At 30.4% G+C, this 111,140-nt stretch overlaps 8 protein-coding genes and 2 pseudogenes across 23 annotated transcripts in view; 7 read left to right on the top strand and 3 right to left on the bottom strand.

Annotated features, from left to right (window-relative positions):
• Nucleotides 1-6,340, top strand: part of LOC149891137 (uncharacterized) — an 18,966-nt gene extending 12,626 nt beyond the window's left edge. For 5 of the 7 annotated variants that reach the window (XM_090081551.1, XM_090081550.1, XM_090081555.1 and 2 more), the window contains 8 exons: nt 1-217; nt 1,193-1,507; nt 1,866-1,996; nt 2,078-2,288; nt 3,009-3,188; nt 4,986-5,054; nt 5,433-5,588; nt 6,069-6,340. The exon at nt 1-217 is cut by the window's left edge and continues 58 nt beyond it. In XM_090081551.1, the coding sequence (XP_089937677.1) occupies nt 1-217; nt 1,193-1,507; nt 1,866-1,996; nt 2,078-2,288; nt 3,009-3,188; nt 4,986-5,054; nt 5,433-5,588; nt 6,069-6,215 (1,426 nt within the window). In that variant the 3' untranslated portion in view covers nt 6,216-6,340. Of the gene's footprint in view, nt 218-1,192; nt 1,508-1,865; nt 1,997-2,077; nt 2,289-3,008; nt 3,189-4,985; nt 5,282-5,432; nt 5,589-6,068 lie in introns of those variants that run through there. The other 2 variants (XR_016450647.1, XR_016450648.1) reach the window with 2 other exon arrangements.
• Nucleotides 6,341-21,593: 15,253 nt separating this feature from the next.
• Nucleotides 21,594-22,822, top strand: LOC149891136 (uncharacterized; annotated as a pseudogene).
• A 1,752-nt stretch (nt 22,823-24,574) lies between these two features.
• On the bottom strand, nt 24,575-25,547 carry LOC149891135 (uncharacterized; annotated as a pseudogene).
• Nucleotides 25,548-33,388: 7,841 nt separating this feature from the next.
• LOC145202183 (uncharacterized) lies at nt 33,389-49,768 on the top strand. 4 transcript variants are annotated; one of them, XM_090081557.1, is made up of 22 exons: nt 33,389-33,483; nt 33,661-34,018; nt 34,264-34,481; nt 34,572-34,737; nt 35,108-35,949; nt 36,076-36,232; nt 36,644-36,995; nt 37,168-37,351; nt 37,545-37,649; nt 38,265-38,353; nt 39,573-39,719; nt 39,827-39,938; nt 40,130-40,266; nt 40,515-40,630; nt 41,479-41,753; nt 44,751-45,065; nt 45,424-45,554; nt 45,636-45,846; nt 46,457-46,636; nt 48,369-48,437; nt 48,823-48,978; nt 49,455-49,768. In XM_090081557.1, exons 3-22 carry the CDS (start codon nt 34,278-34,280, stop codon nt 49,599-49,601), a joined length of 4,095 nt encoding a protein of 1,364 aa, XP_089937683.1. In that variant the 5' UTR covers nt 33,389-33,483; nt 33,661-34,018; nt 34,264-34,277; the 3' UTR covers nt 49,602-49,768. The 4 variants fall into 4 exon arrangements, 3 of the variants coding, with proteins under 3 accessions (XP_089937683.1, XP_089937682.1, XP_089937684.1); XM_090081556.1 differs by lacking the exon at nt 33,389-33,483 and having other exon boundaries at nt 33,683-34,018; nt 34,211-34,481; XR_016450649.1 differs by lacking the exons at nt 33,389-33,483; nt 49,455-49,768 and having other exon boundaries at nt 33,683-34,018; nt 34,211-34,481; nt 48,369-48,664; nt 48,823-48,871.
• Nucleotides 49,769-50,249: 481 nt separating this feature from the next.
• Nucleotides 50,250-63,097, top strand: LOC145202471 (lysophosphatidic acid phosphatase type 6-like). 6 transcript variants are annotated; one of them, XM_090081545.1, is made up of 10 exons: nt 50,250-51,075; nt 51,822-52,028; nt 52,324-52,455; nt 52,624-52,706; nt 52,810-53,027; nt 54,403-54,503; nt 54,630-54,701; nt 54,826-54,955; nt 55,843-55,931; nt 62,601-63,097. In XM_090081545.1, exons 3-10 carry the CDS (start codon nt 52,445-52,447, stop codon nt 62,668-62,670), a joined length of 774 nt encoding a protein of 257 aa, XP_089937671.1. In that variant the 5' UTR covers nt 50,250-51,075; nt 51,822-52,028; nt 52,324-52,444; the 3' UTR covers nt 62,671-63,097. The 6 variants fall into 6 exon arrangements, with proteins under 6 accessions (XP_089937671.1, XP_089937672.1, XP_089937668.1 ...); XM_090081546.1 differs by lacking the exon at nt 62,601-63,097 and adding an exon at nt 56,531-57,181; XM_090081542.1 differs by having other exon boundaries at nt 50,841-51,075; nt 52,324-52,451.
• A 117-nt stretch (nt 63,098-63,214) lies between these two features.
• On the top strand, nt 63,215-78,092 carry LOC145198847 (brefeldin A-inhibited guanine nucleotide-exchange protein 3-like). The gene is made up of 24 exons (XM_080074176.2): nt 63,215-64,282; nt 64,374-64,422; nt 64,652-64,733; nt 64,974-65,108; nt 65,358-65,426; nt 68,642-68,752; nt 68,893-68,920; nt 69,000-69,090; nt 69,230-69,340; nt 69,432-69,708; nt 69,926-70,032; nt 70,113-70,447; nt 70,588-70,713; nt 70,833-71,836; nt 71,959-72,313; nt 72,398-72,541; nt 72,818-73,022; nt 73,163-73,676; nt 73,782-73,961; nt 74,050-74,962; nt 75,058-75,166; nt 75,264-75,495; nt 75,586-75,716; nt 76,588-78,092. The coding sequence occupies exons 1-24, from the start codon at nt 64,165-64,167 to the stop codon at nt 77,642-77,644; spliced, it is 6,483 nt and encodes a 2,160-aa protein (XP_079930302.2). The 5' UTR covers nt 63,215-64,164; the 3' UTR covers nt 77,645-78,092.
• Nucleotides 78,093-78,146: 54 nt separating this feature from the next.
• On the bottom strand, nt 78,147-81,543 carry LOC149891134 (uncharacterized). 2 transcript variants are annotated; one of them, XR_016450412.1, is made up of 3 exons: nt 79,915-81,543; nt 79,440-79,719; nt 78,147-78,643 (listed from the first exon to the last, which is right to left on the bottom strand). XR_016450412.1 is itself a non-coding variant. In XM_090080814.1 (2 exons), the coding sequence occupies exons 1-2, from the start codon at nt 80,033-80,035 to the stop codon at nt 79,505-79,507; spliced, it is 336 nt and encodes a 111-aa protein (XP_089936940.1). In that variant the 5' UTR covers nt 80,036-81,058; the 3' UTR covers nt 78,147-79,504. The 2 variants fall into 2 exon arrangements, 1 of the variants encoding a protein (XP_089936940.1); XM_090080814.1 differs by having other exon boundaries at nt 78,147-79,719; nt 79,915-81,058.
• Nucleotides 81,544-82,495: 952 nt separating this feature from the next.
• LOC149891133 (uncharacterized) lies at nt 82,496-83,244 on the bottom strand. Its single transcript, XM_090082465.1, has 3 exons — nt 83,019-83,244; nt 82,824-82,922; nt 82,496-82,722 (listed from the first exon to the last, which is right to left on the bottom strand). Exons 1-3 carry the CDS (start codon nt 83,074-83,076, stop codon nt 82,595-82,597), a joined length of 285 nt encoding a protein of 94 aa, XP_089938591.1. The 5' UTR covers nt 83,077-83,244; the 3' UTR covers nt 82,496-82,594.
• Nucleotides 83,245-88,672: 5,428 nt separating this feature from the next.
• On the top strand, nt 88,673-91,297 carry LOC145202435 (uncharacterized). The gene has a single exon (XM_080075382.2). It carries the CDS (start codon nt 88,714-88,716, stop codon nt 91,207-91,209), a length of 2,496 nt encoding a protein of 831 aa, XP_079931508.2. The 5' UTR covers nt 88,673-88,713; the 3' UTR covers nt 91,210-91,297.
• A 17,364-nt stretch (nt 91,298-108,661) lies between these two features.
• LOC145202608 (short coiled-coil protein B-like) overlaps nt 108,662-111,140 on the top strand; it is a 2,563-nt gene continuing 84 nt past the window's right edge. Inside the window, exons 1-2 of the mRNA XM_090082759.1 lie at nt 108,662-108,731; nt 110,735-111,140. The exon at nt 110,735-111,140 is cut by the window's right edge and continues 84 nt beyond it. Coding sequence (XP_089938885.1) covers nt 108,705-108,731; nt 110,735-111,073 — 366 coding nt within the window. The 5' untranslated portion in view covers nt 108,662-108,704 and the 3' untranslated portion in view covers nt 111,074-111,140. The remainder of the gene's footprint in view (nt 108,732-110,734) is intronic.

The following is a 111,140-nucleotide window of genomic DNA, read 5'->3' as shown; positions in this document are numbered from 1 at the left end:
CCCACAATTTAAACTTACTTGCACATATGAGTTTCTTGAAGATGCTTTTACACCATGGGGCCCAAATGGTATAGAGTTCTTTGAACATCATAGTAAAGCTCTTAATGTATCTTCATTTAAATCATCATTTGCAACACGATGGGCTCAGAGAATGAAATTGCCTGGCTATTGCCTGAAAAATATGGAAACTAAGCAAAATCACCCATTAAAGTTTATGGTATGTTATTTTTGTTTCAAGATTATTACATGTATTAATTATATGAATTATGCTTTTACTGATTAACTGTTTAAAAAGCAAAATCTTTTGTTAAAGTAATGCAAGTTCCAATCTGATCAGTTTTTATAAAAATGGAGTCTAAACCAATTGCAATTAATATCCAAATGGTGAAATTTTCACTCAATAAATTCAAGTTGAAACCAATTGCAATTAATATCCAAATGGGTAAGTTTTCACTCAATAAATTCAAGTTGAGTCTATACCAATTGCAATAACTTTTTGCAAAATAATTTCTAATTGATATAAATTAATGCAAGTTCTGTTTTGTTTTTTAACTCTTTCAATCTTTTTCCAAATAATAAATGCAAATTTGGTTTACACTAGTTGCAATTATTTTATGCATTATATTTAGTTGCAAATTACAACATGCAAATTGGACCGGTTGCAATTATTTTCTGCATGATAAATGAAAATTAGTTGTTAAATTCTAATTCTGTTTAAGCAAGTGAAATCTAAAACTACAAATTTAGCCACATTCGTTATCGAATTTGAGAGTCAATTTGTAGAACGTTTTCTAAAAGAAAGAAATTTCAGACAGTTTTTCTTCACAATAACAAACCGTGCTTAATCTATCAAAAATTTTGTTAATAATAACTTGATTGCTATCATTTTTAACATAAATCCAAGTTAAGATTGAGTTGTTAAGGGTATAATGACTGTTGTAGATGTTTGTTTAGTACTTTATAATTGTTGTTGTTGCTATCGCTGCATTAGTTTTTACTATTTTTATAAGCACTTTAGTGATACTTCTACTTTCAATCATTTTCAAAATTTTGTAATTTTATCAAATATGGATTTTCTTCAGTAGAATTTTGTGAAAATCCCAACGTGGATTTATTATTAGCACATATTAGCAAAATTTAAAGCTTAAATTTAAATAGTTTATGACTAATAATTTTCAGAAAAACTTTTTAGGTTCAAAATGAACGCACAAGACTTTTGTGTCATCCATTGGTCACCTATTTGTTAAGGAGAAAGTGGAATTCTTCTGGAAGATATGTTTATTACTCCAGATTGTTTTTATATATTATCTTCCTCATGTTTGTAACAGGTTATGCTTTATCTTTAAATGCAAATTTAAATGTTGTATGCTGTTCAAATTGTTCTACAGACACTACTAGTAATTTTACTAAACCAACTCCTGCAATTACGAGCACATCTTCAAACTTCTTTATTCAACCTGGTAGATACTTCATTGTGGTATTAAGTGCCATAAGTTTAACAATAGAGGTATTTTTTTGTATGTATAGCAAAGTCTTAGCAACAAATTTGTTTGTAGAAATCTATCTTCTGTTAATTCAAATAATATTGCTTTGTATTTTTTAAATATGCAATCATCTGTTTGTTAAAAGTATCAAGTAATTTCTTATTTAAAACAATAAAATGCCAAAATCATAAAAATTACCTAAATCAAGCTTTTATTTCAACCATTAAAATGTTAAAATCAGGAGTCTTAAAATTTTTAACAAGCTAGATAAAATTGAACAGTATTTCTAAATCCATATTCTGCATACTGTCTGCAATTAAGGGTGAGTTTTTTTACAACTACTTTTTATGTGTTGCTTCTGAAGTGAGATTTTTTTTTTAGATGATGAAGTTGCTATCTGAAGCGCATCATTATCTGCATATTCATAGACTAATGGAGTTAGTAGTGTATATCTTTGCACTTTATTTTGCTTTGGAATCGTTCAGGTGGACAAGAAATGAATACAGCTCAAGGTACCTTTTGCAATTTAAGTTGATGTTTTAAGTTATGATAAGTAAAATGACCTGATGTTAAGAAAAGCTTTTCTATGGTAGATGCTCAGAGTGGTATCGTGGGTTTGGAGCTGCTACAGTGACATTATCTTGGTTAGTTTTAGTATTGTTCATGAGGAAGTTCCCAAAACTTGGCATTTATGTGGTTATGTTTACTCACATTCTGAAAACGTTTGCAAAGTTTTCGATTGTTTTTATCTTATTTATTATTGCTTTTGGACTTGGTTTTCATTTGGCTTTAGATGAGGAATCGGTAAGTTTGAAAAAAAAAAAAAAAAAAAGGAATAAAAGTTTATTTAAATTTTAGCAGGTTTTGAACATGAGATTAGTAAACACAAAGATGATCTGGATAAGTTCTCAGATTTCTAGTTATAAACTCATTAATATTTTTATTTAGTGCTTTAAAGTTTAAAGTATTAAAGGACCTTTTTTTGGGGGAGATAAAAATAATAAGAATATCTAAATAAGAATATCTAGAATAAGAAAATCTAAAAAAAAAAAAAAAATTCAAAAATTGGCTGTGAATTTAAGTTATAAGTACTAGAGATTTTGAACTGATAAATCTCAAATACTTTTAAAAATATTCATAGTGTAAAGTAAACCTTTTTAGAGACTTTCCAACAGATGAAGGTATAAATACTAAGAATGTTTTATTTTTAACATAAAAAAAAGCATATGTAAATAAAAAAACTTTATAAAGAATTGTACATGGGATGAAATCAATATTTTGTAGTCAAATGCAAGATTAAAATATTTCTTAAACAATACAAGTAGAGTTTACCATTTTTAAACTCAAGATGCTGTCTTGCTTATATTGATAGATTTATGAATTATTTAATATAGTAAATTTTTTATTTTATTGAAATACATTTTTTTAAAAGTTTGATTTTTTGAATTCTTTTTTCTGAAAGAATGTGCATTAATAAAAAGATGCTCCATACTGTAATGTTAATGTGCACTCTATACCTCATAGAGCGATACAATTGCATTCATCACTCCTGCTCGCTCCATACTTAAAACAACTTTAGGAATGTTAGGAGAGTTTGAGTATGACACAGTGTTCAATAGTGCAAAGAATGAACAAATATCAGTGGGATGGGCAGTTTATGTTACATACTTGATTACTAACTGCATCATTCTGATGAATTTATTGGTATGTTTTTAATTTTGCTCATAGTTTACAGCAAGTTTATATTGTATATTATTAGCTTATGTTGCTACTATTGCTAAGTTTAAAAACCTAAAAAATCCATTATTAAGAGTATCATGAAGGCTGTTATTAAGACTGTTAGTAAAACTTTTTTAAACTAAGAGATTACAAAACATTTAACTGCTATGAAAAAGTATTTTAATTTTTTAGTCCGAATAGTAAAAAGATTTTATAAGAAAGACAGGTCAAAATTCTGTTACTTATAAAAAGAAAACTTAAAATGCAAACTTAATAGTTTGAATAGTAGTGAATTACAAATAAAAAAAAAGAAGTTATTTATTTATATATCTTGACTTGATATTTTGCTGCAATGACTATTATAATTGAGTTCATTTATGAAACCAATTGTAAAAAAGTATAACTTTTTTACTTTTGAATCCATATTTTATACTTTGAATTAAGTTTAAGATGAATGTTTTATTTTTTTTTTTATTGAGCTTTAAATCAAGGTATGTGATTTATTTCATACATAAATTAAATCTTATTTTTTTCATATAAAAAATCTATATAATGTTAATTAAATTTTACATTTATATATAAAAAATACAAATTGCATACATAAAAAAAACTTTGAAGCACTCTGCCTAAATTTCTTAATTAAAAACTTCTTTCAAAGATTTTCTATTTTCAAAAGGCAGGATACCTTTAGATTTTTCAAAAAGACTTAAAATGGTCTGTAGCATTTAGCTTTAGCTGCATATATATCATTCAATTTGGTTTTGATAAATAACTACCAGGTCATGATGTCTGAATCCTAACCACTTTTGTTCTTTAGTGTTTCAAACTAAGAGAGTTCCTCTTTATTCAAAAGATATAGTATAGCTTTTACTTACTTCTTTGATATGGTAGTTGGTTTTTTCTAACCTTGAGATTGAATGTTATTATCATATGATCAGCCAATCTGACAGTCCATTGAAGCTAAAATTGAAGCATTTTGCATGACAATTTCTCAATATCTTAATTAAACTTAATTAAATCATCATTGTGCACCACTTAGCAATAATATAATTAATACCAATATTCGAAATAGGAGTTGTCAGCAGGATGTAATATATAAAATCTTTTTTTTTTAAGGATGTAATGCATCTTTTCGACAAGTTTATTATCTTATTCATGTTTTTTAAGTTTGTTATGTTGATATAAAATTTTTTTGTTGAAAAGTATTTTTTAAGTATTTTTTATTTTAAGCCTTCTTAATAAAGAAAAGCCTTACTTAAAAAAAGAGAGCAGTATTTTTTTTCAATGTTACTGGGTGAAAAAAAATGCAAAAATTAAATTAGTTATGTAAAAGATAACAAAATAAAAATTAACTGAACAACTTACAAATAAATTTTACTGTTTGTGATTGTTCTTTAGGTTTAAAATATTTAGGTGTTTTACTCAGCAGAATAAAGATTTGTTATTTATAGCATTCTGGAAAATCAGTTTTTTAAATAACAAATAGTTATTTAAGCTCAGTTTAACACACTCATCTAGGTTCCTTTTGGTAAATAAATTTGATAACTAATAGCAAAATTAATAGCTGGTTAGAAGTATCCAGTAAGCAATTTGTGATTAATAAACAAATTTACCTAAGTGTAAAAAATTTTTTCCTAATGTTTTTTTTGAGTGTGATATCTATTGTTTAGATTTTTACTCTCACCAAAAGTGTAATACATTACAAATTAAGAATTATAGCTACTGTTTTATAATTATTGTAAATAAACTTTATTGTAATAACTCTAATGTGTTCATCTTTAGGTTGGTTTAGCAGTTGATGATATAAAAGGTGTTCAAAAACAAGCTGCACTACAGAGATTAGCAATGGTGGTATAGAGTTTGATTGGATTAAAAGCACTATACATAAGGCTACACCATAATATAACACATTGTTCAATTAAACAACAGTATTACATTGTCTTACTCAACTGCAACAAAAACTGCATTTAAACAGTTGTTTCACTGATTTGCTTCACTACAACCCAGTTGTTCTACTATGCTGCAATGTTGAACTACTATATTGAGCTGCAACTTTATATTGGGCTGGACAAAAATCAGTACTGTTCTACTGCATGAAATGACTCTACCTCTTACAAACAGCCTTTTTAGTACCCTACTAAACTGCTATACTGCTGTTCTATTATTCTACAAAAATCTTTAGTGCTTCAATTATACATGGAACTAAAATGAAAGTTATATTTTTTCTAGGTTGATCTAACATTAGATGTAGAGAAGGCTTTGCCTATTTCAATGCAAAGAGAGCTGGTGAAATTAGAAGAATCATTTTATCCTAATGCCAATAAAGCATGGAGTGTCTGGTCATGCTGGTCTTCAGAACCGCCAGGAACAAATACAAATGAGAAGGTTTTTAGCATTTAGCTATGTTTTAGTTTAAAAATGTATTAAGTTGATTTTAAGGATAATCCGTGGGGAATCATTAATTTTAGTCTGCTAAATTTGATTTCAACAGCTCAAGTTTACAGTTCCATTTTAAATTTTGATAGGAAAAAGTTGTTAACATGAAGATGTATCAGCAACATTTCATTTATCACTCTCTTATAAACAACAACCTCTGATGTTAACATAAAATTTTATGTTTTGAAGCAATAAAATTTAAACTAATTAGTAAAATATCCCAATTTATATTTACAAAAAACCACAATTTCTGTTTCATGAAAATTGCTTTTTTTAAAGCAGCCTTTTTAAGAACTTGAAAGTATTTTATGTGGTTTGAGTGTTAGCTTCAAACTGCACCATCACTGATTTTTATGTGTCAATGATTTTGATATATTTTAATACTCAATAGGTTTGTTTTTTGAAATTTTAAAATTTTTTTAATATCAGATTGACAAAAACTTGAAGAAAAAAGAACAAAATGAACTGAGAGAAACTGTTAATAATTTGCAGACCAGAATGAAAGCAATGGAAGCACAAAACAATCGAATGGAGGATATGTTAAATGGAATTGTAAAGCATCTAAATATCAGTTAACTTTTTTTATTTTACATTTTTTACATTTTTTTATATTGTTGAAAATGCAATTTAAAATTGCAAACTCATTAAAGGGAATAAATTTGTTGTTAATAATATGACGTGAATGATTTTAATATTGTTATTTGTATTATTATTTTATAGCTTTAGTTTTTAATCATTATTTTTATTTTACTAAAAAGTTTTAAGTTATTTTTTCAAGATTCTATGAAATTTTTTTGATTTTCAACACTTACTTGCTCAAGCTGCTTTAATTTGAATGTTGAAAATGTTTGAATCTGTTTTGTGTCATTTAAATCCGTATTTATTTAGATATTACAGAGGTTTATAAATTTATATATTATTTGTACATATTGTAAAGAATAGATTATGAATTTCCTTTTTTTTAATTAAAGTTGTAGTTTTAATATAAGTTTTTAAGAATCAAATTTACTTATAAAAAGTTGTCATTCTTTGTTTTGTGTTAACGTTTTTAAGTTCTTTTTCTTATCATGGGTTTGTTTTTCAAATAAGAATTTAACAAAAATGATTTTTTTTTTATTTAAAAAAAGTTTAATACCATTATGAATTGCATAAATCTGTGATTACTTCTCCATTTAACCCTGTAAATGTCTTTTCACATTAGTTGCAGCTTCTCCAAGTACAAGTAATTTTTTTTTTTTTTTTTTTTCTGAAAAATAAAGTTTGTTATTTTAGTGATGGGATTTTTTATAAGCAATATCCTGTTACCCTACTCTAGCAAACAATTAAATTTCGAAAATAGCTTTATTTTTGTATGTTTTTTACATGTGTAAGTGGTGTCTGTAAATGGAATTAGTTAGGTACTTGGTTGGTATTTCTAAAAAACCTTGATTCCATTTAAAGTTAACAGTTTTTTTCATTTTTTCAAGTAAACCATAAATTATTTATGATAGCAATTCATATAAAAAATCCTGTTAAACTTAAAAGAGACTGTCAGTTAAGTTAAACAGATATCTGGTAATTTTATTTATGCATAATGGTTAGAAAAAAAAGGTATGTAATCCTGTATGATGTGAGTGTGTGATGTATGAGTGTGAAAGTAAAACCTTTGACCTCTTTCTGATATTTTTATTTATTTTTAAAGACCTATTTATGATATTTTATATTAGTTAATCACTCTATTACTTTAGACAAAACTGCAGATTAAACCATAACTTTTAATAAAATACTTTGTAATAAAAATTTTTTAGTTTAAACTTTTTTAAAGAATGTTTTGTGATTTTTAGGTTTAAAAGTTTTACATTAAAAAATTATGACAGAATACATCCTAATGTATTCTGTCATAATTTTTAAATGAAAAACTTTTAATTCATAAAATCATTAACTAGTTTATAGGTAAAGACACCTTTTTGTAAATCCCAATTGAATTATTTTTAAGCAATATTGAAATTTATTGGTTGTTACCATTAATTTACAGGTAGTTTTCCAACATGGTGCTAAATTCTAACAAATGATTCAAAATATAATGATATACCAAATGCAGAACTTTATTAATGGGATAAATCTGAATTTATGGCAACATTGCCACATGTAGATAGAGTACAGAGTTCAGCGTCCAGATGGTAATGATGAGCCTTTATTTGCAATAGATGAATCCTATAAAAGAAAAGATCCTTTTAAAATGAATGGCTGAATTTTACTTCGAAAAAAACAACTATTTTTAACTTGTATGCTTCAGGCATATTTTATTACTAGCAACGATAGATGCAGATCTATGAATAAATTTAATATAGTTGTTTAAGTTTTTACAGTTGAGTGTATGCAATTGAAATTGAAAATGCAGTAGCTTATAAACCTCTTCATATATTCTTTTGTTTAGACTTTCTGGCTTGAGAAGTGGTGTTGGTGCACTTGTTGATTTATTAAGTTCAAGGATCTCAAATTCCCAAAATTGAGGGATTGTAAATATAATAACGGTTGTTATAAGAACTATAACAAGAATTTATCATTAGGAGTGTGCCCGAATTTTCTTAAAATATTGCGTTTGAAGTGTACACTGATGAGGTATTTGCATTTTTTAAGTTCAGTACTTTTTCAGTGTTTCAACAAGCTTTACATAGTTTGGGCTTTTTGATTCCTAAGGATGCCTTAAACCACTTCAAAAAAATTTTTCTATCTTGCTTTCTCTGTTACAGTGTTCCTGTTATCCCAAAAGCAAACCTAACATGGAAATATTCCCTTGGAGACCCACCATTTCATATCTGGCAAAATCACAACCATACACTTTACAATTAAAGACGTCTAGGAAAATTTTGACACTGTTTTACTTCTTAAGCTGCATCAATTGTCTATAAAGCAGGACCACTTGAATGCTTTTGGGACCTAGAAATGTCTAGAATATTCTAAATTTAGCAACTTAGCACTGAATCTGTCTGGAATTTAATGGAAATTTAGACTAGAATTAAAATATCCTTGACCAGGTCACAAAAGTTGCTTAAGGGGAATACTGATCATATTTTTTTTTTATTCTGGACAAAATTTTTTTTAAAAATGACACTTATCAATATAAAAAGAGAATTTGTTACATAGTTGGATATTGTTTAGCTTTTAGAAAAGTTTCTGATATTTTATATTAGTTAATCACTCTATTAGTTCAAACATTGTGAGGAATCAGGAATTTAATAGTTCTCTATTTCCCCACTTTCCTCATCCTAAAATATATTTCAGAAATGATGCAAGCATTTACATTTTATTGTATGAAATTGTTTGTAAATGCTTACTCATCATCTTTAGTTGTAAATTGTTTTAGTGTTTCACTAGACAGAAGAGATATTGTATTTGCCCCTTTTTCTCTCTGAAAAGGGGCAAATACAATATCTCTTCTGTCTAGTGAAACACTAAAACAATTTACAACTAAAAGAGGCAAATATAAATATCAATATCATCCAGATTTTTTTTATTTAAACAAATGCAACACAACGCTGTTTTTTAAGTCATAAAAACTTTATTAGTTAGAAAAACTACAAAAAAATCGTTTTTAAACTGTTTTGATTTTGATGTTCTATTTTCATTTTTTTAAATATTTACTCTCACATGTTTATCACAGGTTGGCGAGAAGTTCGTAAGGATGTTATACAACACGAAGGCTATGAATTTAAAGATTGATGGACACATTGAATATTATCCATTAAATAAGTAGCAAAGACCTCACGTGAGATTTGCTTTTGTAAAGTTTGTCGAAAGTTGTGCATGTCAAACAAAATAATAATCATGACCAAAAAAAGTAATTTAATCAAATTTGTAAGAACAATAAACTTAAAAAGAAACCTTTTAACACATTTGCTGAGTTTAACTTATTTTATGAATAAAATACAATGCGTGGGGGAGTGAGTGTGCTTCGTTTAATTCACTGATCTCTATAATAACTGGATAGCGCATCTCTAATATCAAAATTGACGCCAAAATCGCCATATTGGAAAGCCCCAGAACGCTGAAAACTGATGCTATGTATTTAAAGCGATTAGTCGAAAAACAGAACTTAAAGCTTACGGAATTTAAATTTTTGGGGCTTTCCAATATGGCGATTTTGGCGTCAAAAAATTAGAAGCTTTGCTCGGAGTTGCGCTATCCAGTTATTATAGAGATCAGTGGTTTAACTCAGAATGATTTTGATTCGAGTTTACCTTGAGAGGTAAAATTTACGTCAGACGATTTTTCTATGCTGTTCGTTTTAATAGCATAAATCACAACATAAATTACGATTTTAAAAAATACATCTTCACGACGAACAATGTAATTTACACTAGAACATAGCGTTGATTGCTCAATTTATTTGTATTGCAGTTATATGAAAATTATTCAAAAATTTTTATAAATGTCTAGGGTCGATAATTAGGCTATCAAGTAATTATTAGACTAGTTTGACAGTGAATTAAAATATGTTTTGTTTTAAAGAAACAAACAGTGTATTCTGTACGTCCCTCCAATAAGTGTACATAACGACAAGTTTGGTGTACCAGATATGGCTTTTTCCATTTATTATCTGGCCAAATGAATTAAATAAGCCACATCTGCTCCACCCACGGTCATTCAAACTTTAGCAAAAAGCGACAAGTTATTATACGCAAGCGCAGTAGTAGTTTTAAAAAAGTCAAATTTTAATAATGGCTACGGTCCGTAGCAACGAATTTTTTTATTTAGTTGACTGATTATTTATACATGTTTTCACATTAATCAACATTTTAGACTCTTTCTAAAACTGAAATCATAATAAGCATATCTCAGTTGCATAAGAAAATGAGTCAAATAAGATTAAGATTATATTAAAAAGTTTAAAGTTGCGCTTTTCTAAGTAAATTAACATTCTTGAATATGCTGATTTGTTTACACTCTTAAAAACACATAATCTAGTTTTCTGAGCGTAGAAATTTAATAATTTTTTCGTTTTAAGTTAGATAAATTGTGTCTAGATTTGAAACTGTGTTCATATCTGAGAATACTTTTTTTTACCATATAATATATTTGTGTTTATATATTTATATATATATATATATATATATATATATATATATATATATATATATATATATATATATATATATATATATATAAAGTTGAATAGTAATTGTTATTCAATAACATTAACAAAGGCAACCTTATTTTAAAATTTTATTTATAAATTTGAGGTCTAAATAAAAATAATAAGCAAATTTATTTGAGATTAATAATAAAAAATGTGTATGAGCTACACAAATCAAAGGTGGGCTTTAATTTGCCACATCCTACCATTATACAGATTCAAAAAAGCAGCTGGTAGAACTATCACTTGGCATTAACTTTGAGTATCTGAATGTAAAGTGAAAAATGTGTTATTCTCTATCAAAGTTAAAGACTTAATATTACAAAACTGTAGCCATTGATCATTATTCTTTTTTTCATAGCAAACTTTATTTATGAGGTTTGTTTTTAATACCTCTTAACTTAAGTTATTGATAGCTATATATATTTTGATATATATGGTTACAAATTTATTTAATTAAAATAATATTTGCTATAATTAGGCTGATGTGTCAGAAACAAAGGAAATATATTGTTACAGAATTAATCGTAAACATTTTGTTGTCAAAGTTTGAAAAATACCTCTGAGGTTCACCATTCTACCCTCTACACACACACACACACACACACACACACACACACACACACACACACACACACACACACACACACACACAGAGAGAGAGAGAGAGAGAGAGACAGAGACAGACAGAGAGTTTATTATTAGTATGTATATATATATAAACACAAATATATTATATGGTAGTAATATTAGACTAGTATTCCTACCATATAATATGTGTGGTTTTGTCATAGTGGAGCTAGTGCAAACATCTCAGTAGCTTCACTAAGACAAAACCACAATATGATAATAATACAATTATTATTACAGGGTTCATGGCAGTTTTGAAAATCCATTTTCCCCGAGTTTTCCCTGATAATTCCCTGATTTTCCTATATTTTTAAGTATTTTTTCCATGAGTTCGTGCGGTGAAAAGTATATATTTTTCCCTGTTTATGTTGAAGGATATATTACTTTTGCAATTGAATCCTTGTTCCCAAAATATATACTTACTATAGGAATTCATTTATCTAATATAGCTACTATTTATTATAAATGTTATAAAACCACTGTAGTGAGCAACTTTCAATATTAAAAAAGATTTAAAAACTGGATACTGTAAAGTTACTTTAATCTAAATATTAAAATAAAAAACATTCCTTGAGTTTTCCCTGATTTTTAAGATTTTCAAGAAAAATTCCCTGACTTTTCTAGGTATTCCCTGATTTTCTAAATTTTAAAAACTTTTCCCTGGTTTTCCAGGTTTTCCCTTAGTGCCATGAACCCTGTATTATTATTTTTTTTAATATAGCTCTACTTAATTATAAATTAAGAATTGAACATAGACTATATCATTGGGATACTGTGTATCTATCTGTCATAGATAGTAAAACTGTGTATCTATCTGTCATAGATAGTAAAATTTATAAGTAAGAAGAACTATATACTTTAACAAAAAAAAAAAAAAGTATTCTCAGATATGAACACAGTTTCAAATCTAGACACAATTTATCTAACTTAAAACGAAAAAATTATTAAATTTCTACGCTCAGAAAATTAGATTATGTGTTTTTAAGAGTGTAAACAAATCAGGGTGCTACTCCACTTTCTCCCCCCCCCCCCCCTAATTTTATGATTGATTCTGATAGAGAATTTTATGCTGATTAAGAATCGTATAAAAACATGGGTCTCAAAATCAACGGAAAGTGCTCTAATCTGAAGTTGAAAGTACAAAAATATACCACAAATCGCTAATATTCGCCATCTTGAATTCACTAACTTTACGGTTGATATTGTTTTTAACCGCAAAACATTGCCAGCCTGGTTTTTACTATAAGGAATTGTTTCTGGTTTAATATAGATAGCGATTCCACGGCGCAACGAAAAACATTTGACGTTTGACAAAACACACGAAATTTTCATGAACTTTACTCTCTTATATCTTTTTGTATGCTTAAGCATACACCTTGAGGTTTTTTGAATCAATTAGTGTTACTCAACCTCTTTCCAGCCAAATATAGAAAGTACTATGGATTATATGGCTTCATTTAAATTTTATCCATATCTTAAGACCACTTTTAAGAAAAAAGGTTGAAGCGGGAACGTTTTTTTAAAACGAAGCTTTTGGAGGTTAGGATTCCTTAGTACCAAAACACATCCAATTTTTATAAAACTTTCCGTATATATTAAAAAAGGGATGAGGAATCTAATGGAATGTGGACACTTTTTAAATTTTTTACATAAATTTTTAGTTCTTAGCGTTTCAAAACTTCAAGGTTAATTTTATAAAAAAAAAATTTTTTTTAAAAGTGTCCAGGTGGAAATTGCAAGTTTAGTCTTTCCTCTTTTTATAACAAGTATTTATTTATGTTTTCTTGAAGAATAGATTCTAAAGATTTGTATATAGAAATTATGTATATATATATATATATATATATATATATATATTATTTATTTGTATAAAATGAATAAAAACACCTTTTTATGGAACTCTGAGTTTCATGCCTTACGGCAATCATCAGCCATAGTGTATATCGTTATTTAAAAACCGTTTAAAAATTACAAATTAAAATCACGGTAGAACGAGTTCTGACGTTACTAAACCGAAACAAAACAAAAAGACGTCAAAGGTTTTAGTCCCTGGTGTCGAATAAGGATAGCAAAAATTTCTTTGCATGCCGGCACTTTGATATTATTTCATATCTTTTGTTAAGTAAGTTTTCTCCTTTGTATGATAATATATGAAATTTTTCGCGGAGACAAAGGTTACAAACTTTTGCTGCTTGATTGTAGGGTTTGCATTGTGCTACAATCTTCCATGTAATCACCGGTTTCAGATTTTTAGATTTTAGCATCCATATTTCTTTGGAAAGCTCGGTGTCATTTTTATATTTTAGTGCGTTGAAAGATTTAAGATGGTTGGCATATCTAAGTTTAAATGTAGTTTCACTTATACCGAAATAAACTTTGTCTTTGAATTGAGGATCTCCAGAACTTACAGTGGCTTGGTATACGACATTGCTAGAAAGGCATTGGTTGTTTAACGGACAATTTTTTTTGTCTATGCAGTTGCATTCTTTTGTTGTTTTATATTTATCGCTTTGAAGAATTTTGTTATTATGTGCATTTATTAAAGAATTGATATTGGGCATGCAACTATAACTAACTTTGATATAGTTTCGATTAAAAATTTTATGAAGCCTGTGTCCTATTGGAAAGTGTTTGTCAATTAAAGCTAAGAAGCGCTTTCCAATATTAGTTTCAACATTTTTGCTATACGGGGGGTTATACCATATAATTTTACGTTTGCGATGTTTACTTTGATGCTTGTCTATTTGTGGTTGGTAGGTGAGTTTTGAATTGTATCCTGATTTCCGTAAAGCCTCTTCATAAGGAAGAATAGAGTTATTGAACACAGTTTCATTTATTGCCATAGTTGATAATCTTGACTCAATAGTGCGAGGGATTTCTTTTATTATATTAGGTGGATGGTTTGAATCAGAATGAACATACGAAAGTTGGTTATTAGGTTTACAATATGGTTGATAAGAACTGTCGATCAGGTTCAATGTTACATCCAGATAATTGACAATTTTAATATTAGATTGAATGGAGATATTTAGGTTGTTATCTTTAAAAATATGCGTAAAATGCTTTTTAATTTTCTCCATTTGTTGGCCGCTTTTGTTTTCAAAAATAGCGAGTCCGTCATCACGATACAAGCCAAAATTATTTTTATCGTAATGTTGAGAAAGCTGAAACAATATAAAGATACCAACTAGTTCGCAAACTTCAGCTCCATCAAATGCACCCATTGTGACATCAAATAATCCGCCTCTTTTCTTTATCCAAGCTTCATCGTTTTTAAAAATTAAAGATTTTCTTGCATGATATATTAATTTTTTATCGTCATCATTTATAACAACATGTTGTTCGGCGAAAGTGATTGCGTTGGTAAGAGTGGTTTCACTAATAGATGGGTAAAAATCATTTATATCAAAAATTAGAAATTTGCAAAGGGGTTTATTTTTGATGTTTTTAAACCAATCTATAACAAATTGGGTGCTTTGCCATTGATTCAACTGTAGTTTGCTTTTTAATTCGTGGATAATTTTTGATAAAATGACTTTGCTAATTCTTCCTACCTCGTTTTTCGATGGATTTAAAAGGCGAACTGAAGGGTTGTTAATAAAGTTATCTTTATGGTCTTTTAAAGTGAAAAAACAACCGGACGATCCGTTTATCTCAATATTATTATACACTTCATGGTGGATTAAAAGGTTTTTTCCATCCTTATTTATTTGATCTTTTAATTCTGGCGACGATTTTTTGTAGGTAGAAGTAACTGCATTTGTTAGCAGTTTGTTGTATTCATCTTTAGATAACTTATACAAATTAGATGTTTTATCTGCCTTTATTAATGTTTTATGCGATGTACGTATGGATTTTAAGTCTTTTTGCATATTATTCTGAAACTTGCAGTTTACTTTGCAAAATTTTATAGATTTAATTAGGTTTATAAGGTCTTTTTCAAAAGAACGCATTTTTTCAAAAGAACGCATAGTTACGTCAGAACTCGTTCTACCGTGATTTTAATTTGTAATTTTTAAACGGTTTTTAAATAACGATATACACTATGGCTGATGATTGCCGTAAGGCATGAAACTCAGAGTTCCATAAAAAGGTGTTTTTATTCATTTTATACAAATAAATAAATATTGCTCTATTATTCAATAGTATCGAGCACTCTCAAACGCACAAGAGTATTTGTATTGTTATACTATAACAATACATTATATACTTTGTATATATATATATATATATATATATATATATATATATATATATATATATATATATATATATTCCTTCGCATATTTTATGACAATTTTGATTTTGATTTTCGCGACGTAAGAATCATTTTGTTCTATCTCCAAGCTTTAACGTTGGGAGAAAGTATTAAGTACGAAGTAATAAAAGAAAGTCAATAGTTTTAAAGAATTATTTTTTTAATTAAAAAATTTTTAGCTTGTTTTAAAGTTAATTGTAGAATATAATCAATGAAAGAATTTTTCAAGAATCCAGTTAAAGCAAATTGACGCGATAAGAGTAAATGCCATTGAATTCCATTACCTGCTCGTAGAAAAAAAAATGCGGTCAATACACCTGATTATGAACTTAACGCACCGGTTCTTTGTTCTATTATTCGAAATCTTTAATATAAAAAATAAAAACCAGGCTGTTGATACTTTGAAAGGATAACTTTTAAACAAAAAAAAAATCACTTTTCAAGATGGCGAATATTAGCGATTTGTGGTATATTTTTGTACTTTCAACTTCAGATTAGAGCACTTTCCGTTGATTTTGAGACCCATGTTTTTATACGATTCTTAATCAGCATAAAATTCTCTATCAGAATCAATCATAAAATTAGGGGGGGGGGGGGAGAAAGTGGAGTAGCGCCCAAATCAGCATATTCAAGAATGTTAATTTACTTAGAAAAGCGCAACTTTAAACTTTTTAATAAAATCTTAATCTTATTTGACTCATTTTCTTCTGCATCTGAGATATGCTTATTATGATTTCAGTTTTAGAAAGAGTTTAAAATGTTGATTAATGTGAAAACATGTATAAATAATGAGTCAACTAAATAAAAGAATTCGTTGCTACGGACCGTAGCCATTATTAAAATTTGACTTTTTTAAAATTATTACTGCGCTTGCGTATAATAACTTGTCGCTTCTGAACGACCGTGCACCAATATTCTTAATGGCCTGTTGAGTTAGCAAAATATAAATTGATGTTTCTTATACCACATGGTAAATTTGATTGATATGACCCATAAATGGAAGTTAGTTAATGCAGTTTTTTTCTTGCATAGCTATAAATTTCTTTTATGGGTTATATCAATCAATGGCTATCCTTTATATAAAATAGGGAAATAATATTAAATGGATGATATCTTATTGTAAAGCAAAAAAAAACTAGGCAAAGAGCAAACTAAAAAGAGTATAATATTTCAAAACCAAAAAAAAAATGCTTCTCATAACACTTGCTGTGAGTGATATTCATTTTCATCATCTGAGATAAGAAAGTTGACAATAAAGAAAATCTTTTGACAAAATAATTATTTCTCCGGCGCTACTGCACTTTCGCACCCCCCTTTTTTTTATTGCAGATTATGATAGAAAATTTTATGCTGATTCAGAAAAATATAAAAACATGGACCTGAAAATCAACGGAAAGTGCTCTAATTCGAAGTTAAAGTTGTAAAAAATCCCACTAAAAACCCTTATATTCGCCATTTTGAGAATAATAAGTTAATGATCTTTTAGCTTATAGAAGCAATACATTAATAGCATGGTTTTTACGTTACAAAAGTCGTTAAAGTATGTTTTTCCGAAGTGTCTTGGTATGCGCTCTTACCTAGCCATAAGCTACTCAGAGCGCAATATTGTACACGCATGCGCAATTATTTTATTATAACTACGATTTATATTTCACAATAAAGCTGGTTGGGATAGGCGGTTAGGGTTAGGATTAGGGTTAGGGTTAGGGTTAGGGATAGGGATAGGGATAGGGATAGGGATAGGGATAGGGATAGGGATAGGGATAGGGATAGGGATAGGGATAGGGATAGGGATAGGGATAGGGATAGGGATAGGGATAGGGATAGGGATAGGGATAAGGACAGGGATAGGGATAGGGATAGGGATAGGGATAGGGATAGGGATAGGGATAGGGAGAGGGAGAGGGATAGGGATAGGGATAGGGATAGGGATAGGGATAGGGATAGGGATAGGGATAGGGATAGGGATAGGGATAGGGATAGGGATAGGGCAGTATAATAATAATTATTCATCAATTTGTCTACATTCTCACATTCTACGTTTAACCTATATTTGAAATCTTCCATTAATTTCATTTCGTTATAACACTTTCGTTAAAATACTTTAAAATAATAATGTTAAGGCTAATTGAAACCAGGTCTGCTTATTGCGCAATGTAACGGTAATTAATTTTCGTTAAAACTGAAAGCGTTTTAAAAAAGATTTTTAAAAAATGGCGAATATTAGGGATCTTTAGTGAGATTTTTTACAACTTTGACTTCGAATTAGAGCACTTTCCGTTGATTTTCAACTCTATGTTTTTATATTTTTCTGAATCAGCATGAAATTTTCTATCATAATCTGCAATAAAAAAAAGGGGGGGGGGGGTGCGAAAGTGCAGTAGCGTCTATTTCTCCTCCATTTAAAAATTCAACCATCCTCTCTAGATTTGCAATCTTTAAGTTATCTCATTAACTGCTTCTCATAACTTTTGAAGAAAATTTTTTATCTCTTATATCGATCGTTGTTGCGTGCGTTGAGCAATATACGCAAATTTCTAACCGCAACTCTTCGGAAGAATTCAACGACGAGGAACAAGGGCAAAAACTTGTCTTTAATATTATTGAAAACTTTGTAAATATAGAGAGTACTAGCGTTTTTGCTTCTTCTGTTGTAAAAGTAACAGACTATTAACTGTCCTAAAATTTACAAACAGTATGAATAGTTCTTGAGAAGATCCAATATCTATGAAAATAGTGAAGAGGCAGTTAATGGGAGCAGGGGTTGGTAGTGTTTTTACAAATAAATTTAGATGTTGCATATCAAATCTGGAGCACGCTTCGTTCAACGACTCTCCTAATAAACCAATGAAACTTATCTCGCTTTCACCTCAATTTGAAGAAATTTGTAATAACACAGATGGAAATACATCTATTAATTCGAACAGCTCATGTAAGAGCATGATCAATGGGTTCTTCACTTTTTAAGACGAAAAAATTAAATTTTTGTTTTTTAGTTACAAAGAACTTCACGAGCCTAAAAAAGTAGGTGGCACTCTGATAAATATTCTTTATGTTGCTTTATTAACTCATAATAGCAACTTTAAAATGTTTTACTTTAAAGATTTCAATATGGGTGACAGAAATAGAGCATTCAGTCAAAACATCATGATGCTGCTCAAACATTTTTGTCTTAAGCTGAACCCAAATGATGCGTGAGTGTTTAGGTCTTTTTTTTGTTTGCGTTTTTTTATGTGTTTTCACTAACTTTTTGTTCTCACTAACATTAATAAAGGTCTGGACACCAGTTTAACTTTTTTATTTGTGCTTTTGAGACACAATTAACATTATGATATTCATACAGATTTTCACACTTTCCACGTTTGTAGAACAGTTTTTTTAGCATTAAAACCCAGGCTCTTATATGCCATACTATATGCCAAATTAAATTTGTACTCAATAAACAACCAATTAAATGTACATTTTTAGCATCAACCCTAAGAAAAAAGATATGTAAAACAATTATGAAATAGTTATTTGGAAAGAAAAGAGCATTTGCAAACGTCGCATAAACGGTGCGAATGTTTCTACATACCTAAGAATATCTAAACTAATATATGACGCCATATAAAACTTACAACCACATGACACCAAGTGAAATTTCTCAAAAAATACACGAACGAGAGAAACTACTGTTAAAGAACAAGACATAAAATTGCACAAAGGCAATAAAAGTATTCAAAAAGTGTCTTTTTACTTTGCTCAACAATTAATTCAATCATCAAACGCTTTGATACAATTAGCTCAGTACATATCTAAGAAAGATCAGGCCGGCCATCAAGGGTCAATGACCGGTTAAGAAACGCCTCAGTTTGAGAATGAAATTTAAATCTGAGGATTTCTGCAACGAAAATTGCAGCAAATGTCAGAGAATATGTCGATATTCAATATATCCTTTGACATTCGCTGCAATTTTTGTTACAGAAATCCCCAGATTACTTCGAGATCTCAAATTAAGGCGTTTCTTAACCGGTAATTAACCCTTGATAGACGATACATTTAAACACTGCAGGCCGCTCTCAAGACTAATTTTTGAAAAAGTACAAAAGCGCGACAGAAGCACGACCTGAAATAAAAATGGTATTTATACAAAGTAGTAAGATACCAAAATGTTACTTTATTCTACAGCTAAAAAGCTGAAAAAAAAATTGGTTCTGGCAACGGTTGAGCGTTTTCTTGTTAAAGATTGGCGTGTAGATTGTGTTAACGAGGCTAACTAAAGTCTGCAAGTTTTTATTAATCTTTATTAAACGGTCTTATTTCAAAAACACAACCTTTTTACAAAAACTTTGCTATGTTTAAATTACTTTATAAATAAAATACAATGTGTGTGAGAGTGAGCTTCGGATAACTATAATTTTGATTCGAGTTTACCTTGAGAGGTTATTTTTTCGTCAGATGATTTTTATATGCGTTTTTTTTATTATTGCATAAGTTGCGACGTAAATTACGATTTTTAAAAATACGATTTTCATAAACAATGAACAATTCATTTTATACTATAACATAACGTCATTTACTCAATCTATTTGCATTGCAGTTATATAAATGTTATTCAAATTTTTTAGAAATCTCTTGGCTCTTTGATAATTAGGTTATTAAATAATTTTTAAATCAATTTGTCAGCGATTTAAAATATGCTTTTTTTAAAAGAAATAAACAGTGTATTCTGTACATCCCAATTAGACTACATTACGACTTGAAGATAAAAAATAATAATAAACGTTCTTCGCATTAAAACAAGGAGAACAAGTTTTGTGTACTGGATATGGCTTTTTCCATTAATGTTGTTGATGGTTTGTTGAGTTACCAAAATATAGATTGATGTTTCGTATACCAAGTGGTAAAATTGATTGATATTACCCATGGTAAGAATTAATGGCTTTGAAATTCTTTCCTTACAGAGCTGTAAGTTCTTTTTATGGATTATATCAATCAACGGCTATCCTCCATATGAAACAGGGAAAAAATATAAAATGGATGATGTCATCTTTTTGTAAAGCAAAATAAAGTAGATTAAGAGGAAGACTAAAAAGAGTGTAATATTTCAAAACAAAAAAAAAAAAAAGGCTTCTCATAATACATGCTGTAAGTGATGTTATCATCGCTTTCATCATCTGAGATAAGAAAATTGACTATAAAGAAAATCTTTTGACTAAATAATTATTTCTTCTACATTTAAAAGTTCAACCATCTTTTTTAGGTTTACAATCTTTAAGTTACCTTATTAAAGATTCATATCATCTGCTTCTCCCTAGTATATTGTATAAATACCTTAAAGTTTAATGCAAACATAAAGTTTACTAACTTGTACGTAAGTATACATTATAATGTATTCAGTGTTGAGTATTTTAAAAAGTATTTTAAATGAAAGTATTTAAAATACTATTTAAAATACTTTTGTATTATTTTTATTTTTATTTGAAATGGTTTTATTCATTAGTATTTTCAATTTTATTTCAAATACTTTTCAAGGCTATTTTTTATTTTGTTTAAAACACAAAATACAAAATACTTTTCCACCAACAGCAAATTAATTAAAACTTGGTTTCCAAAAGTTCTTTGGCTGGATTGAGCTGCCTTGGACCACCCTTGGTAATTGTAATTTGTTATTTAATTACTATATTAGAGGGAACCAATCTACCAAAAATTCAAAATGGACTGAAATTGTAGAAAACGACTGAAATTGTAGAAAATGAAAATGCTGAGAGTGAACAAGCCGTCCCTGCCATACTTTGATGGAAAATTTTTCAAAATTATATCTAAAAGTAAAACTACAGGGGGTGTTAAAATTATTGCACAGTGTATGTTATGTATTGGCAAAAAAACCAACAGTGGTTCACTGAAAGCAACTTCTAATTTTACTCAACATCTTCAGGTATGTATATAACTACAAAAACACTATATTATATTGCGCACTAAACAGTAAAAACGATAAACACATAAAGCAATGCTACAACATAACACAAATAAATGCAATAATCTCGGTTGATTGACTGTTGTTGTTGTTGTTGCAGAATGCTCATGGCAAAAAGCGAATCGAGGAATACAAGCAGCACAAGGTTTAAGTTGCAAAACAGCGTAAGCGCTCGGTAGCTGAGATGGAATCTGGAGTTGGAGGTGGACCTTCTGTCGAATCTGGTCCTGCTTCTAAGAAGTTGAAACAAATACATATTATGCCTCGAAATCAAACATCCATTTCACAGGATGAAGTTGACAAGCTTATTGCTGACTACGTTGTGAAGGAAATGCGCCCCTTGATCACAGTGGAAAAGCCGGCGTTTAAAAATTTGATCCACGGACTCAATCGCAATGTCAGTATACCTTGTCGCAAAACATTAGGCAAGCGATTAAACGCCCGTTTGCAAAAAATGCGTGATGATAAAAGAACAGTCTTCAGTAAAGTCCCATTTGTTTGTACAACAGCTGACATTTGGTCAGTGAACCAAAAGAGCTACTTAGGAATGACAGCTCACTATATTGATATTAGTACTGAATGCTCAGTATCACGCATATCTGTTGCTCTTTCCTGTCAATGTTTTTTTGGAAGTCATACTTACGACTCAGTGGCTGCAATGATCTCAAAAATTCATAATGATTATGGGTTACACGTGGAAAAAATTACAGCAACAGTAACAGATAATGCCTCTAACTTCAGCAAAGCCTTCCGAGAATATTTTGTAGATACTAGCAGTACTGCATCTGGTTCAGGGATCTCTGCAACTGCTGAAGAACAAATTCAGGAAACAGGAACTGGTGATGATGATGAAGCAGAAAATTCCGACAATGATGTTGAAAAAGCGGACATGACTGCAGTCCTAAATTTACCAGTTAGCGAAGACACGGATGATGATACTGAAGTTGTTCTGCCTCACCATGAAGCTTGCAATAGTCACTCTCTCAGCCTCACATCAACTACTGATGCAGATAAAGCATGTGATTCTGATGCTAATTTCAAACGTCTTTATCGAGCTGCATTGGCCAAGTGTACCAGCATTTGGAATTTGCTTCATAGAAGTTCCAAGGCATCGGATGCTGTGAAAAAAATTATCGCAAGGGCAATACTGATACCAGTCCCTACACGATGGAACTCCCGGCATGATGCATTGAAATGCATTCTCCAGTTGCAAGATAAGCTTGGAGAAATATGCAACGTTTTGAAGTTGCCAAAGTTCAAAAAGAAGGAGTTAGAATGTCTAGAAGAGTATGTAATGATAATGGCTCCTATTGCTGTTGCCATTGACAGGTTACAAAGTGACAATGTGTACTTTGGCGATGTATTTCCGACGCTGCACACTGTACAGCAGAAGTTGCAGGACCTGCAGCAGAAATCACTGAAGCATGCTAAGAAATTTGCAGAATCTATGCTTACAAGCTTGAAAACAAGACTTGAGGTTCATCTATCATTTTCTGAACATAATGCCAGCAGGATAGTTGCAGCAGTATCGCATCCCTACTTCAAAATGAGATGGGTTCCGGGTGATAAAAAAGATTTCTGTCGTGATCTCTTCGTTCGTGCAGCTAAGTCTCAGCAACAACAGTTGTTGGACAGAGCTAATACTATTTCTGACCCTGACCCACTTCCAGGTACTCAATCAGCTAGTGGCATTGGCATGAGTGATGATTTTTTCTCGTTTAGCGAAATTAACATTGCAGAACAAACAACAGTCAACAACGAATGTTTATCGTACTTAAGCGACTCTGGTACGGATTTTAAAATCTTGGCAAAATATGAAGTTAACACGTATTTGTGAGGTACAATAAAACACGTATTTGTGAGGTACAATACGACCTTACCTTCATCCGCACCTGTTGAGCGGTTATTTAGCACCGCTGGACAAATTCAGACGCCACGAAGGAACTGTCTTAGTGATGCAACACTCGAAAAACTGTCACTTTTAAAGGCCAATAAATATTGATTTAAAGGTTAAATTATGTCAATAAAGTTGTGATGTACGATTCGAGTCGCTACAATTCCAGTATTTTGTATTTTGTATTTAAAATAGTTTTATAATGTATTTTTATTTGAAATACTTTCCTTGTATTTTATTTTTATTTTCATTTCAAATACTTTTTAGGTAGACTATTTTATTTTTATTTCAAATACTTTTAAAAAGTATTTTGCCCAGCACTGAATGTATTGTATTAGAGTTTATTATACACATTCAGAATATATCAAAGTATATCTACTTAATATGAATCATGCATAATAAAAATAAAAAAATTCTAGGCATGATTACTTTCGTATTTAAAAATTTTATCGTTCGAACTATTTTGTAAAGGTGGATTTAACTAAGGGTCTGAGTATCGTTATTATTTTGAAACGATAACGATATGAAACGATAACGATATCAAACGATATGAGTTTGTCTATGAAACGATAATATCGGTTTAGTTATCGTTTGAAACGATAAATGAATGGAAAAGTATCGATTGAAACGATAATATCGGCTTTTTTTTATCGGTTTATCGGAATACATAAAAATAACGAGAATACCGATATTTATCGGTATAATAACGATATATATTTTTTTTTAATGCCAAGTTTTAGTTCAAATATATTATAAATCTTCAAGTCGAGTAAAAATGTAGTTTTGCTTATCTTTACCGGTTTTACAAGCTAATCCTTCCAAATTGTATATATTATCTAGATGTCTAACTTCACAAAAATTCTGTAAAGAAAAAGTGAAGCAATACTGTTCTCCAAATTGACCCCCAGGTTGAAGCTCTCCCCACTCCTGATTTTTTTACATTTAATCAATCATATGTATTAGTAAACACAATATATGTTGGTCAGAAAAATCTGAACTAAGTGCTAAATATGTATACTTCCAAAATTAAAGCGCATAATTTTTGACTTTTTTTCTTCCAAAGTTTTAATAAAGTCAGTCATTATGGTAATCAAAATAACCAATTTATATTAATTTATTTCATTTACAAAAAAAACCATAATATAAATACATTTGTATCACAAATGATATAAACGTTGATTTTTGTTTAAACTAAAATTTACTACCGCAGATTATAGCTTTTCTCCATAACTTTTGTGTTCTACGTTTCTTTCATAGTTCATCCAAGTTTTTTTAAATTTGTGGTGAACAGATTCACCACATTTTTCTGTTACCTAAGCTAATATTATTGTGTTATACAAAGGGGAGAATGTGACACACTAAAATATGTATTTTCCATGAAACTGTCAAGTCATAGCCAAATACATTTTTTGTGTATAGTTAAAGACTAGAAAATGAACTTTTGAAATCTTCAATTTAAACAGAAATATCTGTATCCATTTCCAAACCAAACACAGCTGTTTTCACTAATGAAAACTTACGCAAGCAATTCATTATTGGTAAAATATTGATTGCTGCAGTTAAGGTAACATCCCTCTCCAAAATATCTAACTGGGGCATAAATAAATAATCATTGTTTCCATCTAAACCTACACCATGATACCATCTCATTTGTATGTAATGTGTTTTCAACCAGCTTTGAAAAGCTGGCCAAACATATAAAAGCAAAGTACAGAGTTTATCCACAACTCCCATCATAAAGTGAAGCTCAGGTTGAGGAACAATTTGTTCAAGAAGAGTTTCTTGATCTTCTTTTAAGTAAATGAATTGAGGATTTATTACATTTTTGTATTCCTGCATTTTTAATCTTTTTTTTCCACCATATACATATTGATCATAACATAGTTCTATGGAGCCAACGTTCTTAGTTTCCCTGCTTCAAGGGAGCATTCTCCTTCACAATACAGACAGGCATATTTGCGAGTGTGACTAGAAAGTCCGAAAACACTGTTTGTACACTTTAGATCAAATGCCATACTGAAATTCACTTCTTCAAGTTGAAGTGGTGCCAATAATTTTTGAAAATGTTAACAATAACTTTTAAGAAGTTTTGAACTTTGATCTAAAGAAATTCAGAGTTTCCAGAAATTCAGTCATTTTAATGTTAATGCTCCATTCTGCAGCACTTGTTAGATTCCTGCGTAAAATAGAACATAATTTTTTTGGTTTTATTTTCAGAAAGTTTTAATACATTTGATAGTTCCATAATAGCATGGAATGAGATATGATTTTCTTTCTTTTTAACTTAATTTCATTCACTCCAACTATAACAGAGAGAAGATGTAGACAACTTGAACTTCTCTCCACTTAAAATTCTTTCACGTTCCATTTTATGCTTTAACAAACCAGATACTACTTGTAGTTTATCTCCAAGTGATTCACTAATATCTATGATATTGCTTACAGCTTTATTTTTGCAACAATCATGAGAAACTAAAACTAATAGTAAGAATTTTATAGCAATTTTTTAATAATAAGTAAAAACAATACAAAATCTATTGAATCAAACTGTAAAATAACATAAAGAGAAAAAATGTTTTAACGAAACTTATTTTAATCTTATTTCTAAATTATAAAACCATAAATATAAACAATCCATACTAAGATTTAAGTAGCTGAGTTCACAGATTTTTTCAGCCACATTTAAATTTTTTGACTGTAGCTAAACATTTGTCTGGATACATAGCAGTGAAGAGGTTTGCCTAATACTCCTATTATCTGAAATACATTATTTTCTATCAAATACATTATTCTACCTGAAGTATATTATGTAGTATCAATATGTATGTATGTGTGATACCTTAATATATATATATATATATATATATATATATATATATATATATATATATATATATATATATATATATATATATATATATATATATATATATATATATATATATATATATAAGTATCTTTGATATACTCTCTAACCAGCTGGAAAAATATGCAGCTTCACGTTTGTTCAGACAAAATAAGTTTCTTCTGCAGTGGGAACACACTAGTGAAGGACGAACTTCAAGATCAAAATCAAAATTTGGCCAAATATATTCTTGAATTTTCTCACATACTGAGGGTGATATGGGCGTTAGAGATTTTGATCTGATACCTTTATTTATCAGACAAACTGCACAAGTTGATAATTTAAAGTTTGCTGCCATGTTCGAAAATGATATTTTTTATCTGAAAAGCAGTTGTAAATGGGTTTCTTTTGATTACTTTAACGACTGACTTTATTAAAACTTTGGAAGAAAAAAAGTCAAAAGCTATACGTTTTAATTTTGGAAGTAAACATATTTAGCACTTAGTTCAGATTTTTCTGACCAACATATATTGTGTTTACTAATACATATAATTGATTAAATGTAAAAAAATTAGGAGTGGGGAGAGCTTCAACCTGGGGGCCAATTTGGAGAACAGTGTTGCTTAAACTTTTTCTTTACAGAACTTTTGTGAAGTTAGACATCTAGATAATATATACAATTTGGAAGGATTAACTTGTAAAACCGGTAAAGATAGGCAAAACAACATCTTTACTAGACTTGAAAATTTATAATATAATTGAACTAAAATTTGGCATTTAAAAAAAAAAAAAAAATTGGAATATTGTAAAAAATATCGTTATTATACTGATAAATATCGGTATTCTCGTTATTTTTATGTAATCCGATAAACCGATAAAAAAAAGCCGATATTATCGTTTCAACCGATACTTTTCCATTCATTTATCGTTTCAAACGATAAGTTATCGTTTCATAGACAAGTTCATATCGTTTGATATCGTTATCATTTCTTATCGTTATCGTTTCAAAATATCGGTTCATACCGATATACCGATAACGATACGCAGACCCTTAGATTTAACATTGGATGTAGAAAAAGCACTGCCCATCTCAATTCAAAAGCGACTTGTGAAAATGGAAGAATCAATTTACCCAAATGAACATAAATCATGGAGTTTTTCGTCTTTTTGGTCTTTTGAAACTCCGGCCACAAATATAAATAAAAAGGTGGGTATACAGTATAAATATTTTAAAGTTTAGTGCAAATATATTGTAAAACTTTTAAATATGTACATAAGTATACAGTATAATTTATTGTATAAGAATTTGATTTTGTTTTTTTTACATTCTTATGAACAAGTTATAATTTTAAGTAATGTGCTTATTTTGAATAATTTCTTTATTAAAAGAGTTTTCAGATTAAAAAAAAACTCTTTCAGTAATTTTTTTTTTCATTTCGATTATTGTTGACGAGTTATCCGCACTGTTTGATGTTTAGTAAAGTAGCGTAATAACGTATGAACTTTTTTTTTCTTTTTTTCTTCTTATTAATGGTTACCTGTATCATTAATCGATGAATTTTTACATAAAAACATTGAAAAAGAAAGTGACCATCTCTAAAACGTTTTTGAACTTTTTAGAGTTTTTTAGAACTTTTTGGATCTGTTTAAAAGTGTGTATAAAAAAAAGAATTCAGCTTCATGTTTGTTTTTATTCATTTATTTTTTTTTTCAGTCGCAATACATGTTGTATAAGATAAGTAATACCACAATAGAGTAGAAGAATACATAAATTTTAAAAGGTGATAAGAATTAAACTGTTGCTGCCGGAATTGCCAAAGTTCTTGATGAATACATTTACTAAATGTTGTAAAAATGATAATCGCTGATACAACCAACGTTAACACTGGGAAAAAGAATGTTGTCGAATTCAAAGAAGTTTTCTCAGAGAACGGTGTTACCAAACTACACTTTATCAGTTATCAGCATCACATTCTGGACAGGATTCTCTGTCCCGTGATGGACAAAGTTAAAGCTCAGTTTGTAAATAGAACGAAAGAAATCTTTAATAAATCAAGGTAAAGGTGAACCTCAAGAGCCATACTCTCTATCCTTGCATTCATTCATGCCTTCAGCAAAGGAAGATTTTTTGAGGAGGATGCGGACTTTAGAGAAGATTTGACTCGGAAGAACACTGATTCACTAATCCAATGTACTATTAGAATGACTTCAAGAATTTGTTAGAAATATTAGAGCCTTACAAAAAAGAATTGCAGTCAATTGAAAATCACTGGAGCTAGGATCCTTAACATACAAAGATATATTCAGTGCGCAGAGCACCCAATCAAAGCGGTACAGGAACTGTGTGCTCCCTGCAGAACCTAAGCCAAACTGCTACTTCAATTTCTTCTGAGTAATAATCAGTTTTATACAAGAATTAGAATATTGGAATATTTGTAAGTTCTTTTTTTGTTTGTATTATAATACATGAATATTATAAAACAAATATGCAGTTACATTAGCAAAAATCGATTTTTTAATTTCCTAAAATATATTCAAAAAAATTATTTTCTATGTTTTTAGACAATAGTTCATTGAATTAAGATACAGGAATACGAAGTTGTAAAAAAGTTATAACCCTATTATACAGTACAATATTCTCAAGGGGTGTCACTAAACTTAGGTTATTGTGGTGGAGGGGGAAGAGGCGGGAGTATATCCTAATTTAGTATCAAAAAATGTAAATATTGTATTCACTAAATAAATTAGAATATATAATATGCATAACATTTAGCAAATGTCGTTTATACGTTTAATTCAAGAACATGTAGTTTATATTAAAACATACATCGTTTTAAAAGATGTAGCACATACATTTTCGAGGCAAAATCTTACATTTCGTCGCCATAACGAAGATATAGATAAATAAATTTTTTTTTTTTTTTCCAAGTTATTTAAAAACATATTAAGGTGTGTTTATTGAATTAATGGCTTAAGAAAGACATTAGAAAATTGCTGACGAAGGGTCTAAATGATACTTCGTCAACAATGCTCTAATGATCGTTCATGATCTTTCAGTTATGGCAGATGGTACACCAAATCTTTTTATAAAAGAGTAAGTGTCTATATGAATGATGCATGTTGATGAAAAAGAATTACCAAGTGAATGCTATGCTACTGAATACAAATCACTTTTTCTTAAAGCGTATATTTAATGCTTCAGGAAAAACGTTCATTTAGCAAAACGCAAATGTTAAAGTTAATTGAATTTTTACGAATTTTTAGTTTTTGTGATAACTTTAACTAGATTTTATGGCTCTGTTTTCTTTATATCAAATATACATGTACCTACTTAAATTTCCATAGGAAATAATTAAACGAGTCTAAATATTTCATGCTTTAATATTAGCCTTTCTTCATTAATCACTGCGTCTTTGTATTTTAATTCATCCTAACTGCAGGAAGTATTTTATTTTAAAAGTAAAGCATTTTTGGTGTGAAACCTACTAATTAAGGAATCATATAGAGTTGTTTTTTATAAGTTGTGACTCAAATATTAGCTTTTTTCGTTTTTGTTTTTCGAATTAAAATTGCGATGAATACTAGTCCTTACTTTAAACACACTTATTTAAAGCAGTTCCATATTATTCAAAATTCTTGTTTGCAGCGCATGTATTCAGTTGGATAAGCTAAGAAAGTTCATCAGTAGTTGGAAGAGAAAACTCAAGTAAAAATAATATCGTTTTTTTATCAATCTATGTAACATATATTGATTTCAATTTTCCCATAAAGTACTGGACACCAATAAAGATAGTTTTAAATGCCATACTTACCGAACTAAGCATAGTATGTCACAAATAGAGCTTTGGATCTACCGGAAAATGATAAAGCAAAGAAATCTTCCAATTCGATTGGTTAGGAAGTTTTAGTTTAAAACTGGAATAAAAGAAACAGCTAGAAGAAAATTAAGTAAAAATGAATAAAAAACAGATGCGGATTGATAAAGAAAAGAAAAATAAATAATTAAGAAAATACTAAATTTGTCGGTTGTAGTAGTGACTCGAATGAATATCTTCATGCCACTGAACTGTGATGCAGTTTAACGAGTTCTGCATCTCAAAACTCTTCTAAAAGGGATCTTTATGATTGTAGATACTTTAATAAATACTATATGAAGAGTAAGAATGCAAAATAAAACATATAAACATATTTTAAAACAAATCTCTTGAAACTGCTTTGATGAGTGGTTTTTCTAATAGTATTCAGGATAAAATATTTTCTATAAAACTTACACAGTCAAGTATGAGACTCACTATCCCCAAGGACTGCTATGAGATTTAGGGGAATGAAATCCCAAGGGTAACATTATTTTCCGGTTATTTACATTGATTGAACTCTGGCTTCTCAAATATATGAAGTTTTAAACATAATATATTAATACTAGGCACCGGCGATTTTGTTCATAAAAATCTGTAAAAATTCAATCCGACTTATTTTGCGGATTATAACAGTCTGATCGATGTCTTAATACAAACTTCCCTGTCTTACACGACGTCTTTTTTATTTTATTTTAAAGTAAGAAATGCAAATAATCGAAACAAGCTGAGCAGTGTTCAGAAACAGCCTAAAGATTTCTATAGAACTAAAATTCGACAAATTTAAAAGAACTTTTTTACATAAAAATTATTTGTTAATCATCAACTGATTAGTTAATTGCACCTGCTTAAAAATTTTAATTCAACCATTAAAGAAAATGACGAAATTGCCTTAAAAGTGAAAGCTTTTATTTTATATTTAAAGTTTAATTTTTCTAGTTTTCATGTTTTAAAAACCTTGCAGTAAACTATTTGCGTCATCATCAGGATCATGAGTTTAACAAATTTTATTATCACTGCTTCACTTTCTTTTTTACTTTGTTGTTTTCAAGATATAATCTTTTTTCAATGATTTGATCTCAGTATTTTGGTTTTCAGCAGACGGCAAATGAATGTTTGTTCGCCGGTTCACACCAACACAGTTTCAAAAGAAAGCGAAGAATATTTGTTAGTCGTTTTTAAGATTTCGTTTTATCAATATCGCTTTTTTCCGTTAAATATAATATATTTACAATATCGTTTGTTACAGTATTATTTCTAGTATTAATTGAATTATTTGTATTACATAGAAATTTAAATCTATTGTGTTTTGGCGCCCCTAAGCGTTTGGCAAAAGCTACGCGATATTTACGGCTTTGTATACGTATTTATTTATTGTTGTGTATACATATCTACTTATGGCTATTTGCACCATTTTAAAGCATTACTTTTGAACGTCAGAAAAAAAAAAAAAATATGTATTTTTCTTTTTGTAATAAAGTAGTTGAAGAAATTTTAGCAAAGTATTTAAATAAATATACACGAAAATATTAGTGCTTGTACATGTGTAAATAAATACAGAGGCCCATTACGTTTAATCACAATATTTTATATCAGAAAGTACAATAGTAGTAAGAAATAATAACAGTTGTATAAAGGATATTATACTAAATAACGTTCGTAGCTTAACTATGACAGTTCTTTGTGAATTTGTGTTCTAATATTACATTAACCAATTAATTGTCAAGTATTTCGTAAAACAAAAATATGAGAACTTTTTGCAGATAATTGTAATTTTTAATACACTGATTTTTTATTCTATATTTTTACAAATGCTGGTTAATCTATTATAATGTTATGATATCATCATAATTATAATTATATTATAATAGTATTATTATCATATTATGATGAGATTAACATATAGTTTACTTGAAGGTTGAAATATTACAAACTTTCTTTTTTGAAAAGGTCCGAACCTGTCGTTAAGCAAAAGTAAAAATATATGAGAAGGGCATTTAAGGACTCCCATTGACGGCCATTAAAAATCTATTTCTCATTTTAATTATTGCCTATTGGTGCATTGAGAATTGGCAATAATTTCTGTAAAGAACAATATCTTAACTTATTGAAGAGCTCGATTTGAAGAACAGTTAATGAAGTTGATTAACATCGAAGATATTGAGAAATCTTACAACTCAAAAGTTTAAACATCTGATATTGATCTAAAAAGCAGATGTTATTACAAATATCGGTTATTTTTATCGATGGATTGGCTTTTTTGACGATTTATCACGATTAAAGAAAATTTATTTATAAAAAATTTGGTACAGTTTAAAAAAGAATGCTTGTTGAAACGCCCCATTTCACAAATATAAACTGCTTTATTTATAGTAAAATTGAAAAGTTTTACAAGATGTGAATTAATCAGCGATGAGCATAAATTATAAAGATATAGTCTGACTCTTGTATTATGCTGTATTTTTATTTAAGTAAGCAAGTACACAAAGATAGATAAAAACTCAGAAAGCATTTTATAAAACTACAGGGATGGCGCCACAAAATCATATTTGGTGGATAGAAAGGAGGGGAGGGTTTTAAATTACTACTTTTAATTTTGAACCTCAGGAATTTAAATTTTTTAGGATGATGAGCATTAAAAGCAAGTTTAACAAAATAAGAAAAAATAAATAAAAAAAAATAATAAGACGATGGAGAATAAAATGATGTTGAATAATCCAACACAATGTTTGAGAAAATTTTTGACTCATTTGGTATTATTCCAACATTGTAGCTGAATGATGCAAAATGCCAAAAAACGTGTTGAAGTTCACTTTCATGCAGAAAAAATACCCAACACCAACGTTTAACAAAACTTGAACATCTATCTGGCATGTTAGATCAAATATTCATTTCCTTAGTTAATAAGTGTGGACGGTATTTATTTTCAAAAGCTGTTTAAAAAAAATTTAATCCAATCATTTTTTTTCCCTATGCTTGTATAAAAAACTAAGAAAAAAACATGGGTTCGATCAACCCCCAAGCATCAGTTCTAAACAAAAAGAAAAACCGTTTAACAGGGGGTTTGAGTATGCCAAAATTTTCTTTACCACATTCTATGTTATTCATCTATTCACAATATAACATCTCATACAACCTACTATAAATTCGTTTACTACTCTATTATCTAGATTAACGTCATTCGTTATGAATGCGAAACAGAAAGTACGACAACTTGAAGAGAATTTATTTTCATTTTCATACTGTGTGGGAAGTACAATTGTATTAATATAAGCAGCATTTCTTTGTAAAGTAAGTACATTTTTTAGGAATTATTAGTTCATTGGACTAGGTGTAAAGGTCAGGAGCGGATAAGGTTTGCTTCAACACCTTTTTTAAAAAAAGTCTTAAATCATTTCCTTTTCGTTTAAATAATTTAGTTGAGTATTTAACTTTAAAATTTTTGTTTAATAATTTATTTTTATTTAGTTTAATTTGTTGTAAAAACTTTTTAAGCAAGAAAAAAAGTTGAACAATTAGTTTCCTTGGAGATAAATATTACAGATGCAGTTAAGATTTTCCATATAAAGACTCAGTGTATCTAAATATGGATAAAAGTAATAATTAAATGTGCGGACCTTGAGAAAAGAACTGCTTGTTTACTCCTGAAGTTAACGAAGCATATGAAGAATATTGAGAAGGTCATTTAATAAGGCGATTTTACTGAAAAAAACTAAGTATCTCAATCTACAAGAACATTTACTCACCTGGTATGCACCTAGGATTAAATGAAGAAACAAATTTGGATTAGGAAAAAAACATGGTCATTAACATAGAAATAAACAGGGTAATTGTTTTTTTTTTTTCTTTTTTTCTTCTGGTACTGTTAATACTTTTGGTGAAATTTGCGGCAAAAATCTCTAAGTAAAGAAGACTCAGATAGTTTAATTGTTTTTTAGTTGCTCAAAGAATATGTTTGCTAGACAAAAAACTAACATGTATGTGTAAAAAGATGACTTAATATGTCTTATTTCATTAGGAGCATTGTGGATTTTTAAAAGTAACTGACCATTCCTATTATTGTTACTTCAGTATTTGAAGTAGAAATGCACGAAGAAATCAATTTGATTAATATGAGATTGGATTCTTGTGTTAACTTATTTTCACATATGCTACCAAAACGATCTTCATCATTTGTGTCACAAGAAGAAATATTAAATCCAGGAATTCTTTTTCCTGCCAGTCGATCAAAGCAAAAAAGTAACCTGTCTAATCAATATGAGGAAATTTCACTATTAACATTTCATCAAGTATAATGTTTTTTTAAGCTTCTGAAATTTTCTCCTGTATGTAACTTGTTTTAAGATTTGACTTGTTACAAATTCTTTTTTTTTATTGAGGCTGCACGTGATGGTCAGATTAATATGGTAAAAGAGTATTTGAACTCTTATGGTAAAGATAGGAAAAAAATTAATATAAAGGATGCAGAACAAACATCAGCATTACATTATGCAGTTCGTTACGGTCATTTTCCTATTGTTAAGCTTCTTGTGGAAAGTGGTGCTAGTAAGAGTTTTTAAATTTAACGTAATTTTTACAATTGTTTGAAAATTTTATTTGTTTCAATACTCATACCCTTAATACTGGTTGAATAAATCTTTTTTGATCAGAAAGTTCTCTTTCAAATTACATTAGTATCTTAATAGCTCTCAAGAATTGTTAAAATATTATCCTTCAGAATTAAATGTTATTGTTTAGAATTTGAAACCACTTTTGATTTGATAATAGATAGCGTATCAATTTAATAATCAAAATTTAGCTAAGATGTTTTAGATTTTAAATCAGTTTTTCTTTTTGTAATGCTTTATTTTAATTGAATAAAGTAGCAGAAATAGATCTAGCTATTCATATTGCTTCCTTATTTTCTTACTTTTAGATATTAACATCAAAGGTGAGTATGGAGCAACCCCACTACATTATGCTTCTCGCTACATTGTTGAAAAAAAAAAATTTTCTCAAGTCAGTAATGAACAATTATCTCCTCTTTATCCTCAGAAGTGTTCAAAACCAATGCGCCAGTTTATGAACTTTGGCAAATCAGATAGCAAAAAATCTCTTACAAAAAGTATAAAGACTGTTTTTGAAACTGGGAAGAAAAAGAACCATAACAAAAAAACTACAATACATTGTTCCTTAGAGGGTATCAACAATATATTTGGTAAAAAGCCTCAGCTAAATGCTGTTAAAAAAGACACCAGTGTTATCTCAAATAGAACACTTTCTAATTTTGATTTGATTGGAAATTTAAACCCTGAAAATAGTTTTCACTATGGTTATGAGGATAATGAGATAGAAAGTGAAAGTAAAAGACCCGTTATCATTATTGGTAATCTTAGTAAAGAAGAGTTAGTTGAAATGAAAAGTGTAGATGCTTTGATTTTACCAGCCTTAAAAAATGTAAGTTCATCTGACACAATTGCAGAATCATCATCATTAAATGAAAAGGTTAATGAACTTGGGGAAAAGTCATTTGGCACTATTAATGAGTTTACTGATTTTTTAAAGGAAAAATTTTCAAAAAAAAAACCAGATGTATTTAGGAGAAAGCATCCATGCAACAGAATTGAGGAGGATTCCATATTGACATATCTTTTAGAGCAAAAAGCATGTGTTAATGCAAAAGACTTTTATGGCTCCACACCACTTCATTATGCTGCAATGAGAGGGAATATAATTGCTACTAAACGGTTGTTAATACAGCGAAATATTGAAATAGAGGTTTTTTTTGCTTTGTTTTTTGTTTTAAATAGATTATCTATTGTTTTTTAAAAAAGATTTTTTTAATCTGATTAGGAAATTTTTAATATCTTACTTGTATTTTGCTGAATATTTTACTTATAATAGGCAATTGACCATACAAAAATTACTCCACTCCATTGTGCTGCCAGTGCAGGATCTTTTGCTGTTTGTCGTTTACTACTGGAACATGGTGCAAATATTTTCTGTCAAGATGAAGAAGATATGACTCCTTTGCATTTTGCTGCTATGGAAGGTCACTTAGGTAAAAAATGTTCTAAAAAAAAGTTACGCTTATAAGTAATAATCATGAACTTAGCAAAGTATCAGTTTACCATGTATGGGTGATAATAATTGCAATCAATTCTCATAAAAATAATGAGGTTTTTGAAGCTTTTTTTTTTCTTAAATTAGTTGTAATTAGTGGAAAAAAAAACTTTTATAATCATACTTAATTTATAATCATAGTTGATTAAACCATTGTAATGTAAGTAAAAGTTTCCTTTTTAGTTGTTGTGTTCTTTGCGCTTTTTTTTCTTTCTGCCTTAAGAAAGATTTTGAGTAGCTTTAATGAAAGTTTGAAGAAAACAGTTTTTATTTATAAGAAAAAGAAAAAAACATAAATGTTTGGGCAATATTTCAATAAGTTATGATTTTCTTCTTATTATTTGTACAGATATTGTTATGTTATTGTTCGACTATGCAGAAAAACAAGGCGGCGTTAACATGTTAGCAAAATTGATTTTTTCTCATGATCGAGATGAGCAAACTGCGTTACATCTTGCTGTTGAAAGTAACCATATAAATATTGTTGAGTTCTGTATAAATAAAGGTGCTAATGTTAATCTTATGAAAGCAAATATGACTTCGCCACTTCACCTGGCCAGCACTTCTGGATTGATTGAAATTGCAAAACTTCTTGTGGAAAACGGTGCTGATATTGAGTCAAAGAATTCCCTTCAAGAAACACCGCTGCATCGAGCTGCTTTATTTAATCGTGCAGAGATTGTAGAGTATTTATTATCAAAGTGAGTTTTGACCTCAAGTCTGATGCTGATCCTCTGTTCTTTGAAGCAGTAGTAATGAACAGTTGTTATGAGCTGGATTTTTAGATATTTGATATTTAAGGCAACTGAAAAAGTTGTAAACTTTGTTGTATTTAGTATCAATCAAAGTTCTATGTGTTCATAATTCTTTTAGAGGAGCAAGTATAAACAGCAGAGATAAAGATAACGAAACACCTCTACTTATGGCTGTGCGCAAAAACAATTTGGAAACAGTGAAGTTGTTGCTGGATCATTCTGCTGATCTTACAGTAAAAGATGCAAATGATAAGACGTGTTTGTTTGTTGCTGCTGAAGAAAACTCTATTGAGGCTTTTGAGGTGGCATTTTGAAATTGGAATCATAGTTTTTTTTGTAACTTGTTTTTTAAACTGTTTTATTGCATTTGAAGTGACTAATGCAACTTTTTAAATTTGTGACACTGACTATTTTAAAGTTTTTGATTATTGAATCCTAGAGTGTATTTGTTTTAATGAATAGAGTTAAAGCTAATTGATGGAAATTCTCTTCTAGATTCTTTGTGAACATAACATAAAAGTACTGTTAGAAGAGTTTGACAAACATGAAATGACACCTCTTCATATTGCTGCAAAGGAGGGCCATGAGAACATTGTGCTGGTAGAGTTTCTATATAATAAGATGTAAAGAAATTGCAATAATCCTAGCTCATATTTACTTATCACAAATTCAAAAAGGGTTTCAAAAGGTTTAAGTTTCAACTATTAACAAAGATATGATTATTGATTTCTTTAAACTTACTCAAATGTATTTTTTTATTACACAAAAATCAAATCAGGTAGAACAAAGTGTTTGAGATTCTTATATACATATTGTTTCATTTTAAAATCATTTGTCAATACATATTTTTGTTTTAATTCATATATAGGTTTCATGCAAAGATTCAAGAAATCCAAGAAACCTTTTTTTTTTTTTACTTATTTGGGTTTCAAATTAAAATTTGAAAGATTTTTAATGTTTCAAAAAAACATCTCTTAGTTGATTTTTATTTTATTTTAAAAAACCATTTTACAAAAATAAATTAGTAATGTTAGTTACTAAATTGTATTTAAAATTTAGTTCTGATAATAAATTAATTTTTTTATGGACTCTGTAAATATGATAAAAAAGAGTTTTTTACTTTCCAGAAACTCATTTTCTTTTTACTGCAGTTTTGATAGTCTGTGGTGACATTTTTGTGTTAAATACTATAAAAATATGTCTTTGCTTTTGCAGACTCTTTTGAACTTGGGGGCTTGCATTGATGCAAAAAACGATGAAAATCTAACTCCTCTACATTTAGCATCAAAGTATGGCCATTTCAGGTTAGGTTATTAGAAGTACTTTATAGTTAAGTATAAATTTTTAACAATATTTTATTTTTTTTATGTATGTTATATCTAGTATATAAAGCCCAAAGATTTTATTTGTATATGTATACATATGGGTGTGTTCTTTATACAAATCCACAGTTTTGATCTGATCCTCACCAAATTTTTCCCCCAGATCTAATTTTTCCCAGGGATGGTTTTAGGCCAGGTTTGAACCACCCCGGAACCAAATTCCAGCCTCCTCCAACCACTCCTTGCCCCTGGTGAGGGAGTGATTATAGAGCTAATAATTTTAATAGTTTTTACTAGTGTAAACCAAAAAATTGTAAATATTATCTTAGTGGTTTTATAACAATTTTTGATGGATTTTTTTGGAAAAGTGTATGGTATAAATGAATGAAGATATTTGCAAAGACAGGTTTTTGTTTGGAGAGAAGTTTGTAATTTATTTAAAAAAATGACTAATAGATTTGATAGACAAATGGATTTCTGATTTTCTAAGGTTTTTTTTTTTTTTTATCTAATAGCTGGAAAACCCAGCACATTCCAACTAGTTTTTAACAAAACTAAGTGCTTTTATCTCAATATTTACTCATTTATTTTGATTATTGGAAAAAATTTAATCATTGGGAAAAATGTGGTGTGAATTTATTTTTCTAAACACTTCAATATAAATGTTAGTTGAAATGATTTAAGTTGGTTGTAACTGTTTTATTTCTCCATTAACTATTCTTAAAAACTTATTTTATCATGGCTTGTTAATTAGTAGTTATTTTGATTGAACATTTTTTAAGTCAATTTTTGAATTTTTTATGTCAATTCTGGAGTTTACTTTTATAAGCTTCTACTTTTGCTAAATGCACTTATTTTATTTGCTAAGTATTTGCCATAACTCAGCAGTATGGCTACTATTTTCCTAAAATTTATGTGTAGCCTTTTCTAGCAAACTTAGCCTCTTACAATTTTTGATAAAGGGTTTAGAAAATACTATTTTTTAATTCAACACGTAAAAACAGTGGTTTTTTTAATAATAAATGTCAATATGCAAAAAGATTTGCTAATTACTAAATCTTTTACAAAATGCCTTAAAGCCTTACACCAATATGTATGTTGTATGTCTATATAAAAAAAAAATAATCCGTTTTTTTTAAATCCATTGCCAAGACTTAATATTACATTGCTGTAGATTCTTTTTTTTGAATATTGTTTATAGGATTGTTGAAATATTTTTATCAAATGACTTAAGCATTGTGAATGATGTTGATGATGCCTCAAACACGCCTCTTCATCTTGCTGCAATGGAAGGACATGTTAAAATTGTTGAGATTCTTATTAAATCTGGTGCTGCTGTGGATGCTAGGTTTTTTTTGAATATTTATTAAGAACTCAAATTTGGTACTGTTTCTTTTTTGTTCTAACAAAGGTTGGTTGTTTTTATCTTAGTAATGTTATTATGTAATCTTTTAGAAATGCATTGCTATGGACACCATTGGATTGTGCTGCATTTCGCGGGTGGAAGCATTGTGCTGAGTTTCTTCTAGATGCTGATTCTCTTGTTAATCCAATGGATAAGTTTAAGGTAAACCTAGTTCTTATGTAACACAAGTTTAAATATTTTCTGATTGAGCATTTAAAAATCATGGGCACTATATATTTTAGATGATAGCAAAGCAGTTATATGTAGCCTGTTAAAATATGGTTTAGTTTGGATAAACCAGACTCTAATATTTTTTTGTAGTTTGTGTTAATTTTTTGTGTTTCTTTTTTCAGATAACTCCATTGCATTTAGCAAGCAAAGAAGGACATGTAGAAATGATAAAGTTGTTGTTATCTAGAAATGCTGATATTTCACGGAAAGATCACCTAGGAAGGAACTGCTTAGATTATGCAATTGATAATAATCAAAGGTTTGAACAAGCGAATTTTTTTTTAATGTTTTGTAAACTGAATTTCTATTAAAGTCAAGTTTTTATTACATGTTAAAGTTTGTAAAACTAAGTTTACAAAACTGAAAAAGTTCCTAAACATTAAAGTTGCAGTTTGTAATTGTTTCTTTACATGTTAAAAGCATCAGTTAAGCGGTAAATGGTTTATGATGTTCATTAAATGTATTTGATGGTTTAGCCTGTATCCTTGTTTTAAACTTTTTACACAGAGAGGCTGCAATTGTTATTGTCAATAGTGCCAATTGGAAAATTGTTATGCGTAACTCTACTTTTGAAGGAAACAAGCATACCACACCAATGAGAAAGTTGATAAAGAAACTTCCTGGTAAATCTTATTATGACCTACACTCAATACAATTTCTGGATAGCATACCAATTTAACTAAACATTGTTTAAATTTCACTTTTTGAAAATTAAATATTCTGTGCTTTTCTAATGTATTAGAAAAAAATGTCAGTTTTACATTGAAAAACTTGGCAGTGTAAAAAAATCTGCTCTTTTTATTTTGGTTTTGTGAAAACCTAAGATTTAAAAATTATATCAGTATGCTATAAAAACATCAAACAGTATCCTTTTCATTTTTGAAGCAATCTTTAAAATAATTCTCTAAATCAGTTGATCAGTCATCATTGGTGAATTCCAGTATGCAACAGTCATATCCATAGTTTGGGTAGTTACAAGTGAAACATTCAGTTTTTCATTTACATCTCAAAAACTAAATGTCGAAAAGCTTCATAATAATTTAAAAAAATAGAACTCTTCAATTGAAGTTAACACAAAAAAACATTCAATCAAACTTTTTTTTAAAAAAAAGCATGGTGCAAAAAAGTGTATTTTGTTGTTATGCCATTTCAAAAAAAAAAATTGCAGATATTGATTTTTAAAAAACGGTTGGTTAAGAAAATGTATATTGTTTTAATTACTTGTAAAGGTAGACTTTAAATTCACATTTTTGAGCCATGTTTTTTAACTAAGTTTTTATCATATGTTCTGTTTTGTATTCATATTTGTAATCAAAAAAAATATATATATATTGCTGACTAATTTGGTTGTTGAAGCTCCTGTTCTGGCATTAAACCTTTCCATATTAGGAGTGATTGACTGTTGACCAGTTGTTATATAAGTTTTTGGGTATTGTTTTAACTTTTTTCACAATGAAGTGATTGGTTTCAGATGTCGCTGAAATTGTGTTCAACCAATGTATAGTTAACAATGGTTTACCAAATGAACACCCACAATTTAAACTTACTTGCACATATGAGTTTCTTGAAGATGCTTTTACACCATGGGGCCCAAATGGTATAGAGTTCTTTGAACATCATAGTAAAGCTCTTATTGTACCTGCCATTAAATCATCATTTGCAACAGGATGGGTTCAGAGAATGAAATTGCCTGGCTATTGCCTGAAAAATATGGAAACTAAGCAAAATCACCCATTAAAGTTTATGGTATGGCATTATTTTTTGTTTCAAGATTGTTGCATGTGTTAATTATATGTATTATCATTTTACTAATTATCTGTTTAAAAAGCAAAATCCTTTGTTAAAATAATAGGAGTTCCTATCTAATCAGTTTTTATACGAATAGAGTCTAAATCAGACATGGGGATGTATTTGTATTTTAAAATATAAATACTATAAAATATGTATTTGTATTTTAAAGTACAAATAAAAAAGCAAAAGATTGTATTTTGTATAATAACTAATAACAAAAGAATGTATTTTGTATTTGTTTTTTAAACCCCTTTTTTTGCAAAGTATTTTACAATAAAAATACTTTGCAAAAAAAGTGTTTAAAAAACAAATTTCTTTTTTTAAAACACTTTTTTTGAGAAGTATTTGTACTTTGAACATTTAAAATGCAAATTGCATTTCTCCTTTCCGCTGAAAAAAGGTTTTTTTGGTGCTAATATGAACTGTTTGTGTCAAGAAATTTTTTTTTTTGTTTACTGATTTGGTATTTGCTAGTTCTTTGTAGTACTCTTGGCAGTTGGGCTATTCATTACACTGTAGCTCATAATGTTTAGCATGAACCATTTTCTATTGCAATATAAATACTAATAATTACCAAAACATTCTAGCTTAGCCTAAGACACAATACTTTTTGGTACTGTAAACTTGTTAATCTGTTTATACATATATTGTTTTTTTGTTGTTTTTTTTTTTTTTCGTGTCTGCTTTAAAAAAAAAGAAAAATTGAACAAAACATGGCAAAAATACCCATTTTGCCTGATGGAAGGCTGTTTGAAGTGATAAATGAAGACTTGGATGGCAAAGTAAAAGCAAGATGCACTCTCTGTCCTTGTGGAAACCTATGAGTTGCTCACAAAATGTGACTTCAAACTTTCTTTTACATTTAAAACAGAAGTATCAGCACTACAAGATTATCAAAATGATAAAAAATCAAAAATTGAAGAAGGCTGAAAGCAGCAAGTTGCTACTGAAATCACAAATGTTGTTGTAAAATGCAGTTTGCCAAAGCTTTGTGAACAAAATTTCATCCAGGTAATGTTATTCAATTTCACGCAAAACATTGGTCAGCAAAGTTGATTAACAGTTTGAAACAAAAATGATGATTATCAAGAACGACTTGAAGGTTGCTGGTTTTGTCTGCACAACAGCTGATATACATTTAAATTGGAAAAGAAGTTTTCTTGGCATGACAGCTCACCTCACTAATGAAAAGACTCTGAAAAAGAATTTCCATTCTTTTGATGCAATATCTGAGAAAAAACAAGGAATCCATGAAAGACTTGGACAAAGCCATTAAAAAATCACCAGAACTGTCACAGATAATGCAACCAACTTTGCAAAAGCCTTCTGAGAGTTTGGTATTAGCTGTGAGGATGAAAATGATGAAAAAGAAGAAGAAGAAGAAGAAGAAGATGATGATGACGACGACAACGACGACGACGACGACGACGACGACGACGACGATGATGATGATGATGATGATGATGATGATGATGATGATGAAGATGATGATTGCGTTGTCTTTGAAAAGATTCCAGATGATACCACATAAAACCAAATCTTACCACCTCAAGAACGATGCATTTCTCACACACTCAGCTTGATTGCAATAACAGACATCAAGAAAGCTGTATATTCAGTCACACCTAAAAAGATCATGTCTTCATCGTTTGCAAAAGTCAATTCAATATAGAAAACTTGTAACTACCCCAAGTCAGCTGAAATCATCCAGAACATATGCAACTAAAGTCTGGTCACCCTGGAATTCTGGAATTCCATGTATAACAGCCTGAATCATTTGCTTGAATTTGATCAGGACACACTGAAAGAGCTTTGTAGGAGACTGAATCTCCCAGAAATGACCAAGACTGAGATTGAATTTTTAAAGGAATACTGCTCCATTCTGGAACATATTGTAGTTACAATAGAAAATTTTCAAAGCAAACTGCTTCTATGGAATGGCCATCCTTGTACTGCAACAGAATGAAACTTTGCTTAAGTGCAGGCAAGAAAAAATTTTCAAGTACATTGATCCACTAGTCAAGAAGGCACTAGAAGGATTACAAAAGAGTTCATTTTGGAACAAGACGAATATTAGGTTAAAGATGCACTTCTTGCCACAGTCTCAATTCTAATGTTCAAGCTGAAGCCCATTTTCCAATACAAGCGTGAAATGTTGTAGCAAGCATTCTTACAAGCTACAAATGGCCTAAACAGCATCAATGATAAGAACACGGACAACATTGAAATCCTCCAAATGGATGACTTTTAAGAGTGGTCAGATGGAAATGAAGATCAAGATGAAAGACCAGTTTACTCATCAGAATTAAGCAATCAAACTTTAATTGAAGTATTGCAATTCTTGGAGGACCAGAGCACATAATTGGAGTCTCTTCAAAGGTACCCATATGTGAAAAGAGTTTTCGTCTAGTACAACACAACATTGATATCATCAGCTCCAGTGGAAAGACTCTTCTCATTTGGATCAATCATCCTGCAAGGCTGGCAAGGTCGTCTGACTAGCAAAAATTTTTAAGACTTTGCTGAAAGCCAATAGCACTTAATACTGTATAGGAGTAGTTCTCTTGTAGTACTGTACATATGGTATACTGAATTAATTTTTTTTTCACAGCTGGGTATGTACACTTATTGAAGAACATAAACCACTGTTTGAGAAAAATTTTGAAAAATTTATTTTGTGTATATTTTCTATTTTAAAATACTTTTTTGGCAAAGTATTTTGTATTGTATTTGAAATACTTTTCAAAAGTATTTTCCCCAAGTCTGGTCTAAACCATAGTGATAATTCTGCTTACAATCATTTTCTTAGTTTTGTCATTTATGAAAAATACATTTTCTTCCATAGATTTTTGTAAAAATGCCAATGTGTATTTATTATTGGCACATATTAGCAAAATTTAAAGCTTCAATTTAAATAGTTTGTGACTAATAATTTTCAGAAAAACTTTTTAGGTTCAAAATGAGCGCACAAGACTTTTGTGTCATCCATTGGTCACCTATTTGTTAAGAAGAAAGTGGAATTCTTCTGGAAGATATGTTTATTATTGCAGATTGTTGTTATATACCATCTTCCTTATGTTTGTAACAGGTTATGCTTTATCTTTAAATACAAATTTAAAGGTGGTATGCTGTTCAAATTGTTCTACAGACGCTACTAGTAATTTAACTAAAATAAATCCTCTAGTTACTAGCACATCTTCAAACTTCTTTATTCAACCTGGTAGATACTTCATTGTGGTATTAAGTGCCATAAGTTTAACAATAGAGGTATTTTTTTGTATGTATAGCAAAGTCTTAGCAACAAATTTGTTTGTAGAAATCTATCTTCTGTTAATTCAAATAATATTGCTTTGTATTTTTTAAATATGCAATCATCTGTTTGTTAAAAGTATCAAGTAATTTCTTATTTAAAACAATAAAATGCCAAAATCATAAAAATTACCTAAATCAAGCTTTTATTTCAACCATTAAAATGTTAAAATCAGGAGTCTTAAAATTTTTAACAAGCTAGATAAAATTGAACAGTATTTCTAAATCCATATTCTGCATACTGTCTGCAATTAAGGGTGAGTTTTTTTACAACTACTTTTTATGTGTTGCTTCTGAAGTGAGATTTTTTTTTTAGATGATGAAGTTGCTATCTGAAGCGCATCATTATCTGCATATTCATAGACTAATGGAGTTAGTAGTGTATATCTTTGCACTTTATTTTGCTTTGGAATCGTTCAGGTGGACAAGAAATGAATACAGCTCAAGGTACCTTTTGCAATTTAAGTTGATGTTTTAAGTTATGATAAGTAAAATGACCTGATGTTAAGAAAAGCTTTTCTATGGTAGATGCTCAGAGTGGTATCGTGGGTTTGGAGCTGCTACAGTGACATTATCTTGGTTAGTTTTAGTATTGTTCATGAGGAAGTTCCCAAAACTTGGCATTTATGTGGTTATGTTTACTCACATTCTGAAAACGTTTGCAAAGTTTTCGATTGTTTTTATCTTATTTATTATTGCTTTTGGACTTGGTTTTCATTTGGCTTTAGATGAGGAATCGGTAAGTTTGAAAAAAAAAAAAAAAAAAAGAATAAGTGTTTATTTAAATTTTAGCACATTCTGAACATGAGATTAGTTAATACAAAGATGATCTGGTTAAGCTCTTAGATTTCTAATCACAAAGTCATTAATATTTTTATTTAGTATTTTAAAGTTTAAAGTATTAAAGGACCTATTTTTGGGGGAGATAAAAATAAGAAAGTCTAAAAAAAAAAAAATTCAAAAATTGGTTGTGAATTTAAGTTATAAGTACTAGAGATTTTGAACTGATAAATCTCAAATGCTTTTAAATGATTCATTGGGTAAAACAGTACCTTTTTTGAGAATTTTGAGGAGATGAAGTTAAAAATTAAATTAAATTATGAATAAAAAAACTTTATAAAGAATTCTACATTGGGTTAAATAAATAATTTGTTGTCTAAGGCAATTCACTTAAAAAAATGAGATTGACATATATCATAAACAATACAAGTAGAGTTCACGATTTTTGGCTCAAGATGCTTATAATGATAGATTACATGAATTAATCAATATAGATAATTTTTTATTTGGTTAAGACATTTTTTTAAAAAAATTGATTTTTAAAATTCTTTGCACTCTATACCTCATAGAGCGATACAATTGCATTCATCACTCCTGCTCGCTCCATGCTTAAAACAACTTTAGGAATGTTAGGAGAGTTTGAGTATGACACAGTGTTCAATAGTGCAAAGAATGAACAAATATCAGTGGGATGGGCTGTTTATGTTGCATACCTGATTATTAACTGCATCATACTGATGAATTTATTGGTATGTTTTTAAGTTTTTTATAGTTTACAGCCAGTTTATATTGTAAGTTATTAGCTACTGTTGCAAATATTGCTAAGTTGAAAAAACTAAAAAACCCATTATTAAAACTATCATGAAGACTGTTATAAAGCTATTATTAAGACTATTTGTTAGACTATTATAGAGACCCTTTAAAACTAAAAAAACATTATAAAGACCATTAAGATTATTATTAAGATTATGATTACAAATATAGTTAAGAATATTACTAAGACTATTATAAAGACTATTATAAAGACCCTTTTAAACTAAAAAACTATAAAAACATTTCACTGTTATGTCCAAACAGTAAAAAGTTATTAGAAAGACAGGTTACACTAAAGTCTTGTTATTTACTAAAAAAAAATTCCAAAGGTAAACTCATTGAATTAGAACAGTAAGTGAACATCTTTTTTTAAATTTTTTAAAATTTGAATTCATTCTACGGAGAACTTCAGACAACAGTATTATAAAGTCTGTATTGGTTAACAATTTGGCGCCAAATTAAAAGCACTCAATGGTGTTTTTGTTAGAGCAACAGAATTTAAATGCAGAAAGTTTTAAGAACTGCTCCAAAACATTTCATGGATTAGTAATAGCTTATGTGAGATCGTTGGCAAACGAATTGAACATTATAATAATAAATAAAAATACCACAGACATCGCATCAGTGAACCCAAATTTAAATAAAAGATGTTCATTTATCTAGGCATATAAAATTTATATTATTATATTTATGACATTTTACTGCAATCGCTATTATCATTAAGTTCATATATGAAACTATATGTAAAAAAATCAAACTTTTTTACTTTTGAATCCATGTTTTATACTTTGAATTAAGTTTAAGATGTGAGTTCTAAATTTTTTTTTTTTATTGAGTTTTAAATCAAGGTATGTAATTTATTATATATATAAATTAAATCTTATTTTTACATATAAAAAATGTATATAGTATAATTTAAATTTTACATTTACATATAAAAATAAATATATTACATATACAAAATAAATTTTACATTTAAAAAAAAAAAAAAAAATTTGGAACTTACTGTTAAAAGCTTTACAATCAATAAATCTGGTTTTATCTAAATTATAAAGCTTCTTTTAAAACCTTTTTAGATTCAAAAGGTAGGATCTCTTATGAATGTCTAACAAATAGTCTCAATAATAGCTTTAGTAGCAGTCTTCATGATAGTTTTAATAAAGGGTTTTTTAGTTTTTTTTAACTTAGCAATAGTTGCAACAATAGCTAATAATGAGCCATGAATAAAAAGCCAGAAATTATTAAGTTTTTCAAAAGGACTTTAAACTTACCCATAGCTTTTAGCTCTAGCTGCATATATGATATATGTATGATTACATAAGTTATGATTATAATATGTATAATTGGATTTAGTTTTGATAAATAACTACCAGGTCATGGTGTCTGGAGTTCTTCTTTATTCAAAAGATAAAATGCAGCTTTTACTTATTTTCTTTGCTGTGCTAGTTGGTTTTTTCTAATGTTTAAGTGAATACTATTATCATGTAACCAGAAAGCCTGGCATTCCATCAAAGCTAAATCTGAATCATTTTTCATGACAATTTTTTAATCTTATATAAACTTTGTGGTAAATTCATAAAGTTCTCATTTTTTCTTCTTTTTAAAATTTTGTTTTGTAATTATTATAACTAGACTTTTTAGTAATAATTCTAATGTGTTCATCTTTAGGTTGGTTTAGCAGTTGATGATATAAAAGGTGTTCAAAAACAAGCTGCACTACAGAGATTAGCAATGGTGGTATAGAGTTTGATTGGATTAAAAGCACTATACATAAGACTACACCATAATATAACACATTGTTCAAATAAACAACAGTATTACATTGTCTTACTCAACTGCAACAAAAACTGCATTTAAACAGTTGTTTCACTGATTTGCTTCACTACAACCTAGTTGTTCTACTATGCTGCAATGTTGAACTACTATATTGAGCTGCAACTTTATACTTGGCTGGACAGAATTCAGTACTGTTCTACTGCATAAAATGACCTTTTACAGAAAACCTTTTCTGTACCCTACTAAAATGCTATACTATGATACACTGCTGTTCTATTACACTACAAAAATCTTTAATTGTTCTGTAAAAACACTTAAACTAAAATGAAAGTTATCTTCTTTCTAGGTTGATCTAACATTAGATGTAGAGAAGGCTTTGCCTATTTCAATGCAAAGAGAGCTGGTGAAGTTAGAAGAATCATTTTATCCTAATGCCAATAAAGCATGGAAAGTCTGGTCATGCTGGTCCTCAGAACCACCAGCTACAAATACAAATGAGAAGGTTTTTAGCATTTAGCTATGTTTTAATTTAAAAATGTATTAAGTTGATTTTAAGGATAATCCGTGGGGAATCATTAATTTCAGTCTGTTAAATTCAATTACAACAGCTCAAGTTTACAGTTCCATTTTAAATTTTGATAGGAGAAAATTGTTAATATGCAGATGCATCAGCAACATTTCATCAATAAATTCCTAATAAACATCAAACTCTAATAATGTTAAAATTAAATTTGAATCTGATTTATATTTACAAAAAATTGCAATTTCTGTTTGTTTTTTATGCTCAAAGTATTTTGTCTTCAATGATGTGTAAAAATTTTTTTCAAAGCAGCCTTTTTAAGAACTTGAAAGTATTTTATGTGGTATGAGTGTTAGCTTCAAACTGCACCATCACTGATTTTTATGTGTCAATGATTTTGATATATTTTAATACTCAATAGGTTTGTTTTTTGAAATTTTAAAATTTTTTAAAATTAGATTGACAATAACTTGATGAAAAAAGAGCATAATGAACTGAGAGAAACTGTTAATAATTTGCAGACCAGAATGAAAGCAATGGAAGCACAAAACAATCGAATGGAGGATATGTTAAATGGAATTGTTAAGCATCTAAATATCAGTTAACTTTTTTTTATTTTACATTTTTTACAGTTTTTTATATTGTTTAAAATGCAATTTAAAATTGCAAACTCATTAAAGGGAATAAATTTGTTATTAATAGTATGAAGTGAATGATTTTAATAGTGTTATTTGTATTATTATCTTATAGCTTTAGTTTTTCATTGTTACTTTTATTTTACTATAAGGTTTTAAGTTGTTTTCTTTTGGTTTTTATTGTTTTTATAGGAATAATAGAAGTTATTTTTTCAAGATTCTATAAAAATTTTTTGATTCTCTTCAGTTGAAGTTTGTATAACATAGGTACATACTTGAGTTTGTATAATATAGGTATTCATTCGATATATATTCAAACAATATACTCAAGCTCAAACTGCTTTTTTTTGAATGTTGAAAATGTTTGAAACTCTGCTTAACAATTACATCTATATTTATTTTATTTATTTTTAGTATAGCATTTTTATTTAAAGTAAAATTAGAATTATTAATTGCATTTCATATATTCCAATAAAAAGCTATTTAAGTATGTTTGTTTTTTTTTGTCATAATGTTAAATAAAAGAATTAAAATTTATTAATTTATTGTACAAAAAACAGAATGAAAGCAGGTGAAATGTAAAATTTTTTTTTAATAAAAAAAAAAAAAAAGCTAAATATTGTGAATTTTTTTTTTTTATATAATACAAAAAAGGTAATGAATTTAAAAGGAAAAAATCAGCAACACTTTAATTTTTACTTTTACTTTAGATAAGAAATCTTGCAGGTTTTTTAAAAATAGTTGTTTTAAATAGACTTTTTGGAACTTCATATCTTATTTTAACTTTCATAGCTTCATAACTCTTTTCGTATTTTATAGAAAATTACTTTAAATCATATTGAAGATATTTTCTTTACATGACTTAAAGTTTACAGAGCACCTGTAATTGTATGCTGATGCCATTATTTGTTTTTTATTTAAAATATTTATATGATAAAACCAGATTTATTGATTGTGAAGCTTTTAGATATTACAGCGATTTATAAACTTATATATTATTTGTACATATTGTATAGATTAGATTATGAATTTCCTTTTTTTTTAAATTAAAGTTGCAGTTTTTTTTTAAATTAAAGTTTTTGAGAATCAAATTTACTTACAAAGAAATTGTCATTCTTTGTTTTGCTTTGAATTTTTTAAGTTTAGAGGTTCTCTTTCTTACATAATCTGTTTTTCAAATAAGAATTGAATAAAAATGATTTTTTTTTTTATTAGTTAAAAAAAAGCTTAATACCATTATTAATTGTTTTTAATTAAAAACAAATTTAGAAATAAAACTTATCAAGCTGTTATTTGGTTATTATTTGCAGTTTTGGAAGATATTCTATGAAAGCTATTCCACATAACCTCATAAACATCTGTCCTTACTCTTATATCTGTGACTACGTCTCCGTTTAACCCTGTGAATACCATTTCGAATCAGATGCAACTTCTCCAAGTACAAGTAGGTTTTTTTTTTTGTTCTTAAAATAAAAGTTTGTTAAAAGTTATTTTAGCGATGGGATTATAGTAAGCAATGTCATGTTACTTAACTCTTACAAAAACAATTATGAAAACAGTTCCACTTTTTTGATATTTTTTGTATCTATAAAGGGTGTCTGTAAATTGAATTAATACTTTAAAGATATTACTAAAAAACCTTGATTCCATTTAAAGTTAAACATTTTTTTTCCATTTTTTCAAGTAAACCATAAATTATTTATGATAGCAGTTCATATAAAAAATCCTGTTAAACTTAAAAGAGACAGTTAAGTTGAGCAGTTATCTGGTATTTTATTTATGCATAATGGTAAGAAAAAAAAGGTTATCGGTGATTTCTGTATGATTTGAGTGTGTAATGATATATGAGTGTCAAAGTAAAAAAAAAATTTTTTAACAAAACTGCAGATTAAACCATAACTCTTGATAAAATATTTTTTAGTAAAAATTTTTAGTTTACTTAAATTTTTTCAAAGAATGTTTTGTAATTTTTTCAAAAAATATATATTTTTTCTTTTTCTTTTTCATATTCTTTTTACTAATAACTTTTTCTTCTTACTGTTTCATATTCTTCTGTTAAGATTACTAACTTTTAATGTAAAACTTTTAATTCAAATAATGATTAACTAGTTTACAGGCAAAGACAATTTTGCCAATTGAATTATTTTTAAGCAGTGCTGAAATTTATCAGTTACAACCATTTATTTACAGGTAGTTTTCCGTCATGGTGCTAGAACTCCAACAAATGAATCAAAATACAATGATATACCAAATGCAGAGCTTTATTTATGGGATAAGTCTGAACTTATGGCAACATTGCCGCATGTAGATATAGAATACAGAGTTCAGCTTCCAGATGGTAATAAAAGGCCTTCATCTGCAATAGATGATTTCTATAAAACAAAAGATCCTTTTAAGGTGAATGGTAAAGTTTGCTGTTGAAAAAGAGATATAAGTAGTTTAATTTTTAAATATATTTTTTAAAATTTTAAAAATAGCTTTAGCTAAATTTTAGTTCAAAAAGAAGCAACAAATATGCATTTGTGTTTTAATGTTTTGGTAATAAATATGCATTTGGATTATTTATTATAATAGAAGTGCTAAATTATTTGTTAAAATACTAAATTATTTTTCCTAAGTTTTAACTGCAGTTGTGTTACTTAGTTTTAAGACTTCATTTTCTCTTTATTTTATCTTCTTTCTTCCTTTTTAGGGTGGGTGCTTAGCAGGTCAGCTCACAATAATTGGGCAACAAGATGCATACATGCTAGGAAAGTGGCTAGGGAATGAATATATAGAGAAACATAAATTAATTAGTATGTACAACAGTAAAGATGTTTAGTAGGTATATTTTTTATTGAATTTAGTTTTATGAGATAAGATAATGCAAGAAATGAAAAATTTTTTCAATCAAATGCTTTGCTCCAGTATTTTTTAAAAGTTATTGTAGTTCAATTTCACGCAAATTACAAAACTAATAGTTAAAAAAAAGAAATTGATGCTATTTGTTTAGTGTTCGTAGTTCTAACATTGATCGCACAATATTATCAGCAAAGTGTGTCTTGGCTGGGATGTTTTCAAAAGATTGTTTTAAAGGTATTTACAAACTGCATGTAATTTTTTTGAAAACTTTAGTTATTTAAAAAAGTTTCTTCTGATTTGAAGCTCCAAGTTTCAAAAGAGCTTCTTATTTTTTTAGAGGTTCCTGTTATCATAACACATGAACTTAATGATGAAATTCTCTTTCCAAACTTCTATAATTGTGCTTATCTTAACAAGTGGTCTGCTCATGTTAAAGAGAATCTCTTTACAGTCCTTGGCCATGCAAAAGATTATGAACACATTAATAATGTTTTGGGTTGCTTGGATGCTGACATTAGTTTTATTGCTTTGAATGATTTTGTCACCTGTAGAAAGGTTTTTAGACTATTGCTAATATTTTACTTAGTTTTCCAAAACCACTTTTTTGAAGGTTAATGATCACTGTTTATTTGTATTTGTTTTTTAATTCTTTCAGGTTTGTTTCATTTTTACCCCTCAGTTGTAATAGAATAAAGAATAAAAAACCAAAAATATATATAAACTTGCTTGGTTGATCTTCTGAAGTTAATTTGCTTATCTAACAGTTAGTCTTCATTAAAAAAAATGAAGTTGAGTGGTGCTAAAGGTTTTGTTGTTCAAAATCAGTACAACTCTCCTGAATCATAAAGAAGTTTTGTTTATGATAAAAACTCTATAGTTGTTCTTAAACTACGTTCACTGAAGAACCTAAAACCATATCATATTAAATGAAATTTTTTTTCAGGGCTTAAAGAGATGCTAGTTTAAAAAGATTTTCTGAACTTTCAAAGCTTGTTGAGAGCATCAAAAAAAAAAAAAAAAAATTTAATAACATGCTTTATAGAAAAGTAGTTAGCTGTTTATGTTAATATTATGAAGTTTCTTGTTTGGATTTATTTAGAGTTATTTAGTTTTTCACGAAAATTCCATGAATGTATCAAATAAGAAATAAAGTTTGAAAAGAAATCTGTATTGAATTTTTTTAAATTTGAAAAGCTGATTACAAAGTATTCAAAAATATTTCCAAAAAGCTTTAAAATTATAGAGCAAAGTTAAGAGCATAAACATTTTGATGTCACATAAATGATATTTTGATGTCAAAACATAAATATTTCTAATCGTTGATTCATTTCTGCAACTACATCAGAATTCTATCAGTCACTTGTATTTATACTGAGGTAGAATTTACAATACTAATGAAATGGTTAGTGCACAATAACCTTTTCTTGATTGATTCCAAATAATGTTTTCAACTTTGTAAATTTATTTCTAAAAATATATCATTTCCAATTACATCACATCCCTGATAGGAGAAAGAAAAACATTTTTTGTAGGGTTTTAAAATTATATATATTTTTTTAAAATAAAAGCAACTCTAGTTTTGAATATGGGGATGAAAAGGGTATATTAAAAAGAAAATTTCATCTATTGACCAATAATGATATATTAGCAGTGGAAAAATCTTTCCTTTTTGATTTCTTTTTCAAATTTATTTGTATAACTTATACTTTCTTCAGAAAGATTTTTGACTTTGAAATGTATCTGGCAATTAAATACGCTTACAAAATATGTTTATTTTTTTCACAAAATTGAATTCTGACAATTTTTTGTTTTGGTTTTCTTTTTTCTTTTGTTTAACTTTTAAATTTTAAGTTCCTTTAAAAAGCAGATTTTTTAGACTTATTTAGAGTATTTAAAGCAGGAATTAAAAAGATAAGTTTCATTATTTTAGGCACATTGTGGTTCAATTCCTGTTCATTTAATGCCAGAAGAGTTTATGATATCGAAAAGGGCGGCAGAGCTTCAAGCATATCTTATTACTAGCAATGACAGGTGCAGATCTGTGAATAAATTTAGCTTGTTTGTTTAAGTTATTACAGTTGAGTGTATGCAAGTAAAAGTAAAAATGATCCTTTTTCAAAGTAGCTTGTAAATCTCTTGATATATTCTTTTGTTTAGACTTTCTGGTTTGAGAAGTGGTGTTGGTGCACTTGTTGATTTATTATGTTCAAGGATATCAGATTCCCAAAAGTGAGGGTTTTTAAATACAGTAACATTTGTTATAAGAACTATAACAAGAATTTATCATTGGGAGTGTAACCAACCTGAACAAATTTTTAATTATTTTTCTAAATACTATGAATTTTATTTTTAGCAATCAAAAGTTATATCTTTACTCAGCACATGACACAACAATCATTGCTTTATTATTAGTCTTTGATTTGTGGGATGAGGTGTGGCCTGAATTTTCTTCACATATTGCCTTTGAAGTGTACATTGATGAGGTATTTGCATTTTTTAAGTTCAGTACTTTATCAGGGTCTCAACAAACTCTATATAGTTTGGGCCTTGTGATTCCTTAGGATGTCTTAAATCATTGTAAAAAAGTTTTTCTATGTTATTTTCTTTGTTTTGTGTGTTCCTGTTGTCCTAAAAGCAAAGCTTACAAGGAAACTTGGAAATACTGCCTTGGAGACCATTATTTTAGAATTAAAGGCATCTAGGAAAATCTTGATACTGTTTTACATCTTAAGCTGCATCAATTGTCAATGAAGAAGTACCACTTGAATGTTTTTGAGACCTAGAAAATTCTAGAATGTTCTAAATCAGCACTGAGTCTGTCTGAAATCTAATGGAAATCTCGGCCAAATTTAAAACATCGTTAAACAACTCACAAAAGTTATTTTTAAAGGGAATACTGGTCATATCTTTTTTTTTTTATTCTGGACAAAAAGAATTTAACACTTACTAATACAAAAAAAAAAAAAAGATTTTGTGACATAGTTAAATATTATTTATCTTTTAGAAAATTTTCAAATATTTTACATTAGTTAATCACTCTATTACTTCAAAAATTGTGAGGAATCAGGGATTTAATAGTTCTCTATTTCCTCACTTTCCTCATCCTAAAATGTAAAAAAAAGCTTTTACATATTTTTGTATGTCATTGTTGTAAATGCTTGCTCATTTTTAATTAAAAATTGTTTTAATGTTTACTAAACTTAAGAGATACTCCATCCACCCTTTTTCTCTTTATGAACTTCCAGATTTTTTTTGTGCAAACAAATGCAACTCTGTTTTTTTTAAAGTGATTAATTAGAAAAACTTCCCAAAAACTTTTTTTAAACTGTTTTGATTTTGATGATAGATTTTGATTTTGTAAATACATTAGGTTGGTGAGAAGTTTGTAAGGATGTTATACAACACGAAGGCTATGAATTTAAAGATTGATGGACACATTGAATATTATCCATTAAATAAGTAAGTAGCAAAGACCTCACGTGAGATTTGCTTTTGCAAAGTTTGTCGAAAATTGTGCATGTCAAACAAAATAATAATCATGACCAAAAAAGTAATTTAATCAAATTTGTAAGAACAATAAACTTAAAAAGAAACAGTTATTTAGATTAGTCATAATTAGAATAATTACAGTTAATTAGAATAATTATAGTTATTTAGCAGAGTTTTAGAAATAAGGAATATCAACTAAAATAACTTTAGACAATTGATATTTTTGTTTTTCAACGTCGAAATTTTTTTTGCTTTGTTAAGTAACCCGCTAATATTTCGCTGGTTTTTAACATAAAACTGATTAAAGAAAAACTAGAGATGGATATTTTAATTTTCTTTAAAATTTTCATCAAAAGGTAAGTGACTTAATTTAATTTTAAACGTAAAAGTAAATTCATTTTAAAAATTCTTTTTACATTCACAGGAAAAAAATACTTCTAAAATGTAAATTACAAACAAAAAGTGAAATACTTTTTTACATGCAAAAGTAAATTACTTTTTAAAGTAAGGGATGTGTGTCTGTGATAAAAACAGCGGTTTCTGATTTTAATGCATGTATGGTCATTTAGATTGATGCAAACTTTTTACGGTTTAACTTGTTTTTCATCCTAATGGCTAAATTAAATTTAAAGAAAGAAAGCTGAAACGAGCAAATAGTATACACCTTGGTCAAACTGATTTATGGTGGTGAAATATTATTTTTGATGTTTCTCCTGAAAGAGTTTTGGAGGAAAAAAAACTAAAACTTTACCGGAAAAGAATGCAACAAATGATTAAAGCGTCACTAAACTACAGAGCTCTGTCTTAGAAGAAAACGTTATTTACAGCTCTATACTTTTTTTAAAAAAATCCGGATCTTAAGTTTTCCAACAGTTTCGGAATAGCAATATGTAAAGCATCGAAAGTTGTTACAAAAGTTTGTAAAGCAACATGCAATCAGCTTAGGATCACATTTACCTGCGTAAAACTTTTATGCAAAAAGAGAAAATGAAAAAAAGTTGCTTGAAATGATTCAAGCCTTTCTTGCAGTTGATAATGGTACACAAGTTCCAAGTGTGTGCCTTGTTTAAAACTCACAAGATTGTCACTGCTGTTAGCTGTATTATTCTCTAAATATTCCAGTTGTATATGCTCAAGCTATGTTAAGAATATTTCATGCATGTCAACTGTGTGCAGGGTGGTAGTGTACATAATTCTAATATGAATAAATTGAAAACAAACAGTTTGTCTATTATTTATCAATTAATACAAGGAATCATGATCTCCATTTTTGTTATATTGTATGATAACTGAGACATTACCTTAATCTATCAATGTATAAATCCGTCGAAATTTTTTGTCTTTGACTTTCTATTGACAACTTCACTAATGGCCTCAGAGGAGCTAGCAGATTCAGGTATAACTTAGTTCTTTATAAAAGTACATGATAGAAAATGTCGATTATCAGCAGTTAATTCACTTTTTTTTTTTTACTATTGTACTCAGCTGAAAAACTCTCAAACAGCATCAAAGTTGAATTTGTAGTAATAGCAGCGCTCCCCTTCCCCAAGTTTAGTAATAGTAGCGCCACCCCCTCCCCAAGTTTATGTTATAATATTCATACACATTTTCACACTTATCATGTTTGTAGATTAGTTTTGTTTGCATTAAAGTCCAGGCTCTTAAATGTCATACTATTAGGGGTACCCATAAAAAACCAATTATTTTTAGTGCGGAATATTTGTTTCAGACTGGCTCAGAGCGTGAATGCATACATACATGTTTTATTGCACAATGTAATATCTGTGACCTTGAATTTAGTGGCTAATGTGAATTTAAACGTTACTCTGGTGTAAAATGGCGGACGATCAACCAAATGAAGAACGTTTACGTCATTGCATGCTGTTTCATTTTAGATCAAGTGTTAATGCAACAGTCGCAACAAAAAAAAATTTGTGATGTGTATGGAAATGTATTAAAGGTCAATAATTGCCAAGTTTGGTTTAGAAAATTTTCCAATGGTGATTTTGACTTTTCTGATGGCAATCGAAGTGGGCGTAAGTTTCGACAGCGACGCTTTAAACACATTGTTGGAAACGAATCCCAAACTGAGTATCCAGGAAATAGCAAACACTCTTCAAACTACTTGGTCAGCAGTTCAAAAACATCTTCAAGAAATCGGAAATGTTTGCAGGGAGGGTGTATAGGTCCCACATCTATTGTCTGAGATGAATAAAGATCAACGGCGTACAATTTGAATATCTCTTTTGTGCAGGCAAAGAACTGAACCGTTTTAACGAAGAATTGTTTACTGGTGACGAGAAATGGGCCTTGTACAACACCAACAAGCGCACCAAACAATGACTTTCTCTAAATCAACGAGCTATACCCACTCCTAAACCATTCTTTACTTTAAAGAAAGTGTTATTGTGCCTTTGGTGGGACTGTGGGGGAATAATCCATTTTGAACTATTGAAACCGGAAAAAATAATTACGGCTGAATTGTATTGCAAACAATTGGATAGATTGCACAACCAAATGTTGGTAAAACGACCAGGTCTGGTCAACCGAAATGGAGTAATATTGCAACATGATAATGCCCGGCCGCACGCAGCAAAATTAACCCAAGAATAAAATAAGGCAGCTAAACTGGGAGGTTTTACCACATCCTCCATAGTCTCCAGACATAGCACCATCCAATTTTCATTTATTCCTTTCCATGGAACATCTGAAGAATAAAAATTTCAAAAATGTTGATGATGTTCAAACTTACCTAGAAGAATATTCTCCTTCAAAAGAAACTAAATTTTATGAACGGGGAATCAAAACTCTACCCACAAGATGGCGAAAGGTCATTGATAACGATGGAAATGATATAATTGATTAAAAATAAAGTTAAATGTAATTAAATTCTTTTTTTTTTTTTTTTTGTTACTTCTTAAATAATTGAGAACTTATGGGTACCCCTAATATTTGTCAAATTAAATTTATACTCAATAAACAATTAATTAAACGTTCATTTTTAGCGTCAAACGGGTTTTTTTCCAGCTTTTTGGCTGTAGAATAAAGTAACATTTTGATGTCTTACTACTTTGTATAAATACCATTTTTATTTCAGGTCGTGCTTCTGTCGCGCCTTTGTACTTTTCCAAAAATTAGTCTTGAGAGCGAGCTGTAGTGTTTAAATGTATCGTCTATCAAGGGTCAATTACCGGTTAAGAAACGCCTTAATTTGAAAACTTAAATTTAAATCCGAAGATTTCTGCAACGAAAATTGCAGCAAATGTCAGAGAATATCTTGATGTTCAATATATCCTTTGACATTCGCTGCAATTTTCGTTACAGAAATCCTCAGATTTACTTCGAGATCTCAAATTAAGGCGTTTCTTAACTGGTCATTGACCCTTGATGGCCGGCCTGATCTTTCTTAGATGTGTACTGAGCTAATTGTATCAAAGCGTTTGTTGATTGAATTAATTGTTGAGCAAAGTTTAAAGACACTTTTTGAATACTTTTATTACCTTTGTGCAATTTTATGTCTTGTTCTTTAACAGTAGTTTCTCTCGTTCGTGTATTTTTTGAGAAATTTCACTTGGAGTCATGTGGTTGTAAGTTTTATATGGCGTCATATATTAGTTTAGATATTCTTAGGTATGTAGAAACATTCGCACCGTTTATGCGACGTTTGCAAATGCTCTTTTCTTTCCAAATAACTATTTCATAATTGTTTTACACGTGGCCTACTTAAAGTATACGGCCTTACATTCTGCATATTTGCCGAAAAAATAGAAGGCCATTAAAAAAGAATTACTGCGCTATAAAAAGCAAAGCAAATAAACAAAATGCGTTTATTCTTAAAAATACTTTCTATTCAACAACAACAAAATTTCATTTTAAGAATTTTTTTTTATTTCTTACATTTTTCTAGAAAAAAAAAAAAAGAAATATCGTTTATTAAAAACTTGTTAATTTTATTTATTTATGTTTAATCATGCTTTTTTCGTTGCCTTTTTTTAAAACTTACTAAATCGTCCATAATATTTCCATCAGTAATTATTTTTCTTTTATTATTAATGAATATATTACTGATTGTTTTGTTTATGAGATTTATCCCAAGTTTTTGGTGATCAGAACAAAAGATATTTTTTTTGAATAAAAATTTTTTTAAAACAAACTGAGCAGTTGTTCTTAATGGCAAATTGGTGTTGTTCATTACATCAAAAGTAAAGTCTAAAATTGCAAAAGCATCACAAGTATAGTTACCCAGATTGGTAGATGGTATAGTCAATCCTCCCCTTGATAAAATTTCAATATATTGTTTCTCTAGAGAATCATAATCATCTACTCCAATCATTAGTTCATTACAACATTTACCAAATCTTTTTGAAATTTTCTTTGCAATATAACCTGCAATATGAAAGGCAACTTCTCTGCTTTCTTCTGACAAAGACAAATTATTTAAAGAAGTACACTGAAGTTTTTCCAAAACATTGTTTAAAATATTTTTTTGATCGTTAGTCTTTTTGAAATCACTATTGCGGATGTCAATGCCTTCTTTAACTAAACTTTTAAATGTCATAATTCGCTCCGAACACAAAACATCTTTTAAGCTCACCAAAAACTTGCCACCACTCATCTGTCTGTACTGTCCAAACTTTCTCTCTATTGGATCACTTTGAAATCTTGCAGTCATGACAAATTTATAACCATCGTTTAAAAGATCTTCAATTAAAGAAGCATGGCAATTAAGTGTTTGTTAAAATGCTGAACTAGTTTGAGTAGACATAACAAATTTCTCACAGTTCAAGATTTTTTGTTTTTCCCAATTATCAATCCATAATGCCATTGCTCGTAAAAATTCTGGTTTTTTATCATGCAAGATAGCAGCATTTCCTAAATAGTTATTGGAACAAAACTGGTTTTTACTATTAGCAATAATTCACCATTTATTAAACAATTGTAAAAAGCCAATAGCATCCTCACTAAAGGAAAGTATGATTTCAAACCAGCTATTGTACTTTCGTTAAACAAGTCAAGAGCTGCTTGAACATTTTGTTTATATTTTCCTGGGTGTAGCACTTTATTTGTTAGTTTCTTTTTCATGGACGTCATGAAACAGTTTCCAAGATACTTCTCCACCTTTAACTGTAATATCATCTTTAAACCCAATAAACTCAAATGGGGGAAACAAAAACCTCTTTTGATTTAACAAGTTGTTTTTCACATTTTTAATTAAATGTACTGCATTATAGAATAAATAAACTTTTCTGCAGTTATATAAAATTGAGAAGCTATCAAAGCCATTTTTGTATTCTAATAACAATTTATCAAATGCAGAAACATTGCTTGCATGATTATCACACACAATAGCTCGCACAACAAACCTACTATTAAGCAAAAGATTCAAAGTTTCAAGAATCTCATTTTTTAACCAATCACTATCAATTTTTACAACTGGAATAGCTTTTATAATGTATGGGATGTTTTCCTTAAAACTGTTTATCATAAAACAAACAACACTTTTATAGAGTTCACCAAAATTGTTTACACCTGTTATAGTTCCACTAGATCCAATAGTTCCAACACTAGAGTATTCGGCACATTTTTGTAAATACATTTCATCAAATACTATGCAGACATCTTGTGACATTTTGCCATCTTCAAGTAATAATTTTGCAGCTTTTAGTGCATCAATGTTACCAGAACAAATTTTATTTAATAAAGAAAGTGATGGTAATCGAAATTCTTCCAAAAGTAATTTGTAGGATTGCATAGATGTATAACGCAATAATAATGCATATCGAATTTGGTTCCCAGAGTAAATTGGTTTTTTTAGATATTTTATTTTTTCAAGCTCTTCAAAAACTGAGAAATTTTTTTCTGCTTGACTTCTTAAATAGGCAGGAACGTTTTCAAACAAACTTTTACGAGTTAATGTACAATTAAGACCATTACGAAACCATTTTGGTAATGGTACTAAACAACCCTTATAAAATAGTTTTACGTGTAAACTCTTGTCAACTCGTATACACTCAATAACTTCTGCTATAGAAAGCTCATTAAACAACATTTTGTAAAATACAATATGATCATTATGTTTTAGCATTTGGTAGCCACTTGGGCATGGAATATCAGCAATGCAATTTAAACTTTTTATTAAATCATTTTAAAAAAATTCACTGCTTTGATCATTCTGGTAAATACGTTTTGTTGGAGATTTTCTTTCCAAATTTATTGTCGGTATAGAAGATTTTGGTATAACATTTGGATGTATAGTTGGTATTGGTTTTAATTTCTTTATTAAACGAAATCTTTTTTCTTGTTTTCCATGTTTTAAATATTTTTCCTGAAAATGTTTTGAACAAATAACTGATGACTTAGTTGGTATCCAGTTTAGTCTATTTACAAATTTTATCCATTTTGTTTTTAATTCTTCATTTACAGGAAATAAAAACACTGGAATAATTAGAAAAACAGCCAACAACACAACATTTGTTGACCACTCTTTATTTTCAATATTTCAATTTTAAATTTATGAAGATTAGTTACACTTTTATTTAGAACCGCATACTAAACTGGCCTTCTATTTTTTCGGCAAATATGCGGAATGTAAGGCCGTATACTTTAAGTAGGCCATGTTTTACATATCTTTTTTCTTAGGGTTCTGGCAACGGTTGAGCGTTTTCGTGTTAAAGATTGGCGTGCAGAATGCGTTAACGAGGCTAACTAAAGTCTGCAAGTTTTTATCAATCTTTATCAAACGGATAATTTCAAAAACACAACCTTTTTACAAAAACTTCGCTAAGTTTAAATTATTTTCTAAATAAAATACAATGTGTGTGAGAGTGAGCTTCGTATAACTATAATTTTGATTCGAGTTTACTTTGAGAGGTTATTTTTTCGTCAGATGATTTTTATAAGCGTTTTTTTTTATTGCATAAGTTACGACATTAATAACTATTTTCAAAAATACGATTTTCATAAACGATGAACAGTTCATTTTATATTACAACATAACGTCATTTACTCAATTTATTTGCATTGCAGTTATGTAAATGTTATTCAAATTTTTTAGAAATCTCTTGGCTCTTTGATAATTAGTTTATTAAGTAATTTTTAAATCAATTTGTTAGCGAATAAAAGCATGCTTTTAAAAAGAAGTAGTGTATTCTGTACATCCCTCCAAATAGACTTCATTACGATTTGAAGATGGTTTAAAAAAAAAAAAAAAATTCTTCGCATTGAAACAAGGAGAACAAGTTTGTTGTACTGGCTTTTTCCATTTGTTATTATTTATATTTATCATTATTTTATTTGGCCGGATATATTATTAAATCTACTCCATTAATGCTGTTGAGTTAACAAAATATAGATTGATATACCAAGTATGATCGTATTCCAAGTGGAAAAATTGATTGATATAACCCATGATAGGAACTAATAGCTACAAAATTTTTTCCTTGCATAGCTGTAAGTTCCTTTATGGGTTCTATCAATCCATGGCTATCCTTCATATGACACAGGGAAATAATATTAAATGAATATCTTTTTTTAAAGCCAAAAAAAGCTAGATTAAGAGCAAGACTCAAAAGAGTATAATATTTAAAAAAAAAAAAAAAAAGACGCTTCTCCTCATAACGCAAACTTTCAAACTTGCTGTAAGTGATGTTATCATCGTTTTCATTATCTGAGATAAGAAAATTAACAATAAAGAAAATCTTTTGACTAAATAATTATTTCTTCTACGTTTAAAAGTTCAACCATTCTTTCTAGGTTTACAATCTTTAAGTTATCTTATTAAAGATTCATATCATCTGCTTCTCCCTAATCTCCGGAGAAAATTTGTTACCTCATATTGATCATTTGATCAAGCCGATCATTTTTTCTGTTTCAACAAAAATAGTAGAAACCTGTTGGCATGGTCGAGAGATCAAATTGTGTTTGAACTTCACAGCGGCGAGTTTTGCGCATTGTTTTATACCGAGAGTAAAACGAGGCAAAAATTAGCAAAAAGAAATCAAAAAAAAGCGTTTGTCTTTTGTTTATTATATTTTTAAGAAAGATTTGTTAGCAGGTGGTTATTACACATTACAAGACAGTTTCAGCCGGTTAATTTTTGTAATAAAGTGGCTTTATCGTAACTAAAAATGGACAAACCTTTACAAAGTGATGGTTATTTTAAACTTTATCGGCTTCTTAAGTAAGAACACTCTCTCTTGCCAGAATGGTTAACAATGGATATGATTCGGGGCGAAAAATAGAAGACATTTTAGCCGAACTATTGCAGGATGCAAATTCTTCTAGGCTTAAAGGATTGCGAGATGCTTGTATGCAAGCCTCGGGTACGACGTCTTGTTTGTGTATTACAGTTAGGTTGATTTTATAATAAGCTGAATTTAAAAGTAATTTTCAATTCTTGTAAAAAATTTATAGAACAATTGGAAGAATTGGTTAACACAAAACTTGAAACCTATCAACTGAGGTAAACGTTATTTCTTTTTCTGCCTTTTACTAAATTTATCCGCTATTTGGCTTACGATGTTCTTTACCTAAAGCAGTTTTTAAACGTTTTCTAAAAACATTTTTATAAAGATTTAAGTTTGAAAATAAGAACTCCTTAAAGTCTCATTGCTTGTAAAATAAACTTAAAGTTAGAACAAAATCACGATACTTTTTTTTTTTTTTTTTTTTTTTTGTATTTTTGTTTGTAGGGAGACTTGTTTTTTGCCATTCAAAATTGCTTTAGAGTCGCGATCAATTAAGCTTGCAACTCTAGCGGTTGTTGGTTTACAGGTTGATTTTTTCAAAAATTTTCTTTTTTTATTATTATTTGTATTTAGTAATAATTATTAATCGACACAGAGTTTGATAAAGATTATTTGCCTCGTTGCATTTATTAGCAAATATTGCAATCTATTGCGTATTTTCAAAAAATGTTGCTTTGTGATGCAAGAAATATTTTCATTTGCTTCAGCCATTTTTGAAAGTTTGATTTTCCTTTTTTTTTTTTTTTTTTTTTTTTTTTTACCGTAGAAACTCATATCAGATGAAAGATTCCATTCCAAATCATTAAATGAACTCGAAGGATTCCGTTTTCCTGTCCAGTTTTTAAACACTGTAGTTTCTACTCCCTCTCTCTCGGATGAAGTGCAGGTTGAAGTAATGAAGGTAAATTCCAATCTTTCCAGTTTCGGTCGAAATTTTAAAACATTTTGGGCAAATTGAACTGGGACTGGATATTACGCGTATATATAACTTTTTTAAAAAACAAGTTAGAAATCAGATTTGTAAACTTTTAAACAGTGCGTATTTTACACGTGTTTGTTTTATAATTACTTCATTAAAATAATAGTTTAATATATATTCGTATGTTAAAAAATTAATTTATAATCTACATTAATAAGAATCGTTTTATAGCTATTGATGTTGATAACAAGTTCAGAATCATGCGAGATTCATGGAGATCAACTCATTAAAATTGCAGAGGTACGAAAACTTATCTATGTTACATTAAATGTATCTCTTATGCATATATATATATATATATATATATATATATATATATATATATATATATATATATGCGAGTGATGACGAAAAACGGGTGATGACAAAAATGAGACTGCGTTTAAAAGGGCATAGCTCTTTTACTTTAAAAGGTTTTTTGTGAATTAAAAAAGTATTAAAGAAGAGAATTTTTCAAGCTTTAAAAATATGTCTTTATTTATCTTCTATAACTTCATTTCTACGAATACTATCGATTCGACATTTTACCGATCCCATAAGACTTTGTATGACAGTAAAGTCAATCATATTCAAACAATATTTTATTCTATTGCGAAGTTGATCAATAGTTTCTGCTTGCCAGTTGTTCTTGTATACTTCTTCTTTCAATTGAGACCAAAAGTCTTCAATGGGCTTGCATTTAGGTACGTTGGAAGGGTTGTCTTCCTTTTCAATAAAATTCATGTTATTTTGCCTGAAATACTCCATTACAGATTTTGCCTAATGTGATGTTGCGGGTCAGGCCAGAATATGTAATTGTAATCTAGATGGTTTGCTTTGATGAAAGGAACAAGTCTTTTTATGATACATTCGCCCAGGCATTATTCTTCTTTGTTTGATTGCTTACAAGTGACAAAAAAAGGTTTAGAAAAATCTTTAACTGAAATGCAAATCCAGACTAACACTTTTTGCTGGTATTTTTCAATTGGATTATATTTTACGCTTGGTGATGTTAAAGAAGTGTAGACACAGTACTATTAGTAGAAGTCAAATTTTCTATCTGAGTAGAAATTTTGGCTTCCATTAGTTGTGCTGTGGTTTAAAGTGAAATAAGATTCGTCATCAATCATCCAATCGTGGTTTTTGTATTTTTCGAAAAAACGACTGCAACTCGTTCTTATTTTGCGTTTTGTATCTTATTCTTAATGGAATCTTTGTTTTTTTCTTCTTTTTTTTTTTTTGCATTTAATATCTGCGCGTTTCTTGAATGATTTGCAGATAAAGGATTGATCGCACAAACATTTTCTAGCGCTTGCCTCTGTGAGACGCCATCCTTTTGGTCAAACATGGTCTTCAGCTTAGTAATAATCTTTTTAAGACATAGCAACCCGACCACTTCGTTTCACTCGTTGAGTTCCAATTCCATTTTCTGCGCGTTCAATTCTACGTTATATATTTGCTTTTGGTATATTTTCTACTTAACAATGGCAATAAGTGTAATATTTACCATGTTGCTTACTGGCCATGTAAAAACCATACACATGTTCACGGAGAAATTCTTGCTTAGATTTGTTTATTTTCATTTTCAATCATTGAATTTTGATTGATTTTTTTTTTACTTAAAACTAGAATCAATTTGTAATAAAACGCAATATACCCAGTAAAAATTGGACGTCCTTAGACGTCCGATGGACAAATAAAACTGGTCCAATCGTCCAAATTTGAATGATTGGATTAGTTTTGTTCGTCCACCGGACGTCTAAGGACGTCCAATGTTTAGTAGGTATCTATGCAAAAAATATAATTAGTACATGCAAGTTTAAATTGAACGCTTTCTTCTTTTTTTGTCATCACCCGTTATTTATATACACAAAAACACAAATACACACTACCGTCTATATTTATTCGAATGAGAGAGATTTTGAAAAAAATGTTTAAATTTTATATTTCTTTCATTTTTTTTTTTTTTTTTTTTTTTTTTTTTGTATAATTGGCAAATCATGGTGATGTAAACGTGAATAGTTAATTTAAGTAAAAAAATGCTAAAAAAAAAAAAATCATAAATTTAACAATATATCCTTTTATATTGTCTCAAATGGGTGTTTACGGCTTCTTTACCAAAATATACTCTTTAAAAAATCCATGATAACTTCTAGACGCTAAGAAACAAAAACATTTAACTATTCTTTCGTATTACAATTCAAAAGGTAAATTTATCGTGTTTCCAGAGCGAAGTTCAATAATAAATGTAGTTTTGTTATTTTTATTAAAGTTGATATTTTTATAAAAAAAAAAAAAAGATAAGAGAGCGTGAATTATCAGAAGAAACACGATTGATAATATTTACATTATGGCGAAAAAATTTTCGATGGGACAAGTTGCAACAAAAATTTAAAATTTCTACTTCAACGGTATGAAATATTATTATTTCATATTAAGGAAAAAACTGGAAGTGTGGTCAATTTAAAACAATAACCACACTTCCAGTTTTTTAGTTAATAGTCTATTTCTTTTACTGGGTAACCCCAGTAAAAGAAATAGACTATTAACTGCCCCAACATTTACAAACAGTATAATAGTTCTTGAGAAGATCCAATGTCTGTGGCAACAGTGAAGAGGGAATCGATGGGAGCAGGGCTTGGTGGTAGAATAGCCGCAAGAAAACACTTTTTGGGTCCAAAAATAAGAAAAGAAGACAGCAGTGGGCAAAAAAATACGAAAAATTTACTGTTGACGAGTCGGCCCAAAGAATAGGTTTCCAGTCATCAACAGTTCTAAATTTTTGGTTCAAAGAGAAGATTATATGTTTAAAGAAAAGTTGGCGAATGGGTAATAAAACAGTAGGTGGTGTCATTTATAAAACACGATGGAGATAGTGTTATGGTGCGGGGTTGTTATACTGGTAATAATACTGGTGATATTGTTACAATAGATCAAATAATGACGAAAGAGGTGTATTTGGAGATTTTAAAGAATTATGCCATTCCTTCAGAAAGTCGGATAATTGGAGTACCATTCATTTTTCAAGAAGATAATGACTCAATGCATTCCTCAAAACTTTGTAGTGAATTAGAAAATGATAAAATAATTGAAATAATGATTTGGCCTCCCCCGGCCCAATGGGCATGCATCATTCGCCATTCGCACAACGTCTGGAGGACAGTACAATAACGTCCGTACCGGTGTTGTACTGTCTTCCGGACGCCGTGCGGATGATGCATGCCCACTAAGCCAATTATCTAATCTCGTAAAATTATTTTAATTTCAAAAAATATTTTAAGATTAACTAAAGTCTGCAGTTGAATAGCTTCTTTTTTATTCTTTATGCAAAAAGTGAAAAATGGAGTCCAAATATTTAAATTCTTATACGCGATGTCAATATTCAAGTCTATATATATATATATATATATATATATATATATATATATATATATATATATATATATATATATATATATATATATATATATACGTAGATGTGCACTGAAACATATGCTCGAGCTCATCAAACGCCAACAAAATCCGCATGCAAGGCTACTCTCAATCAAATGCTAAGCTCCGTGTGTCACAGGTTTCAAGAGAGCACGGTAAGCATCTTCAATGAAAAATATTATTTGGTTTTTAAATCAAAACTTTTGTTTTAAAAGCACGTTTGGTTTCATATTACTATATACTGCAGCAGTTTCTTTTAAAATAGTTTTTAAAAAATGAAATTTTTGTTTTTTAGTTACAAAGAACTTCGCAAGCCAAAAAAAGTAGGTGGCACTCTGATAAATATTCTTTAAGCTGCGTTATTAATTCATAATGGCAACTTTCAAGTGTTTTATTTTAAAGATTCCAATATGGGTGACAGAAATAGAACATTCAGTCAAAACATCATGATGCTGCTCAAACATTTCTGTCTCAAGCTGAACCCAAATAATGCGTGAGTATTTAGGGTTTTTATTGTACTATTTATTTTTCTTTGCGTTTTTTTATGTGTTTTCACTTTTTATTCTCACTGACATTAATAAAGGTCTGGACACCAGTTTAGCTGTTTTATTTGTTCTTTTGAACGCTGTTAGGGCGGTTTATCACCAACAAGCATTAACACTATGTTTGGAAGCGATGCAAGTAATTTTTTCGAACCTCTCCACATCGATTCAAAAAGATGATGATTTTATCAATTTAGTATGGTAAGGCTTGGGTTTAAACTACGAAGTTTATAATTGGTAGGACTATGAGTTGAAAAATTATAAACCACGGCTTTTTTCTCCAAAACTTTAGGCAGATTGTATGTCCAGCTCTTGATCAGCTGCTTAATGTAAATGATTTGGACTCTCCGCGCCAGTTGAATGATGATAATAGCCGTATTAAAACAAATGGAGCAAATCGATTTTCAAATCCTACAATTCCAAAATTAGTGTATTCAATAATTTTTGACATTATTAGATTAGTAGGTACACTTAGAAAAATTAGATGCACTTTAGAACCAATATTTGAGCGTATCTCTCACTGCACTCAGCCAGCTGTTCGAATCGAAGCACTCAAAATTTTAAAAGAGGTAATTTAGCATTTTTTGTTTTGTTCGTGACAAAGAATAATTCGGTTTAAAATTTTTTGAGTTCGATTAAAGTTACTGTCTTCGTTTTATGCAAGCATGAAAATTAGAGATTTTTACTCTGAAAGTGAAAAAAGTTTATATTGTTTGAGAAATCGAAATTTTAATAAATGTGCAACGGGTTTTAATTTTAAAATTGTTTCGATTAATATATTTTTAGATTGTTGGTAATCCGCAAAGAATAATGGATCTAGCAGGGCCAACGCAAAAGTGCGCTGACGATCTATCAACAGACGATCAAAAATCAGACATCGAACTGTTTAAAATGTAACGAAAAACTTTTCCAAATTATTTATCTTCAGAATTTTTTTTTTTTTAATCATTTTGCATTAAGAATGTTTCTTTAGTGTAATGGCTAGCATTAACGACTCATCAAAACAAAATGACGCCTGTATCAGTGGTGCAAGCGTTTCTTGCGTTGTTGCATTTTTGGGGACTCTTGAAGACTTAAGCAGCGGAAGAGGTTTAAATGATGATCATATAGAAATTTTAAGCAAAGTAAAAGAGCCTGAAAACTTTCTTGAGATATACAAGTCAGAAAATCAGGGACAATCCTCATTAATTACCGCGGCTCTTTCAGAAAGTGAGGATTCACAAAGTGATGATTCAGAAAATGCGCGTGAAAAACCGAAACACATCAGGTGGCAGATGGATTATGAGGGAGAAGTAGAAATGTTGTCTGGTAAAATTAATTTTTTTTTTTTTTTAATACTATTTGTTTAAAAAGAGTTGGAAACTAATTTGACAGCTCTTCTTCTTCGTATATGATGATCGCATATCTTTTTCAAATAAAACGCAATTCATTCGTACATCCTTTTCCAGAAAGCGAGGAAGAAAGTCAGTATTCGAATATGTTACCTAAGACAGTGACGTGGGCACAGAATAACGAAGAAAGACTTATCGATAGCAGAGAGGAAGTAACGTTGCAACGAGGAAAACCAAAAACAGGTGGCTTTCTCAGCATAGATATTTGTAGATAAAATAAATTTATAATTAAAAATAAAAATTTAATTACAATAGATGAAATATTACCTTTTTTTGATTTTATGTATTCTCTTTTACTTTAGAAACTCGAAAATCTTCTATTCCGAAACTTAAATCGAATTACACTTCGGTTAAAGCCAAAACGGACTCTGGTTTAAAAAAAGTTAAGCGGCATGATTTAAAGCCAAAAAGAAGCGGAATTCGGAGATCTTTTTCTGCTATCGACTTGCGACCAAGTGGGGTTGCCTCCATTCTTTCAGACGAAATAAATCGACCTCTTCGAAAAACTAAATCTGCCTCTAGTCTAGAAATAAAACCTCTTCGAAAATATCACGATACAAGCTTAATTCAAGTTGAATACGGTTTTTTTTACAAATATTGGAAAAGAAACACACCGAAGGACAAAAAACAAATCGGAGAAAAAAGAATCGACGATGATAAGAAAGATGATTCAAGAAATCCTCGACCTATTCTACGTAGAGCAAAATCTTTTAATGAAGATAAAAGTAAGGATTCAACTGAACCTCCCGAAATAAAACCTTCTCGACTAGAAATTGTGAAAACTTCGGAGGAAAATTCATCTCCTTCCAAAGAAACTACTATTAACGGTATTCCTCTGAGCAAACTTCCAAGACAACAACGATCAAAACTTCCAAAAAAGAAGCCAACTCCAAAGTTAAAAGCGGTTGCTACAAACACTCAAAAAGAAAACGAAATCTTGATTGAACCAGAAAAGACTATCGAAGAAGTTGAAAAAGAAGGTGCAAAGAATTTTGCACGTTGTCTTCTTGGAATATTGCCATCAGTTTTAGCGGCAACTGAACCCGCTGTTGCCGATGACCTCCTTCAACAGTTTGCATCTGACGTTTGCGAGGCTGTTACTTGCATGGCGCTAAAAAGAAAAAACGTACCAAACTTCGGGATTGTTCGAACCCATGATATGAAAAGAGAAAACAATGACGATACAGACCCCTCATTGAATGCTGACGGAGTGTATAAAACCGTATATGAGACATTAAAACTCAGTTATAAACTCACTCAATCTGGTTTCTATAACACAAGAGGAAGTAAACCACCTTTATCACAAGTAAATTCTTTTTGATGCTTCTGTTTCAGAAAAACGATTTGATTTTCGGTTTCAAAAAAACGTTCGGCTTGTTAAAAACTCTGTATTAAATTTTTTTCGTTTTTTCGCTTTGTTTTTTCCAGGAAGAGTTCATTGACTCTATCATTCGATCAGGGTTACCAGTTCGCTTGTCTAAGGTTTGGCTATCTGAGGTGTATCGCTTGGCTACAACATACGACATTTTATCAAAAGCTGGCTGTAAGCCTGAATCTAGGGAGTCAAACAAAGCATTATTGGGTATTTTGTCTGAAAAAATTTATACACATCACCCAAGCCGTTTTAAAGATAGCGAAGCTTCCCCTTTCAATATCGATTATGAAAATATTCCACCTGCAAAACGTGAAGGAATAAAATTTTCTCGCAGGCTGCTTTTGTCAACTTGGGAACAAGTTCTTGAAATCTTATCGGTTCCTCTTGATACCAGCTCAAAAATTAAAGGTAGGTATTTTTTGGTTACTTTTGCGTTATCGCAGAATATTATTTTAGTTTGTATCAGAAACTTTAATAAACGCTTTATTTCAGCTGGAAATGGATCTGTTGGATTGGCCTTGATGCTCAATGGTATCGGCAGCCCAAATACAAAAAGACAGCTTTCTATGGAACGTGATTTAGTTTGTCTTACTTTAGATGGTTTTAGACGAGCAGCGAGATTATGCTGTGCTCTCGGTACGCAAAATATTTCAAATATAAATCTTTTACAAAAACTTTTGAGATACAGAAGTTTTTCAATCCAAAGAAATAATTTTAGATGTATCATTTTTTAAAATTAACTGATATTACACCACTTTGTTTTTCAAAGTCATTATTCAAAATGTATTTGTGACGTAGTTATTTTACGTTTTAAATAAACATCTTTATAAAGCAACGCGATAGAAATGTTTGGTAGCTTGAAGTTTTTTTAATATTATTTTTGCGTAAACTTGTTTGGAATTTTCTTTAAAGACATTCAGTCTCGTTGTGATACAATTTTATCTCGACTTTCGGAGGCATCTTGTACAGACTATTTTGATGAGAAGAGGCATCGGGCTGCAAAATTTACTGGTTCTGTAAAGTTGCATGCTGCACACATATTGAGCATGGATACTTTGTTAGCAGCTGGCTTAGAGTTAGGAAGTAATTCTCCTCAAGCATGGCCGCATGTTTTTAGGTTCTATGAATATAAATTGATTTTTGATTGTTTTTTTTTTGTTCCTTTTTTTAAATTTCACACTTACGATTGTTTGCAATTCTTCATAGATAAGTTTCTATATATAAATTCTTTATACAATTTTTTATATGTAAATTTAGATGTTGCATGTACATATCAAACCTGGAGCACGCTTCGTTTAACGACTCTCCTAATAAACCATTGAAACTTATCTCGCTTTCATCTCCAGTTGAAGAAATTTGTAATAACAAAGATGGAAATACATCTATTGATTCGAATAGCTCATGTAAGAGCATGGTTAATGGGGTCTTAAGTTCAGAAGATGCCAGTAGAGCAGTCTATGCTTTGTCCAGTGCAGTTGATAATTTATTTGACATGGCCGCTACTACTTTGCCGATTAAAGCATTTAGAGGATTTTTAAAAGCGCTCACTGAAGCATCTTATCAACAACTATTCGGAAAAGACAGTCGTTTTACTGCAATGGATGCAAAAGCTGCCCAAAATAGTACGAATATACAAATGCAAATGATAACGTTAAACACTCTGCATCTTTATCATATTTGTGATGTTATGTTGCGGTGTGCACGAAACAACAACCGACCACTACTGCACGTGATGGAAGCTTGGTCAATAATCAGTTCGCATTTAGTGGAGGTGAAAATTGTTTTTCTTAAGATAATAAATAAATTTTTCAAAGGCAATTTTTTATATTTTTGATGTTTATAAGTTTTCTGCGTATAACTGCATATAATTTAATAGGCAGCGTATCACCGTGCGCGACATGTTTCGAAAGTAGCATTAACCTCTATCCATGATATATTAAGCGAAATGCTCAAAAGACGTAATGAGCTGCCACACTTTTGGTTTTATGACACATTATTCATGCCATTTAACACTTTAATGGCTCTTGATACATGCGACGATGAAATACAGGACCAGGTTAGTTGCAATTATCTTAAAAGTTCAAAATTTGACTGTTTGCTTTTTTAAATATTTTGTGAGCTTTTTATGTGATTTTTTTTTTTAGATTCTCTATACATTGTATGAGCTTGTTGAAGGTTTCGGTCAGTCAATAAAATCTGGCTGGCGATCGTTGTTACGTGCATTGAGCAATACGCAAATTTCTAACCGCCACTCTTTGGAAGAATTCAACGACGGTGAACAGAGGCAAAAACTTGTCTTTAATATTATTGAAAACTTTGTAAATATAAAGAGTACTAGCGTTTTTGCTTCTTCTGTTGTAAGCGCTGTGCTCTGCCTTCTAAAATTTCTCAGAGGCGGCGGCTCAAATGATAAAGACGATTCTTTTGAGAAACCTTTCGATAAAGATAACTCTCTTAAAAGCGATACTGAAAGTAACATAAGTGATTTTTCGAATGTTTTGGAACTATGTGGACCAATTTTAAACATCATTTTGCAAATATCTAAAAAACTCTCTTCGATTTACATTCAACCATCATGTTCTATTTTCTACGGATCGTATTCAATACTTCTTGTAAACATGACTGAATCGCAAGATCGAGTTTGGGACGATACTTGGTCTCAATCGAAAAGCAGTAGAATATCTGACAAGGAAGGAAAGCATTCACCCGTCAGTGCAGCTAACTCTATTGTTGCGATAGATGATACTGGTATCTTGCGTGTTTGGTTTTTACTTTTAGAAGGACTTACAACAAATGTCGCCACCAGTCCTCAAAAGTTTCAACCAATGATTATAGAAATATTATTTGAAATCCTGCGTTCTATAACTACTGTTCCCGGTCCTCACTTTTCTATGTTTGCAATATCGAACCTTTTGCTTCCAATGCTTCGTTCTTGGGTACAGCGAGGTTCTAGAAAGAAATCCTATTGGGAGAACACGTTGACTAACTTTAAACATGCTTGTGGACTGGCCACTCAACTGGTAGTTGAGGAGATCGGACGTTTTTTAAGTGTTGAAGGTGAGAATCCCGATTTAACATCAATTTGTAGATAAGTAAATCCTTTAAAGTCATTCTATCTCTGCTATTAATATGACGCTTTTGATTTTATTCAGGAGCAGAGAATTGTGTACCAGTTATGCTAAAGCAGTTGTTAGATCTTTTCCAAGAATGCATCTCTCAACCAAATGAGGCAATTGCACGAACCGGATGTTCTTGCTTGAGGTAACTCTTTGTTATAAAACCTTTCTGGCATCTTGTTAGTTTAGGTTGCAAACATCTTTCTCATTATGAAAATTTAATTCTAAATTTTTACTTTTAGACACTTGTTGTTATCAGCGGGACCTCAGTTCACTGAGGAGCTTTGGGACATTCTATGTAATGGAATTAAGCGTATTGTTAACTCTACTCTTTCACCGGTGTGCGAGCTAATTTCCTGTTTTCGGTACGGTTCTACCAGTGTTAGTGGAGATAATGGCACCCACGTAAAAGTTGTTGCTAGAAGAGACTCTACAACTCAAGAAAGTATTCGACTTTTACAAATTGCTGAGCAGGTAATAAACAAAAAAGTCAAGCTTTCAATAAGTTATTGATTTTTTTTTTTTTTTTTTGCTCACGCCTTTCTTGTAAATTTTACTTTTTAGGTATTTTTGTTAGAGTCGCAATTAAAAGAAATATCACCTAGATCAGATTCCTCATTTGATGAAGATGATAATCGCTCGTTTACATTTCTATTATCAACTGATCACAATAAGTTAGATACGATTAAGACGAGGTATTCTTATGTTTATTCATTTATTTTTTTTGGAGGGCTTGGGTGAGGGCACAGTTGTCAAAATACACAAAAAATGCGCCGAAACTCCAAGAAACTGAGAATTCAACAGTTAGTAAACTGATATAAATTTGTTCGTTATGATTTAAAAAGCCAATAAAAACTTCTTTTTAAAAAAAATGACCAAAAAATTTTATATTCGCGAATGTGATATGTAATGCTATTTTCGGAAAATTTACAAAAATCTGTAAAATTTATATTGTAACTTAAGAATAGTTTGTCAAAAAAAATCCATTTCACCTTTTTCTAATGTTAATGAAACTTTTTAAAAATCATTAATCACATGCATTTTAATCAAAATCATTTTCATGTTATGATGACAAATCATGACATTGAAATATCCTAGTTTTTTTGGAAGACAATGCTTTGATTAGCATGTGTTTGGCAGCATTGAAAAATGGATGTTTTTATTTCCTATGCTGCCCTTCGGAATTTTAATAGTGAAATATTCTTTAATTTTACATGGCAAGTCAGTTTTTATTGCAAATTTTGTAGTTTTTTTAATTATTTGATTGCTTATATTTTGCGAGTTTTTTGTCATTTTGTAAGCACGTGCTATCAGTGCTGAAGCTACGCATTTTCGTACCAGTTTTGATAAAATTTTTTGGTAATTTTTTTTTTTAAAACAGTTTTTATTTGGCTTTTTAAATCATAAAAAACAAATTTGTATCAGTTTACTAACTGTTAAAAAGTCTCAGCTTCTTGGAGTTTCGGCTCATTTTTTGTCCATTCTGACCAATGAGGAGAGGAGGGGGACAAGTTCTCGGTAAGTAAAAACGTTTCTTTGAGTTGCAATCCATACTATTTTTTTTAGAATTACTTTTCGTGGGTTAACAGTAAGTTTGTTATGCAGCGAAATTCTTACACAAATGCTCGGCTGCATACTTTTGGAAAGTGCAGATTCTGTTCGCGGGTCAATTCTTACAAACATTACAGAAAGCGGGCTTATCAAACGAAACAAAGAAGATAATTCCCTTCCAGGTCTACTTTGCTACTTGTCCCCAGTTAACTTAGGAATTCTTTTTGATTGTTTAACAACAACTTATAACGTTGCGCACGATTACAACAATCGACCTGGCTTGAGGTCACTTGTCCAAAAACTTGCTCGTTTCTCGCAATCTACTAACCTCTTGAGACAATCCATTACCGCTTTTGCCATATATTTGAACACGTTGTTCCAAATATCTAGACACGATGGGGAGAATTTCTCTATATCAAACATTAAACGAATTTTAACCGGTGAAAAAGTCTTTCTTGATGCAAATCGTGACGGTTCTCCAAGTAGCGACCCAATGACTCGAGCTTTAAACGAAGATAAATATCGTAACCTGTTAAAAGGAGAAGCTAACATTGATTGGATTATCCGACGTTTATTCGATGCTTGCAATCAAATAAGCACAACGTACCAAACTCTTCATCAATCAGATGCTTTTGTAGAGCAAGATTCTGGTTTTTTTGATACAACTTTTCAATCACCACAAATGTCGCCTAAAAAAGAAATGGATTTCTCTGAAGAATGTGTGGATTTAAACACTTTGAACGCACCCCCGTCCGCACAAAAAGGTTTAAAATTTAGTTCACCTTTCCGACAAATAAAAAAGGGAGCTGTCGAGCAATTAGATTCAAGCAAAAGTCAGACTTATCATTTAAAAAAAAGGAAAGACGAAGCACTTCACTTGTGTGCTTGGTCACAATTAATTATAAGCATGCTAGAATTGTTGCTTGGACTACCTACATTGCAATTTAAATCCGTGTTACCTGCTGTGTTTCCCGCTGTTACTTCTCTCATAAACACTGTTCACGATCCAAAAGTTCGTCAACTTGTGTGCGATGTGGTGCGACGGTGTGGCTCCATATATGGTATAATATAAAAAATGACGTTACAGTTGCATACCCAAACATGTACAAACATTTCCAATCACTTGGTTACTAATTAAAGCAAATTTATTAAACAACTGAAGTTAGCACGCTTGCTAAGTAACCGCAGCTGTAATTGTAATTACTTCATATCGAACAAATTTTTTTTAGTAGATTCTTTTGAAGTTTGACGCGAAGTTCTATTACATTATTACTAAACGTACGTGAAACGAACGAAAGTCCAAGTTACTAAATCTTTTAAAAAACTTTAATTCCCAGAAAAAAATAATCATTTTCTTGCCTCCATTTTTTACCCATAATCTTTTGAGATTAACTAGGGATTTTCGATTTCTGTGATTTTTTGCGCGTGGTGTAACTTGGAGGATGATAAATTTACCATACACTTAAAATTATTTTGTTGAGCAGTTTTTTTTTACAATAAATGTTTATACGGAAGAAAAATTCTTTTTTTTAAAAAATACAGTTATAGGGGAACATGGGGCAAGATGACGAACGTTTTGAAAAGCTCATATCTTATTCAATAACTGTTTCATAAAGTAAAACTTTATCAAAAAATGGAAAAAAAATTATTATGCGTCACATATGTATAAAAAAAATTCCATATAAAAATTAAAAATATCCTGGAAAAAAACTCATTAAACAAAGTTACCTCAAATAATCATCTTTATGAAGAAAGACTAACTTTAATTAAAAATAAAAGATTGTGAAATCTTTAGCCAACTTTCAATTCAAACTTCATTTATGTTTTAGTTAACTTATCCAACATAGAAAGTTGTTTGATTTCCAAGACTGATTCGGTCGTTGCACACTTTGAATTTGAACGGGCTCGGGTGGATGACATCAATTTCTTGAAAGGAATTTTCTTCTTTTCACAAGCTTTTCTAAGGCACTTCTTGAATATTATTGGCTGATAAGGAAGGGCAACGCACTTCGACAAATTTCGCGGAGTCATCGGTCGTAACCGCGGGTCACAGCTAGCAGCCTTAATCAATCTAAAAGCAAAAAAATTCCTTTATTTGACAGTCTATAAGGCTCTAAATCTTTTACATTTATTTTTTGTTAATTGCTTATATTAGTAAAATGACAATTTTTACAGAAAAATAATTTAGAGTATTGTGGCCTGACTTATTGCCATATCTATAAGCCTGGAAATACTGTTTACCAGTGCTTCTCAGCAGAAACAGGTTTCTTACTTTTGATGTTCTGGTGGTGTAGTAGCATTAAAAAATATCGAGTTCCTAGCAACAAAATGGCAGAACAGAAGGTCACAGAGTTGCTGGTTGGAGTGTGTAGTAAGATTACAACCAAAGCTTTCTCGTTTTTTGATTCGTTTTTTCGATTGTACAATGTGACGATCCATTGGACCATCGGGCAGAACTGTAAAATTGGATTGAATTATAATAAATTATAGCTAAAAGTTGAACTTTGAAAAAGTCCTTCACTTGAAATTGGTCAGTGTGGCAAACTATTACAAAGTTAGAGAACGCTATCCATGAAGATTTTTGGCAGCAATAGGGATTTACAGCTTCTTACAGATTATAGCAATTTTAACTAACAATAAGCAATTTACAGCGATGATTAGAAGTTTTAAGTAACTATTAGCGATTTACAGAAATTTTAGGTAACAACCAGTGATTTGTAGCAAACATCACTTATTATCAAAACTATTAGCGGCAATTATTATGAGAGAACATCAATGAGTATCTGCAATTATCGGCAGTTATCTATTAGTGACAGCACAAAGTAATAAAATTCAAATTAATTAAAAAAAAAAAAATATGTCCCTACGCTTTCTTTAATTGATTCCTTAGTTTTCAACAAACCGAGATATTCTTTCGGATGATGAGGTGACGTCAATCAGTCGATGTTGATGATCTGTTTGCCATCAAGAAAAACGAACGATTGCTAGGATAAAGTTTGCAGCAGATGAACTTCCCCAAAAGTCGATAATCTCCTTTTTCAAATTCAGTTGGTTCCCGGAAATAATGCCAAATTTGGGAGCGTTTCTGCCGTGCACCTCCTTCCTCACTTTCTTGAGTACGGGAACGCTTCAGTTTTGGGCGGCCATCTAAGATGACAAATTTAATAAAAATTAGGCAAATAATTAACCATATAATTAAAATTGATTTTAAGCAAAACTTTGAATGCTTCCTATCCTCTCTTTGCAACTTTAAGCAATGCTCGAAAATAATTAGTACTCTGTGAAAAAATTTAGAGGCACTAAGCAAAGAAATTAAACTAATTATATTAAACAATTTAATACCTGTTTTTTTGGCTTCGCTTTCATGAGGAAGCAGGTCATCTGGAACTGAAGATAGTGTTGGATTTTCTTTTTGACGTTCACTTCCTTCTTCGTTTTCTGTATCAAAATCGCTAGTAAACATTTTCGAAATATTTTTCTTTTTTGCGCACGTCCGATTTTAATTTCAAAATTTTAAAATTAAAACCTTTTTAACATCATTTCAAGAAACGGAAAATGAAACAAATCTGAAAACACACAATGATGCTCTACGATCGCTTTTGCTGGTTTTGACTTATCTTGGATTTTTTGTAACAACCAATCAGTCGAGCATTTCAAATAAAGTGTGAGATAAAGTAATTTTGCCAAACGGATGGTGTGAATAGCATGAGGAAATATACTTAATTTTGTACGTAAGTGAGCATAAAGACCTGTTATTGCTCCAGTTGGACACTGAACAGGTAACTTGCATGTTTCTATTTTGCAAATGCCTATAACTCTATTACCATTCTTTTTTTGCCTACTAAAAAATTCCCATACAATACTTCGACAATTACCATCGTTACTATCCGCCATTGTGGTACTGTGTAACTTTTTTCTTTCACTTTTAAACAATAAAGTTCGATTAACCTTGGGTTCACTTCGAAACAAAGATATTATACTTTTAAAAGTTCGAATGGAACGAAATTAGTATTGAGGTACAACAAAGGGTTGTTGATAATCATAAAAGTGGCTTTGGTTACAGAAAATTGCTGAAAAATTTAATAAAAGCAAGATAGTAAAATCAATAATACCAAAATATAAAAAAACTGAAAAGCGTGTAAATTAAAGCACGCTCAGGCAAAATAACGTCCACCAAATACAACCTCTAGAAAAGATAAACTAAGCGTGAACGTTTCTGAAGGAACTATACAACGTAGACTTCGCTCTATTAGGTTTTATGGATCCCGTATCACAAAAAAGCCTTTCATTTCGAGAAAAAATAAAATAAAAGGCCTTACCTTTGCAAATAAGTAATTTTTAAAGCCACTAGATTCTTGGAAATCAGTTTTAAGGTCTGATGAAAGTAAATTCGAACTAAAGAATTCTAGAAAAGACCAAATGGAAAAGAAAAGGAAAACACTTGGACAAAAAAAAAAACATAAAAGCGACCAGCAAACATGGAGGTGGTAATGTACTTGTTTTGGGCTATTTCAGTTATAACGGAGTTGGTAATTTATTTCAAATTGAAGAAAAATTAACAGGAGCTGGATATGTAAATATTTCACGATAAAACCCTATGCTCTTTGTCAATAAATTAGGATTACCGGATCAATATGCCTTCCAACAAGACAATGATTCGAAACATACCAGTTAGATTGCCAAAGTATATTTCAAAAAAAAATGAAATGGAACTGTTGGATCAAAGTCCGGATTTGTAGCTCAAAGCCCGGATATCAATTCAATTGAAAATTTGTGAAATTATTTGGATGACAAAGTTAATAGGGATGAGCACTGTATCAATAAACAAAATCTCTTTTTAGCTTTGGAGGCAGCTTGTTATGATATTCCTCAAAACTATTTACAAAACTTAATTTAAAGTATTCCTCGTCGCTTGCTAGCAGTAATCGATGCTCAAGGACTTCATACTAAATGTTAGTTAACTATAAAACAAAAAACTCGGATATACTTAATAATACTTTGAGAGGTATGAATACTTTTGCACTTCCTCATACCTCAATTTTTAAATAGTTTTAACTTTTTTTAGAAACAAAGTTCAACTTTGTAATATTATAGTTTATATTATTTATATTATATTATTTATATTATAGTTTATATTATTAATAGTTGTTATAATAAATTCTTTTTTAGTTTCTACCAAAATTACTTACATGAATTTAGTTTTTTGTTTTATTACTACACATATTTTATAATAGGGTATGAATATAATATAATATATATGTATGTAGATATGCAAAATTATATATATATAATTTTGTGTATGTATATAACTTTGTATATATATATAACTTTGTATATATATATATATATATATATATATATATATATATATATATATATATATATATATATATATATATATATATATATATATATATATATATATATATATATATAATAAAATATGTGTAGTAATAAAACAAAAAATTAAATTCATGTAAGTAACTTTAATTGAAACTAAAAAAAAAATTATTATAGCAACTATTAATAATATAAACTAAAATATTACAACTGCAAGTTGTTTCTAAAAAAAATTTTTTTTAGAAGCAAGGTTCTAAAAAAAAAATTTTCGTTACGGGCTTTTGCTTCTTCTTAAAAAAACTCGCCATTTTTTAGCTTTTTTCATCAAACTTAAAGATAATGATTTTTGAAATTAAAAAATGGTAGGTTTTAGCTTTGAGTATTATAACTCTTTCTTAATACTCAACTCTATTTGGTAGCAGAATACAAAGAAATCAATACGTCATATACCAAATCTTGTGAGAAAACATAGCGAGACTATCCAGCATATCACTCAAACAAAATATGGATTTACTTAAAAATGAATTTAATTGGTTGAGAAAAAATGGATTAGATTGGTTGAGGATAAACAAGTCAACAAAAATGTAATATGTTGTTAGTAATAACTTTCCAAAATTTAGTAATAATATTTGAAGCTTGATTGTCAACGTCACAATAATTCAAAAGTAAAATAAAAGTCTCTTTAAACTTTGATTTTTTCTGCGGATCGAACAAGTTCAAGGTATTTTTTTAAGGGTACTTTCACTGTGTTTCTACTTCTTCTTCTTCTCCACCAAAGGAAAGGTTGAGGGTTCGCATCGTTGACCTCAGCTTATAACAAAATGAGAGTAATCAAACATCAGAAAACTTACAATGATCCAACACAGTAGAAAAATAAAATACTTAAAAACTCATTTTAAAAACAAAAATACCATTTTCCTTAAATTCTTCTTCTTGGTCTTGTTCTTCAATATCATTTAAAATGTCTTCAACAAGTTCTTTTTCTATCTCCTCTTTCAAGTCTCGATTACCTTTAAAGTTTTTTAAAAAAATTGAAATTTTTTTGCATCTCACGTTTCTTTAAACCATTTGGAGTCAAAGTTTTATTTTTTACAAAATAATCATACCTGCTGCGTAAATCACTCCGATGAGTGCTAATAAAAAAATGGCGCAAACTGTCTTCATTATGCTGAAATGCTCTTTAGCTCTCGCTTTTCCTAATGAAATAAAATTGGTTTTTTCAGCTTTTATAGTTCAAAGCTTAAACCAATCTTAAATCAAAATCTGTTTTTTAATTAAGGGATAGATTTAACAAATATTTATCTTTAAACACCAATCATATGTCAAAATTGGACAACTTGAAACTTTATAAAACAAACCAAAAGCCGGCTTAAAATAAGAGATGACATTTGTAAACAAATGTCTCTTTGTGTTTTTTTAAAACAGAGTTGCGAAACTGACATTTTCAACTTAATTTTAAGATAACTACATCTTCAAGTGTTGAAAAAGAAAATGATTAAAATGGAAGAACTCACTTTAAAAGAAATTTACGTTTGATTAAAAAAGTTTTAGTAAAACTAAGTAATTGGCGTACTTGAGCTTTCTTATCAGGTTTTTTTCATGTATAATTTTTAGCAGAGCAACGATGTATAGTTTCTTAGAGATTCTGACGCTTGACGCTTCTTGTTTTACATCTTCATAAAGCTAAACACTCCGCAAAATCTTTAAAAAGTTTTTAGAAAAATTTTACTTTTTTAAAACTCTCTCTACAAGAAAGAAAGTATTTATAGCTACCTGACTTAACAGTAAATTAGAGTGAAATTTATCTTAATTTTAATAAATCAGATATTGCATTTTAGATATTGAGATTTTGCTATTTGATCTACTAAAGGGTTCTCAAAATGTGACATGTTATACAGTGACATTGACGGGTCTTAAATTCTTGTCACTTTGTGACGTTACGATGTAAAGTATCAAAAGAAACATGCAGTTCTAGAAAAAAGAAACGTTTTTAGATGCCTCTGAATCTCTAATATTTAATTTAACTATTTTTGAAATATTTTGAGACAAAACCTATGACTTTTTTTATTCGTTTTGATCAATTTGAAAAAGGTTCTACTGTACTAATCCAAATTATAGACTTTTTTATTTTTCGAATATCGACAAAAGCTGAATCTGAATAATTTCTTTTTAACAGAGAATTCGCTTAAAGTCATTTTATACGCCGTGATGCAACCATACTGGGCTTCTTAAGCTGAGGCTGGAAATTAACAAATCAAAATATTTTGCGTCTTACTAAAGATTAGGGACATTAAAAACATTTTTAAATGACTTTTTTAAATTTTAAGGGTAACGCTTGACAAAGTGGAATGATTATTTAAAAAATACTAAAATCTAAAAAAACATATAGCAAAACCCGATGATTGCACCGCCACCTTGCAGAGATTATAAGCAATTTTAATTTCAATATAGATTTTGGTCAGAGAACTCTGAAGATTTGCGAAAGGTGATTTAAAGAAACTTTGAGGAAAGGAGAAGTTTAAAGTTTCCATTTTCATCTACAACTGGTTATGAAGTTTAAAACTAATATTGTGGGTAAAAGTTGAAGAAGAGTATGACAAAACAACTAAATAAAAGTAAGAAGGGTTTTTTTAAAAAGAAGTTTGTCTATAACTAGCTAACTCGTGCTAGAACCATGCTTGCCAAAAAGATCTGATGTTATGATGACGCTTCTGGTAGTAGTGAGTTTAAAGACGCCATTTTTCACAGAATGAAGTTGAATAAATATCAAATGGTGTTTGAAAAATGTTGGAGTTACGTCATACTGATGGATTTACATCATACTATTGACGTTGATGACTAACGTGTTAAATTTGACCGTAGAAAAGCTGTTTTTTACTTATCATGCATTAAAATTTCAATTCCTTGAAACGCTCGAATATCTGGAACAGCTACCTCTCGATTACCTTGGACAGCTACCTCTTGATTTATATATTTCGATGGTTTATGAAGTTACAACAAAGTATTTGTAATTGTTAAAATCTTGTGTTTAAAATCAAAATTTAATTTAACTCCACCATGCACTACCAATAATCCCAATACAATCAAAATTCACCTCAAAAATCTATTCCTTATTCTTTCCTCGTCATACACTTGCATAACTATAGATAAATCAGCAAGTTCTTCAAGTGACAAGTCGCTGATTGGCTTTTGGTTACAGCAAAAGAGTTCTAGAGTAAACTTTTTGCATCAGTTAATTGAACAAGGCTACACCTTTGCTCTTTTAGACAATTTTTTAAATATAAATTTTGTCTCCCCAGATGCTAATTTTTTATCTGTAGTACGGTAGATTTGCTGTCTTGTAGATTTAATTTATTCAAATATTACTATTGAACTGTCACCTCCTCAGCAGTTACATATAGCACTATTGGGTAAAGATGTTACACTTCAGGCAGTCATTAAAATATGTATAGTTTAAGGCATCGGACGTTTCAAGGAATTGAGACTTGCTCAATTCCTTGAAACGTCCGATGCCTTGAACAGCTGCTTCTTGATTTTTGTCAAATAGTAGCTCTACAATTTCAGTTGAGTTACTCCAGGTTTAAGCATCCAAATTCGATAATACAACCCTTTATTATCTTTTATAGGGTTGTATTATCAAGTTTTATATTATTATTAAAATATCATATCATTTTTTTCTATTGATACTAGTCCCCCCTCCCAAAAAAAAAAAAAGTCTGAGTTTAAAAGTAAACCAATAATCTTAGCTCTCAAATCCTACTACTTTAAAGTGACTTCCTTTGTAGAAGATAAAATTTTTTTGCTGTTACTTTCTTAAAACTGCTTCAAAGATTTTCAATATTGTAAATAATTTTATTGAAGTTTTATTGATAAGTAAGAACTAAGCCTAATATGCAAATATTATTTGGGCAATAAATCTGAAGAAAAAATGTTCACAGTGGATCATTTTGAATATGATAAAATCCGCTAAAGCACTATTTGTAGGATGATTGAACGTGCTAAGAACTTGTCAGATAACAAAAGGGTCCCTGAAAGTGGTTGAACGGCAAAAGTATTGACCACAAAGAAATTCGGCTTTTGAAAGTCATATTCGACCACAAAGATGTTAAAGATGGTGTTTCGCCAACACCAAGCAGCTTGAAATTCAAGTGCATTCAACCGCATTTATCCAAAGTGTTCAAAAGTAAGACATCCATTAAAATAAGGAAGATGTAAAAGATTCCAAAACGAATTGATAAACAAAGAGCATCAGCTCCAAAAAAAAATATCGTCCATACAAAAATTCATATCGAAATTTGTTTATTTGGATGAGGTGGAGATGGGGGTAAATCTTGTTAAACTAAAACTGTTTGTTTACATTAGCACAATTTCAAGAAGAAAATTAATCTTTTCCTGAAAAAACATTACTCCAATGTAGTACATATTATGGCCTAATCTCGCAACATCGTAGTATGCCTAAACAACTGTTGATTACATGGATGACAAGAATATAAACTCTGCAGTAACAGATCCAGGAAAAATATTGACTGTAGCAAAAGTAAAACTAGAGAACCACAGCAACAGTGGCGTAGCTAGGTGACGGAGGACCTTTTTTTTTATATATATATTTCCTAAGATATAGATACCCTTCAAAAATTTAAAAAGTTTTGCAAGCAGAAATTGTTTAATTCGGCGGTGTTACATAATTTAATCTGATTAATTAAAGAATGATTGCTTGCTTTTAACGCTTGTTACAGCTCCATTTCTTTCATTAAAAAAGTTTATAAACCATATATAAAGTAATATTAATTCAACCAAGTAAAATTTTGGTTTTTTGCTACACTTGCTACAAGTTCTCGGTTGATGACTTTTAGTTCTTATATAAGACCTCCTTGTTAACAAAAAGGTAATACTAAATATGTATTCAATATTATAAATGCACGGGGATAAGCTTAGAGTTGTTTAAAAACATGACAAACAGGATTTTGCTACAGTTGCAACACATAATTTGCCATTTTATTTCACTCCCAGTCAAAATTAAGTAGCTAAGCTGCAAAATGTTTGACATTCTTACAAAAATTTATGAACATGAGAAACAAAAGCCAATAAAAACTCGGGTTTTTTTTAGCGAAAATTTTATTTTTCGATTTAGTAAAATTAGTTAAGCTACGACAGCGGCCAAAATTTGGTCTAAAATTTTTCTGTTATTTTACATAAAAATATATATATATATTTTTACATGTGTTTGTAGAAAATAATAATAAATGTAGTCCGAGTGGATTGTAGCTATTGCTTCACTTGCTACACCCTGGATCCGCTCCTGCTCTGTGAAGAAGAAGCAGAACCTTGCAAACCTGTTCTTTATGTTTTTAAGGAAATATAAACGCCAACTGTTGCACTTATTAGATGCCTCTGAATCAACTGTTTTCATAATCTGGTCACATGGTGGATAAACGTTTCTAGAAAAAAATTACTTTGCATTTAGGCCAAAATACCTTTTAATGAAACAGGTTAAGTAAGTATTTGTAGCCTTTATACTGACCAGCGCAACCATCTGAAACCAAGTAAATTTTTATTACTAAATCCAGAATCATACAAACTAAAACTGGTTATGAGTTTTGAAATTTATTACTTTTAGATGTAGAGTGCATTACTTCGGAGAGCAATTATGAGGCTTTCAAAGAAGAATTTATTTTTAAGACATTTCCTCAGGTAAACCCGTTATTGGTATTCTGTATTTACATAAAAATATCACGGACGACAGACCGTCGAATCCGTAAATTTAGCAAATGTTTCGGAATTTGATCTAGATTCTTTAGTATTTTATTAAAAAGGTAATCAAAATTATTTCACGCACTTTTTCTGCTGTTCTACCTAGCTTGGCTAAAACCAAGTTCAGTTTTGCTTACTGTTAAAGTCAAGCTGTTAAATTATTGCTTGATTTTAAATTTTTTTACCTAATTCTTTCTAAAAAACTGGCAAAATAGGTGTTAGCAAAGACTAAAAAGACCAGTGGTTGCCACAGTAATATTAGTTATAATACCCGTCACTAGCTAAACAAGTGTTGCTGCTAAGCTTGCTTTATTTTCAGTCATGTAATATGATTTGTATCATAATTTTATGATAGCTAACAGGATAATACAATTTTTATCAGATAGCAACTAAACTAGATTAAATTTATAAATGTATGTATGTATGTATGTATGTATGTATGTATGTATGTATGTATGTATGTATGTATGTATGTATGTATGTATGTATGTATGTATGTATGTATGTATGTATGTATGTATGTATGTATGTATGTATGTATGTGTCTATGTATGTGTCTATGTATGTATGTATGTATGTATGTATGTATGTATGTATGTATGTATGTATGTATGTATGTATGTATGTATGTATGTATGTATGTATGTATGTATGTATGTATGTATGTATGTATGTATGTATCTATGTATCTATGTATGTATCTATGTATCTATGTATGTATCTATGTATCTATGTATCTATGTATGTATCTATTTATCTATGTATGTATCTATGTATAACTATTGAAAGACAATTATTATGAATTTACATATTATATGTAATGATAATTGAAATTAAAAAACACACACATATACATATAGTATGAATGTAATATTTAACTGTATGTTTAAAAAAAAATAGTTTTAACATAAAAATTTATATGAAAAGTATAAGGTCTATCTTAAAGGCAATATGCTCTGCTATTTCTTACAATAATCTTGTTTTTTTTATGCATTTAATTTATAACTTATATTTACATATTTTATAAATTTTTAAGGTATAAAAAGTTAAATGGCTGATTTAAATCATGAGACTCGAGTTAAAAATGCATTGCAGCATGTTGTTGCAAACAATGAGCCCCATTCTCATACTATATTGCCAAACACAGACACAAGGAAAACTCCTACAAAAAAAAGAAAAAAAGACAATCAAACCATTATTGTTAAAAATAGATTCATGCACACTCGTCCTTTATTAGTCAGCCAGAGCCCAAACACTGTTTTAAATAAAACTGTTAAAGCCATTGTTTTACCACAAAATGCAAGCAAATTTTCCACAAATATGAAGACAAATCAAGCAACAAATGTTTCTACAATAAACAATGATAGTTTAACTGAAAGTGAAGTATCTACTCCCCCTGTTGCACCTTGTTTAAATACCTTTGTATTGAATCCCCCTACCATGCATCCTTATGTACCAAGTGTAAGCAAAGTACAAGTAGGTTGTAAACAACCTGAACAATTTTTTAATGGTTCAAATAGTGTTTTTTGTCCTCATTGTAAAACATTAAATGTGGAACATGATAGTAAAAGAATGCTTAAATGTTTAAATTGTGAAAAGAAGTTTCCTGTTCAACTTGTTGAATCAAAAGTTAATTGTACCCAAATGAGCACAAATGCATTATGTGCTGTTACAAGTGTAAACCAATTATTAACATGTGTTCCAGTAGTTTCTACAATTAGTGAGAATAAAAAACGTTCAAATACCACCAAAGTAGTCAGAACCAGTAAAAAATTAAAGCCTGCTGAAACTATTGATTTGGTCTCTAGTGATGATGAACGCAGTGAGACATCAGAGGAAACAAGAGGTTCTTCTGTCATATCTGGTCAGAAACTGCAAGGTGGAGTTTTTTCTGAAGAAATTAGTGCAAACCTTTTAAGTGTTCCCATAGTTGTGCAACCAACCCAGTTACCAAATGAGTATAAATTTGAGTGTAATAAGGCAATGTTTGGAGAACTCTATGGCCATGCTATAACACCAACCAACATTGCTAGGAATCGTATATATTTAAGTCTGGAATGCAGTATTGTTAGAGAAAATGGTCCAGTTAATGAAAAATACACTTTGTCTGTTGGTCAAAAGGATGTGAAACGAGTATTGTTTTATTTTGGTAGAGTCCCTTCGCTGGTTGCTATAGAAACAGCTGAACGTTTTTCAGAAGTAGCTTGTCATCGTATAGGTAAAAATGTATTAGTTCCTAATTCAGAAATTCTTCAAAAGCGTTTTATTGTACTTGCGCTAACTTCTGCATTCAAAAATGACAGTGATGCTGTTAAAGAACTGCAGCAATTTTGTCAGTGTTTATCACCCTGGACAAGGTTAACACTTTTATCACATATAGAAGCATGCTCATTAATTGAGCAATTAAAGCTAGATGTTTGTCAAAAAGAAGTTATTTACAGGAACTCTCCTGTACAGACTCTTCTTGTCTATCCACTGCCTTCTAAAAGCAGTGAGAGTGGTGGAATTCCAATAACCAATGAAGATTTAGCATGCTTACAGGATGGTATATACTTAAATGATATCATAATTGACTTTTACTTAAAATACATTTTTGAAAATGTTTTAACACCTGAGCAAAAAGAGAAAACATATATATTCAACTCATATTTCTACAAAAGATTAACCCAAAAGCAATCACCAAAACCTAGTCCTATTCAAATGCATGACCAAGTTAAAAAGTGGACACGAAATGTTGACATTTTTGAAAAAGATTTTGTTGTTATTCCTATCAATGAACATTCACATTGGTATCTTGCTATAATATGCTTTCCTGGACTAAATAGTTCCTGCTCAGATGAAGTAGCAGAAGAAGAAGATGTAGAAGATGAATCAAAAGAGGTCTTTGAGGCTTCTGCAAATAATACCAATGTCTCAGTAAATGGTTTCAATAATCCTGCAATAAATGAATCACAGAGCATCACAGATAACAATGAACTCACTCCTGCCAAAACAAGTAAAAGCTCGGTATCTTATGATCCTTCTCCTGACTCAAGCCTATCTATAAATTCTACTCCGTCAAATTTACCAGGACAAAATGGTAATCCGGAATTACCAACTGATGCAATACAAAATCATTTTGAAGTAACACCTATTAAAGAGCTTATACGCTACAAACAGGCAAATGAAAATGAGGAAACATTTATTAGACCTTGTATATTAATATTTGATTCACTTATGGGTGGAGGCCATTCATCAGTTTTCACTAATTTGAGAAACTATATATCTATGGAGTGGATCAACCGTAAATCTCCCAAAGTACCTAAGACATTTGATAAGGTTACTATGAGAGGCTCATACCCATTTATACCACGCCAAAACAACGACTGTGATTGTGGTATCTTTTTATTGCAATATGTAGAGTCTTTCTTCAAGTTTCCTATTACTAACTTTAAGCATCCAGTCCATCTTGAAGCCTGGTTTACTTTAGATGTAGTTGCAAATAAGCGAAAAGAAATTCAACAAATTATTGCTCGTTTATCTGAGGAATTCAATCAACATAGTTAATAGAAAGCAAATTGTAAAAAATAGTGCTAATTTTTTGAAATAGGTGTTTCTATTACTGTTTTTCAGAATATGCTTTTTCTTCCTTCCAGTTATGTATTTGTATTAAACAAAGGGTTCGCGCAAATTTTTTTTATAAGAAGTTCTACTGAGTCTTATGCAACCTTTGATATTTCTATTTAAAGGTGATTAACGGAACAGCGAATGTTGGTATGAAGCATGAACATTCGTCGTTTAATGTATAAATAACCTAGGTAACTTATACTTAATTGATAAAATCATATATAAACTAAAATCATATATCAACTCATACGTTCAGGATTTTCTTACAAATTTAAACTAAAAGAAAAAATAACATTTGCTAGAAATACAAGTATTCAAAGAATTCACCATCAATAAAGATTACTCGTAAATATTGTGGCATTAATTGTAGGGGGAATTACGACAAAAGCTTCCAAGTAAACTAAAAGAAAGGAAGATGTAGTTGAAAGTCGTACCAAGAAATAACTTACCAGATAAAAAGGGTTATTTGTGAAATTAGCTGTTTTTATCTGGTAAGTTATTTTTTGGTACGATTTCTGGTAAGACAGATTATCGATTTTGAAGTTTATATAAATATTGAAGTACCTTTATAGCCGAGTCTAGTTGTTTCACCGAAACCGATTTTATAATCAAATTCGGAAATTAGAAATTTTTAACCCGATGAATTTGGTCACTATACAAACTAAAAAATGCTATAATCTTATTGGATAATTTGAAAAAATACATCCAAATACAGTTTTAATGGAATTAACATACATTTTTAATACCAATTTAGAGAATAAGTCTGTTTATAAAATACACTACGGTTCAATCCGATCAGAGCAGTAGCCAAAAAATACAAGTAATGAGTTTTATTGTTGTCCCAGTGAACTAGACATAAACTTGTGCATAGCTGTATGATCATTTGATATGCCACTGGCAACTTCACTAAATTAGCTTCTTCATCAATTTTACCATTTTCAACTATAATATTTTCATGAAAGTAACAGACTGCCGTAAAAATTATAAGAGTTTCATGCTCATAAGCACTTGGATCTCGTGGAGCTACTTATTTTCGAAATTCTTTGAGAAATAAAGAGTATTACCTCAGCTTCTTTGAGATTGCCCTTCAGAGATTTTGATTTTGAAAACTGGTGGTAAATGTTGTATTCATGCATTCTCGTTTTGCTACCATTAAGTATTTCTGATAAAAACTTTGTGGCTTTTCCGCCAGTAACTTCTTCTTGAACTATTTGAACAACTTATTTGCAGATTACCCAACGGTAAGAAGATAAAGATTAAATTTTCTCCAATTCCTGGCACAGACCTGATATTACGGTCATGGCCGCTGAGAGGGGAGGGTGGACGGGGAAGATTCGCGGGGCCCCGTGTGTGTACAAATAATTTTTTAAAATAATTTTTAAAAGATTTAAACAATTTTGACTTTAAAAAGATTTATTTAAATTTCATTTCTAATTTTGAATGACCAGAGCACGCTTCTATTGATCCTGGGAAAATAATATATCATAATGAGGGCCCCTTACGAAAACTTCCCCAGGGCCCGAAATTTCTCTCGGTGGCTATGATTACGGTTCTTCCTGAACTATCTTGACAACCTTCTTCCATACACTCAAATAGCTTGATAGCTCATAGATCAATTTCCATAAAATCAAATGGTTCTACTGTCAAATTTTAAACCAAGGATTTTTATTTTTCTCTATTGAAATAGCTTTACATAATCAAGTTAATTTTCAGGGTTAATAAATTCTCGCAATTGAATTTTTGGTATAGTTTTAGTGTAGGTATTTTTTTTTTTTTTTTGTGTAGTTTATGCCGTTTCCATCTAAAAGATAAGACCAATTACATCCCAAGAAATAAGTATGTATTAATGAACATGGAAAGAAAATGTAAGGAACATGTAACTGAAGGATGATGTACAGGAAACAAAAAAATCAAAGAGAACTAGCAGATTTTTTCCATAAAGACTAAGATGTTTCTCCAATCAAAATAAACCAATTATAAATGCAACATCACCTTAACATGTAATATATAAGGAAATGCCGGTTCTGGCGCATGAGCACAAAAACGCATGAACAACTATTCAATTTTTTTATGAAAGTAGTGTCTCAAATGCATATTTTTGAGTATTGAAGGAGGATTTTTCAGTTTTAAAAGCGTTCATCCTTTTAAAAATGGTTATTGACTAATGACTTTGTTGTAGATGGCGACTTTTGCTAACCAAGATGGCGGCTTCATTCAACAGTCCTTGTTTTGTAGTGACCGATGGCAAGTGTGTGAATTCCGTCATCTAAGATAATTCTTTTATCATCTTTTGAGCTGAGTGCGACTTTGTTGATTTCTTCTGTGTAAACGTCATGAAGATGGGATCTGAAAACGTTCATGGTGGTGAGTTTTTCTTGTTTAGTCATTAAGCAGTCACCACAAGGTGTTAATAATGCTTTGAAAGTCAAGACCTTCATTCAATTTTTTCAAGACGTAAAGACACAAGTGGCCGCAATAAGACGTATCACCAAACTGAACTCTCTCGCTGTTGTAATAAACCGGACTTTTTAAGTAGTCAACCAGTTCGACGAGAGGAGGTTGAGCATAAGAATCAAAGCTGTACTTCTTATCGCCATCTTTATACCAGCATACCCAATGAAATCCTCCTGTGCTTGATTCACCTGTGTTTGTAATGCCACATTCTTTTCTTCTTGGCTTTTTTGGTAACTCATCCCTGACAAACACGCCTTGAAAGTTTTTTATTTTCAGCTTTTTGACAGCCTTTATCAGTTGAAAGTTGGTTAAGGCTTCGTTGGGCAAAACAATTCCTTCTACGTCAATCCACTGAAAGTCGATCATTTTTTTAATTTCTTAAAAAGTTTAAATGATTAATGGAAAATCTGAGATTTTTTAGAGAATGGATCCTAAAATGGGTATGCTATTGAAGGGTGAATTAGGACCGAGCAGTAAACCAGAACCGGAAATAAGAGTGGTTGCAAGCGTACCGAGCAAGGGGAGTAGAGCACCGATGAAACCTCCTGTTATTTCATGTCCTTTTCCAGTTTTAGCAAAGAGTCCTTTTCCAGTTTTAACAAAGAGCCCATCGCCTTGAGTGTTTCCATTCCAAGGTTTTAAGAATAAGCCAGAGCCAAATTTGGTTATTTTTATTCCTTTTCCATCTTTGCTCAAGTAAAATGTTTTGGGTTTATTAATTTTAGCTGAGCTTGTATGATTGACACCTCGTCCAGCGATAGAATCAACCATAGCTGAACCGGCAGATGAAGCAAGTCCACCTAATAAACCTTTTGCAAGTACTGGAGCTGCACGAGAGGCAAGAGTTCCTAGTAAAGGTAAAAGAGCACCGATGAATCCTCCTTCTACTTTTGAGTTGTGCATGAGTTGAGTTTTGCTGAGTTTGAGCGTGACACCTTTTCCAGCTTCGTAGGCCTTTCTAATTTGGTTGAGTTGCGCGTTAGTGACAGCAAGAACATGTTCTCCGTTCAAGTCTTGATGAGTGAGTTTTATGCTGGTTGCAGTTTTATCATGCATCGCTTTTTTAATTTTGTCAGCTTGTCCTTGCGAGATATTGAGTTTAATGTTTTGATACATTTTATAGAGGAAAGAAATTTATTTATTTCACTTCTCGAATGTGATAACGGATTGTAACATCCTCTCCACGAAAATCAACCAAATCTCCATTGTTATCAATGATGCGAGTAACCATGGTTGAAATTTCAGGAACTTGAACAGGAAGATAAATCAAATGCATAGGTCTTTCGATGATTTTGTAACCAGGGTCAACTTGCGGGTAAAAGGAGTAGATGCAGTTTAATTGCTTACCATTAACGTAGGATGATCCGATGACGTTATTAACAATTCTAATGGTATTGGTGCTTAAAATTTTAGCGATATGATCTGACTCGTGTTCTGAATTGGAGTTTAGTTTTCTTTTAGTAAACCCTAAAACTGAAGCAATGCTGTTATCCACGTCAAAGTCAATCAGATAATTCGCTCCAAGTTTAATGGTTGATTTTAAGGTGTTGACGTTCACTGCAATTTGAAGGTTGCTTGATGAGAAGCTAATTTTATTCGCAATAATATAACTTCCTCGTTGAGCCTTTTGTATGGTGGATGAAATTGACCTTTGCATAAACTCATTGATGTCTTTAATTTCGTAGCTTCCGTCAGGGATGATAACGGTTTCCCAATGAGCACCATTGTTCATGCTGTATTTGATTGAATTATTTTTGCTGTTTATGTTTGGAATGCTGTTATAGGTCTCAAGTCCGAGAAAAGCCATTTCGTAGCTTTTTCCTTTTTCAAAGACAATTTTGTCTAAAAAATTAGTCGTGATAACACTTGATTTATCATCTACATCGATTATAGTACCTGACATTTTTTAAAAAAGAACGAAATTTTTTTAGATCCTTTTGGATCCGTGGAAAGAATTTTTAAGTTAGAAAAAGGCAAATTCATCCAGACCTCTTCTGTATTTTCCATTATCTTTTTCAGAGGATAGATCAATGACGACAAATCCACGAGGTTGAGACCAGCAATACTTGCAAAACTTTCTAAATTCTTTTATGTCCATATCACATGAGGCGTGTCTTTTATAAATTTCACCAACAGTTCCATCGTCTTGAGGGAATAGACAAATAAAATTGGCATTGGTTCTAATGGCATGTCCGTCAAGATTGAAAAAATTTTGAGCGAGATAAAAGCAGTCTGCGTTAGAGTGTCTTCCATGCGTGTAGTATTTTTCACACATGCTTTGTTTTTCTCCTCTTAAATCGTCGAAGATCATCAGATTGTTTTTTGTTCGATCAAGTTCGGAAGGGTTAGGAACGTCTTCTTCATTTTCGAAAAAATGACACTCTATGTTATCAGATCCTTGGAAAGAATTTTTTGAAAGTTCATCAATCACATCTTTAGGGTTTAAATTCAATTTTTTCATCTTGTTTTTATGAAGCAATTGGAGAACGATTTCTTTTGGAAGGGTATTTTCAAAGGCTTTTTTGAGTATTTGATATTCGGGTTGGAAAAGGGATTTGCCAAAGACTTGCAAGTGGTTATAATCCAACCATCCAGGTTTTAATAACAGGTTTAACATCAATGTTGTTTTTCCACAACCAGATTTTCCGACGATGAGTCCTCGAATGTCTCTTGGAAATAATTTGTTATGATTTCTTGTGCTTTCTTTATCATATGACAAATCAACAATGTCCATTTTTATGTTAAAAAAACTTATTTATATATGTTAAAATGTACTGTGTTAAATGCAAAAGAGAAACTGAAACCAAACCAAAAAGGAGATGACAAAAAACAACAGACCTATGCTCAAAGGGACTTGCGACTCTTGCGGAACGACCAAATGCCAATTTATTTCTTCGCATGCGCTCGATGGATCATCTTCTTCGAGATCTACAAAAGGAGGTGATTTGGTTGAATCGATCAATAAGCTGTCGAGCAAAGTGAAGCTTCCATGGGCAAAATTTCCAGGAGAAATGCATATTCCTGGGATGAACTTTGCAGGACCTGGAACCAATTTGGATAAGAGATTGACTTCTACGGACATGTATCAAGATTGGAGCAAGCCGGTAGACAGAGTGGACAATGCAGCGTATCACCATGATTTAGCTTATAAATATTTTAACGACCGACAAAGCAGAAATTTGGCTGATCAAATGATGCTTGAAGAAATGAACTCCATTCCAAACCCCACTCAAAAAGAGATGAACGAAAGAAAGCTCATTACACCGGTGATCAAAGCCAAAGCTAAATTTGGATTGGGTGTAAGTGATTTGAAATGGACGGACCAGCTTGCAGAGGAGCTTCATAAACCTGTCATTCACCATTTTAAAAGAAGAAGGGTGATTGTGAACGACATCGATGAGATATGGGCTGCAGATTTGGTTGATATGCAGTCTTTTTCAAAATTCAATAACGGTGTAAAATATTTGCTCATGGTGATCGACGTGTTTTCAAAGTATGGATGGATTGTTCCGTTAAAAAGCAAAACAGGTCTTGAAGTGGCTGAAGCGTTAAAAAAGATATTCCAAGAAAGAAAGTGCATCAAATTGTGGGTAGATAAAGGAAAAGAATTTTACAACAAGCACGTGAAAGCGTTGGGTGTTCAATTGTACTCTACTGAAAACGAGGAAAAAAGCTGTGTCGTTGAGCGATGGAACAGGACGATGAAAGAGAGGATGTTTAAATATTTTTCAGCCAACAATACCAATAAATACGTTGACGTTTTGGATGAGATGGTAAAATATTACAACAACACAAAGCACTCTTCCATCAAGATGACACCAGTGGAAGCCAGCGATGAAAAGAAAAAAGGTACGGTATGGTGGAATCTGTATGGAAAGGATCAAACATTACCAGCAAAACCGAAAATTTTAATGGGTGATCAAGTGAGGATTGTAAAAAAGAAGTCTCATTTTGAAAAAGGGTATACGCCAAGATGGACTGAGGAGGTTTTTACCGTATCAAAAGTTCAGTATACGGATCCGCCCACGTATAAAATCGCTGATGCTAACGGTGAAGAAATTCAAGGTACTTTTTATGAGCAGGAAATGCAAAAGACGCACCAGGATATATTCAGGATTGAAAAAATCGTTCGCAAGACGAATAAAAAATCATTGGTCAAATGGTTGGGATATCCAGACTCGTTTAATTCGTGGGTGAACAACGATGAATTGGTTAGTCTACAAGATCCGAAAAGGATCTAAAATTATTTTCTTCATCTTGAAAATGCATCCGATTTTCAAGCTTATGCGAGCAAGCTGTTTAGACCTCTCATTGAAAGCAACGAGAAGATTTTCCATAAATCTAAAAAATCTGAGATTTTCGATGGATCCAAAGGATCTAAAAAATTTGTGTCAAAAATCCCTTTTGAAGTGAATAAGGTTGGAGATAAAATGTTTATTGGTAAAATGGAGGTTGAAATGGATGGAGATGACATTATTGTTGGTGATGAAAGGTATGAAAGGACAAAAGGTCTTTGGGAGCTCATGACAAAGTTTGAAATACCAAGCGAGTATACGGATGAAGATTTGGAGAATTATGAAAAAATTTTAATGGACAGTGATGCTATACGATCTGATACGCAACCTCACAAACCGAAAGCTTCAAGAAGATCAAAGTATCAGAAACTTATTGCTCCTATTTGGGAAAAAATGGTGCGTATTGAAAAAGGGAAAAAAGGTCGTGGAGTGATTATTCTTCCTAGCGATCCGAATGCGTTGGTGGAAAAGCTTGAATTGAGTATTGTTGCTTGGCGTGCTGGAAATACGGGATCGAGAAATAAAGCTGTTAGCATTTACGATGAGCTGTTGAGACAAAAGGAGATTAATAAAGGGGAATACAAAGCGATAATGAAGACGATTGATAAAATTTAATACACGGATCCAAAGCATCAAGGGATTTAACATGAAAGGATCTTAACGAAAAAATGCTCATTGTGAACAAAAGAAGATATGTGAGAAAGAACGTTGTTGGAGGAGGTGGCATTGTAGACTTGATTAAAAATTTCATCAAAAGAGCATCTGCTTCAAGTATGTCAAAAGCAACAATGAATATGCTTAAAAATGCTGCATCAAGCAAAATTGGTCAAGAAGCGATTACAGCTGCAAAATCTGCTGGAACAGAATTAGCCCTTTCTGCCATTTCTGCTGCTAGAGATGTGGCTGTTGATAAAGGTAAAAAGACCATTGAGAAATTAAAGACTGGTTCATCCATCAGTAAAATTTCGAAACAGAATGCGATTCGAATCCAAGACTTAGTGAAGATGGGAAGAGGCATGAAGATCGCATTATTTACACGGATCAAAAGGATGAGTGTGAAATGATATAAAAAAAATTTTATTTCTATAAAATGATAACTACTGATCGATTAAGAGTGAGTGATAAACCAGAGAATGACAGTGGCATTGAAAAAGTGGATTTTTTTGAGTACCTTCCAACCAATCTTGATTTAAATTCTTCAGGCACGATCACTTTTGAGATTGACTGTCAATCCATTAAAACATTACCATCAGAGGCTTACATTCTTATTGAAGGAGTGTTAAAAAAGAGTGATGGAACCTTTTATGAAGCCACAGACAAGATCGCCTTGGTGAATAATGCTTTGATGTATTTGTTCAACGACGTGACTTATGACTTGTCTGGAGAGCAAGTGGAAAGAGTTATTTATCCAGGTCATGCCACCACCATTCTTGGAATAGTGAAGTACCCTCACGGATTTCAGATGACAGATGGTATGAAGCAAATGTGGTTTATGGACACATCAAATCTTGTTGAAAATGAAGGATTTAAAGTTAGACGAGACCATTTGTTTGCAGACACTACATCCGTTGGCGCTTTTTCGTTCAGGATACCTTTAAGACACATTTTTGGCTTTTGTGAAACCTATGATAAAGTTGTTTATGGGTTTAGACACACCATCACCTTTACAAAGAAAGAATGCGATGATGCGATTTATAGAGCGGAGAGCGTTAGTGCAGGAATGATCGATCTTAAAAAATTCAGGCTTTATATGCCACGCGTTGAATTGAGTGTTTCTAAAAATGCTGAATTCATGAGTTTAATAGCTCAAAAGATACCAATCGAAGTAGCTTATAAATCAAACAAATGTGAAAGACAGCTTATTCCTGCTGGTCAAACAGAATTTACCTGGTCGCTTGGAAGAATCACCGACAAAAGCGTTCCGATGTTTGTTTTGTTTGGACTTCAGACGAACAGACCATCCAGTCAAACTGTTAATCCGTCACTATTTGACCATTGCGATATTAGCAATTTTTACGTGACCGTCAATGGAATAAAGTATCCAAATTTTAATTACGACTTGAATTTTGGAGAAAAGAAAGTGACCATGGCTTATGCAGATACGTTTTCTTTTGATGAAAAATATTACGGCACAAACGAACTTGTTTGTCAATCTGGGTTAACCCTGTTTCATTATTTAAAATTGTATCCCTTGTTCTTCGTTGATATCAGCAAGCAAAAAGAAAGAGTGGCTTCAGAAACAGCTGAATTGGTGATCAACCTTAAATTTCGAACTTCAACTGTTGCAAATACCGTTATCTTTGCAGTGGTGATCTCTGATAAAATGCTTAATTTTGTTTCAAATGGAACTCACATGACTGCTGTTTATTGAGCAAGATCACTTTTACCGTGATCCAAATGATCAAAAAATTGAATTGACTTAAAAAAAATCACGGCGTAAATAAAATGTATTACACAAAAAAGTTTTTAAAAGAGTTGCTGAATAAAAACGGTGTTACTAAAACATCTAAAAGTATGCCAACGTTGTTGTTGCTTGCGATTGAAAATAACTTGATCAGTAAAGAAGATATTTTGAAGAGAGCCACAGAAAAGAGAAAACGTCGTGAACCGAAAGAAAATAAGCTTGCTGATCCTGTTAAGAAAATCACTGTGAGAATGACCAACGTTGAAACAGGTGAGGTGACTGAATACAAGTCTATATACAAAGCGGAGAAAGAAACTGGTCATGGATGGAGATATTTTGCTAATCGAAATGGAAAGGTTGAAAATGGAATCAAGTTTGAATATTTGCACGGATCATGAAATGATCTAAAAAATTTTTTTTCTTCCGTAAATAAAATGAGATATACAACGTCGTATTTGAAAAATTTACTTATCGAAAACGGCGTTTCCAAAACGTCGAAAAGCAAAATGACTTTGATGATGCTTGCAGTTGAAAATAACTTGATTAGTAAAGATGATCTTTTGGAAAGTGTGAAAGAGTGCAGACCAGTTGGTAGTCAAAAATGGGACTGGCTTCGTTCAGCAAGAAAAAATCCAATCACTGTGAGATTGACCAACGTTGAAACGGGTGAGGTGACTGAATACAAGTCTATTTACAAGGCAGTGAAAGGAACTGGACATAAATGCGAATATTTTGCTAATCGAAATGGAAAGGTTGAAAATGGAATCAAGTTTGAAATTCTTTACCCTCGTTGATTTTTTCAATTCTTCAAAAAAGAGTTGAAAAATGACTTTTCATTTGATGAACACGATGCTCGAAAAATATGAATCTTTTCCATTTGATGAACACGATGCTCGAAAAATATGAATCTTTTCCATTTAATGAAAAAAAAATTGAATTCGAGTGAAATCATTTACGCAGCAAGAAAAAATGGATGCATTAAATGGGCAATACGTGACAGGTCCCTATGGTGAGCAACTTTGGGAAAGTCAATATGGATTCAGCCTCCCTTATGAGCTTGACTCTTTCGGAAAAAGGGTTTTGATTCGAACGGATGAGGCTGGACATCAATATGTTGTTCGCGTTGACGACTTGGGTCATCAGTATGTGGAAATGCTCCATGGTCATGTCAGCGCCGTCACTGTTTTTGAAGAGCCTGAATTCGAGTTTGAGTTGCAATCGTCTTGAACGAATCAGGGGATCAAATTGTTATTAATGTTCACAGTTTAACTGGAGATACCGAGTTCGGCGAAGAAGAAATTAGTATTGAGTACAGAGATGGCAATCACTATCTTGCCAGTTTCACTGCCGAAGACATTTCCAATGAAGCAGATGAAAGAGATAAGTCGGAAAATGATATTATTGCAGAAGAATGGGAAAAATTCTCGCCGTCTTCTTGGAGATTGGGTCCATTTTGCGCTCCTGCTGCTTAGTTCCTTTGGATCCTTTGAAACGAGTTCAATTTTTGATTCTTTTTGAAGAATCGAAAATTGAACTCGAGATTTGCAGCGATCAAAAAAGATGAAGATGATGATTTTTCGATGATTTGTTGGAAGTGGGTCGATTTTGCGCCTTGAAAGTTTGCTGAAAAATTGAATTGACTTAAGGAAAATCACGGCAAATAAAAAAGATGCTTCGTATTGATGAATTAGGTTATCTCATTGACGCTCTTGGAAATCGATATGTGTTTGTTGACGAATATGATGTGATTGATGAATATGGAGCTTCTTATACACTCGGCTCTGATAGAGATGGAAATATTCTTTTGGTTGATTTTGATTCTGGTTTCGAAGAATGGGAATACGATCAACAGTTTGAAAACTTGAAAAATTTTTAATTCTTTTTTAAGAATTGAAAACGGTTGTCATGGTTACCATCGTAATTTTTTTGCGGAAGACTTTTCGAAGAAGCCGACAGTTTGCCGAGGTTTTTTAAAAAAATTGAATTGACTTAAGGAAAGTCACGGCGGAAATAAAATGAGTCGCCAATCTTCAGAAAAATTTATCGCGAAAGATAAAAACACCGAAAATTTTTTTCTTTCATTAATAAAAATGGAAGATAAATCAAAAGTCTCAATGGCATCATTGCGAAGAGATGCTAAAGAAAGGCACATCAAAGGCTATACCAAAATGACAAGTGAACAGCTCGTTGAAGCAATAAGAACAACAAAACCTGTCATTGGTCAAAAGTCTGTTAATGATCGAAAAGATCGAAACTATTCCAAAATGACTGTAAAAGAATTAAGAGAGATGGCTAAAGGTCGTGGTGATATCAAAGGTATCTATAAAATGAAAAAAGCCGAGCTCATTGAGGTTGTAAGACCTGTCATTGGGTATGGTCCTGCTCCTCAACCTGTAGCTCGTAGACGCACGACTGAGGCGAGACCGTTGATTGCACCTAGACCGGTTCCTCGTTCGATTGCTCAAAGTCCTCAAAAACCTCCTGTTGCTCCAAAGCCGACAATAATTCCACCGAGACCTGTTGTTGTGAAGCCTGTCATTGCTCCGAAACCTATCCATTTGCAAAAACACATCCTTGACACACCTGTTGTTGATTCAACAAACGTCATTACACCCAAACCTGTTCCTGCTCCTAGACCTGGTTGGCTTTCAAGAATTGCAACGACTGTCTCCAACGGTTTTAACCAAGTGCTCACTGCAATTGACCCATACGTTCCAACTGCGGTGAAGAAAACAGTAAGCAGCGTAAAAAGCGGAGTGGAAAAAAGAATAAAGTCTCTCAAAGACATCGTATTTGATGCTCCAAGACCTTTTACAGTAAAGTTTAATATGACTGAACATTCAGCAGAGCGTTCAACGAGAGTATTTTCATACGAGCCGTCTTCTCGTTACCAAGACATTGTTTCTTTTTTCAACTTGGTGAGAGAGTCTGCTATTCAAACCATGCATGGAGAAAGAAACACAAAGGTAAGAATGACTCTTGTCTGTGAAATGATTCGCATAAACATCTTGACTGGTGAGGAAACTACTCAGACAGCTAACTTTTCATCCTACACGACAAGATTACTAGAGGGAGATGATGAAGATGATGTGAGAGCGCTCATGACTGAAATGGAAGAAAAAATCTTAGAAAGCAGTGCCAATTACAACAAAATGGGATCCAATTGCGTCTTGTCAAAGATTTTAAGAATGGATATTAACTTTGCTGATTATGAACCTTTCAGAGGCTCTTCCTACATGAAGCTGTCTCCTGAGTTGGAAAGTAAAAAAGCCATCATCAACATGAAAAACAACGACAATCAATGCTTCAAGTGGTGCGTCACCAGAGCTCTTAACATGAAAAATAGAGACAACGAAAGAATTGACAATGAGTTGATTGAACAATCGAAAAAGCTTAATTGGGAAGGAATAGAGTTTCCTGTAAAGGCCACTAAAATTAAAATGTTTGAGAAAAATAATCCTGACATCAGCGTGAACGTCTTTCACTATGAAATGAACAAGCCTCAGCCTATACAAATATCTAAACATCATAATCGAAAGGAAAATATCGACTTGCTGCTCATTTCAAACGAAGAAAACAGCCATTATTGTCTCATTAAAAATTTCAGTCGGTTTGCTTGTTCTTCAGCAACAAAGAATCAACACAAACAATATTTTTGCAGAAATTGCATGCATGGCTTCGACCAAGAAGAAAAGCTTCAAATCCATCGAGAATACTGCTACGATAACGCACCAATGAGAATCGATCTTCCTAAAGAAGGGACGACCGTTCAGTTTAAAAACTACAACATGTCCATGAGAGTTCCGTTTATGGTAACTGCTGACTTTGAAAGTTTCATCCAACCCTTCGAGGACATTAAGCAACATTGTAGTAAAGAGTCGCATACCAAAAAATACCAAAAGCATGTTCCATGTTCGTTTAGCTACCATATCAAATGCTTCGACGAAACCATTTATAAAGAAAAACCAGTCATGTACACAGCAGAAAGCGATGAGGATGACGTAGCTCAAAAATTTATCACCAGGCTTGAAGAAGACAATAAAAAGATTTGGAAAATTATCGATTCGCTGCAAAAACAATGGAAGAATAAGCCAATAAAGACGGATGAGGACAAGAATAAGTATGAAACTGCAACTCAATGTCACATTTGCGGAAAAGATCTTGACGGTGACAAAGTGTGGGATCACTGCCATTTGAATGGAAAGTATCGCGGTGCTGCTCATGATGCTTGCAATAAAAAATATCGAATTCCAAAATTTATTCCTGTATTTATACACAACTTGTCTGGCTACGATAGTCATTTGTTTATTAAGAAATTAGGCGGAAAGCTCAATTGTATACCCAACAATGATGAGAAATATATCAGCTTCTCGAAAAAAATCAAAGTGGGAGATTCGATTGATAAGAAAGGTGAACCAAAGGAAGTATTGAGAGAGATGAGGTTTCTTGACAGCTACAGGTTCATGTCTGACAAATTAGAAAAAATCTCAAAAAATATGACTGACGAACAATGCAAAAACGTTAGAGAATATTATCCTAAAAAGGAACAGTTCGACCTGATAAGAAAAAAAGGTATTTTCCCTTACGAATGGATGGACTCGATTAAAAAATTATCCGAAACGCAATTGCCACCTAAAGAAGCCTTTTATTCTAGACTAGATGATAAACACATCACTGATGAAGAATACGCCCATGCACAAAACGTTTGGAATGTATTTGGTTGCAAAACCTTTAGAGAATACCTAGAAATTTATAACGTGTCTGACGTCTTAATTCTAGAAGACGGTATTGAAAATTTTAGAGACGCCTGCATGCAAAATTACGGTCTTGACCCTGCTCAGTTTTACACCTGTCCTGGACTCGGTATGGAAGCCATGTATAAAAGTACAAAAGCTGAAATTGAACTTTTAAGCGATCCTGATATGCTCAACATGGTTAAAAAAGGAATACGTGGTGGAATCAGCATGATCTCCAACCGATATGGAACTGCCAATAACAAATACATGCCAGACTATGATCCTTCAAAACCATCGAAATTCCTCCAGTATTTAGACGCCAACAATCTTTATGGATGGGCTATGAGTCAACCTCTTCCCGTTGGTGGATTTAGATGGATGATCGATGAAGAGCTAAAAAAATGGAAATCTATGCCTTGCGTTCTCGAAGTCGATTTGAGCTATCCTGAAAGTCTTCACGATTTACACAATGACTATCCTTTGGCTCCTGAAAGATTAACCATTGGAAAAGTACCCAAGCTGGTTCCCAATTTAAACAACAAGGAAAAATACGTCATTCATCATAAAAATCTTAAACTTTATGAACGACTTGGTCTTGTCATCACTAAAATTCATCGAGGCTTTACCTTCAGAGAAGAACCCTTCATGAAATCATACATCGATGGCAACACCAAAAAAAGAGCAGAGCCTGGTCGAAACGAAAGTGAAAAAGAATTCTTCAAGCTCATGAATAACGCTGTCTTTGGAAAAACAATGGAAAACATTGAAAAGCACGTTGATATTAAACTGGTTACCACAAGAAAAGAAGTCTTGAAATTAACTAAAGAGACTCACTATGATCGACATGTCATTTTTGACGAAAACCTAGCTGCGATTCACATGAAGAAAACACAAGTTACTTACGATAAACCTGTTTACTTGGGTATGACCATCCTCGACCTGAGCAAAACTCTTATGTATGAGTTCTATTACGACTACATCAAGCCTAAATACGGTGATAAAGCCAAGCTGCTCATGACCGACACTGACTCGCTCTTTTTTGAAATTGAAACAGAAGATTTCTATAAAGACATTGCTGATGATGTACTTGAAAAATTTGACACGAGCGAATTTCCAAAAGACCATCCTGCCATTGAAAAAGTTGGCTTCAAAGTGGGCGAAAATAAAAAGGTTATTGGCATGTTCAAAGATGAGGCTGCTGGTAAACAAATTAAAGAGTTTGTTGGACTTCGACCCAAGCTCTATTCCTACTGCATCTCTGAAGATAAAGAAAGCAAAAAATGCAAAGGTGTCAAAAAGTGTGTGGTTGAAAATAAAATAAGACATCAACATTTTAAAGATTGCTTATTAAGTGGAAATGAACATCTTGCCACCATGAACGTTTTCAGATCCCATCTTCATGACGTTTACACAGAAGAAATCAACAAAGTCGCACTCAGCTCAAAAGATGATAAAAGAATTATCTTAGATGACGGAATTCACACACTTGCCATCGGTCACTACAAAACAAGGACTGTTGAATGAAGCCGCCATCTTGGTTAGCAAAAGTCGCCATCTACAACAAAGTCATTAGTCAATAACCATTTTTAAAAGGATGAACGCTTTTAAAACTGAAAAATCCTCCTTCAATACTCAAAAATATGCATTTGAGACACTACTTTCATAAAAAAATTGAATAGTTGTTCATGCGTTTTTGTGCTCATGCGCCAGAACCGGCATTTCCTTATATATCATGTATAACTGTTTCCTTTTCAAAGCTCTGGAAAACATTTTTCTTTTCGCAAACTTGGCCTTTTTGCAACTTGGATTCTTATTCTTGAGTATTTTTCTTCAAAAGTTCAAACTTCAAAGTCATACAGTTTTCTGTTTGTCCTTCGTGACATCGGAAATGGTTAAGGGTTCACGTTATCTACATGATCAATGTCACCAATTTCAACCTAACTTCTTTATCAGTAATTTGAAATAAATCTAAATTTGATTTATTTCAAATTACTGATAAAGAAGTTTATCCTTGATTCTTTATTATTCGTTAAAAACAGAAAAGCCAAACGCCGCACGATGATCAATCTTGGATATTTGGAAATCGGGGATTTGTTCTAATTTAAAAATAGTAAATAACACAGTTTATTTGTCGTAGTTTTCTCCATTTTTTTTTTTTTTTTTCTGATATTCACTATATTTTTATCCTCATCAGATATTTGGTTTCCCTAATTGACTAAAGACTTCAGTTGGGAATGAATACTTCTTTATTACAGGATCTGAAGATATGAGCAACATTTTCATGAGATCTTCGTTGTTTTGTTTCATGACTATTTTTTTAGTGTTATACTCTCTTTAAAACTCATCTTTGTAGCGATTCTTTTATGCATCTTCTCTCAGGGTACCATTTGCTAACAAAATTATATGTTCTCGATTATATGTTTGTCGTGTCTAAAAACTTTATTGGCAATTGTTTAGGCATGTAATAACGACAATTCAAGGTTTAAACTCTCTGGATTTTAAGAGCTTGATTTTTAAAGTTGATTGAACTGAGAAGAAGAGGCTTTACATGCATAACAATTTTGAGTAGCTTTATTCAATTAAAGAGTGCTGCACACTTTTCCGTCTACCGTAGTTTTATTAGACAATGCTGAACTGTTTACATTTTACCATTGACTTTTATACTTTACGGCAATAAACCACTGATCTCAAAATATAACTGGATAGCGTATATGGCAATTTTTTTAAAGTCAGTTGTGGCGGAATTAACGAAGGTTCTATGAAAACTAAGGAACTGATTATAATGAAGTTTTACATCTTAAGTTCAAGCATTGATAAATATATAAGTTTCAAATAAATATTCTTTTTTCTTTTGTTAAATATAACTTTTTTCTCTTCTTAAAAATAATGGAATATTACACATTCACATAAATTTCAAATAAAACATATATATTTATTCTTACAATAAATGGTTGTATGTTAACTTTTCTGTTTTTCATTTTTTAGATAAATATGATAAAATAAAATACAAATTTTCAGTAAAACTTTAATTTTAGTTTGTTTAAATTTAGTTTGTTTAATAGTAATGAAGAAAAAGTATAAATTGACAATTGCTAATTGTCATTTTAGACAAAAAAAAAAAACAAAAAAACACATATTAATAGGTCTAAAATGACTAGAGACCCTTCTTTATTTTGATTTCAAAATCTAATACTATTTCAAGAAAATTTTTGCCCTAATTTTGAAGTAAGAAAAATTTTTGAACGCTTATTTTGCATATTAGATAACTTAGGTATTGCTATAGCCTCTATAATATAACAAAATAGAATCTCTTTCCTACTCTTGGTTACCGGTTTTATTGGCAAATTATTCAAGAATAAATCTGTATTCTGGATTGAATTACAAAGTTACAAAACTCCCACTTTTTAAAGCTCACAACCAATGCAATACTAATTATACTAAATTTACAACGTACTAATTTGTGCCTGTAAACGTGCGACAGCTAAAAGTTTAAAATCAGTCTATTTAACTTCTATGTAAAGATATCATTAAAATTATTTTATTTAAATGAACATAAAGAACAAATCTTTTTTAGTAAGTACCATTTTTTTTCAGTAAAATGTTTACATCAATAATAGTACTAAATAATGTTGTTGTAAATTAGCAATAAGTAAATGTTATCGCTTCAGTCGATAACAACTTTAAAGTAATATATCTATTGGCATACTAATTGCAAATTTTAAAATTTTGGTCTTAAGAAAACAACTTAACATCAAGTCACAATTTCATGCCTGGCTAACTATAGACGTATTGAAGAAAATTAATTTCGGGATCCTAAACTCTAACTTGATCAGCGTGCGCCGGATGTAATGTAAACATTTAGGTTAATTGGGGAAAAATTTTTTTTGCTCATAACTTATGACGTTAAACTACTTCAACTTATAATAGTAGATACTGGACCAAAATATCCAGTTTTTAAAATATTTCAGATGTGTATCCCTTTTTAAACTCTACTTCTTTAAACTCACTAATACCAGCCACAAGTCTGTGGCTGATATTAGAACGTTTAAAGGAGTGAACTTGTCATTTAAAAATAGCTTTTTATAAAGAAATACCTTAAACAAGGGGTTTGATCTTTTTAAAGCTTCTGTTGCTTCTTTAGATTGTACATCTAACGCCCAAACTTTTTAAATTCAAAACTTTTGTTAAGATTTATAAGTTAGAGTTTCTTTAGTAGTAGTCTCTATACTCTTTAGTTCTACCTGAAATCTTTCACACTCATTGAAATTTGATCATTGACTATGTGATCATAAACATGATTTTGAATATTTTAATGTCTATGAAAACTTATCTCTTAATTCAAGATACAACTCTCCCTTGAAATGTGAAAAAAAGTTGCATACAGATTAGTTCTTTGGAATCTTCTCTCCTAGACTTCCTATGAATGCACATAGCAAGGTTTATACTTAACTTACCTGTTACGATTGAAGAGAGTAAATAATTCAAATATCCTTCATATTTCAGGTTCTCTAAGCTTTGTTAAGCATTTACAATGATGCTTTAGAATCATAAATTCTTGGCTGGACTCTTGTTTACTATAAGATAGTGCATTTCCCTTAACATGGATTAATTTTTACATTAAAATAGGAGATGATATTTTTTTAAATTTAACGAAATAATTTGTTAATGGAAATTAGATAAACATAATTAGAGCAATAACATTACTGTAGCATTGCCACTGTCAGCTATAGGCAGTCTATGATCTGTTTTGGGGTCTCTTCAGTCTTTTAATAAAATTACTTTAAAATCAATGTTCTAATAGTATGTAAATATAAAAAAATTTAAGACATTCTAATGTAATAATGCTATAGGTATTAATATTATTTGTAAAAGCTTTTGGTTTCCAACAAAGACTAATTATTTATTAAATGTTATACTATAATTGTTTTTTGTTATGACAGTTTTTATATTTATTACTTCACTATTAATGTTATGTGTATAGCTTGTATATTAGATTTTTTTACCATATCAATTAAACTTTTTATTCACATTCATATTTATCATTTAATAATTGTCCTTTAAAAATTGTTTTTACATTTAGTAATTGTCCTTACTTTAAATATTGCTTCTTAGCTTTAAAATTAAAAAGGAAAAGTTCCACCTCTAAAATCATACTGTGATTAATTTTGACTATTAGAACCAGTACCATACCATGAATTCACTTTTAGATTTTTTTACAGTGTGAATAATTTTGGACATCCAGCAAGAAATTCCAAATGTCAAATAAAAGTTACAAATAAAATTTTGTCCTGGGCATAAACAATTTTGGACATAAATTTTTATCATTGATTTAAAAATTGTCATTTTAATTTTTATCATTGTTACAAACTGTAAATAATTTCGTTAGTTTGTATTTACATGAACAATGTATATATAGGTAATCTTATTGGTAAATGTTACAAATTATTGACATCTGCTGTATCACCTAACACAAACCTATTCCTCATTTTTATTAGGGTAGGGTTAAGAAGAATTAGAGGAAGAATATTTTTTGCTTTTGTTAAATTACAAGATTAGGATTATTTTATTTATGATAGGAAATAGTAGAAATGGAAAATATCTCTCTTTCATCAGACGAAGAAAATTCAAAGAAGTTTACAAATGCTCTCAGGAATCAAAGACCAATGCAAACATCAGCTTCTGTAGATTCTGATGACTTAGAAGAAAAATCTCGTTTAATTCAACAAGTAATTCAACTACAAAATACTCTTGATGATCTTTCACAAAGAGTTGATGCCGTCAAAGATGAAAACACTAAACTGAAATCAGAAAATCAAATTCTTGGTCAATATATTGAGAATTTAATGGCTGCTTCAAATGTGTTTCAAGGAAGTAAAGTAAAAAGTAAACCTGAAAAGCAAGTAACAAACAAATAAAACTTTTTAACACTTTGAATCAATAGCCATTTTTTGTAACTAAAAAGTAAACATTTTGATTTACTTA

Source organism: Hydra viridissima, unplaced genomic scaffold (genome assembly GCF_058129835.1).
Source record: "Hydra viridissima isolate aposymbiotic clone 2 unplaced genomic scaffold, HvirCarnegie_v1 scaffold_3, whole genome shotgun sequence".
NCBI lineage: Eukaryota > Metazoa > Cnidaria > Hydrozoa > Anthoathecata > Hydridae > Hydra > Hydra viridissima.
The sequence above is the reverse complement of the archived record's forward strand: the minus strand, read 5'-3'. Positions and strand labels throughout refer to the sequence as shown.

Bases quoted from the DNA above. Each gene is read 5' to 3' on its own strand.
- LOC149891133 (XM_090082465.1), bottom strand. From the start codon at position 83,076: ATGAAGACAGTTTGCGCCATTTTTTTATTAGCACTCATCGGAGTGATT. The intron at 82,923-83,018 runs GTATGATTATTT...AAAACTTTAAAG, and splicing joins CGGAGTGATTTACGCAGCAG to GTAATCGAGACTTGAAAGAG. The intron at 82,723-82,823 runs GTATTTTTGTTT...TTTTGTTATAAG, and splicing joins AGAAGAATTTAAGGAAAATG to CTGAGGTCAACGATGCGAAC.
- LOC145198847 (XM_080074176.2), top strand. From the start codon at position 64,165: ATGGTTAACAATGGATATGATTCGGGGCGAAAAATAGAAGACATTTTA. The intron at 69,709-69,925 runs GTAATTTAGCAT...ATATATTTTTAG, and splicing joins CACTCAAAATTTTAAAAGAG to ATTGTTGGTAATCCGCAAAG. The intron at 74,963-75,057 runs GTGAGAATCCCG...GATTTTATTCAG, and splicing joins ACGTTTTTTAAGTGTTGAAG to GAGCAGAGAATTGTGTACCA.
- LOC145202435 (XM_080075382.2), top strand. From the start codon at position 88,714: ATGGCTGATTTAAATCATGAGACTCGAGTTAAAAATGCATTGCAGCAT.
- LOC149891134 (XM_090080814.1), bottom strand. From the start codon at position 80,035: ATGTTTACTAGCGATTTTGATACAGAAAACGAAGAAGGAAGTGAACGT. The intron at 79,720-79,914 runs GTATTAAATTGT...TTGTCATCTTAG, and splicing joins AAGCGAAGCCAAAAAAACAG to ATGGCCGCCCAAAACTGAAG.
- LOC145202183 (XM_090081557.1), top strand. From the start codon at position 34,278: ATGCACGAAGAAATCAATTTGATTAATATGAGATTGGATTCTTGTGTT. The intron at 39,939-40,129 runs GTAAACCTAGTT...TTCTTTTTTCAG, and splicing joins ATCCAATGGATAAGTTTAAG to ATAACTCCATTGCATTTAGC. The intron at 46,637-48,368 runs GTATGTTTTTAA...GTTCATCTTTAG, and splicing joins TCATACTGATGAATTTATTG to GTTGGTTTAGCAGTTGATGA.
- LOC145202471 (XM_090081542.1), top strand. From the start codon at position 51,055: ATGCAACTTCTCCAAGTACAA. The intron at 51,076-51,821 runs GTAGGTTTTTTT...ATTTATTTACAG, and splicing joins TGCAACTTCTCCAAGTACAA to GTAGTTTTCCGTCATGGTGC. The intron at 54,702-54,825 runs GTGAGGGTTTTT...TTTTATTTTTAG, and splicing joins AGGATATCAGATTCCCAAAA to CAATCAAAAGTTATATCTTT.